General features: G+C 48.0%; 6 protein-coding genes across 8 annotated transcripts in view; all 6 read right to left on the reverse strand.

Annotated features, from left to right (window-relative positions):
* Positions 1 to 3289: 3289 nt before the first annotated feature.
* Positions 3290 to 21845, reverse strand: HORMAD1 (HORMA domain containing 1). The gene is made up of 14 exons (XM_073322450.1): positions 21813 to 21845; positions 20194 to 20338; positions 19984 to 20047; positions 17612 to 17648; positions 17077 to 17097; positions 16942 to 16968; positions 15531 to 15598; positions 11620 to 11771; positions 10615 to 10871; positions 8416 to 8482; positions 6839 to 6915; positions 5563 to 5646; positions 4322 to 4420; positions 3290 to 3448 (listed from the first exon to the last, which is right to left on the reverse strand). Exons 1-14 carry the CDS (start codon positions 21843 to 21845, stop codon positions 3368 to 3370), a joined length of 1212 nt encoding a protein of 403 aa, XP_073178551.1. The 3' UTR covers positions 3290 to 3367.
* Positions 21813 to 38482, reverse strand: LOC140902415 (cathepsin K-like). Of its 2 annotated transcripts, none has more exons than XM_073322453.1 (9): positions 38395 to 38482; positions 37758 to 37931; positions 36414 to 36548; positions 35031 to 35153; positions 34241 to 34399; positions 32694 to 32918; positions 30333 to 30498; positions 27612 to 27717; positions 21813 to 21864 (listed from the first exon to the last, which is right to left on the reverse strand). In XM_073322453.1, the coding sequence occupies exons 3-9, from the start codon at positions 36540 to 36542 to the stop codon at positions 21861 to 21863; spliced, it is 912 nt and encodes a 303-aa protein (XP_073178554.1). In that variant the 5' UTR covers positions 36543 to 36548; positions 37758 to 37931; positions 38395 to 38482; the 3' UTR covers positions 21813 to 21860. The 2 variants fall into 2 exon arrangements, with proteins under 2 accessions (XP_073178554.1, XP_073178552.1); XM_073322451.1 differs by lacking the exon at positions 21813 to 21864 and adding an exon at positions 26175 to 26374.
* Positions 38483 to 47707: 9225 nt separating this feature from the next.
* On the reverse strand, positions 47708 to 57509 carry LOC140902674 (cathepsin S-like). Its single transcript, XM_073323006.1, has 8 exons — positions 57285 to 57509; positions 56183 to 56323; positions 54841 to 54963; positions 53251 to 53400; positions 52946 to 53170; positions 51388 to 51553; positions 49361 to 49463; positions 47708 to 49120 (listed from the first exon to the last, which is right to left on the reverse strand). The coding sequence occupies exons 2-8, from the start codon at positions 56312 to 56314 to the stop codon at positions 49021 to 49023; spliced, it is 999 nt and encodes a 332-aa protein (XP_073179107.1). The 5' UTR covers positions 56315 to 56323; positions 57285 to 57509; the 3' UTR covers positions 47708 to 49020.
* Positions 57510 to 60293: 2784 nt separating this feature from the next.
* LOC140902658 (cathepsin S-like) lies at positions 60294 to 71796 on the reverse strand. The gene is made up of 8 exons (XM_073322980.1): positions 71629 to 71796; positions 69307 to 69447; positions 67967 to 68089; positions 66222 to 66371; positions 65917 to 66141; positions 64298 to 64463; positions 62659 to 62761; positions 60294 to 62418 (listed from the first exon to the last, which is right to left on the reverse strand). Exons 2-8 carry the CDS (start codon positions 69436 to 69438, stop codon positions 62319 to 62321), a joined length of 999 nt encoding a protein of 332 aa, XP_073179081.1. The 5' UTR covers positions 69439 to 69447; positions 71629 to 71796; the 3' UTR covers positions 60294 to 62318.
* Positions 71797 to 81582: 9786 nt separating this feature from the next.
* CEACAM3 (CEA cell adhesion molecule 3) lies at positions 81583 to 86775 on the reverse strand. Its single transcript, XM_073322541.1, has 5 exons — positions 86659 to 86775; positions 85555 to 85923; positions 84664 to 84762; positions 84350 to 84441; positions 81583 to 83763 (listed from the first exon to the last, which is right to left on the reverse strand). The coding sequence occupies exons 1-5, from the start codon at positions 86711 to 86713 to the stop codon at positions 83716 to 83718; spliced, it is 663 nt and encodes a 220-aa protein (XP_073178642.1). The 5' UTR covers positions 86714 to 86775; the 3' UTR covers positions 81583 to 83715.
* An 11340-nt stretch (positions 86776 to 98115) lies between these two features.
* Positions 98116 to 103578, reverse strand: part of LOC140902517 (cathepsin K) — a 10481-nt gene continuing 5018 nt past the window's right edge. For both annotated transcript variants that reach the window (XM_073322669.1, XM_073322671.1), the window contains exons 4-8: positions 103303 to 103458; positions 102754 to 102972; positions 100860 to 101025; positions 99208 to 99313; positions 98116 to 99030 (exon numbers count right to left, since the gene is read on the reverse strand). In XM_073322669.1, coding sequence (XP_073178770.1) covers positions 98931 to 99030; positions 99208 to 99313; positions 100860 to 101025; positions 102754 to 102972; positions 103303 to 103458 — 747 coding nt within the window. In that variant the 3' untranslated portion in view covers positions 98116 to 98930. The remainder of the gene's footprint in view (positions 99031 to 99207; positions 99314 to 100859; positions 101026 to 102753; positions 102973 to 103302; positions 103459 to 103578) is intronic.

Consider the following 103578-nt stretch of genomic DNA (forward strand, 5'->3'; position numbering starts at 1 on the left):
CCACTTTCAGGGCCTGTTTGATGACTGAGAACAGTATATGGGGAGGAAGGATTAAAGACTGAATGTTGCACTGTCTTGTCACTCTCTCGCTCTTGTAATGCTTTGGGAATAGGACCATGTGAAGAAACCCCATGATGGCACGGGGTAGAGGGGAGCTGAGACCCAGCTAGGGTTACCCCCAGACACAGAAGTGTGAAGGGAAGAGCCCTGTTTCAGGGGCATCAGCTCCCACCCTCTCCCCACATGAGCTGGGGTACAAAAGAAACTGAGGGGCCACCCAGCTCAGCTGGAGGGATCAGAGACCAGCAGTACCTAGGAATGATCCCCTCCCTTCCATCCAACCCCTTGATCTCCCCACTTCAGTCTCACTGCCCCTGCTCCCCTTTTCATTTGACCCTTGTCCTGTTGCCCCCTCTTCCTCTCTAACTAATTCCCTCTCAACAACCGTCTTCCACCTTTCAGAAAAGAGAAACCAACAAAAAAAGTATGGCACATTTGTGACCATTGCATCATTCACTCAGCTTGTATGGGATTGTCCTATTCCCCCAACTCTCTGTGTCTCTTGTCAGTTTAGATGATAAGCTCTTTATGGCATGGTCTCTTACTCTGTTTGTACAGTGCCTAGCAGAGTGGCATCCTGATCTTGGGTGGGGTCCCTAGATGCTACCATAATACACATAATAAATGCAGTGCTGGCTGGATGTCTACCTGCAGTAGTTACTCCTGGGGGAATTCTGCGCCACTGAGCATGCACAGAATTTATGTTCCCCACAGATTTCTTTGCTTCCCCTCAGAAAAATGACTTTCTGACAGGGAAGCAAAGGGAAGCCACAAAAGCGGTCATGCGACTCTCCCCAGCAGCATGTTCTGGGTGCCCAGGGAAGCCAGCCAAGAGGTAAATCACTGTGGGGCAGGAGGTGGGACTGGGGAAGACCTGGCTGGTGGCTCCTACCCTTGCGCTAGGCTCAGCTGCTAGTCGGCCGGCTGGGCTGGGGAGGATGGGACTTTCTCTTCCCCTGCATGGCATGCGGGGCCGGGTCAGACCCACCCCGAGATTTCTCCTCCAGCTGCAGGAAGCGCTGCACACTCCCCCTCCTGCACTTCCTGCACCCATCACTCCTCAGCTGCAGTGGGAGGGATTCCTATAGAGGGAGCTGCTTCCCCATCCATCCAACCCCCATGCATCCAGACCCCCTCATGCCCTGACCCTCCCCACGATGAGCACCACTCCCCCTGCACCTGGATCACCTTGACGAGCCACCTGCACCCAGATCTGAGCTCCACCCGGCTGCACTTGGATCCCCATCCCACTCCCCCAGCTTCTGGACCCCCCCATAGACCGCCTTGCTGAGCCCCAATGACCTTCACCTGGACCCCCCTGCAGAGTCCCATTACTGTTGCACCCAGAGGTGTGTCTGGCAGGGATGGGAGCACTGCCATGGATCCATAACTTCTGCACAGTGGACAGCACTGAGAGGCTGCAGGGAGAAGATAGTATAGAATACACCCAATGGCAACCAGGATCACGAGCAGGCTTTTCGCAGACAATGTCTCCAGCCATCACCTCCTCAGATGAACCTGCCCCTCTCTATCCAGCACACAAATGGCACCTTAATTCAGCCCTACACAAGCAACTCTGTTGCAACTCCTGATATATTATGAATACTTGGAATGTGTTCATCTGTGCATACAAATTGCTCTGGTTGAAACAAACAAGGTTTAGCAGGTAATATTTATGCTCTAACATTAAAGCACAAGTCTAAGCTAAAGATGGGTAAGCAGGGGTTCTCCTTTAAAACTGCAGCATAGGTCTGACCTCCAGAGTGGAGCACAGCAGAATTCCTGAGGTGTGACAGGTAAAGTCAGGACACAGGGGAAATGGGAGAATAGGAAAGGAGACAGTGGTATGCTTGTTCGTTTTTATTATTTTCTTATTTCTTTCAGAATGCAAATAATTGTAGGAATCATATTGCATCATTCCACATTATTATGCAAACTCTGTAAAACAGTATTTTTACTATTGTTCTCCATTAAATTGTTCTCAAATACATTGAGATCCTGTGATTATTCATCTTAAAATAAAACATAAACAGAACTACTAGAGAGGCAATTTTTCTTCAACAGTAAATATTTTATTTGGGCTCTAAAACCAGCAGACTCTAAAACAAGCAAGACACACCAAGTGAAAGTCCTCAGCCTTTATGAACTTTTCATTAAAAAGTCAATTATCTACTCAAATCAAATGTATGGATCATTATATTTTAAAAATATACAGTCACAAATTATTAAGTAACATTGTTTTAATTAGGAAGTAGGATAATAAGATATTCTTAGTTTAAAAGTTAAAATTCAAGGACAGGAATGTTTAGCTATTCACATCTAATCTAAATACAGCAGTAGTTGTTACCTGTATTTATAAAGAGCATTACTCCAGTGAATTTAAAGTTATAAAGAGCAAACCAAAATTATTTTTTGAAAAAACATGCAATGGCATTGTTTCTGACAGCTGCAATTAATCATTTCACATACATAAAAGCTGAGCTGTCTATATTTCAGATATTTAGTTATAGCCTGTTATAATTGGTAATACTGTACTTGGCATAGCTGCCACAATATGATAACACTTAGCTGTTATAATATATATATATCTGGCATCAGAGCTGCATATAGATTCCTACATTTCAGTTCAAAATTAGGAACTAAAGAGGTGAATGGTGTTCTTTTTCAAGCTCGGGTAAGATACCAATGGGAGAAATGAACACAATCAGGCCACCTGAAGTTTGCTTCTTAGAGATAATAAAAAAGAGAAGCTATAGTATTATTATAAAATGACTACACAATTTTCTTAACCAAATTTCCTGACGTAATTCTACCAAAACTCAAAATTCCGGTTGAGATTTTAGTTTTCATGTTCAGTCCATAAGGCATGTTCTGAACAAAAAATTCTTAAGCTTCTGAGTATGGTCCAGGAAAAGACACCAGTGGAAACTTTGCATAGTTTCACTTTTAAGAGTATACATTGTACCCCCAATAGGATTTCAGCAAAATCTCTAAAGGAAAGGTGTTATTGAAGGCCTGCGCTAAAAATCTTCTTGCTTAAAAAGTTTTTCTCAGATCAGATGAATGGTTATGCCCTGTCTATCCTTCTAGACTGGAATATAACCCCCTTTAAAAAATAACTTTCAATTTGCAAAAATTGGGGCCTCTCTTGACAGAATTTTTCCTGTATATAAATTCTGTGTTTGACTGCATATAAAAACAAAAAAAGAACCTTAAATTATCTCTAATATTAGCAATACTCATATTAAACACCAAATGAAAGCTATATTGAGCAGAATTCTACATGTAAACAGCAGGGAGGTGATATCTAAAACCGCTCCTTTGGTTCACTAAATTTTCTCCTTTTTGGCACTGCATCTTGACTAGAGGAGAGTTCGTACTGATGAACCTACCAAGAGAAAATAGATTGCATTTCAGATCCCTGTATTTCACAAACCATGGCTCTTTCAGTTGTGTTAGGTATCTTAACATGGAAAAAGAACTTCATAACAAGAATCAACTATATGAAACATAAAGCTGTTCAAAGAATATCTAATCCTTCCAATGACATATGTGCTCACGATTGCAAAGCTTGGGATAATATTTTGATAGTAATCAGTTAAAGTACAAGAACTTTCTCATGTACTATTGAAAGGAGTTTAAAAGTTATTTATGATCTAAGGACAAAGGCTCTTTTGTGACGCTGCTTCAAATGCAAGTAAACTTTTCTTAGAAGTTCCACTTTAACATCTAAAGCTAATGGTAAGTAGGTAGTACACATCATCAACCTGTCAAGACACAGGGTTTGATTCTGATTACACTTACATTAATTTTCACTGATTTAACTCCACTGACTGCAATGGAGTTACTTCTGGTTTATTTAAGTATAAAAGAAGACCAGAATTTGGCCCTCAGTCTTTACTTAATTTGTTGTATTCTTTCTTATCTAAAGTAATAATGTTTGTATATCTCTAACCTTAAATAGTAATAATAATGAAAGGTTTATTTTCACAGACAGATACAGAAGTAGTAACTATGTACTTATCTCCCTTTATTCTGTTTTCCCAATAACAAAAATACTGAATGAGGTTTTGGGGTTGGGATTAGAGAATGCTCATTTAAAACTGTTATAGTGATAAACAGCATCTTGAAAAATCACCAGAGCTTTTTGTTTCATATTATGCATTTTATTTTCCATTTAGAGATATTTAATGCTTGCCACTAAATGCACAAAATATAACAACAAATCATTTTGCTTTCTGCATGCAACTTTAAAACTTACAAGCTTTTCAGACTCAGACCAAGTTCTCTTCTGGGTTTCTTTAGAACAGTTAGCTACTAAACGATTTTTGCAATGTTCCTGAGCCTGATTTTCACCAACCTTTACAGAAAGAAATTAACTATTAGTTTTAGAAGAAGACTGCAGACAGCTATAAAGCAACACACTGTGGATGCTATTGCTGTTCCCTAACCTGTGTTAAAAATTAATTAAGAGCTTTTCAGACTTGGGACAGGGAAGGCATGATTTTTCTTTATCTTGACATGTAATTTCCTTTCTTGACTGTAAATGATGAAGGCTGTTTCTTTATCTACTGAGACTGGCAGCACTTCTCCCAGAACTCTTATGAGGAAAAGTAATCCATATACAAGATCTAGTCAGGGGACCAAGGGTGAAGTGGCCATGCAGGCATACTTATGTACCCCCGGTCCACTGTGGAAAGCGTTTCTATACCAGCCCCATACAGGCCAGAGCAGAAGGCTGCAAGGGACTCCGGCCAGTAAGGGGGCCAAAGAATCCATGTTTACATGGATCAAGTGTCCCCCTAAATCTTACAAACTAGTGCAAGGGGCTAAGGATACTATTTCAGCCATAGGCTTATAGCCACTGAGAGAGGAAGGGCACATGGACCACAGAACAGCCCTGTACTATGCCCCTGGGCTGAGGGTGGCTTGAGGTTTTCACCGCCCAAACTCCTGTTCCACTTCTATAAAGCACAAATACTCAGGCACCATGTAGGTGAAGTGGATTTCAAAACTTTAGCTACCACGCATAAGCATGAATATGCAAGTAATAATGTTTTTTTCAAGATATGTAAAAATCACACATCTGTGATTAGAATTCTGGCCCAGTATTTTATAAGAGATATGGAACAATACATTGGATTAAGTTCTCACCTAGCACAGGTCTGGCAGAGAACATGGCCAAGTAAAGAATACAAATAAATCCTCATGAATCCCTCTGAAACTATACAATTAAAAACCACACACTTAAGTAACTTTTAGAAATAGGCATTCACTTTTTGACATTAGAAATACAAAGGTGTTGTTCATATTCCTAAAATAAAAAGAGCTAAAAAAATAATCTGAAGTGAATTCTGGTCCCAAAGAAGTCAAGAGGAGTTGCCATTGACTTAAATGGGACCAGAATTTCAATCCTGGACTGTAAATTGTATTTAAGCACATGTTTTCATTCTGTATTTGGAATAGAAAGAGTTTGTTGTTTAAAAAAAAAAGGATACTGACTGTGTTGCTATGAAATATTTTTCCACTTCTTGTCCTGCCCTCTGACACATCAAGTTCAGATGTCTTAACTGCTAACTGATCAACCTAAAATGGAAAATTAGCATTATTTCAACATAAGAATCCTCTTAGAATTAAGAGGCAAATTAGGATACATAGAGCTCAATCATGCAAGATGCCAAGTGCTCGCCTGCCCCAATCCATCACAGTACTTAAGCATGTGCTTAACTTTAAGCACAAGTCGTCCTATTGAAGGCATGTGCATAAGTACCAGCGCCTAAATCAGTGCCTCAATTTTTTTCAGTTATAGTCAGTCACTGGCTATTACCAACGGGTCAATTTGAATTTGAGCCTCAAGGATCTGTAAGAGAAGTACTCCTGTTCTGTATTTGCATGTTACTACTCTCAGTGTTGTTTTCAGAGAGTACAATATGAATTGTCACGATTACAACACCCAGATTTACCTTAGACTTCCATCAACATTTCAAAGCAGAGATTTCTACTGAAGCTAAATGACTATTATGAATGTGACATACTTTTATGAAATTAAAGCCAAACAGAAATTTTTCCAGATGGTTCTAAGTGGTTGTTGATGGGAGTTCCCAGCCTAGAGATTCCATTTGACAGTGTTTCCTTGAGTCCATCTCCTCGTATAAAGAGTTGGAGGGTGTTATATTGACAGCAGAATATGAATGGATTCGTATATGTTTTCTAATTAAAATCTATTATACCATCTTTGGAATGTTGCCAGGCTGGGCCTTTTGCTTAGCAAGAGAGACTTGAAATCAGTCACAAATACTTTTATATTTAAAGGTTTGACTACTGCAATTCTTTACTTGCAAATGCAACCAGTAAATAGGTTTGTCAATGTTAAAAAAATAAGTTTCTAGAAGGAAGAGTCTTTATTAACGATGCTTTATGATGATGGAACTCCCTTCCTTTTCTGCTCATATCGCCCAGTCTGTCAGAACTTTTAAAACTGAAGAAATAGCTCTTTGCTACTGCTTTTAATTGATTTTTACAATTTTGAACATTTTAGTCATATTTTATTGTAAAACATGTTGTTTTACAATAAACAGGACAAAATATACATGCATTTTATTGTTAATAATTATAGCTATAGCATTCAATAACTTTATGTAGAGAGTCGCCATACATTAAATTAATTGCTCAAGAGGTCTCAAAATTCAAAATGTTAGTTTGAATAATAAAGAAACTTCACAAAACCCTAGGAAAAGTATTTTAGGAGTAAGACTGGAAGAGAATATAGCTTTTATACCTGAGAATGAGAAACAGGTTTATTCTGGCTTTCTTCAGACCTCGTAAGTTCATTTTCTTCACAAGTTAAACTTAATTCTGTGAAAGGTTTGTTAAAACATGTTCTAATATTAACAGCATTTTTACATTTTTTTTTTTTAGACATCAGGGTGATATGCATATAATAAATGTGACAGCCAGACAGACAGGATAGCCAGACACTTGGAAAAGGCTCTATTCTGCATGCAAGTAACTATTAACATTAGTGGGAATTACTGTGCCTCATGTCTTTAGCTCACTGGGCCTCATTCTCATTTACACGAAAGCCCCTTTACACTGACAGAGTGCTGTAAAGGGGCATTAGTATAAATGAGAATCAGGCCTACTATCTCCTGTTATTGGAAACAGGCACGTAAAGAGACATACTTATGTCTGTGTAACACAGATTTATACAGAATGCCCTTAGAACCTGTGGGCTTGATTCTGCAAACTTGTACTTATGTAAGTAGTCCTTATTAATAGTCCCAATGAATTCACTCACATTAGTTAGGACGAACTCAGAGATTAAGCATTACAGGGTCTTGCAATCAAACTGTTGAAAACTCATGACCAGAGCCGACAGGTTTCTGCTGAACTGATTTTATGATTAAAATGTTAGAGCTAAACCTTGCTCCTATCGACTGAAATGGAATCAGGATTTGGCCCTTATGCTTTGTGCCAAGAATTCTGCATCACAAATTTGCAATAACAGGTAGTTGTCTGTTTTACTTCTGTAATGTTTCAGGGGGAAAAGTATTTTTTTAGGTAAAATCTCAAGTGATGTAGTACTCTTCTATTCTAAATATTTAACCTATTTTAACTGATAAGATATAAATAGAACATAGCAAAAATTCAGAATAGAAAAATGAAAAGTGACTTAAAAGAAAAAAGTGACATAAAAGAAAAGCATAGCAAATATATTACTAGTACTGTTGTGGGTTGAGCTAAAGCTTGTTATAATCAGGGCATAACCACCAACTTCATCCAGGTGGCTGAAACAACAGCAGTAGCACCCAAAACACAGGCAAATGGGAAAAAATTGAGTAGAAGCTGAATCATGTGGCCCAAGGGGTTTCAAATGTAAGGACTCAGGTTTTGATTGGTTGAAATGTTTTGGAGAGAGAGAGAGAAGGAGGCAGTGAGACTAGAGACCCAGAAGAAGCAAGAAAGCCAAGCAGACAGTGCAGAAGTGCTGGTAATGTGGCCCGAAGAGACAGCTATGAGAAAAATCTTTTGGGGGCATAGAGTGCTGGCTGGAAAGGCAAGTTTTGAATAAAAAGCAAAGGAATTGTCTCCTGCTGTTTAATTCCCACAGAGTTCAGGGAAACAGGACTTTATGTATAATGTTTGTAAAGAAACAAGAAAATCTCTGGCTCTATCAATTTCTTCTCCTAATGGAAACAACATATAGAGGCCTGAACTTTGGCTATCCTATGGATCAAAAGGGATAACGGTATTAAACTGAGTGTAGAACTATATGTTACATAGTCTACTTCTCATTTCAGCAACATAGGAACCAGGTAGCAAGAGCTGAGCTGTCCTGAACTGTATATTTATTACCTCCAGCTTTTACAGATGTATTTGCATTATTCTTAACTTCCATTTTATTATCTGCGACAAAATCTTCCTATGTAAAAAAAGAAAAAGAAAGAAGATATTTTAAAATTTTATATTGGATTCTTAATGGAATAAAAATAATCATATAAAAACATTAAACTGAACTAATTAGAGTTGGCCCTAAACTGCTAGGAGAAGGGCCCATGTCTTCAATCATGGCATCGTGTAATTATTAACACAAAACCTTAACTTAGTGATCAGGACACGCACCATCCACCCAAAATCTTAAAAGCATGTAAATAGGAAGTTAAGGGAAATTTTCTTATATTCCTTGCCACTTTTATATTGCCTACAAAACTGCCAATAACACACTCCAACACTCCATGAGATATTCATTACCATCTCCAACCAATACCAAATACCAATCTGCACTCATCTTAAAACTTTAATGGCAACCTCTTACACTCCAGTATTAACAGTTGGGCACATGTGACTGTCATACATTCCATGCCTGTGGGAAGTTAACCTGCCTTGGTTTTTGCTAAGGTTGCTGTCAAATAAAAACTTCGTTGCAACTTTAAATATGGCACAGCTATTTTTCCACAAAAAATAGTTTAGTCTGTGCTCAGGATTACAAATAATAATTCCTCATGTTTAGGCCCAAATCTTGCAAATGGTCATGCATGTAACATTATTCATGTGACTAGTCCAGAGGAGGGCAAACTACGGCAGTTAGGGGTGGAGGGTCCAGGGGCAGTCAGGGAGAAGGGGTGGTTGGATGGTGCAGGGATCCCAGGGGGGGCAGTTAGGAAGGAGAGGGGAGGGTTGGATGGGGCGGCGGGGGGCAGTCAGATGGGGCGGAGGGGTTGGATAGGGCAGCGGGGGGAAGTCAGAGATGGGGGTTCCGGAGGCAGTTAGGGGACAGGGAGACGGAGTGGTTCGATGGGGCACAGGTCCCGGGGGGCAGTCAGGAAGGAGAAGAGGGGTTGGATGGGGCGGCGGGGGGCATGAGTCCTGGGGGGGCCGTCAGGGAACAGGGAGGGTTGGATGGGGCAGGAGTCCCAGGGGGGCCATCAGGGGGTGAGAAGCAGGGGGGTCGGATAGGGGGCGGGGGCTGGGGCACACCTGGCTCTTTGGGGAGGCACAGCCTCCCCTAACCGGCCCTCCATACAATTTTTGAAACCCGATGTGGCCCTCAGGCCAAAAAGTTTGCCCATCCCTGTCCTGGTCCATTAAGTTCATTTATGTTAATCATGTGCATAAGTGTTTGCAGGATCAACGCCCTACACAGCAAGAAAATCCAAAGTTAGACACAATCTCCCACCTACTACTATGATGCTGCACAAAATTTACCAATGCTAGTAACACTATATGTCAGTTTAGGATATAAAATGAAGTATAATTTGTTCAATTAAAATAACTGGGGAGATGATTTATAGACAATGTAACTGAGTTGGAATTTATCCAGGACACCATGACTATCATATACTCCCTTCCATTTTATGAAACATTGTATGGGATTTCAGATTTAAAAATTTTATTAAAGCTAATGTTAAAAAAAATATATAACACATAGGTTGCAAAAAAAGTGTCTGTACATCTAGGTATAGTGCTTACATTATCCACACCTATAAAGTTAGTTTCTAAAAGTCATATGATACATAGAGTAAATAATCAGCAATAACCCAAATTTAGGTGAATGGATTTAACAATACAGTTTAGATATTAGAATCCGAATACTTGGGTACATCACTCATGAAAAGTTGTACAGAGATTTGGTTGTGGAAAGCAAAATATAACAATGAGTGGAGATTGTCCCTCAGTAATTGAGAATTAGGTAGGTTGTCCATTTAGAAAATACAATCCATGAGGAAAGTATTTCAGTTACTTTCCTGATGGCACTTCTCATCGGCAACTAAAGATACTGCAGCCCATCAGCACCATACTGTTGCACTAGTTCAATGTAGATCTCTATTATGAAAATAAAAATAAACTGATTGCTCCAGTTTGAGCAGTAAAATTAAGAAGAGAAAAAATCTAAACGACTGTATGTAATTTTATCTGAATATCTTTGGCAACTGAATGTTTTATTAAAACTTTGCAATAATGGACAATATAAATGGTTATTGACCCTTTCCAAGAGAGTTCAAATTGTAAAACATTTTAGATATAAATAGCATGTAGCAAGGTCTGAGCCCTTACATTTATTTGCTGGTCCTGTTCTTCTGGATCATCTTTGTCTAGTCTGATTAATTGCGTAGGCACCTTAGAGTCTCCTTGCTTTAGCATGTTTTTATCAATATTTTCCATTCGTTCTTTCTCAGTTGTCACTTTAACTTTCAGCATATGAAAAGGGGTTGGCACCTCACCCACATTTAGGTAAATAGGCTCTCCCTCAAATATCATTGTGTCACAATCACCCTCTTTAAAACCAGGAGGCTGGTAATCAGGTGGTGTAACTGCAGAAAATAATTCAGGAAATATGCTGTTATAGGATGAAGTGTGTTCTTACTCTTGGGGAAAAAAATTTATATGTATTTGAATGAAACAGATTTTTTTTTCCTTTGAACAAAGAGCATTACTCCAAACCACAGTCTTTTTATTTATTTTGTTCCATTTTTTATATTCCATATTCAGTTTGTAGTAAATAAAACCTATTTTTCTACACAATAGAAAAGAATCTGATTAGAACATTCAATATGCACAAAAAGATAACCTCAAAAAAACAATTACTGTATAAAACTGATATATTTAAAAAATTTAAGTTACAAAAACCATTTAAGCGGTATACAAAACTAGGTCTAACTTTCCCATCAAGAGTTTGGCCCTTATTTAATCTTTGAAATACACTCCTGTGTTTTCCTTAATAAAAATGCATCATGTTCAGAATGCTTCTGAAAATTTCACACAGTCAAATTTCTCACTGTTTTAATTTCCAAATGAACATACTGAGCTGCAGTTTTTAAATATGGAAGGTGAAATCTTGACTCCACTGAAGTCAATGGCAAATCTCCCAATGATTTCAATATGGCCAGGATTTTACCGCAATAACTCTGAAAATTCAGGACTATGCAGAAGTAAACATATATGAGAAAGCTAACATCTGTTTACCTTTAACATTCATAAAAATTATATGAAATGCTGTTTCAATCATTTTAAAATATTTATTTATACACTAGATAAATCAAGATAATGTGGAAACAGTACCTTCATCATAATAAAAAAGCTTCATAGTCAAGCAGATATCATTAGGTAAAGGGCCCAGATTCTGCATCAGAACATAAATCTTCCGAATGAGGAGAATACTTGCTTTCTTGGTGTCTGTACATGTGATGTTGGAATCATTTCCTTTATTCTTACTAGGAATGAACAAAGTATTCAGATCTTTTATGGGTACGAAATTGTTTCTAATGTTATAAATATACTGTTAATTACTTATAAGTTACTATAAATATTTCAGGCAAGTGAATATCACACTATTAGCTAGGTAAATCTTCGTAAAGTAAATTAGACTTGTGCATTCTCAGCACATCTTAGGATCAAGTCCTAAATCAGGGGCTTCAGCTAGTTATGAAACCCACTACTGTACTTTATTAGAGAGAAAAGGCAGGTGAAAGAAAATCTTTTATTGGACCAACTTCTGTTGGAGAGAGAAACAAGCTTCGAGCCACACAGAGCTTTTCTTCAGGTCAGGGAAAGTTACTCTAAGTCAGTGTCACTGCAAAATGCAGGGTGGAACAGATTGCTTAGCATGAGTAGTTAGCACTCTGACTGCACACCACTAGTTGTCACCTCCCCCAGCCCCACTGAAACTCATTTGGGGTATCCTCAACTACAACCCATACTCAATGGGGATCCCATCCTGAAAGAAATCTTTCTTGAAGCCCCACTTCTGGCCTTCAAACTACCCCCCCAACCTCTCCAAGCTCAACAGAAGCAAGCTCCCCACAGACCAATACACACCAACTCAAAGCGGCACCAGACTCTGCCAGAAGAACAGATGCAAAACCTGCAAATGTATCTCCACTGCTACAAGGATCAACACCCCCCACAACATAGACCCCTACACATGCCTATCACAATACTAGATGTGGTATACTTCATCCAGTGCACTAAATGCCCCAAAAACAACTATGTGCATGAAACCAGACAATCACTATGCTGTCAAATGAACTCACATGGAATGATAAAAGACAAAAACACCGTATCACCTGTGGGTGAACAGTTGTCATAAAGTGATCACTCTATATCTGACTAGGGCTGTCAAACAATTAAAAAAATTAATTGTGATTAATCGTGTGATTAAAAAACTAATTGTGATTAATCGCATTGTTAAACAATAATATAATACCATTTATTTAAATATTTTTGGATGTTTTCTACATTTTAAAATATATTGATTTCAATTACAACATAGAATACAAAGTGTACAGTGCTCACTTAATATTTATTTTTGATTACAAGTATTTGCACTGTAAAAAAACAAAAGAAATTGTATTTTGCAATTCACCTAATACAAGTAATGTAGTGCAATCTTTTTACTATGAAAGTTGAACTTACAAATGTAGAATTATGTACAAAATAAACTGCATTCAAAAATAAAACAATGTAAAATTTTAGAGCCTGCAAGTCCACTCAGTCCTACTTCTTGTTCAGCCAATTGCTCAAACAAGTTTGTTTACATTTGCAGGAGATAATGTTGCTCGTTTCTTGTTTACAATGCCACCTGAAAGTGAGAACAGGCATTCTCATGGCACTGTCCTAGCCAGTGTAACAAGATATTTACATGCCAGACGTGCTAAAGGTTCATATGGTATGATGGGATAACATGATTTTGGTAAATAATTGATCTTTAAATATTCATGGTAAATAGGCCCAATGGCCTGTGATGGGATGTTAGATGGGGTGGGATCTGAATTACTACAGAAAATTCTTTCCTGGGTATCTGGCTGGTGAATCTTGCCCATATGCTCGGGGTTTAGCTAATCGCCATATTTGGGGTCGGGAAGGAATTTTCCTCTAGGGCAGATTGGAAGAGGCCCTGGAGGTTTTTCGCCTTCCTCTGTAGCATGGGGCACGGCTCACTTACTGGAGGATTCTCTGCTCCTTGAAGTCTTTAAACCATGATTTGAGGACTTCAATAGCTCAGACATAGGTGAGAGGTTTTTCGCAGGAGTGGGTGGGTGAGATTCTGTAGCCTGCGTTGTGCAGAAGGTTGGACTAGATGATCATAATGGTCCCTTCTGACCTTAGTATCTATTAATCTATGTCCCTTCATGCTTCAACCACCATTCCAGGGGACATGCGTCCATGCTGACGATGGGTTCTACTCAATAACAATCCAAAGCAGTGCAGACCCACCCATGTTCATTTTCATCATCTGAGTCAGATGCCACCAGCAGAAGGCTGATTTCCTTTTTTGGTGGTTCGGGTTCTGTAGTTTCCACATCAGAGTGTTGCTCTTTTAAGACTTCTGAAAGCATGCTCCACACTCCGTCCCGATCAGATTATGGAAGGTACTTGAGATTCTTAAATCTTAGGTCAAGTGCTTTAGCTATCTTTAGAAATATCACATTAGTACCTTCTTTGCGTTTGTCAAATCTGCAGTGAAAGTGTTCTTAAAATGAACTACATGTGCTGGGTCATCATCTGAGACTGCTATAACATGAAATATATGGCAGAATGCAGGGGAAACAGAGCAGGGGACATACAATTCCTCCTCAAGGAGTTCAGTAACAGATTTAATTAACACATTATTTTTTTAACAAGAGTCATCAGCATGGAAGCATGTCCTCTGGAATGGTGGCCAAAGCACAAAAGGGCAAATGAACGTTTAGTATATCTGGCACGTAAATACCTTGCAACGCCGGCTACAAAAGCAGAAGCGTTGCCAGCAGATCGAGGGAAGTGATTATTCCCCTCTATTTGGCACTGGTGAGCCCATATCTGGAGTACTGCATCTAGTTTTGGGCTCTCCAATACAGAGAGGATATGGACAAATTGGAGAGAGTTCAGCGGGGGCAACGGAAATGATTAGGGGGCTGGGGCATATGATTTATGAGGAGAGGCTGAGGGAACTGGGATTATTTAGTCTGCAGAAGAGAAGAGTGACAGAGGATTTGATAGCAGCCTTCAGCTACCTGAAGGGGGGTTCCAAAGCAGATGGAGCTCGGCTGTTCTCAGTGGTGGCAGATGACAGAACAAGGAGCGATGGCCTCAAGTTGCAGTGGGGAAGATCTAGGTTGGATATTAGGAAAAACTATTTCACTAGGAGGGTGGTGAAGCACTGGAATGGGTTACCTAGAGAGGTGGTGGAATCTCTATCCTTAGAGGTTTTTAAGGCCCAGCTTGACAAAGCCCTGGCTGGAATAATTTAGTTGGGGTCGGTCCTACTTTGAAAAGGGGACTGGACTAGATGACCTCCTGAGGTCTCTTCCAACCCAAACTTCTGTGATTCTAAGAAGAGCGCAGCATTATCTCCTATAAATGTAAAGAAACTTGTTTGCCTTAGTGATTGGCTGAACAAGGAGGAGGATGAGTGGACCTGTTTTACATTGTTTTGTTTTTGTACACTTTTTGATTTCAATTACAACACAGAATACAATATATATATGAACATGTAGAAAAACATCCAAAATATTTAATAAATTTCAATTGGCATTCTATTGTTTAACAGTGTGATTAAAACTGCAATTAATTGTGATTAATTTTTTTACTTAATCGCGAGTTAACTGCGATTGACAGCCCTACTTTCTACATTTTTAATTATTTGTCTTAATATATGGAAATTCCTAAATCTAGACAGCACTTTTTAAAAGTACTAACCCCAAACTATCTCTGTGTATGCACACTTGTGTAGGGGAAACCAGAAAAGGGCAGACAGAGGGCACTGTGAAATCCGTACATTAACTAGCGTACTAAGTAATATATCCTGCTAAAATGGTAATGTACCTTCAAGATAGGTACATCTGGAAAATATGTTTCCTTACTGAACTTAATCTTAAGATTCAGCTTCCAAAATCAAACAACCAGTAAGAAATTACACCAATATGTTAGCTCAACCTATTCTAGAAAGATATTGTTAATTGCATAGCAGAGAGAAACCAGGAGGACAATACCTGGTGAAATCCATTACCGGCCCATTGTTGGTGTATTTGAATTTGAACTGATAACATTCTGTAACTGTCTAAACACAAAACACAGTAATTATGGATCTAACACATACAGTATCAATTGTTAAGAAGTGAAATACGATATTGTTTCCTGTTTCCGGAAATATACTAGCCTTGCTTGCTTTTTAAACTGATGTCTACATGTCAAGCAAAAGTTATAATCCATCGTTACAATGACATTTCCATGGATTATAGCAGTGGTTCTCAACCTATTTATCATTGTGGGCCACACTGTTACCTTGGCCACAGGTTGAGAACCACAGCGTGCCCCTAAACCTGCCCAGCAGACCCCAATGCCCCAGCCTGCCTACAGACCCCTCCACAGAGTGGGACCAGGAGCAGGCCCCTGGCGTGGGGCCGCAGGGCAGCCCCTACCCCCCTGACGCCGCCACGCAGCAGCCCTGAACCCGGACCCCGCTTGGCAACAGGACAGGGCAGCCCCGAACCCGGACCCCACCACATGGGGCAGGGCGGCCTGGCAGCCCCGACCCTGGACTCCACTGTGCAGGGCAGTGCAGCCAGGATCCCGGGCATGGGGGCTGGGACCCCGGATCCCACTGGGCAGCCAGAGCTCTGGACCCCGTCGTGTCAGGTGGTGGAGCAGCCTGCAACCCAGACACCATGGGTCCAGCGGCCTTTAGCACACAGCTGGACCACAGCTGTGTGCTAATTGGGCTACATGCAGCCCGCAGGTTGAATACCACTGGATTATAGCTTTCTAATGTCATAATGAATCATTCTGACTTTTTTTATGCACGGCTTATTTATACAATTGTTGTCGCCATCAAATAAAATCAATGTCAGTAGTCTCGTCCTGCAGTCAAAAATTAAAAGAACAAACACAAGTTTGAGCTGAAGTTTTTTAAAGAAAATTTTCAGTTCAAAGTCTGTAATATTCTTAGTCACTGTCCAACAAATTTCATATACACCATACAGCACTAGGGTGACACCCAGTGGCTAATAAGATTATGTTTTGCTTGAAAGAATTCATGGAATTTACTGTAAAGAATTAAAAAGAAACTCCTGAGCTGTAGCTCACAAAAGCTTATGCTCAAATAAATTTGTTAGTCTCTAAGGTGCAACAAGTACTTTTCTTCTTATGAGCAGTTAATTCCATAATTGTTCACTATGGGATTTTTTGCACTTTCCTTTGAAGTGTCTGGTGCTGGTTACTGTCAGAGACAAGATACTGGACTAGATATCAGGTATGGCAATTCTTGTGTTAGGATATAACTTCTTTAGATAAATAATAGAGTGCACTTGGACGAAATGTGAAATATTCTATCTGCCTGTATATGCAAATTTTAATGTGAATGTTACTATCATCAGTCAACCTTAAATATTATATTAAGCTTACCTGAGGGTCTTCTGCATGGGTGTAGACCTATATTTTAAAAATAAATAATATAAATATGAGAATAAAATAAAATAAATACAGTGTATATAAATATACTTATTTTGAAAATTGTGTAAACATTTTAAAGATACTTACTGCTAGGACAACCATTCTTAGCTGTTTAAAATATAATTAAGGAAAGAAAAACAACAAATAAATTAAAATAATCCTGCATACCAATTTATAGTGCAGATTCAAAAAAACAAAATAACAAGTGGAAATTAGGACTCTGGTTTAGGAAAACATGTTTACATCCATCTCTGTGTAACAAAGGATATATGCATGTGCTTAACTTTAAGCAGATGCTTAAGTACCATTGACTTCAGTGCTTTGCTGAATAGGAATGCTTTCCTGAATCAGGGCATCAGAAATTTTTCCAAAGCCATATATCAGTTATCTAGTGCCAAATCCTCAGATGGTATAAACTGGGCAGAAGTCTTTACCACCAAGACTTATGGATCACATCCTGTGAGATGCCGAGCACCTGGAACTGCCATTAATTGTCACATCTGGCTAAATTGAAGTTATTTTGTAAACAGTAGCCCCAAAACCACAAGAGGCAGCTATTAGAAGTATACAAATACACGTTACAGTATATTAAAATATAACAAAATTATACTGGAAGACTTACATATTTTTTCTGCAAAGCATCATAGCATCCTAACATCCTGCAAAAATCAAATAATATTGTCTATCTACTACTAATTACCATTTTTATTTGCTTCTGATTACATAAAAATTCCCACAAAACAAAAAAATTGTGTCAAACCAACCTGATAGCTTTCTTTGACAGGGTAACAAACCTTGTGGATGGGGGGAAGCAGAAGACGTGGTATATCTTGACTTTAGTAAAGCTTTTGATAGTGTCTCCCATGACCTTCTCATAAACAAACTAGGGAAATGCAACCTAGATGAAGCTACTATAAGGTGGGTGCAAAACTGGTTGGAAAACCGTTCCCAGAGAGTAGTTATCAGTGGTTCACAGTTAGGCTGGAAGGGCATAATGAGTGGGGTCCTGCAAGGATCAGTTCTGGGTCTGGTTCTGTTCAATATCTTCATCAATGATTTAGATAATGGCATACAGAGTACACTTATAAAGTTTGTGGACAATACCAAGCTGGGAGGAGTTGCAAGTGCTCTGGAGGACAGAATTAAAATACAAAATGATCTGGACAAACTGGAGAAATGGTCTGAAGTAAATAGGATGAAATTCAATAAGGATAAATGCAAAGTACTCCATTTAGAAGGAACAATCAGTTGCACACATACAAAATGGGAAATGACTGCCTCGGAAGGAGTACTGCGGAAAGGGATCTGGGGGTCATAGTGGACCACAAGCTAAATATGAGTCAACAGTGTAACGGTGTTGCAAAAAAAGCAAATTCGCAGGAGTGTTGTAAGCAAAAACACAAGAAGTAATTCTTCTGCTCTACTCCACTCTGATTAGGCCTCAACTGGAGTATTGTGTCCAGTTTTGGGCACCACATTTCAGGAAGAATGTGGACAAATTGGAGAGTCCAGAGAAGAGCAACAAAAATGATTAAAGGTCTAGAAAACATGACCTATGAAGGAAGATTGAAAAAATTGGGTTTGTTTAGTCTGGAAAAGAAAAGAGTGAGAGGGGACATGATTACAGTTTTCAAGTATGTAAAAGGCTGTTACAAGGAGGAGGAAGAAAAATTGTTTTTCTTAACCTCTGAGGATAGGACAAGAAGTAATGGGCTTAAATTACAGCAAGGGAGGTTTAGGTTGGACATTAGGAAAAACTTCCTGTCAGGGTGGTTAAGCACTGGATTGCCTAGGGAGGTTGTGGAATCTCTATCATTGGAGATTTTTAAGAGCAGGTTAGACAAGCACCTGTCAGGAATTGTCTAGATAATTAGTCCTGCCACAAGTGCAGGGGACTGGACTAGATGACCTCTCAAGATCCCTTCCAGTTCTATATTTCTATGAAAATGAAATTCTTGGGTTTGTACTTCTTAATTTTACCACTACAAAAGTAATTTTTCATCCTGTTGATAATAGGCCACTTTAATTGAATTGTCTTTACCCCCTACTTGGTAAGACAACTCCCATCTTTTCATATAATACTATATAGATCTTCCTGCTGTATTTCCACTCCATGCATCTGAAGAAGTGGGTTTTAGCCCACGAAAGCTTATGCCCAAATAAATTTGTTGGTCTATAAGGTGCCACAAGTACTCCTCGTTGCTTTTGCTGATACAGACTAACACGGCTACCACTCTGAAACCAGTCTTATATACAAGATACTTACGAATACATATTCAGCTACATTTTTTTAAAAGCTGAACTCTTCTTTTTTGTCAAGCTTAAGAACATAATCCTCAAATTTAAAAGTTACAAAAATACAATAGATGTAATGTTAATGAAAATATTGTATCCCAACTTCGACCACTAAAGAATGAGGGCACTTTGGGCAGTCATTTATACCAGTGAAAATATTCTGATTTGGTAGCATTTTACATCCACGTTGTACTGAAGAAAATGACTACAACATAAGATGCAGAGCAACAAAGAAACAGGTCCTGAGAGAACCGTGAGAACAGGCAACAGTGGAAATAGGGACACACATTCTTGGCATGAAAATAATTTTTGCATTAACTTGTTTTACCCCAGTTCAGCAGAATGCTTATGGATGTGCGTAACTTAAAATGTTAATCATCCCATTGGCATCAAAAAGACTACTCGCATGTTTCAGGTCACAAACATGCTTAAATACCTTGCTAATATGAGTCCCAAGATCGTAAATCTTTCCATAAAACCAAATGTTCAAGTTAAGCCCATTACATGGTACTGAAATGTATAAATTCTGATTTTTCAATGTGCAAAGTCTGTATACCAAAACAGTATATACTAAGCATTAAATACATCAAATGACCATTACTCACTAACAGTGAGCGAACAATTTTTCTTTGACTAGAGAGCTAATTTTGAGATTTGACACATTATAATACTGTTATGTATGCTATAGAATCTACGTACCATTTCACCAACTGAGTGGACCCAGGACAGTTCTTGTCTTCCCTCAAAATTTTGACACAGAGGTCTGAAACAAACAAATAAATTTTAGTTAGAAATGTACAGATACAACACTAAAAAAATTACGTTAGCTTAAATAAGCTCTCTAAAATTATTTGTCACAAAAACAGAGAAATATCTTAGGTCAAAGGAATCTGAGAAACAGTATGTTACCATCTAGATATCTTGTTCCATAGGCACATTCTGGAAAAATTCCTCTTAGGTAAGTAATGCAGGATACTGATACTGCTAGGAGTCTCTTCACCAATATCAAAGACTGCTGTTCAGTACATATTTTATTAGGAAATGTTACTGCACTCTAAAATGTAAAGAGAAAGAGAGGGGAATAAATCTCCAGTATGCAGGGGGGTTTATTTTCATTCACTTGCCTTTCAAATATTGAAAACAAATAAAATGTTTTCTCACTAGCCAAATGTACACAGGTCTACTAATTTTATTTTATTTTAATGTTAAAGGAACTAACATGAAGCATTTTTCAACAAATAATCTCCATCTTTCTCTTGTTCACCTCCCTTGTTGAACATAGAATCATAGAATATCAGGGTTGGAAGGGACCCCAGGTGGTCATCTAGTCCAACCCCCTGCTCAAAGCAGGACCAATTCCCAGTTAAATCATCCCAGCCAGGACTTTGTCAAGCCTGACCTTAAAAACCTCTAAGGAAGGAGATTCTACCACCTCCCTAGGTAGAACATCAACATCAACATGTTCTCCCTAGGTAGAACATCATCTATGTTATGCTATGAGTCAACAGTGTGCCCTTGTTGCCAAGAAGGCTAACAGCATTTTGGGTCGTATAAGTAGGAGCATTGTCAGCAGATCGAGGGACATGATCATTCTCCTCTATTCAGCATTGGTGAGGCCTTATCTGGAGTACGGTGTCCAGTTTTGGGCCCCACACTACAAGAAGGATATGGAAAAATTGGAAAACGTTCAGCGGAGGGCAACAAAAATGATTAGGGGGCTGGAGCACATGATTTATGAGGAGAGGCTGAGGGAACTGGGATTATTTAGTGTGCAGAAGAGAAGAATGAGGGAGGATTTGACAGCTGCTTTCAGCTACCTGAAAGGGGGTTCCAAAGATGGATCTAGGCTGTTCTCAGTGGTAGCAGATGACAGAATGAGGAGTAATGGTCTCAAGTTGCAGTGGCGGAGATTTAGGTTGGATATTAGGAAAAACTTTTTCACTAGGAGGGTGGTGAAGCACTGGAATGGGTTACATAGGGAAGTGGTGGAATCTCCTTCCTTAGAGGTTTTTAAGGTCAGGCTTGACAAAGTCCTGGCTGGGATGATTTAGTTGGGGATTGGTCCTGCTTTGAGCAGGGGGTTGGACTAGATGACCTCCTGAGGTCCCTTCCAAACCTGATATCCTATGATCATCACTATCATATAATGATAGCCTCCAATTGTGTAAAGAGTAACACTTTAACTTTTTGCACTGTAAATAGTTCTATTGACTTGAATGTGAACATTCACTGTTCATAAAGCACATGCTTAACTCTTTGCAAATTGAGGACCTTAGTGTTTAACTGAACCCTGTGATGTTTTACAACTGTGCATAGTTCAATGAGACTACTTATGGCAATAAGAACTGCTCCTGAATAACTTCTGTTTATACAGGAACAAATTATATGAATCTGAAATACTTTTTTCAAGTTTAATTAGCTGCAGGGGTAATTTTGGGCAATAAAACAATCCTAAAAATAATTACTTTGTATTCCTGACTGCTGAAATCAACTGTGCCAAAAATACACTGAAATAAATTGAACCATACCATAGAATTTCTCTGCATCTGGGCAGTTGCCATATTGTCAGTCTTTTCCTATCTGTTAATAAAATTGGAATGTTAGTTTGCACTCTGATGACACATACACATGTAGATCCTGTCCATTCAGTTTTCAGAACACAGGCTGAGATCCACCAGGGTATTTAGGCTCCTAGGTTCCACTGAAATCAATACAAGTCAGGAGCCTAAATGCAAACCTTTACTTACGTGAACAATTTTTATTCATGTACGTAATCCCATTGATTTAAGTGTGACTACCTACGTGAATAAGGATCACTCATGGGAATAGAGATCTACAGTCTTTAGCCTGGTTTAAGTACACACTTCAGCTGACAGAACTATGTCAGGGGTGCAATGAATGCAGGCAGAATTCCCTAGCATAGACACAGCTATACTGGCAAAATGCACTTTTACCAATATAGCTTGTTTTGTTCAGGGGAGATGATTTTACTAATGGTACAAAATACAGCTGTGCCGGTATAGCTGCATCCACACTAGGTACTATCTACACTAGAAAATTAGATCAACTCAGCTACATCACTCTGGAGTTTGAAAGATCCAAACCTGAGTGACATAGTTAAGCCAATCTAGGTCCCTGTGTAGATACTGCTAGGTTGATGGAAGAATTCTTCAGTGGACCTAGCTACTGCTTCTTAGTGGGGCGCATTAGCTATGCCAACAGGAGAACCTCCTCTGTCAACATAAGTAGTGTCTATGCCAGTGGTTCTCAACCCGTGGCTCACTTGCAGCCCAATCAGCACACAGCTGTGGCCCATGTGACATCCTCAGGGCCACACAGGTGGTGTATATATATTATGTGGTTGCAGTCCACATAACACACAGACAGCTGCATATATGGCCCACAACGATAAATAGGTTGAGAACCATTGGTCTACACTGTAATGTTTCAAGTGTGGCCAAGCCCTAGAAGTGCTTTGCCAGCATAGTACGCCAGTAAAGGGCTCCTAGTGTAGTTGTCGCCTTAGGCCTGGTCTACACTTAAAAATTAGATCATCCTAGCTACGTCGCTGAGGCCTGTGAAACATTCCACATCCTAAGCTGGGGTGGACAAACTTTTTGGTCCGAGGGCCACATCTGGGTATGGAAATTGTATGGCGGGCCATGAATGCTCTCAAAATTGGGGGTTGGAGTGCGGGGGGGTATCCAGCTGGGGGTGCAGGCTCTGGGGTGGGGTTGCGGGTGCAGGAGGGTGCTCTGCACTAGGACCAAGGGGTTTGAAGGATGTAAGGGGGATCAGGGCTAGGGCAGGGGGTTGGGGTGCAGGAGGGGGGAAGGGGTGCAGGCTCTGGGCGGTGCTTACCTCAAGCAACGCCCAGAAGCAGCAGCAGCATGTCCCCCCTCCAGCTCCTACACGGAGGCGCAGCCAGGCAGCTCTGCACGCTGCCCCGTCCGCAGGCGCCACCCCTGCAGCTCCCATTGGCCACAGTTCCTGGCCAATGGGAGCTGCAGGGGCTGCGCTTGGGGTGGAAGCAACATGCAGAGTCCCCTGGCCGCCCCTATGCCTAGGAGCTGGCGAGGGGGACATGTTGCTGTTTCCAGGAGCCACACGGAGTGGGGCAAGTCCTAGGCGGGAGCTTGAGGGCCAGATTAAAATGTCTGGAGGACCGGATGTGACCCTCAGGCTGTAGTTTGCCCACCCCGGCCCTAAGCGCTCTAGTTAGATCAGCATAACCACCCATGCCCAGCCCTGCGCAGGTTGGCAGAATTCTGCCACTGACCTAGCTACCGCCCCTCAGGTAGGTAGATTACCCACACAGATGGGGAGAGCCCATTCCCATCAGCATAGGGCACGGCCACACTACGGTGCTACCCGCAGCTGTGCCGCTGTATCTAGGGTGACCAGACAGCAAATGTGAAACGTCAGGACGTGGGTGGGGCGTAATAAGGGCCTATATAAGAAAAAGACCCAAAAATCAGGACTATCCCTATTAAATCGGGACATCTGGTCATGCTAGCTGTAGTGCGGCCATGCCCTTAGGACCTGGGTTTCTGCTTTAAAGGGCTCCTTCGGCGTCAGACGCTGCCCTAGCCAAAACAGACGGGGAAGAGACTCACTGGCCCAAGGCAGGACTCTGCAGGGCCCAAGGAGCCGGGGTGGGGCAGTGTGGGGAGTCTGAAATTAGAGGAGTTACGGCCAGTGGGGAAACTGAGACCCATGGGTGCGGGGGGCCAGGGAAACACGGGTCGCACCTCGTTGGAGCAGACGGGGGAATCCGAGCCGCCTCATGGGGCGCAACGCGCCGCGTACGCTGGCCCGGGAAAGACCCGCCCTTGCCTGGCCCGCGCTAGTGCTGCCCGGCGGCCGCCGCTCCCTGAGCCCGCCCGCGCCGCGCCGCGCCGCGCGCACAGTAACCGTCCCCTGCCCCGCCCCCCGCAGGGGCCCGCGCGCCGACCGCTTTCCCGCCTTTTCCTCTCACGCTGTCGACGCGCGCGCGCCTTCCTCGGAACGGGGGCCGTGTGCATCGTAACCGGCTCCCCCCCCCCACACACACACTCTTTCCTTGCGCCCATCAGGGGGCCGTGTGCAAAGGCTTCAACGCCTCTTTGCCTTACACCTCAACTGACTTCAGCGCCGCTGATCCCTCCGCGAAGGGCCCTGTGCCAAGCGCTGCCTACCCCAGCTCCTCCCGAAGCTCCCTTCTCACCACGCCCTGGGGCTAGGGTGCACAGCCTGCCGCCTGTCCCTATGGTACCCTTGTTCCCCCACCTCCACTTTGTGTGGGGCCACGTGCAAAGGCTCGTCGCACCTTCTTCCCCTCACACTTTTGCCTCCCCACTACCCTAGGGTCACATACATAGGCCTGGTCTACGCTGAAAAATTAGATTGCCCGAGCTGCATGGCTCCGGGCCGTGAAAAGTTTCGCGCCCTGTGCTCTGATTTAAGGTCGCCCTAACCCTCTGGCGCAGCCAGATTAACCACAGCAGTGGGAGAAGCCCTTCCACCCATGCCGGAAGTGCCTATGCTATGGCGCTGCAGGGGCACCGCTGTGGTGTGGACAGAGCCAAAGGCTCGTTCTTTTTCTTCTCATGCTATCGCCTCCATCTGTCTGCCCCGTCGCAGCACGTGCAATGGCTCTTCCTCGTGCCCCATTGCCTCCCATCCAGCGCCACTTGCAACACGCTTTCCCCCATGGCCTCCTGCACCCCTCCTAGGGCCATGTCCAAAGACTCCACACCTTTCCCCTTCCCGCTGCTATCCTAGACTTCACAGAGGCTGGCCTGGGGAAGGGAAACTGGGGTTGCAGTTCGCTGGAAGAGGGGGAATCTGAGCCCACTCATGGGGATGTGTGTAAAGCACAGAGCCATTAAAACACCCACACTTGTGTAATGGTATTAGACTCATATTCTGTAATAGTTACAGACTGTAGGACGAGAGGGTCATAAAAACATTAGATCATATTGGATAGTCCCTCTCATAGGGTGTATACACGATAGGACAGACAGACACAAGGACAGCCTAATAAATATGGCAATTTCTGAGGGAAAGTATTAAGAGAGGAATATATTCCATGTTGTTTTTTCATCGTTCTGCATTTCTTTGCCAGAAATGGAATTGGGGGGTTTTTTAAACTATTTTTGTGACCTGTATTTTGAAAAATATTTATTGTGCAATATTTAAAAAACAATAACATCTAAGTTAAAAATTTAACTAGCCAATTATCAAGCCTTGTCTTTCAGGTTTTGCTTTTATTTAGTAAAAAAGGACAAAAATATCAAAGTTTCCACAAATAAGCACTCTAATTAAGTGTCCTTTACTGTCCTGGTGCTATCTACACAATATTGTACCGACACTGATCACCACAAACTAAAGCTTCTGTGGGAAGTAATGCATGCAACATCTTACAATCCAATAGCAATTGCCTACATAGGAAAGTAATATTAGATGCTTTCCTAATATGTTTTTAACTTCTTTTAACGAAACAAGGAGAACCAGTATCATGTGACTAGTTGGCTGAAGTAGTTGGTGTAGATGATTTTCTGAAAGCAACTCTAGGCTGGTTAGGGAACATGAAAGCAATATGTCAAGAGGGCTATAACTAGCACTCATGAAGTTTTATAGCAAGCAAAAAGAAAAGGAGTACTTGTGGCACCTTAGAGACTAACCAATTTATTTGAGCATAAGCTTTCGTGAGCTACAGCTCACATAAATTGGTTAGTCTCTAAGGTGCCACAAGTACTCCTTTTCTTTTTGCGAATACAGACTAAACACGGCTGTTACTCTGAAACCTGTCATATAGCAAGCAGTGATTCTTCTTACAGTAGTTTTTTGTTCTTGCATTTGACAGGTCTTTTGGGGTCCATCAAGTTTGTATGATTCAAGACAGGACTTATTTATTGAAGACTACAGTTCTTTGGGGAACTCAGAACAAAATGAATTTAAAAGCATGTTTGACTCTTCATTCCTGCCCACCAGGATTAAGTCTATTTTTCACATCAGTGGATAGCTGGCAAATGAAGCTATTCCACAAAGGTTGCCCCTGTTTTTTGCCATCCGGATATAACCTTGATCACCCCATCTGGTTCCCCAGCTGCAGAAGAGAAACAAAAAATATATATGTGTTTTTATATATAATGTTAAATCTTAATACAGGTTCCCTGGTATTTTTTGTTTTGGGAGGGGGGGTCCTATCGACTTTTTATAGTATGACCATCTTAGCAGGGCAAATCTTGTTACTGCTGTTCCTGACACAAAATTTAATTGTTACAGTTCCTTTTCAGTTGTGGCTGAGTGGAAACTAGAGATGCAGAGCACTTTTACAGATCAGAGTCTGAATGTTTTATAAAAGGAGAGGTCTCCATGAAAAGCAAGATTTTAAATTAAGCATAAATAAGCCTTAGCAAAAATAAAAGTGTGCTCCTAGAACTCAGAATCTCTGAAACCATTGCACACTAGAAGTGTATTATAAATAATAAGAAATACAAATAAGCATACCCAGAATTCACTTTGCAGATAGGGATGTATCAATAAACACATAATTGTTATCTTTGTCAGAACACAGATACCCTGTTAAAGCTCAATAGTTGGGTAATGGTAATAAGCTCACATCCACACTCAAAGAAAGACTAAAAATGGGGAAAAGACTTCCACAACCTTTTTGAAAAGAGTACCGGGCATGCCCATTAGTTTCATAATTATTATCTGTCTGGTTTGCATTTGAGAAATTTGCAGAATTATCTCATATTTTACTTCAGACCCACACAATGTATTTATTTCCTCTTTGCAGGCCACTAGTCCAGCAATACATCAAAATTATTACGCATTGGAAATCATTTAAAAAACATAATGTCAGAGTTCAGGGCCAAAATCTAGGTCTATAATAAATCATATGAATACATGTTTTTGTAATTGAAAAAGTTCAGTGAAATTTCAAGTAAAATTAAATGTATACACTTGTCTTCTGGAATGAACTATTCCTCTCTGTTTTTGAAACTCAAAGTCTTTAACCTTGTGCTGGTCCATGAGAATCAGAAAGCAAAACTGATTAGAGAAAGGGAATGAAATTAACTAAACTAGTTTGTGTCAAGCTGCCTGTCATGTGCAAAACCTAAACAGAATTAATAGTGAAAAGTAAATTAGAATTTTAAAATATTCTTTTATTTTTAATAATCAGAGATATGGCTAACAGAACAGTTAAAGACTTTTAAAACATATTTTATTTATTTTGATGCTGTCCTTGTAAAGTACTAAACCAATTCTTTAAGATGAAATTATATTTTAAAGAATTTTTAGTAAAGGTATTTTAATTAAAGAAAACTCATCCTTACCTGTTTTTGACGAGCCAGTATGGCACACCTTTGTCCACACAATATCCCACAACAAGAACGGCATGGTTTAAACGTGAGGAACTGCATTCTGAGTCGTAGTACACACCTGAAAATGTTTTATTTATTTATTTATGAAACAGCAGTGCCCAGAAGCCCCAATCAGGAGCATTGTGCTCCTGTGATAGGCATTGTATAAATGCATAGGAAGACAAAGTCTCTGTCCCAAAGAGGTTACAGTCTAAAGCCCCAATTCTGCAATGAGTTCCACACAAGTACAAAGGTACACCCATGTGGAGCTCATTGCTGGACTGTGGCCTAATTTAAAACAAGAGCTAATGAATGAGTATATAACTGTAGGACAGAAGTGGGGAGGGAGGACAAGGGTGACAGTTCAAAAAAACCAATGGTTGCATAGGTTAACTATATATACCACTTAAGGTTTCTAAATCATTTAAAAGAGAGATGTAAAAATGATATAAAACAGAATAAAGATACAATTGGCAAATCTGCATTTGATTTTGAAACCGTTTTCCTAAAACAGGTAACAGGTCAATGGGTTGCTGTTTTGGAAACCTGAACCTCACAGGTACAGGATATACTGTTTCACCAATGCTGTAAATGGAGGTTTCAGAGTAACAGCCGTGTTAGTCTGTATTCGCAAAAAGAAAAGGAGTACTTGTGGCACCTTAGAGACTAGCCAATTTATTTGAGCATGAGCTTTCGTGAGCTACAGCTCACTTCATCAGATGCATGCCGTGGAAACTGCAGCAGACTTTATATATACACAGAGAATATGAAAAAATACCTCCTCCCACCCCATTGTCCAGCTGGTAATAGTTTATCTAAAGTGATCATCAGGTGGGCCATTTCCAGCACAAATCCAGGTTTTCTCACCCTCCACCCCCCCACACAAATTCACTCTCCTGCTGGTGATAGCCCATCCAAAGTGACAACTCTTTACACAATGTGCATGATAATAAAGTTGGGCCATAGTCTAATCAAAAACAATTTGGGAATCTGACCCTGTAATCCTTTCTTATGTGAAGTTGATGGATCTACTTCTAAATCGGCTTTGCAGGACCAGATGTTAAGATGAATTTTTTTAAGTTCACAAGCTTCTCTCACTGCTGGAGCACACACAGGAAGACGATTGATTGGTTTCCTTACATCTTTTCCTCAAGTCAGAGAGCCCCTAGTATATCAGCAGAATTATTTCTAAGTAGGATGTTTCCCCACCCCCAATAATTTAATAGAGTCATAGATTCCAAGGCCAGAAGGAATCACTGTGATTATCTAGTCTGACTTCTTGTATAACACAGGTTGTAAAACTTCCTCAGAATAATTCCTAGGGCATATCTTTAAAAAAAAAAAATCCAATCTTGATTTAAAAATGGTCCATGATGAAGAATCCACCATGACCCTTGATAAGTTGTTCCAATAGTTAATTACACTCACTTAAAAATGCATGTCTTCTTTCCAGTCTGAATTGGTCTAGCTTCATCTTCTAGTCATTGGATCTTGTTATACCTTTTCCTGCTAGTTTGAATAGCCCATTATTAAATGTTTATTCCCCATGTAGATATTTACAGAATATAATCAACTCACCCCTTAAATTTTCCAGGGCTGCTCTTCGACCCTGAATCAGCAAACCACTTACTAGCATGTACTTCACTTTAGGCATGTGAGCAGTGTGACAGACTGACATGTACAAACTTTATTGAATTAAGTTAAACCTTACTGAATTATGTTTAACATATTTGGAGTTGTATTAAAAATGCAAATATGTATGCACTATTGTGGGATTGTATGGAACTTCAAAATACTTTTTGGAACACTACTTGTAAAGTGAATTTCCTAGACTGTACTTGAGAGGAGGGAAATACAAATTATCCCCTCCTGAGCTTGCCTATTGAAGCTACACCCTGGGGAGAGACCAGTTACCTACTCTTGGAAACTCCAGATGAAGGACACTGCACCTTATAAAAAGTGGACTAAACACATTCTGAGAGCACTTGTTCTGAGCTGAAGCTGTGATGAACTTGTAGCCCAAGGAATCCACTTGGGTCAGAATCTGAATGACTGCTTCTGCCAGAATCTATGTTAGGGTTGTTGGGGTGAATTCTGGTGAGCTTATTAATATGCATGTAGGTTCTTTTATTGTTTTTTATGTGTTTTCTCTGTAATGCTTTTTACTGTAAGAATAAAATAGGCTTGCATAGGAAGAACTGTGTGGTACTTATAACTTTTGACAATCATTCTGTTATCAAGAAGTAGGTGCCTTAGGTGCCACAAGTACTCCTTTTCTTTTTGCAGATACAGACTAACACGGCTGCTACTCTGAAATTCTGTTATCAGTCTCTGAAGAGAAAGCAAGCAGGTATGGTTGGGGAGCCTATTTCTTCTGGGAATAATTAAGTGAAGGCAGGGAACTGTGTGCATCCTGGAAATAACCCAGTAAGAAGGGAGAGAGACATGTGTCTGCACCCAAGAGAGGCAATGGCTGGGGAGCTGGAAGCCTGAGAATGGTACCCTTGCTAGACCATTGAGGAAAAATACAGATGCAGTTGCCCTGAACCGTGACAATTAGTTCTGTTCATTTCAGTGGAGCTATTCACATGCTTGAAGTTAGGTTTGTGTTTTGTTGATTCAGGGTCTTTGTCTCTAATTTTGTTAAGAACTATTTAGGTCTCAGAAAATACAGGGAAAGAGAAAACTGCTTACCACTGTGGTATTGATGGAAGGATCTCAAACTTGCATCTATAGCAACAGATACTGGTCCCACTGAAGCCACTGTCCTTTCAAGATAAGTTTCATTTCCCTTAGGTATGCTTTTATAGCTGACACAGGTGGCAGCCCGTCCAGAAGTTTTATAACGGCAATTCTTGTTCTGTAGAAGGTGGCAGACAGAGATATAAGGGCACAATAAGTATGGCAAGTAAGTTAATGCCAAGTTATATTATCATCTTCATTAATTAACAGAATCCTGTAACAGCCCAGAGGTATATAACATACTGGTTTATTCAGATCTGTTTGTGTGTTTTAGTTCCTTTCCAGTAATTTAGCTCATCCCAGAAAATAGAACTTACTTTTTCACTGTACACAGTAAGTGAGGTAATATCTTTTATTGGACCAACTTCTGTTGGTGAAAGAAACAAACTTTTGAGCCACACAGAGCTCTTCTCCAGGTCTGGGAAAGGTAATTAGAATGTCACAGCTAAATACATGGTGAAAGAGATTGTTAAGGATAGGGAGTTAACACATGAAGAGGAAGTGGGCAATTAACAATTTATCATGGGACCAACACAGCTACAACACCACTGCGAACAACTTGTTCACTGTACACACATGTACTAGCTTGACACACTCCATCCAGTAAATGCCAGTACAGAATATATGTATTAGCCAATATATTACAAAATTATCTGACTCTGTGGTATGCTGGTATATGAAATGGCACCATTATTTCCAGGGCCCCCTGAACAGGATGGATATAAATTCTGATTCAGTGGCATGGTTTCCTACTTTCTGTGGCACTGACACTGAAAATGTTGCCACAAATACAGGTAACATTCAAAATGTGGTGTTTGATACAATTTAATTAAATGAACAATGTCAACTTCAAAACAATCGCTCTTCTGTCCGAATTGTTTTAAACCCGTTGTTACAAAAGGTAACACCTGAAATTACTATAATTGTAAAAGATCTCAGAAAAAAAGATTTTTTTCTATTTTACAGTTTGTTTGCTTTGCACATTTGTCAGCTCTTTATGTGTAGTCTGTTTCACAGTTTGCCCTGTATAGTCAGTTACCCCTGTTGTTTGTGTGAATCTTTCACAGAGCAACAAGACTGACAAAAAGCATTTTTAAAAAATAGGAAAATGATTGCAAAACCACAAAAATTGGCAGGTGGCCTCATGCAGCTAGCTTATCTGATCTTATCATTATATTAAATTGAATAGAATTCAGGTAGATGGTGCTCCTTTAAATATGAAAATATACTAGACAATAGTACAATATCCCTGGTGTTTATTTAAATATTAAATTCAATCTTATTGATTTTCCAGTGCTTTGCACCAAGCTTGTTTCTGCTCTCACACGAGTTTTAAACAAGAGTAACTCTCCTGACTTCAGTGAATTTACTGTTGGTTTACACCAGGGCAACATAGAGCAGTATCATGCCTGTCTTCTGTAGTCATCTATACCTGTGCAAAGTCAGTATTAAGTTGGCATACAATTCTACCAGATCAAAAGGACATCACTGTACACCCAATTTGCATTGACTTCGAACAGTTGCAAATGACTACACAAGGTGCAAGGCAGTGGAAAATGAGGTCCAGTTTATTTGGCTCCCCCACTGCATTTTCAGTTTTCAGTATGCAACAGTGTTTGGTTTTTTTAAATTAATATCACATAATTGCATGGTAGAAGTTGTCAATAGGAAGCTGGAAGTGTTGGCAGCTGGCTAGTGAACAGCTTTGGGATTTGGACACTCCAAAAGTTGTGGGAAACAGTTGAAGATTGTGAAAAAAGCATATTAGCTACATATGTTTGCTAAAATAATCAACAGTGAAATAGTTAATGCTTATTTAAATTGCCATAATTATGAATGAAGTGGTTCACACTTCTCTGGGAATTGTTCTTTCAAGCACTCTGCAGACTCAGGAAGACAACACGGTATTAGGATTACACTTGGGTCCTGTTTGGAAGGTTTTTATAAACATATAGAATTTTGTTGTTGTTGTTGTTAAATGAAAGTTTATATTCTGGAACCCAGATCTGTGGTAAGGAATGGATTCTGCTGCAAATTTTGCAGCCATAAAATTGTGGAATATTCAAGGCCCTAATTTTTTCTAGATGATGTTAAAAAAAGACATCACTGTGTGTTTAAATTGAGTTAAAATATGCAGCAAGCAAGAAGGAAAAAACCCAAATATATTAATATGTTAATATAACCATAGTATAAAGTAGAGGTTTGAGTCCTCCCCCTGATTTGTCTTTTAGATAAAACAGTTTATGGTAAAATACAGACTTTTCCAATGTTTTTCCTCCCCAAAGAAACAGCTCTGGCTAAGGTGATACTCACCTGACCTTCATATGGATACGACGTTTCTGAGTCAATGCCACGGTTGTTCATAACATATCTGAAAGCTTTAGTCATAAAGCCTCCATTGCAACCATGGTTGCCATATCTCCAGGAGCAGTCTACTAGGTTCTGGGGACTAAGTGACACCAAACGCCCTGTTTTCTTCTTCAGTTGTCCTTCCAAGGCCCCCACGGCACTGAAAGCCCAACAAGAACCACAAGATCCCTGTGGCACATTGTAAGGTTCAACAACAACAAAAAAGGAGAAACGTTATGGCAGGTGTCATTCATAGTTTAATTATACATTTAAGACAGCAACACTGAGGTAACTCCACCGGCATTATTCCTGATTTACAGCAGCATAAGTGAGAGAAGAGTGAGGGACACAATGCAGTTGTGAGATAGGTATCTTTAATGGACTGAGAAGTAAATATAGCTAGTCTACTTGCAATTCTTGGAGACATATAGCTTCCATAAAATGAGTTTGATAACAATTTTTGCTAACCCAACCCATGAAGCAGTATGAATTGGATACATTAAGTACTGGAATGATAAGTCTTCAATGATAGTTGAAAATGGGTTATGCAGCTTTTCAGATGACAGTTAAAATCCAGTCAATGGCAACAGTGACATTTTTTTTTCTGTGCAATGGCTATTCAGTGTCTTATGTGAATTGGGCCAGATTCCCCAGGTTCTTTTGCAGCACAAAGCGGCCTTAAACCAGCCAGAGATTTTCAACAAAGAATTCTCCTTGTGTAGGAGGAATGTCTGCTGATGAAGAGCTGGATGGTATAGCTGCCTCCCCAACCCCATGAAAGGGGCAAGAGGCAGCGTAGTGGAGCTGAACTCCAGTATGGCTAATGATCCTATGCATAAAGGGTCTTATTCCTTCAGTGCCATCCTTTACACAACAACATAAATTAGAGCAGGATCCAGCAGTCCTGATTCAAGGTGGCACAACTATCTCCCTGCAACCACCACTCTTCACTACATTCAAGCACTGCTCGGGTGTAGTGCAAATCAGTGCCATTGAGTTTAGTGACCTCGGTCCAGTTCCTAGCTGATAGGTGTCCACCCCACAAAAAACACTTCCATGTTTGATACTGAGATCAACCATCCCCTCTCCTTTCAGATCAGGGCTGATGCATGTTGGTAGGAGGTCAGCGGGGGAGAAGCTTGCATTGCCATTGCCTATACTGTACTCTGTCTTCTCTGTATAAGAGCAAAGAATTTAATTCCCTGCTTTTGTTAATGACTCTTTTCACCTACATTAATGCTAAAGTTATTTAAAAAATAAATTAAATTGAATGAACAACTTCAAAGCAAGAGACATGTTTTTTGCATAAAATAAATTACATGTTGACATGGATAATGCAGATATATAGATATTTTCATAGAATGTCACTTACAAAACATTGTATTGCTGTGACCATGCAGTTCTTCCTCAGCAATGTGAGGAAGGGGGTGGGAGATTTGCACTACTCTGCAATTATGTAGCTTGCAATATTCATTCTCCACCTACTGTAATTTCCACCTCTGAGTTCGCACCTGGTTCTTTACATTGGTGACATAACCACTCTTCCTCCAATCTATGCAGTCTGGGCCCTGATCCTGAATACTTTCTCGAGGCCAATCAACTGTAAGGTTATCCATTTCTGAGTCGGATACCCTGAGCCCTGTCATTGTAGCTGTTACTTCCTCAGATGTCTGTTAAAATAAAAATTAAAAAAGGAATAGAGTATATTAAATCAGTAACTGGTCATACTGCTGTCAGGCAAGTGCCCTAATTGGCCAACTTTGTAGCAGTTGACAAATACATGGCAGAAACCGTCTAAGATTTAAACTGTAGATATACTATAAAGAGTGGCTGTGTAAAATGGCACCTCCTTATTCAATGGGGCTTGATCCAAAGCCCACTCCTTTAACAATTCTCTGCTCTTTTTACTTGAGGATCTCAAAGCACAGTGCAAAGGAAGGTAAGTATTATCCTCATTTTACAGGTGTCTAAGGCTACACAGCTATTCAGTGGCAGGATTGTTAACAGAATCTAGATCTCTTGATTCCCAATCCAGTGTCCTAGCCATTGAACTATGTTACTACCCTCTGCGCCCATGTACCTCCTCAGGATCATATTACTTTTGATCATTTACTTTTAAAAGTAATCAGAATACAGGTAACTAGTTAGTGTAATTAATTACACTAGCAATCCTGACCAAGGTGAGGGAAAATCTTTTTACAATTATTATTACTTCTTTAAAAAAAAAGAGCTTGAAATAATAACGCCTAGATTAAAATGTCACTACATAATTTGAGAACAAAGTAGCATGAGGAAATTTACCATGTCTGCAAAGCCATTCATGGCCATTGTGTATGAATGCATTCCCTTTGACTCTTCCAAGTTATGAACTGTAACAATTTTCAGGGTTTTTTCCCAGATCAAGCGCCTGGAAAGCTCTTCCTCCTGAAATAATGAAAGAAATGGGAACATTTTTTGGCCACAAAAATCAGGTTAATAAAAAATTAATTTTTTTGGCAGGATAAATTGTTTTTGTGATTATTTTCCAGTGGGAAATTTCCCAGTGAAACTACATTTTTTTGTTTAATTTTAAATAGAAATTTCATTTTGTTTTGTTTTTCTTCTAACATTTTCACTGTCTTTTCTTCTTTTTTTCCCTTATTGCCACAATAAGATGAATAATGTATAGTTTGGGGAAAAGAGGACTCCCAAGTTTTCCTTTTTCCCTTTTCTACTCTAACTTTTTTAACTTCTTCCATTTTACAACAGTTACATAATGGCAAAAGGAAAAATGAAATATGCTATTCTAGCTTTTCCAAAGTTGGAGAAGTTTTGCCAAGTTACAGAGTAGAGAAAGGAAAAAACGAAAGAGTAAAAAGTGGAAAGAAAAAAGATATCTTTCATTATTACATTCAGTAGCAAAAATAAATAAATAAATAGAGAAATAGAGAAAAGGGAAAAAACTAAAATCAGACGTTTCAAAAGTTTGACTAATTTTTAGTTTTTTTAAAACCACAACAAAAATCTCAAAATTAATCTGACACAATGAACATTTTTTGTTTCAAAATTTTCAGGTGACAAATTGAAAAATATCAAATGAATCATTTGAAATGAAAATTTTTCATAAGGCAAAAAATGGGTTCAGTTCTCATTAAATTGTCGAGCATGGACAATGTAATTACAATTTTTAAATATTGTGGAGCACTCTGCTTCTTTCTGGTAATTTCCATGGGCAGGAAATATACACCAGATTGAGAGTGAGTAAAGTTATTTTTTTCCTTACAGGAATTTGAGGAAATCAGATCAAAACATAATTGCTTTGGATGAAAAATATTAAGAATGTTTCTCTCCACTTGTGGTATAGTCCAAGAATGTAAATTAGCTTATTAGAAACACAAACTCTTGAGCTGCACTTTGTAGGCACATTGAAGCAACCTTCAGCTGGAAGTGTAAGTGACCCTTACCACAGTTCGGATATCACTAATAAATCGTTGTGGAGCTGCTCATGATCATATTTAATCCAGATATACCATGATGTTGAACATTTCAGTCTCCAGAACTCTATTCAGTTCTTCTGTTTGTCTTGGCCACTAAATTATTAACCAGTAAAAAGAATCAACCAGGTAGTAGTGGGTATGGTTCTGCCTATGAGTGTTTAGTGCAATATACCATAAAAATAAATATTTAGAATGCAAAGATAATTACCTCACTGCTGTACTGCTTTTGGTAGATTGTCTTCCAGCGTTCCCAGTCTGAATCAAGAGTAGGATCCTTGCCTATGTTGGCAACAGACGCTGCTACCAGAAGCAGTAAAACACTGCCCACTGTTAGCATCTTAAACTGCAAAAGATATAAAACGGATGTCATATAACACAATGTATTACTTTCTTCCCATCACAATCCAGGATCTTTGAAGAGCTCAAAGGAATGGCACAGGCACACAGCAGGTCCTGTGTCTGTGCCTATGCTTTCTCCCCACACAAATATGTATCCAGTGGGCCTGATTCTCCACTGCCTTGCATCTTGTCATTTCCACATGTGCAGAATGTAAAATGTATACCAAAACAGAATTCTCCACTCACAGCCGTGGCATTGTGGAACACTCACATTGCAGAGGGGTAAAATGACAGCTATGGTGCAAGGCAGTGGAGAATCAGTTTCAATATTTAGAGAGAGTAGAACTTTCATGGTAAATTTACAGAATTGCAAAGTGTAGTGGTGGTGCCGTTGTCCCTTCCCCTCTGGGTCGGAGGGAGGCCACACCGCCTCACTTTGTTGTCGGGGCCTCCACCTAGTATCAGGGGAATTAGCATAGGCGTTAGCGTCCTGTGCAGCCCACCGTCTAGGGTGCTCAGGCCCTACAAGCATGGACTGCGTCCACCTTAGTCTATGGCCTGGGGCCCTTGGGGCAGGGCCAACACTGGCATTAAGTCGCTCCAAACCCATCAGCCCAGGGCGGAGCAATCCCAGCAGTCAATTAGCTCTGGCCTCTGGAGGCAGAGATAGGGTAAACACAGAAATCACTCAGCTCTGGTCTGTTGGTGCAGAGACAGAGCAGCCTAGTAGTCAATTCGCTCTGGGCTCTCGTTACAGAACCAGAGCAAATCCAGGCATCAATCAGCCCTGGCTTCATGATACAGCCAAAAGCCCACCCAGCGGTCAATGAGTTCTGGGCTCTTGTAGCAGAGCCAGAACCAGCCAGCAGTTAATTAGCTCTGGGCTCTGGCAGCAGAGCCAGAGAAAACCCAGGGGTCAGGCGTCCTACCTCCAGCGGACAACCAACAAACCCAGGCTGCTGGACCTGGCGAGGGGAGGCTGCCACCCCAGGAGTGGGGTGGCAGGTGGGGTCTGGTCCCACCCTACTCCACCGGTCCCCAACCCGGAGCCTTAAGAGTAGTGGAATGGTCCACCACTGAGTCAGAGGGATCCCAGCCACAACACGCTGATTGTCCCTCAGGTAGAGTTATAGCCAGACTAAGGTTGGCTGTCCCTGGGCCACTTCCTCCCCTCCCCTCCCCTCCCCTCCCCTCCTCTCCCCTCGGGGTGTACCTGGAGTACCCAGCCTCCTCTGGATAGGTGGCCCACTGCAGTCCTGACAGGTCTGTGGCAGCAGTAAGTTCACTGGGCTCAGCAGCAGGGTTGGTGGCCGGGAGCGAGCTGGGTCCGTCTGCCTCCTCTGGTGTCTTGGCCCCAGCTGAGCAGGAGGGAGGCCACACCACCTCACTACACAAACATTTTAATCAATATTTGAAATATTCCTCCAAATAGTCACAAATAATATTACTCTATGAAAACCAGTTAAGTATGCCCAGTATTTGTGAATCTGCTTTCCGATCATTTCCAACGTTTACTCCTAGATCTTTAAAAGAGAAGAGCAGCTATCATACTCACCACTGGACCCCCTTATTGGTCAAGACCAAGAACAGAATAAGCCATATAAATTTAACCCCCCGCTTATCCCATGAGGTGCTCCCTCTGGGATAGCGTGGAGTCCCATTGAGCAGGGCAATGTGAAGGAAGCTCACTGAGCCGTTGTGTCTATTTTGTTATGGATAGGAGATGTCACTTCTGTCTTTGGGACTGTTGACCCTGCACCCTTCACTGCACTAAATGTACGAGGGGGCAGAAATAGAGAAAAACAGAGAAAGTAAGATAAGTCAATACACGTAGCATATATGCAAATTACCTGTTAAATTGCTGTGATCCTGAGACAGTACTCCTTCTTTGCACTTACGGACCAGGCTGAGGACAACAGAGCACAGACCAAGTTTACCAAGTCTGGATGTAGCAAAGGTTCTCGCGTGCTTTATAAAGTCAAGGATCCAGCGGTCAACTGGAGAAGTTCCCTATGCAGAGATTTCATTTTCTTTAAATGTGCTTTCTATCATGAGAACAGACTATTTCTTGCTCAAGACTTGTTTTGTAATGATTAAGCAGGCACAAAAACCAAGTGGAAGGGAACAAAAGCAGAACCCTTTGGAACTGAAAGCATATAACTGAACGCAACCTCTCACATCAGGATTGAGGCACTTTGCTAGGGGCCACAGTGGGAGATGCTTACAGTGCCACTGCCTTGTCTCTCTCACCAACGGAAGTTGGTCCAATAAATGATACTACCTCACCCACTTTGTCTCTCCAGTTTTACACTTCAGTTTTTCTACACTAAACCAAGAACTTCACCCTCCAAGTTATGCATCTGACACTTTTCAACTACATTATCACTAGATTTGCTGAAAAACACATTAAATAAAGGTTTCAGAGTAGCAGCCGCGTTAGTCTGTATTCACAAAAAGCAAAGGAGTACTTGTGGCACCTTAGAGACTAACAAATTTATTTGAGCATAAGCTTTCATGAGCTACAGCATCCGATGAAGTGAGCTGTAGCTCACGAAAGCTTATGCTCAAATAAATTTGTTAGTCTCTAAGGTGCCACAAGTACTCCTTTGCTTTTTACATTAAATAAATGAATTCTCAGTGAAGAGGCATTTTTAAATGAAATCAAACTAATCTACATTTTGAGGTGATTAATGCAGATAAATTGATAATTTCACAGATTTCCATTTGCAAGCATTTTACTGGAGTGGGCAGACGATCCTTAGCAATGCAAGGACGGGGGTAGGAGCTTTGCATAGCTCAGTAAACATGGTCGTTTCAGTTTTTATTTTCCACCTGCTTTAATTTCCAACTTTGCATTCACAGCATGTATTTTACTTTGGTGACATAACCTTTCCTCTTTTGTTCCAGGCTGGGTGCTGAATAGCTTTTCAGGTCAATAGTCTGTAAGGTTATTCATTTCTGAGTCAGAGATCTTGAGCCTGATGATCATAGAAGCTACTTCCTCCAAAGTCTACTTAAAAAAGAAAGAAAGAAAAAAAGAGAAGCGAATACAGAAAAAAATTACCAGTAATTACCAGTGTGCGAGGGCAACATGAGTCAATGGATCTGCTTTCTTTTAGTATCCGGAGTTTAGATGTGCTGATTTTAGTGACAAAATGAAAGTGCTTTATTCTCCTATTGGCCCTAAAGATCAAACACAGCTAAGTGAGCCGGATTCAGTTCTGGTTTGTATCAATAGAACTGTTAACTAAGTTCCAGTCGCAGGAACTAAGTTACGTTTGCAATTCCATCAGAGACATGGAGTCAGACTGGGATAGCTGGGGGCATAATTTTAAGACAATGAGGTTGCGGAGGTGTAAGTGAGGGCAGAGTTTGGTGAGCAAGTTCTTTATTCTTGGTGATCAAGAAGTACCCAGCTTAAATTTCAGATCCCAAGTCCAGTGTGCAGTGGCAGTTAGGAAAAAAAATCTTTTTATTTGTAAACTGATCAGATTTGCTCTGTAGTTAACATGGAGAGCCACAATGCCATTTTTAACATGACTTATCAGCCACACTTCAAGCCCTTGATCCTGCAACCAAGGTTGTTGTGTTCCATTGCAAATCTGAACGGAGGCTATGCATGAGCACAAAGAGGGTTAACTGCTCGACATAGGCCTCCACGGTGAGAGAAAATCAATCTCTAGTTTCTTGCACACCTAATCCCTGAGGCCAGGTGTACACTACAGACCTACGCTGGTATAACTACATTGCTCAGAGTGTGAAAAATCCACCCCGCTGAGCAACATAGTTATACCAACCTTAACCCCCACATGCTGACAGCACTGTGTCAGTGGGAGAACTTCTCCGGTCAACATAGCTACCACCTCTCAGGAAAGTGGATTAACTCTGCCGACGGGAGATCACTAAAGCACTATAGCAACACCGCAGCATGGGTGCAGCTGCGCCAATGCAGCCTTTTTTGCATAGACCTGCCCTTACTCTGAAGAGTGCAACCTTGAATGAGATTTTAGGGCCTTTTTCGTAGTTACGTTAAGGCTCACTTACATTGCTCTGGCAGCCTAAAGTGCCTTAAAGTGGGTACAAATGTATTTTATACCTATGGTGAACCCTCTTTCAACTGCCAGAGTGGTGCAAAAGGGGCTTAGCAAAATTGAGAATTAGACCCATGGTCTTTTGTTGTCTGATCATGCAAGAAAATTATCTTCACGAACAGGAGAAATGGTTGAGAAACTAAATAGGATGAAATTCAAAAAGGACAAATGCAAAATGCTATACTTAGGAAGGAATAATCAATTGCACAAATAAAAATGGGAAATGACTGCATAGGAAGGAGTTCTGCAGAAAAGGATTTGGGCATTATAGTGGATCACAAACTAAATATGAGTCAACAATGTAATACTGTTGCAAAAAAAAGCAAACATCATTCTTGGATGTATTAGCAGAAGTGTTGTAAGCAAAAATACGAGAAGTAATTCTTCCACTCTACTCAGCATTAAAGCCTCAACTGAAGGATTGTGTGCAGTTTTAGGCACCAGATTTTGGGAAAGATGTGGGCAAACTGGAGAAAGTTGAGAGGAGAGCAACAAAAATGATTAAAGGTCTAGAAAACATGGCCTAAGAGGAAAGATTGGAAATACTGGGTTTGTTTAGTTGAGAGAAGAGAAGACCCACAGCGAGGCCATGGCTGACCTGAGTTGCCTGACTCAGGCTCATGGGGCTTGGGCTGTGGGGCTATAAAATTGCAGTATAGACATTCAGGCTCGGGCTGGAGCCCAGGCTCTGAGACTCGGTGCAGTGTGTCTTTTATCACACTGTAGACATACCCTTCGTCACTGCTTCAGCTCTTGCTCACCACTCTCTGCTAGCACAGGCAGGTGAAGGTGCAGACACTATTATCCAAGCCTGCCTGCTCCACGGACTTTATCACTGATTTAGGGCTACCACCTTTTCTTATCTGTCCTGGAGGATAAACTAATCCCATTGTGATGATGCCTTCATGTGATTTCACTGAACTTTGCAACGTTTTCACTTCCCAGTTGCACTGATGGGTTGGTGGGGTTGTTGTGTTGTACTGGAGGGTTGCATTTTGGCGCAAACTAATCCCATTGTGATGATGGCTTCATGTGATTTCACTGAACGTTGCAACGTTTTCACTTTCACAACGGAGGGTTGCATTTTGGCGCAATGGTACCCTGTGTGGAAATCACACAAGCCAGTGGGTGGCTGCTATCTCATGACAGAACATCACATCATGATGTCAAAAGGATACTAGTGACTCAAACTGCCTGCGAATGACAGGGCATCATAAGGCCCCATGAAAAGTAAGGCTAATCCAGTGGATAATTATGAAAATTCAGCACCTATGACTTTCAAATTGACCCCAGCTTTCCCAAAATGTATTCTTGTCATCCCTACTGTTGTTTCATTGTCATGCAAGAGCAAAGAAGTCCTGTTATTTCACATAATTTTGGTCTAGAGTACAGTAAATTTAACTAGATGAGAGCATGATTATTAAAATGTTCAGTTTTAATCCCTTTAAGTTATTTCTAAGAATATTGTTTCCTTTGGATTTAGCAACCGTTAAAACAAACTAATGCTCTGTCCAAACTCACATTTTGCTTATTACTCTCCAGTAATAATTGCCCTTCCACCATCCAACTTTGGCTTACCTCACCTGGTACTGTAGTGGATAGACTGCCAAAGTAGGAGTCAGGAGCTTTGGGTTCTATTCCCACCTCTGACAGTAGCCTGCTGGGTGAGCTTGGGCATGTCACTTCCCTGTTCTGGTTTCAGTTCCCCCAGCTGAAAAATAGGGTTAATGATACTGACGTTTGCAAAGTGCTTTGAGATCTACTGATGAAAAGCAATAAATAAAAGCTAGGGATTATTAGTATTCCCCAATTACTTCTCTCAGAAAAGGCCTGTAGGCATGAGGCCACTGACCTACCAACTTCAGTAATAGGTAATAATACATAATACCCAGGACAATAGTAATAATAATGCATAGCATACTTATAATGCATAGTATTTACATAGTACCATCCATCCAAATACTTCAAAGCACTTTACAAAATTGAGTTGATAGCAGTGTCACCATTTTAGAGGTGAGGAAACTGAGGCACAGAGCATAAACAATTTATCTAAAGTCAGTACAGGCAGGCCTTTTTCTCACTGGAATTAAAGCCATTATAATTATTTCAAAGGCATAAAAAAGACCCGCGGCTCAGCGCCTGAGCCCAAATGTCTACTCCACTATTTTTAATCAGTTGACCTGAGCTCTGAGACTTGCCGCCGTGGGTTTGTTTGGTTTTGGTTTGGTTTTTTTTTGGCTGTGTAGATGTACCCTGAGATGAAAGGTTCTATAGCAGTGCAAAGGCTAATCAGGCCAGATCTTCAGTTGCTAGAAATCAGCATAGCTCCTATTATGAATAACCCTCGGAACACAAAAAGAAAAGGAGGACTTGGCACCTTAGAGACTAACAAATTTATTTGAGCATAAGCTTTCATGAGCTACAGCTCACTTCATCGGATGCATTCAGTGGAAAATACAGTGAGGCGATTTATATACACAGAGAACATGAAACAATGGGTGTTACCATACACACTGTAACAAGAGTGATCAGGTAAGGTGAGCTTCATTATCAGCAGGAGAGCGGGGCGGGCAGGAGAGGGACGGACCTTTGGTAGTGATAATCAAGGTGGGCCATTTCCAGCAGTTGACAAGAACGTCTGAGGAACAGTGGTGGTGGTGGTGAGGGGGAATAAACATGGGGAAACAGTTTTACTTTGTGTAATGACCCATCCACTCCCAGTCTTTATTCAAGCCTAAATTAATTGTATCCAGTTTGCAAATTAATTCCAATTCAGCAGTCTCTCATTGGAGTCTGTTTTTGAAGTTTTTTTGTTGAAGAATTGCCACTTTTAGGTCTGTAATTGAGTGACCAGAGAGATTGAAGTGATCTCCGACTGGTTTTTGAATGTCATAATTCTTGACGTCTGATTTGTGTCCATTTATTCTTTTATGTAGAGACTGTCCAGTTTGGCCAATGTACATGGCAGAGGGGCATTGCTGGCACATATCACATTGGTAGATATGCAGGTGAATGAGCCTCTGATAGTGTGGCTGCAAAAGGTTTCCCCTCTGTCCCCGCTCCTGCTCATAATAGCTCGCCTTACCTGATCACTCTTGTTACAGTGTGTATGGTAACACCCATTGTTTCATGTTCTCTGTGTATATAAATCTCTGCACTGTATTTTCCACTGAATGCATCCGATGAAGTGAGCTGTAGCCCACGAAAGCTTATGGTCAAATACATTTGTTAGTCTCTAAGGTGCCACAAGTCCTCCTTTTCTTTTTGCGGATACAGACTAAGATGGCTGCTACTCTGAAACCTCGGAACACAGATTGCATAGCAATGAAATGCTTGCGAGGATGAATATATTTGCCTGCTGCAGCCTCTAAAGTGTCACATATCAGCTTCCTGCATTTTTGTGCCTGCTTATTCACCACAAAACAATGACTGAGCAAGCTGGGAAGTTCAGAGAAATAATAACCCATGTTCTTACGGTAAAGGACTGAAGAAATGAAAAGGAAACTTCTGCATTGAGAATTTCGCCAGCTGGATTCCTGGCTTGATAGCGCACCTGGGTTACCCTCGCTACGTTCAGACTCTGTACGCCCAGCACGTGCTCTGCACTCCTGTTGTCCTCAGCCTTAGATAAAGGAAAAAAGTTTCTTGTAGTGCAGCGATACAGTTGTGTCTGGGGATCACGGCACTGGAAAAGGCAATTTTCATCCAGGCTGCTTGGAAGCGTCTTTCATCTGATTTTCTCTGCTTCTCTCTCTCCATTCTCCCTCCGCCTGCTTTTGCTGAATGCATGTGGAGGGTGCACAATTCACTGGATAGCCCAGGTTGCTAGTGTTTGCTTTGCAGCCTTTGGGTTAAAAAAAAGAAAATCTACACACATGGACAGGGCAGACACATGTTGATCCATCGACGTGGCCCTTGCTGCCATGTAGCTGCACCAAGGGAGTGAGGTGTTTTTCCCATCATAGGCACTGACTCTGTAGATGCTTCGGGGCTCAAGCACCTGTAGACAAAAAATTGTGGGTGCTCAGCACCCACCAACCACAGCTGTTTGGCAACACTCCTGATGAGCTGTTCCAGGGTGCCACCAAGTGGCTGTTTGGCGACTGGGGGAGGCACTTGGGGGAGGGCAGAGGGCAGGGAGAAGGCAGGGGCCTTGAGGAGGAGTTGGAGCTGGGGGGCGGGAAGAGGCGGAGCAAGGGTGGGGCCTCAAGGCTGTGCCGGAAAGGGGTAGGGCCTTGGGGCAGAACGTGTGTGAAGCACTTCCGGGGAAAAATAAAAGTCAGCACCTATGTTTCACACCTGACACAGCCTTTGTTCCAACCCAGTTTGAGACAGCAACAATGCCAATGAGCACCATGATCAAAGCAGTGTAGACAGAAAGCGATTAAGGCTCACAACATCCTGGGGAGGCTTGTGGATAGCGAATTAAAAATACCCTCCTCCTTGGTGAGGCCTGCTGCAATAAGTTCTAATTTCTGAGGCTTGTCTCAGATCCACAAGATAGATCAGTTGTGGGGATTTTCCCCTCAGAGACTCTACACCGTTCTTACACAAAGCAATTAGATTAAAAGGTGCCTAAGGTTAGCATTGTGTGTAGGGCTAGGGTATAAGCCCTTTAAATAGACCAGTAAGTGCTTCTCAAGGGCTCGCAAACTATTTAAAGGCTTGCATAGCTGTTGGTATTTTAACAGGCCACATTTCCAGCTCTCAACAGACCATTCTGGAGTACAGAGATCTATATTTGTGGCTGGCAATGCTGCAGTGGTTCTCTTGTTCTCATTCTGCATATACACTCTTGGTCACTGAAATATGCACCCCAGGCTTTGGAAGGAGAAAGAACCTAGAATTAGTTTTAAGAAAAATAAAATATTGTTAATTATCTTCTGATTTTTACATGAAATTCCAGGGTTCCTGGGGCTCTAGACAGTTGCCTTTGGAGGTGGAAGTCTTCAGAGACCAGCAATGAAAGAAGTAAAATAAAATATCTGTGGTAGGCCTGATTCCCCATTGCCATGCCCTTTGTGTGGCCACTTACAACACCTCAAAGTGGGCAGAAAGTGCTACCAGAACATTGCTCCTGAAGAGTTTTTCACCCACTTTGCACTGGTGCAAATGACTGAACAGTTATAGAATCCTCCCTTTGCCCCTCAGATCAGAAGGGACGCTGATGCAGCCATAGCTAGTCTGGATTACCCCTCTCAAGCCCCCTGTCCTGGTCTCCTCCCAATTCTCCCCATGCTGTGGCCACAGCACACACTAAAAGGGCCAGGGGCTGTCCATATTAGAGCCATATACTGGACTGTGGGCCTGCCCCCTCACTTCCCAGCTCAGTTGTCAGCTGGGCTGGCATCCATCCGGGGCTTGATCCTCCCCCGCAAGTAACAGACTGATCCTCACTGCTCTATCCAGTGCAAAGAGGCCATAATACAAACAGGAGCCAGGCCCGTATTGTGACTGGGTCCACCCTGCAGAGCTCTGCATGTGTATTTGTGCAAGTGAGACAGAGAGAGAGATCCCCAGTGATCTTCCAGCAAAACCATGAGATGGCAGCACTGAGGGCCCCTTCTGCACCTCGACCAGAGGGGCATCATAGCAATTCCACACCCCACCTCACCGTTCAATGGTTGATGGAACTGAAGCTTAAAATCTATGAGCACAGCCCCTGCTCTCCCAGGCCTCCCCCTTCTTGCTCGACCCCCACCCCCATTCCATCTACCCCATCATCCATTTATTTCCTCTGCTTCCTTCCTACCCTCCTCTCCACCACTTCCTTTCACCCCTTCACTCTGCAAGGCAAAGGAGAGAGGGAAATGGTGAGATGGAGCAGTGGAGGGGATCCCATGCTGGGGTAGTGGGAGCTGGGGCGCCCCATCTTTTTTGAGGGCTTAGTTGGGATGTGAGTAGGGTTGCCAACTTGGTAATATTTAAAAAACAGACACTCCAGCAGGAGTGCCAGAGCCTCCCCTGCCCCGCCCATTCCCCTGAGGCCCTGACCCATCCACTCCTCTTCTCTCCTTCCCCCGTCGCTCGCTGCTTTTCCCCTTACACTCTCCTTCACCCAGGTCAGGAGGGACTCGCCTGCGGAGCCGGGGCTGGGAGCTGCAGCCACCCAACGAAGGTAGGAGGCGGCCCCAGCTGAGTAGAGGCTGGTGCAGATGATGACCCGGCGCCTCTCCACCTCCCTCACCCGCAGTAACCAGACTTTGAATGTCCGGTCAATAGATCTGACCGGACACTATCTGGTCCCCTTTAAAACCGGACTTTCCGGTCGAAAACTGGGCACCTAATCACCCTAGAGTGGTGTCTTGACCTTGTGCTGGCCCTCTACACAGGGTGAATTTCACCCTAAAAGTTCAGGTAACATACAGTACAGTCAGATATTGCCTAGCAACAGGGGCTGCCTAAGATCCATCAGTCACTCACCTGGCGCTCCCCCCAAACGTGGGGAAGCAGTGACACAAAACAGCCTCATGGAACCACTCAAGTACAACTGAAAATTTAGCCCAGGACAAGAAATGCTTTGGCGGTTGTTGCAAATCTCATGAAATTTCACCATGAGGCAATGTTGCTCAGTTGTTCACATTCATCCATTGGTGGGTTTTTTTGTGGGTTTGTCAGGGGTGGTTTTTTTTTGTTTTTGGGTTTTTTTTGCAACTGACAGATTATATTTTGCTAAAACAAGCCACAAAAATGAGGAAATAATTGGGGACAACTCCCCAAATGGTTACATTTTCACAAAGATGTGATTTCTCACTCCTGTCCCACTGGTGACCATTTTTCCACCTGGCCCTGCAACACACAAATGGATCCCACAATTTTGCCAGCTGCCCTTTGATTAAACTCAAGCCCTGACCTTCTAACCTGATTAATTCAAGTGGACCCATGAGCATATATGGAGCCATCTTGGGGCTTTGCAGAGATTCAGGGCTCCACCCTCATGAATCAGATTTTGCAGCATCAGGGCCTGAGAGTTTGTTTCATCTGTAATCTGTGTGGTTTTGCATTTCTGTCACTCGCTAAGTATCCCACACCTGGCCCCGCTGAACAGACTGAGCCTAAACTTCTCAGACAATTGGATATATTTTTTTCCTTTCAGAAGAGGATGTGTAATTTATTTTACATGCATTGCTTACAGATGAGATTACATCTGGATCATCATAGCAACCTCAGTGCTGAATTGGAGAGAAGAGAATGCATTTCAGGTGCTGTGGAGATGTGTGACGTCACTCTGAAACTGTATCCCGCAAGGATTCAGTCAATAGGTGTCTGCAAATCATATCTCGAAGTAGGGCACAGTAGGTCAGATCCAGAAGCAGGGCGCCCCCGGCCCGCAGCCTGTGGAGTAGAACAGGGCAGCAGATGTGTGTTTCCCGGTGCTGTGCTGGAACTTGCAGCTGGGGGTGTGGATTCCAGGTTCACCCTTTCCCTGCTTTCTTGCTCATTCAATCACTAGCCCTCTACCTGCAGCTAGATTTACAGCCTTTGGGCCTGACTCCCCGCTACTGTGCATCCCGTGCAGTCATTTATACCTCGGCTGAAAACTGCTGCTATTCTGATTCAGCAACATTATAAACCTACTTTGCACAGGGGTAAATGGCTGTGCAGTGGCAGAGAGAATCAGGCCCTTCATCTCTGCACCGTGTCCTTGGTCCAAGCGCTGCGGGTGGCAAAGGCTGACTTCACTCTGTAGGTCACATTTTATAACAGCAGAAGCACTTGGTTCCATGGCTGGGCTTCTCCACGGCACAAGGCGATCTCAGGTCGTTTCTGACGGCAGGTGTGCTAATGTCTTCACATAAGACTTATGGGAGCAGCATTGCAAGATACCAACCCAATTTTGTGTGGCCATGGGAAACATGTTCCCTCCTCCAAGGAATGTCCACAGTTTGCTTGATCTCCTAGGTTGCTAATGATTGCTTTGTGACCTGTACTGGGGAAAATCCATACATGTGGCTAGGGATGTGCTGATCCAGCTACTTCGCCTCGCCACCTCTGACGTGGCTTCGGCAACTCCACCACGTGGAGTAGCTTTACCCGTGCGACGTGGCCTTCAGCCAATACGTTTTGAGACAGAGGCAGTGACAATACTCAGCACTGAAATAGCACTTCACATGCGCAAAGCAATGTAGAGACATGAATCCATTAAAAACACCCCTGCGGGATAGGGAGAGTGAGCTACAAGTGTCCAAATTCTGGACCAGACCAACCGCGATCATTCATCATTTTGGCTACTTATCTCAGGTCCGTCAGATGGATCTGATGGGAGGATTTTGCCACTACAGCCCGTACATTGTTCTCAAACACAGCAGTTAGATTACAGCAAGGCTAAGATTCGCAGTTTAACAGACCACATCTCCAGAGTGCATTCTGAAGCAGAGCGTCCCTCTATATTTGTGGATAAGAGCCATAACTGGCAATCCCACAGTGGTTTCCTTTGTTCCTGGACATTCGAATGTACCCTTTGTTACCGAAATATTCACCCCAGCTGTTGGAAGGAGAAAAAGCACAGAATTAAACATTAAGAGAATAAAACACCTTTCTTTATAGGCAGGGTTCCCCTCCCCCATTTTCTCATGTGTTTCAAACTGTTTAAAAAGGGCATCCAATTCACATCAGTACAGACACATACATGCACAGCTCTACACAGCTCACTTATACCCCACGCATATCCCAGGAGCACGTTATTCTATAGATAAATACGGCTCAGTGATGGATTTTCTTTTACCTGTTTTTCACAAGCCAAAAGTCCTTCCCATCCAGGGTGCCATAGCCAATAACTAGAACCCCATGATTCACATGATCAGTGCAGCGTGGATCATCGTAGACTCCTGGAAGGAAAGAATATGCAATCACATGGGAGGAAAAAAAGCCAGTAGTGACTTCTCTGCTCAGTAAAGTTGTTGTGAGCAACCCACATGGTACCAACATGCCTCTAGCCTGGTCCCCTGTAGAGGGGGGATAATAATAACAATCTCTCACTCTTTTCATCAGTAGATCACAAAGCAGGTCAGTCTTATTATCTCCATTGTGCAGATGGGGAAACTGAGGCACAGAGCAGGCAATGACTTGCCTTGGGAATAGAACTCAGCTCTCGTAAACACCTGGGCTGAGTTTGAAGCAGCACAAATTTGCAGCCAAAATATCTGACAATGCCTGGAATACAACCCAGTGAAAACTAATTAAAAAAAGCACAGATTAATGTAAGACTTGCCCACTCTGTGGGGCATTCTGTCCCCCTCTAGTGGTGGCTGGGCCACAGAAAGGTTGATGAGCCTCTCACAGCCTTGATTAGAAGAGGTTGGGTCTTACAGATCAAGCAGGAAAGGCTCATGTGTTAAGATTCAGAAGTCCCACGTTCCTTCCCCGCTGCTCACCCCGGCACATTGGCATTACATTAACATGAGTGAAGGGTCCACCCTGGGGTGCTATTTTAATGACACCCTGTAAGACACCAGCAGGAATTGAACCCGGGGTCATTAACCCTTGAAGCACCTTTCGAGCTAAAGGAGCATCTCCGGTCATTTGTTGTTATTATTAATCTGTGTCACAGGAGCACCTGCCAGCCCCAGACATAGACCAGGGCCCCACGGCGCTGTACAAACACAGAACAAAAGGATCGTCCCTGCCCCAAAGAGCTTCCAGTGTAAGAGTATGTCCACACTGCACACTCCTTATTGCAGCGTGTAGACTGTATACACTACACATACCCCCCGCATAAACAGCAGGGTAGACGGCTTAGGGGAGTAAAGACATACCTGAACCCTTAGGGTATATGCCCTACACGGCTCTCTACATGCCCAAGCAGGGCCTCCCCCATCTGCACTGCTCGTTTTAGCAGTGTCATACGTCGCTACCTCCCCGCTGCTGGGGCCTTTTTCTGCCACAGGGAAAGACTCCAGCAGCGGGAGGTAGTGGGAAAAACTCTGACAGCTCCCACTGCCTCCAGCGCCAGAACCTTGCAGTGCTGTGGGTAGCTACACAGCGCAGTGCCTTTAGCAGCCATGTGTAGCTACATCTACCCAACATGCCACCACCACCGGGATGCAGTAGAGATATATCCTAGGTGTAAGACAAGAGACATTAGCTTCTAGCAGTAGTAGGCTTTTATCCTCTTGCCAGCTGCTAGAGGAGCTGGAGCACCCATGGGGGAAAAATAGTGGGTGCTCAGCACCCACCAGCCACAGATGATGGGCGGCACCACCAAAGGCACCGCTGATCAGCTGTTTGGAGGCACCGCAGATCAGCTGTTCGGCAGCTAGGGGAGGCACTTGGGGAAGGCAGAGAGCAGTGAGTGCGGAGGGGGCTTTGGGGTAGAGGTTGGAGCGGGAAGAGGTGGAGCAAGGGCGGGGCCTCAGGGGAAGAGGTGGAGTGGGGGTGGGGCCTCAGGGCGGAGCGGGGGTGGAGCACCCCTGGGGAAAAATAAAAGTCAGTTCCTATGAACCAAGGGGTAACAGGATGGTGTCACTCACAAACAGCAAAACATGCATTCAGCTGCCTGTGGCCTTTGTTTGATAATGACTGTAACTTATTGCGGGGTCAAAAGATTCCAGGAAATAACAAGAAAACAAAAGCCAGGTCTCCATGGGAAGAGCACAATGTGCACATCTCCTCAGTAACAAGCTGCAGAACAAATAGCAACTTCCTCCACATTCCGCTTTACATTTAAAGAGACAGTCCACAGAAAGCAAAGGCATCAGTCTTTCAAACTATGTACAGCACCGGGCGCGAGGTGTTCTAGCTTAGAGAACGTACCTGATCTGTACAGGAAAAACGAAGGCTGTTTCGCATCTATGGCAACAGACACAGGTCCGATATTGGCTACGGCATCCTTCAGGGCTGCTTCATCGGCATACGGGAGCTGAACGAACTTGGAGCAGGTGGCGGCTCGTGTGGCAGGGTTATAGTGACACGTTCCGTTCTGGCAGTGGCAAAGAGCAGATGAAACGGACATTTCAGCCTCTGGCATGAACATCTGACCCACTTGCAACATTTGTTTATCTCCCTTCTATTCCCCTCTGTTGTCTGAATCCCTCTGGAACATTCCTTCTGCCTCTGGGCATCGAGATCAGAGCTGAGGGACTAATTCATTTTTCAGTTCAGTGACTTACCCGGAAACAACAACAAACAACAACAAAAAGAAAACAAAACAAAAACGTAAAAAACCCCACTGGTTTGTTTCAAACCAAAATTGCATTTTTTCAGGGTTTTTTGCTGAAACAAAAAATCAAATAAATTTCATTTGGTTCAAATGAAACATTTCAAATGTCATTTCATTTCCGAATGAGCTGTCAAAATGGTTCCTTTTGACATTTCCGGGGGGGAAAAATCAGGGGAGGTTTTGGGCCAAAAATATTTGCCAAATTTAGGTCAAATTCACAAATAGTTTTGGTGCCCTGAAAAGAGCATTTTCAGCCAATTTTAATTCACTCCGTGTTCATCTCTCTCCTTTCCCATCACTCAGGTAAGGAGAAATATGAGGATTCAGCTTTCAATGACAGCAGTGAACATTTGCAGCACGCATTTCACAGATGGCTTTATTAGCCTCCATGCCTCTGGGACAGGGGGAAGTGGGATTAGCTGGGTTTCACAGAGAAGTCAGAGGAACAAACAGAGCTAAGATTACAACCCAAGTGACCTGAGCACAAGTCCCTCTGCTCTAGCCATTAGCCACCACTCTCCACCCAACATTGGGAGTAGACGTCAGGAATACTGATGCCAAGTTTTACTGCTCTAACGACTGCCTGCAGACCTCTTCTCTTGTTCTTTGTGCTGACACAAACAGCACAGGAAGACCCAGCAAAACAGGCCACAAAGAACAGAATGCTACACACTCGCCAGAAGAGATGCCAGCAACAGACTACGAAAAGGACTAGGGAGTCTCTGAGTTTTTGGGGGATGTCTACATGGCATTCTTAAACCTGGGTCTCTGGGATCCAGGCTTGCGGACTCAGTGTTTCCAAGCCCACTCTTCAGCATCCACACTGCGCTGTAAACCTGGGTTTACAATTGCTGGGCCCAGGTCTCACAGCTGTGCTAATGTGTCCATACTGCCCTGCACAGACGTTCTGACTCAGCTCTGCAGCTTTTGCTGCACTCACTCTGCAAAATGACAAGGCTTGGACGCAAGTCAGCAGGACTCAGACTCTGACCTACCCCTCTAGAAGAGTCCAAGGACCTTGGGCCTGAGCGCTTGCTGACCTGAGTCAGGCTGATTTGTATGTGGATGGAAGAGGAACCTTAATCAGAACCCGAGCTTTGCGTGTAGTGTAGACAGACCCTCTCTGTGTCTGTCTGAAATCTGGATACCAACCTGAGCTGTGTACGGATAGGAAGCGTCTGAATCAATGCCGTCATTATCAATGATGTACTGGAAGGCGTAGGTCATAAATCCACCGCTGCAGCCGCGGTTCCAATACATAGTGGAACAGTCGACTAGGTTCTGTGCGCTGAGAGACACCAGGTTTCCAGTTTTCAGTTTCACCTGGGCTTCTAGGGCACCGACAGCACTGAAAGCCCAGCAGGCGCCACAGGGCCCCTGAAAAAGCCAGAGAGATGCACTGAGCCACTGCTGTGATGGGCACCCATGTCAGCAAGGGAACAGATTGAGCCTCCCACCTGATTCTTCACATCAGTAACACATCCTTTGTCCCTCCAGTCCATGGAGTCCGGCACTTGGCTGCCAGGGCGCGGCCTGTAGGTGGAATTCCGGTCAGGTCGGTGGGGAATTTTCACTCCAGTTAACAAAGCAGCCACTTCCTCGCTGGTCTAGTTAAAAGAACACACACACCCCGTCAGACTGACATCTCCAAGGAGTTGTGAGATTACACAAGAATTTCAGCTTTTTTTTTCTTTTTTTTTTTTTTAAGTTTCCATCTCTCGTGTAGCTGTGGAGACCTGCAGGAAAACATAACCCTTAAAAGCGCAAAACCCAGAGGCAAATAATAAGAACCCCCAGACTTAGACTTTTTTTTTAATGCCAGGATTTTTAAGCCCCCCCCATGATTTTAGGGGCCTGACTCCTGAGTTCTGAATGCTTGGCGGTGGCAGTAATGGGATCTGAAGCACAAGCCCCTGCAATTTCAGTTAAAGGAGCAACTTCTTTAACCCGCAATGGCCTAGCAGACAGGTTGTATGTTATTCCACACGTGACATTCCTCATGGGGGTAAGGGAGGGTGGAAGACACAGTAAGGTAGAGAAGCAGGAACCTGCGGGAATGGGATTCCCAAACTTTTGACCTCACATGCACTGTATGTGCAAGGTCAGACTCACACAGCTTGGAGGATGCCATTTGATACAGAAAAAGAAAAGGAGGACTTGTGGCACCTTAGAGACTAACCAATTTATTTGAGCATGAGCTTTCATGAGCTACAGCTCACTTCATCGGATGCATACTGTGGAAACTGCAGAAGACATTATATACACAGAGACCATGAAACAATACCTCCTCCCACCCCACTGTCCTGCTGGTAATAGCTTATCTAAAGTGATCATCAAGTTGGGCCATTTCCAGCACAAATCCAGGTTTTCTCACCCTCCGCCCCCCCCCCCCCCACACACACACACAAACTCACTCTCCTGCTGGTAATAGCCCATCCAAAGTGACCACTCTCTTCACAGTGTGTATGATAATCAAGGTGGGCCATTTCCTGCACAAATCCAGGTTCTCTCACTCCCTCACCCCCCTCCAAAAACCACACACACAAACTCACTCTCCTGCTGGTAATGGCCCATCCAAAGTGACCACTCTCCCTACAACGTGCATGATAATCAAGGTGGGCCATTTCCAGCACAAATCCAAACCTAACATGGCTGTTACTCTGAAATTTGATACAGAAACATTCTGGGGGGGAGGGGAGGGATCACACCAGCAGCGGGCTAGCAGGGGGTGCAATCCCTGCACTTAAAAAACCAGGACTACCCCCCTGATGGCAGATTTCCCACACACACCCCTGACACCAGCATGTAGGACAAAGATCTGCACAGCTCTCGGGAGCAGTGATGGGGGCAGGTTTGCTGCTGGAGGACGCACAGGGTGCTGTGATTTGTGGACCTACCTCTGCACTGCTCATACTGTCACAGGATTGGCTGGAGCTTATTCTGCCCCTGATTCAGTTACATTCTCTGTCCACAGCACTCCCAGGGAAATACAAATAATTCCCAGATGCCCGGTCACTTGGTCTGTAGCGATATTTTTTTAAACTTACCATGTCTGCCAGGTGGTTCATGCCCAGCTCATAGGAATGCAGCCCCAGTGAGTGCTCAAGGTTATGCAGCATAACGAGCTTGAGGTTCTTTTCCCAGGTCACGCGCCGTTCCCCTTCCTCTTTCTGGAACCAAAGCACAGCCCCCACAATACAATCAAGAGCCCAGAGAAAACCATCTGCAGTATAAATGAGTTATAGTTCTACAGCGCTTTTTGATCCCCCAGGAACCTGAGTGTTTTGCAAAAATCTTGCCTAGATCCTACAACACTCACTCAAGCAAAACGTCCTAGGAAATCAAGGGGAGTCTTAACTAGTTAAGCGTGGCAAGATTGAGTCCTTCCCCACCCTCGAAATGCAGCCAGTTCTGGAGTGGTGTGCAGCAGCTTTTTAACAGCACACAGCAACACTACACAACAGGGTAGGACAAGAAGAGAAGAATCACATAGTATCCAGTTAAATCATCAGGGGGAATTATAGGGAGGCAGAATGTAATTGCCACCAGGACAGTGATGATAACCTGTGATTTAGGAGGAAAGTACTGTAGGATTCGCTAATGACCCCAAGCAGTCGGGGCCTTCAACTAAGCCAAAGTAATTAAGGAGTTGAACATACGGTTAGGATGCAAAACAATATCAAGAATCAAACATTCACAATACAGCTTACAGCTGTACAAATCACTGACTTTTTGGTTTGGCAGCCAAACCAAACAATGTTTTAAAAATCACTTGAAGATTTTTGGATTTGGGTCAAACGTTTTGCTTCATTTTGGAGCTTTTTAAACCTTTTTAAACCTTTTATTTATTCTTTTTATTTAGTTATTGTGAATAGAACAGAGGGAAATTCCAACACGAAATGGCTTTCCGAAAGAAAAGACAAAATAGTTCATTTATTAAACTCTGAAATGAACCATTTTTTCCCACCTTTCCATCTTATTTTTTTAATTTGATTAAAACAATTTGCCAATATCGAGCCGAATTCCCCAGTTGTTTCTGTCAACCCAAGTCTGTATTTGTCCACACACACAAAAAAAGAGTTGTGTGAAAAACGTCACCTGGCTCTAATATATCCCTAACAAAACACGCTTTAAGAAATCAGCTAACCCCCTGGGATGGTTTAGGCAAGGTGGAGGGTACATACAGGGCCCAGTGCTCATTAAAGCTGAATGCACTTCTGAAAGCAGAGAGAGCTTTACAGTCTCCAGAAGAGGAACAGGAGGCACCGATCTCAGTGAGAGCTGCCAGAGGGCTGGCATGCCAAGGTCCTGGATACCTGCTGACCGGAGGGGAGATGGTGATGGAAATCCCCCTCCCCCGCTTCAAACCCACAGCTGCACAGACCCCACCTTGTGGCTGTATTGCTTGCCATAGGTTTTCTTCCAGAGCTCCCAGTGGTTGTCCAGCGTCGGATCTGAGTGTAGATGTGCAGTAGCAGCAGAAGCAAGAGAGGCCAGGAAGATACAAAACAACAGCTTCATTCTGGTCAGCTAGGGGAAAAAAAAAAAAAAAGAGCACGCTGGTGAAAGATAATATCTGCATGGTTAAGTCAAGTGTCTCAATTTCCTCCACTCAGTGATGGTGCAAAAGATCCAACACTGACTTGCTGAGATTTCTCCACTCTCTCTGCCAGGAGCAAAGTGTCAAGAAGCAAACCCTGACCCTGCAGCAGCTCTCACACTTGTACCTCTTGGGGGCGAGGGAAGGGGCTTCCTGGAACCCCATACGACAACAACAGACTTGAAAGGAAAACAGAGCTATGTGAATGGATAATATCACCCGGGTACTTCCACAGCTCCTGAACTGGATCTTGGACCTGGACCTGGGCATCAGAGCCTGGTATAAGGGATACAGCGGGGAGGGAGGGATAGAGCTAGCGAAAGTCAGAGACATTCCCAGCTGGGGTGGGAATTGATGTAGCTTCACTGAGGTCAATGAGTTTGATCCCTAGGTGTTGTAAACTGGTGTCGCTCCATTGTGGTCACTGGAGCAAAGCTGATTTACACCAGCTGAGGATCTGGCCCACAGAGATTTGTGTGAAGAGGGCTTGAATTTTCAAAGGAGCCCAAGCAATTTTCAAGGGAGTTAGGCAACCAAATCCCATTAACTCTCACCTAACTCCCCTAGGTTCCTTTGAACACTCCAGCCAAGATAGGAAGATGGAAAGTTTTATGGAGCTAGAGAGACAGAGAGAGAGACAGAGCAGGTGTATGAGAATAGATAGATAGAAAGGGTGTTGAATAGATAGATAGAGGGGGTTATTGGAAGAGAGAGACTTTTATATGGGGATAGAAGGACAAGACTGATACACGCCGATGTATGCAGATGCAAACTCTCTACAAGCAAAATACAAAACATCATTTTTTTATTTTACTTCCTCAAACACATTATTCCAAACATGACGAAGAGGAGATTTAAAGTACAAGGGGAAAAATAAAAAGTCAAACATACCTGACGGGAGTTCGCCCAGTGGAAATTTCTAGGCAGGAATCCTGAACTGATCAGCAGGCAGCAAGAATTCCCCCAAATTCTCCTCCCAAGGTTGGCTACTGAGTGAACCCTAACACCCTTCCTGCTGTGACTGCATGCCTAGAAGAAGGAGTTCGGTTTGCTCTCCCAGGCTCGTCACATGGGACTGTGAATGAGGAAATGGCAGGACCTCTGCTTTCACTTTTACTGTGACTGTATCAAAACAGGGATGTTCGCTATGGCTGCAGGCTGATTTTCAGTCCCCAGCCCCGGAAGACTAAAATCAGATGTTTTTCCTTCCCTTCTCAGACCCTACAGCACATGATTGGGAGAGTTAAAAAATAAACTAGTAGGGTCAACATTTTCAAAAGCTCAGACAGGTGCAAACAGTCGCTGGGACCTCCCTTTTGGGGTTTAAGTTATCATCCATATTATGGTAAAACCTAGAGATCCCGGTTGATATTAGGACCCAGTTGCACCGGGTTCTTCATGAACACAGAGGGAAAGACAGAGCCTGCCTCCCTGAGTTCACAAGCTAAATAGATAAAGACAGACGAAGGGCAGGGGGAAACTGAGGCACAGATCAGGGAAGCAATTTGCCCAAGGTCACACAGCAGGGCAGGGCTAGTGCGGGGAACAGAGGTCTCTTGGGTTGCAGTCCAGTGCCTGCTTCACTGGCATTTGGGCACCCAGCACGCTCTCCAAGCCGGCGTTTGGTTTAGCCTCAACTGCCTGAGCACCCAGCATTGACTGGGATTTTCAGAGCACCCGGGCACTTTCCTGAGTGCACAGGGCTGAGCAGAAATGCCCTCTAGGTGCAGATTATTTATTCCTTACGCCACCCGTTCCTAAACTGAACTTCGCACCCCTTGAAAATCTGTACCTTATTCCCTGATAACCAGAAACTTCTATGCTTAAACTCTGTACCGTTTTCTTTTTATTTTAACATCTTAATAAAATTATTAAATCTGAATGCAGGGTGGTGAATGCTGTTATCAATGCGTTGTCATTATGGTATGAATGAAGGGCTTAACCCTGTCTCAAATTAGGGGAGGTCTGGGGGTCAGGACTGGTTTAACCTTTTCCTTCCCACTGCTGCAATGACAAAGTGCTAGTGACTGCTTGTACCCACCTCGGGGACACCTGTTTCCAGGGGGTGGCATCTCTCCGCGGGGGACTCCTGCTCTCAGCAGGTGGGCATAGCAATTCCCCACCCTACGGTCCAATGGTTGACGGAAATGAAGCTTAAAATCTGTGAGCACAGCCCCTGCTCTCCCAGGCCTCCCCCTTCTTGCTCCAACCCCATCCCCATTCCATCTACCCCATCATCCATTTATTTCCTCTGCTTCCTTTCTGCCTTCCAGCCCTCCTCCCCCACCACTCCCTTTCATCCCTTCACTCTGGAAGTCAAAGGAGAGAGGGAACTGGTGACATGGAGCAGTGGAGGGGATCCCATGCTGGGGTAGTGGGACCTGGAGCGCCCCGTCTTTTTTGAGGGCTTAAGTGGGATGTGAGTAGGGTTGCCAACTTGGTAATACAGTAACTCCTCACTTAAAGTCATTCCGGTTAACGTTGTTACATTACTGATCAATTAGGGAACATGCTTGGTTAAAGTTGTGCAATGCTCCCCTATAAAGTCGTTTGGCAGCCGCCTGCTTTGTTCACAGATTTAGGGAACATGCTTGGTTAAAGTTGTGCAATGCTCCCCTATAAAGTCGTTTGGCAGCCGCCTGCTTTGTTCACAGATTGCAGTAAGAGCAGCCCGCTGGAGCTAGCTGGTGCGGGTTTGGAACCAGGGTGGGCCGGCAGCCCCCTATCCGCTCCCCGCTCCCCTAAGTTGCCTGTGCGGCAGCCGCCCAACAGGCTATCAATTGCCGCAGTTCAGCTGTCCCTCCCCCCACTGCCATGTGCTGCTCCTGCCCTCTGCCTCGGAGTTGCTCCCAGGAGCCTCCTGCTTGCTGTGCAGGGGCGGGAGAGAAGGGGGCTAATGTCAGGGTGTCCCCCTCCCCCCTGCTCCTGCACCCCACTTACCCCATCTCCATGAGAGGAGGGGGGTGGACACAACAGGGCTCAGGATGGAGGGAGCTTCCTGGGAGCAGCTGCTGTCTCAACTTGCTGATCTACTTAAAAAGGCAGCGTACTTAGGGTATGGTCAGTGCGCGTCTCTCTCTGACACACAGGGGGTGTGTCTCTGTCTCTGTCTGCCGTGCTGTGTCCCCTCCCTCCAGTCGCGCTGCTTGTAGAGTGTGAGGCTACATTAACAATGGGTTAACCCTTGAGGGCTCAGTCGAGTGCTAGTTCGTCATTTAGCAGCAAGGCATTCCCTGGGAAATATCCCACCCTCTGACTCCACCACCTCAACCAAGCTTCACAATCATCATCACTGTGTACAGTATTCAATTGTTTATTTAAAATTTATACTGTGTGTGTGTGTATATATATATATATAGTCTTTTGTCTGGTGAAAAAAATTTCCCTGGAACGTAAACCCCCCCCCCCATTTACATTAATTCTTATGGGGAAATTGGATTTGCTTAACATTGTTTTGCTTAAAGTCGCATTTTTCAGGAACAGAACGACAATGTTAAGTGAGGAGTTACTGTATTTAAAAACCGGACACTCCCGCAGGACTACCACAACCTCCCCTGCCCCGCCCATTCCCCTGAGGCCCCGCCCCATCCACTCCTCTTCCCCCCTCCCCCTGTTGCTTGCTGCTTTTCCCCTTCCATCCCCCACCGCCTTGGTCAGGAGGGACTCACCTCTACACTGCTCTACCCAGTGCAAATAGGCCATAGTGCAAACAGGAGCCAGGCCCATAATGTGGCTGGGGCCATCGTACAGAGGGCTCTATATGTGTGTGCGTGTGTGTGTCCATGCCAGAATCTCCCCTTCCCTGCCTATTTCCCCCAAAAGCCCCGCCTCTGCCCCGACTCTTCCCCTGAGGCCCAGCCCCATCCACTCCTCTTCCCTCCTCCCCCTGTGGCTCACTGCTTTTCTCCTTCCATCCCTCCCCACCTGGGTCAGGAGGGATTTGCCTGTGGAACCAGGGCTGGGAGCTGCAGCCACTCAACAAAGGTAGGAGGCGGCCCCAGCTGAGTAGAGGTTGGTGTGGGTGATGATCCAGCACCTCCCTCGCCCGCAGTAACCAGACGTTGAATGTCCAGTCAGTAAATCTGATTGGACACTATCTGGTCCCTTTTAAAACTGGACTTTCCAGGCAAAAACTGGGCACCTGATCACCCTAGAATGGCGTCTAGACCTTGTGCTGGCCCTCTGCACATGGTGAATTTCATCCTAAACGTTCAGGTAACAAACAGCACACAGTCAGACACTGCCTAACAACAGGGGCTGCCCAAGATCCAACAGTCACTCACCTGGCACTCCCCGCAAACGAGGGGAAGCAGTGACACAAGACAGCCTCAGGGAACCACCCAAGTACAACTGAAAATTTAGCCCAGGGCAAGAAATGCTTTGGTGGTTCTTGAAAATCTCATGAAATTTCACCATGAGGCGATGTTGCTCAGTTGTTCACATTCATCCATTGATGGGGGTTTTTGTGGCTTTGTGGGGAATTAGATTTTGCAGCATCAGGGCCTGAGAGTTTCTTTCATCTGTAATCGGTGTGGCTTTGCATTTCTGTCGCTCGCTAAGTATCCCACACCTGGCCCTGCTAAACAGACTGAGCCTAAACTTCTCAGACAATTGGATATTTTTTTTTTCCTTTCAGAAGAGGATGTGTAATTTATTTTACATGCATTGCTTACAGATGAGATTACATCTGGATCATCATAGCAACCTCAGTGCTGAATTGGAGAGAAGAGAATGCATTTCAGGTGCTGTGGAGATGTGTGACGTCACACTGAAACCGTATCCCGCAAGGATTCGGTCAATAGGTGTCTGCAAATCATATCTTGAAGTAGGGCACAGTAGGTCAGATACAGAAGCAGGACGCCCCCGGCCCGCAGCCTGTGGAGTAGAACAGGGCAGCAGATGTGTGTTTCCTGGTGCTGTGCTGGAACTTGCAGCTGGGGGTGTGGATTCCAGGTTCACCCTTTCCGTGCTTTCTTGCTCATTCAATCACTAGCCCTCTACCTGCAGCTAGATTTACAGCCTTTGGGCCTGACTCCCCGCTACTGTGCATCCCGTGCAGTCATTTATACCTCGGCTGAAAACTGCTGCTATTCTGATTCAGCAACATTATACACCTACTTTGCACAGGGGTAAATGGCTGTGCAGTGGCAGAGAGAATCAGGCCCTTCATCTCTGCACCGTGTCCTTGGTCCAAGCGCTGCGGGTGGCAAAGGCTGACTTCACTCTGTAGGTCACATTTTATAACAGCAGAAGCACTTGGTTCCATGGCTGGGCTTCTCCACAGCACAAGGCGATCTCAGGTCGTTTCTGACGGCTGGTGTGCTAATGTCTTCACATAAGACTTATGGGAGCAGCATTGCAAGATACCAACCCAATTTTGTGTGGCCATGGGAAACATGTTCCCTCCTCCAAGGAATGTCCACAGTTTGCTTGATCTCCTAGGTTGCTAATGATTGCTTTGTGACCTGTACTGGGGAAAATCCATACATGTGGCTAGGGATGTGCTGATCCAGCTACTTCGCCTCGCCACCTCTGACGTGGCTTCGGCAACTCCACCACGTGGAGTAGCTTTACCCGTGCGACGTGGCCTTCAGCCAATACGTTTTGAGACAGAGGCAGTGACAATACTCAGCACTGAAATAGCACTTCACATGCGCAAAGCAATGTAGAGACATGAATCCATTAAAAACACCCCTGCGGGATAGGGAGAGTGAGCTACAAGTGTCCAAATTCTGGACCAGACCAACCGCGATCATTCATCATTTTGGCTACTTATCTCAGGTCCGTCAGATGGATCTGATGGGAGGATTTTGCCACTACAGCCCGTACATTGTTCTCAAACACAGCAGTTAGATTACAGCAAGGCTAAGATTCGCAGTTTAACAGACCACATCTCCAGAGTGCATTCTGAAGCAGAGCGTCCCTCTATATTTGTGGATAAGAGCCATAACTGGCAATCCCACAGTGGTTTCCTTTGTTCCTGGACATTCGAATGTACCCTTTGTTACCGAAATATTCACCCCAGCTGTTGGAAGGAGAAAAAGCACAGAATTAAACATTAAGAGAATAAAACACCTTTCTTTATAGGCAGGGTTCCCCTCCCCCATTTTCTCATGTGTTTCAAACTGTTTAAAAAGGGCATCCAATTCACATCAGTACAGACACATACATGCACAGCTCTACACAGCTCACTTATACCCCACGCATATCCCAGGAGCTTGTTATTCTATAGATAAATACGGCTCAGTGATGGATTTTCTTTTACCTGTTTTTCACAAGCCAAAAGTCCTTCCCATCCAGGGTGCCATAGCCGATAACTAGAACCCCATGATTCACATGATCAGTGCAGCGTGGATCATCGTAGACTCCTGGAAGGAAAGAATGCGCAATCACAAGGGAGAATAAAAAGCCAGCAAGGACTTCTCTGCTCAGTAAAATTGTTGTGAGCAACAGCACCCAAATGGTGCCAACATGCCTCTAACCTGTAAGGGGGGTAATAATAACAATCTCTCACTCTTTTCATCAGTAGATCACAAAGCGGCTCAGTCTCATTATCTCCATTGCACAGATGGGGAAACTGAGGCACAGTGCAGGCAGTGACTTGCCCTTGGAATCAAACCCAGCTCTCCTAAGCCCCAGTCCAGCGCTCTGTCCACTGGGAAGTTTAATTTCCATGGCCTGTACAAACATTGAAAGGCTCCATCATCTCACACATCCCGTGAGTTATTTCAGTAACCCAATTCCCATAAGCACCGGGAGGGAATCTTCCTCTCACTATGGTCTCCTCACAGTGTTCCCTTAAAAACCCTACATCCAGAATTCCCCCAGCACAGGAACCGAGCAAGACAGCCACAAGCTGTCTTAGGAGGCGCCCTTCCAAAAGCTCAAGCATAGGGGGCATGCCAGCCAGGGTTAGGGTCTACAGCAATTCTGTGTGGCGCTTGGGAGCTTGCCATAACTTATGCAACATCCAAGTGTGGACCCCAGTGTGGACCCTTCTCTCATGCTATTGTAATGCCAGTGTGCCAGGGTGGGCAGCGGGGACCGAACATGGGACTTCTGAATTAACGCATGAGCCTCTCCTGCTTGCTCTGTAAAACCCAGCCTCTTCTAACCCAGGCTGGCAGGCTCCTCAACCTTTCTGTGGCCCAGCCACCACTAGAGGGGGACAGAACACCCCACTGAGTGGGTGTGGCTTACATTAACCTGTGCTTTTTTTTAATTAGTTTTGACTGGGTTGTATTCCAGGCACTGTCAGATATTGTGGCTGCAATTTTGTGCTGCACCAAACTCAGTTCAGGGCGGCTCTAAAATGGCCTTTCAGCCCAGTTCTGGGGTTGAGATGGCTCCTGGGGTAATGTAGGCAGCCACAGATGATGGGCAGCACTGTCAAAGGTGCGACTGATCAGCTGTTTGGAGGCACCGCAGATCAGCTGTTTGGCAGCTAGGAGAGGCGCTTGGGGAAGGCAGAGAGCGGTAAGCAGGGCAGGAGCCTCGGGGGAGCTGGGAGTGGGAAGAGGCGGAGTGAGGGTGAGGCCTCAGGGGAAGGGGTGGAGCACCCCTGGGGAAAAATAAAAGTCAGCACCTATGAACCAAGGGGTAACAGGATGGTGTCACTCACATACAGCAAAACATGCATTCAGCTGCCTGTGGCCTTTGTTTGATAATGACTATAATTTATAGAGGGATCAAAAGATTCCAGGAAATAACAAGAAAACAAAAGGCAGGTCTTTATGGGAAGAGCACAGTGTGTGCGTCTCCTCAGTAACAAGCTGCAGAACAAATAGCAACTTCCTCCACATTCCGCTTTACATTTAAAGAGACAGTCCACAGAAAGCAAAGGCATCACGGCTTCAAACGACGTACCGCACCGGGCGCGAGGTGTTCTAGATTAGAGAACGTACCTGATCTGTACAGGAAAAACGAAGGCAGTTTCGCATCTATGGCGACGGACACAGGTCCGATATCGGCTACGGCATCCTTCAGGGCTGCTTCATTGGCATACGGGAGCTGAACGAACTTGGAGCAGGTGGCGGCTCGCGTGGCAGGGTTATAGTGACACGTTCCGTTCTGGCAGTGGCAAAGAGCAAATGAAACAGGGACATTTCAGCCTCTGGCATGAACATCTGACCCACTCGCAACATTTGTTTTGATCTCCCTTGTATTCCCCTCCGTTGTCTGAATTCCTCACATTTCTTAGACCACTGCTGCTCCCTCTGGAGCATTCCCTCTGCCTCTGGGCATCGAGATCAGAGCTGAGGGACTAATTCATTTTTCAGTTCAGTGACTTACCTGGAAAAACAAACAAATGAAAGAAAACAAAACAAAACAAAAATCTAAAAAAACCAATTGGTTTGTTTCAAACCAAAATTGCATTTTTTTCAGGGTTTTTTGCTGAAACGAAAAATCGAAAAAAATTTGATTTGGCTCAAATGAAACATCTCGAATGTTATTTCATTTCCGAATGAGCTGTCAAAATAGTTCCTTTTGACATTTTCGGGGGGAAAAAAATCAGGGGAGGTTTTTGGCAGAAAATATTTGCCAAATTTAGGTCAAATTCACAAATAGCTTTGGTGCCCTGAAAAGAGCATTTTCAGCCAATTTTAATTCACTCAGTGTTCATCTCTCTCCTTTCCCATCACTCAGGTAAGGAGAAATATGAGGATTCAGCTTTCAGTGACAGCAGTGAACACTTGCAGCACGCATTTCACCGATGGATTTATGAGCCTCCATGCCTCTGGGACAGGGGGAAGTGGGATTAGCTGGGTTTCACAGAGAAGTCAGAGGAACAAACAGAGCTAAGATTACAACAAACAGAGCTAAGATTACAAGTGACCTGAGCACAAGTCCCTCTGCTCTAGCCATTAGCCACCACTCTCCACCCAACATTGGGAGTAGACGTCAGGAATACTGATGCCAAGTTTTACTGCTCTAATGACTGCCTGCAGACCTCTTCTCTTGTTCTTTGTGCTGACACAAATAGCACAGGAAGACCCAGCAAAACAGGCCACAAAGAACAGAATGCTACACACTCGCCAGAAGAGATGCCAACAACAGACTACGAAAAGGACTAGGGAGTCTCTGAGTTTTTGGGGGATGTCTACATGGCATTCATAAACCTGGGTCTCTGGGACCCAGGCTTGCGGACTCAGTGTTTCCAAGCCCACTCTTCAGCATCCACACTGCACTGTAAACCTGGGTTTACAATTGCTGGGCCCAGGTCTCACAGCTGTGCTAATGTGTCCATACTGCCCTGCACAGACGTTCTGACTCAGCTCTGCAGCTTTTGCTGCACCCACTCTGCAAAATGACAAGGCTTGGATGCAAGTCAGCGGGACGTGGACGCTGACCCTCCCCTCTAGCACAGTCCTAGGACCTGGGGCCTGAGCGCTTGCTGTCCTGAGTCAGGCTGATTAGTGTATGGATGGAAGGGGAGCCTGGGATCAAAGCTGAGTCAGAACCCGGGCTTAGTGTGCAGTGTAGACAGACACTCTCTGTGTCTGTCTCAAACCTGGATACCAACCCGAGCTGTGTACGGATAGGAAGCGTCCGAATCAATGCCGTCATTATCAATGATGTACTGGAAGGCCTGGGTCATATATCCACCGCTGCAGCCGTAGTTCCCATACATACTGGTACAGTCGACTAGGTTCTGTGCACTGAGAGACACCAGGTTTCCAGTTTTCAGTTTCACCTGGGCTTCTAGGGCACCGACAGCACTGAAAGCCCAGCAGGCGCCACAGGGCCCCTGAAAAAGCCAGAGAGATGCACTGAGCCACTGCTGTGATGGGCACCCATGTCAGCAAGGGAACAGATTGAGCCTCCCACCTGATTCTTCACATCAGTAACACATCCTTTGTCCCTCCAGTCCATGGAGTCCGGCACTTGGCTGCCAGGGCGCGGCCTGTAGGTGGAATTCCGGTCAGGTCGGTGGGGAATTTTCACTCCAGTTAACAAAGCAGCCACTTCCTCGCTGGTCTAGTTAAAAGAACACACACACCCCTTCAGACTGACGTCCCCTTGGATGTACAGCTGGCCCCAAACACTGGGGGAATTCAGATACAAACTCTGCAGTTCAGGTTCAACTCATGTTCATTGACACAGTGTTTTCCTTTATGCACTGAAAAATATGAGCAGGACTGAATGCTGGGGATCAGTTTGGCTGACACAATAGCCTATGCTGTAGCTTTGTTTGCTGGGAACTCTGGATTCTGTGATTCTTCATGTGCTAATCCTCCCCCAGGATATTGCTGGGGAGAGAACCCAGGACTAGCACTGTCGGAAAGTTTTCAGACAAAAACAATATTTTTTTTTGGCTGAAAACTGCATATTTGGGTGGACCGAAACAATGCGTGAACTCACCTTGAATTTGCAAAATTGTTTCAGCTGGGGGGAAAAAATTCATAACTCGTCAAAATGACTTTTCAGTTCAAATTTTACTGCCATTTTATTTATTTATTTCTTAAAAAGGTAAAATAATCTAGAAAACTAAAAAAAATGTGTTGTCCAACCGTAAATCAATTGTTTTCATCTTTTTTTCATTTCACCATTGCTATTTCAGGTCCACCTGAAGCTAACTTTTGATTGATTGATTTTTCAGCCACCAAACCAAAAAAATCTCTTCTTCACAAAGCTCTACCCAGGAGCATCAGCATTGCCAAGTCTCTTGATTTTATTGTGCGTGTCAGTATATCTGGTGTTTTCCTTAAAGCACCAATGTGGGGGGGAAGGAGTTGTGAGATTGCACAAGAAGTTCAGCCTTTTTTTTTTTTTTTTAAATTTCCATCTCTCGTGTTGCTGTGGAGACCTGCAGGAAAACATAACCCTTAAAAGCGCAAAACCCAGAGGCAAATAAAAAGAGCCCCCAGACTTAGACTTTCTTCAAATTCCAGGATTTTTAAGCCCCCCCATGATTTTAGGGGCCTGACTCCTGAGTCCTGAATGCTTGGCGGTGGCAGTAACGGGATCTGAAGCACAAGCCCCTGCAATTTCAGTTAAAGGAGCAACTTCTTTAACCGGCAATGGCCTAGCAGACAGGCTGTGTGTTATTCCACACGTGGCATTCCTCATGGGGGTAAGGGAGGGTGGAAGACACAGTAAGGTAGAGAAGCAGGAACCTGCAGGAATGGGATTCTCTCAGTTTTGATCTCACGTGCACTCTGTGTGCAAGGTGACACTGCTTGGAGGATGCCATTTGATACAGAAACATTCGGGGGGGGGGAAGGAGGGGTCACACCAGCAGCGGGCTAGCAGGGGGTGGAGTACCTGCACTTAAAAAATCAGGACTACCCCATTGATGGCAGATTTCCCCCACACCCCTGACACCAGCATGTAGGACAAAGATTTGCACAGCTCTCGGAAGCAGTAAAGGGGGCAGGTTGCTGCTGGAGGACACATAGGGGTGCTGTGGTTTGTGGGCCTACCTCTGCACTGCTCATACTGACCCTGGATTGGCTGCAGCTTATTCTACCCCGATTCAGTTACATTCTCTGGCCATGGCACCCCCTGAGAAATACAGATAATTCCCAGATGCCCGGACACTTGGTCTGAAGTGATATTTTTTTTAAACTTACCATGTCTGCCAGGTGGTTCATGCCCAGCTCATAGGAATGCAGCCCCAGTGAGTGCTCGAGGTTATGCAGCATAACAAGCTTGAGGTTCTTTTCCCAAGTCACGCGCCGTTCCCCTTCCTCTTTCTGGAACCAAAGCACAGTCCCCACGTTATTATGCAGTAGCCCAGAGGAAACCATGTGCAGTATAAATGAGTTATAGTTCTACAGCGCTTTTTGATCCCCCAGGAACCTGAGTGCTTTGCAAAAATCTTGCCCAGATCCTACAACACTCACTCAAGCAAAACGTCCTAGGAAATCAAGGGGAGTCTTAACTAGTTAAGCGTGGCAAGATTGAGTCCTACCGCAGCCCCAAAATGCAGCCAGTTCTGGAGTGGTCTGCAGCTGTTTTTTAACAGCACACAGCAACACTACACAACAGGGTGGGACAAGAAGAGAAGAATCACATTGTATCCACTTAAATCATCAGGGGGAACTACAGGGAGGCAGAATGTAATTGCCACCAGGACAGTGATGATACCTTGTAATTTAGGAGGAAAGTACTGTAGGATTCACTAATGACCCCAAACAGTCGGGGCCTTCAACTAAGCCAAAGTAATTAAGGAGCTGAACATACAGTTAGGAGGCAAAACAATATCAAGAATCAAACATTCACAATACAGCTTACAGCTGTACAAATCACTGACTTTTTGGTTTGGAAGCCAAACCAAACAACGTTTTAAAAATCAGTTGAAGATTTTTGGACTTGAGTCAAACATTTTGTTTCAATTTGGGGCTTTTTAAACCTTTTTATTTAGTTATTGTTAATAGAACGGAGGGAAATTCCAAGACAAAATGGCTTTCCAAAAGGAAAAGTCAAAACGGTTCATTTATTAAACGCTGAAATGAATCACTTTTTCCCACCTTCCCATTTTATTTTTTTTAATTTGACAGAAACAATCTGCCAAAATCTAGCCAAATTCCCCAATTGTTTCTGTCAACCCGAATATGCATTTTGCCACCAAAAAAAAAAAAAAGAAAGAAAGAAAAAAGAGGTGTGTGAAATATGTCACCTGGCTCTAATATATCCCTAACAAAACACGCTTTAAGAAATCAGCTAACCCCCTGGGATGGTTTAGGCAAGGTGGAGGGTACATACAGGGCCCAGTGCTCATTAAAGCTGAATGCACTTCTGAAAGCAGAGAGAGCTTTACAGTCTCCAGAAGAGGAACAGGAGGCACCGATCTCAGTGGGAGCTGCCAGAGGGCTGGCATGCCACGGTCCTGGATACCTGCTGACCGGAGGGGAGATGGTGATGGAAATCCCCCTCCCCCGCTTCAAACCCACAGCTGCACAGACCCCACCTTGTGGCTGTATTGCTTGCCATAGGTTTTCTTCCAGAGCTCCCAGTGGTTGTCCAGCGTCGGGTCTGAGTGTAGATGTGCAGTAGCAGCAGAAGCAAGAGAGGCCAGGAAGATACAAAGCAACAGCTTCATTCTGGTCAGCTAGAAAAAAAAAAAAAAGAGCACGCTGGTGAAAGATAATATCTGCATGGTTAAGTCAAGTGTCTCAATTTCCTCCACTCAGTGATTGTGCAAAAGATCCAACACTGACTTGCTGAGATTTCTCCACTCTCTCTGCCAGGAGCAAAGTGTCAAGAAGCAAACCCTGACCCTGCAGCAGCTCTCACACTTGTACCTCTTGGGGGCGAGGGGGCGAGGGAAGGGGCTTCCTGGAACCCCATACGACAACAACAGACTTGAAAGGAAAACAGAGCTAGGTGAATGGATAATATCACCCGGGTACTTCCACAGCTCCTGAACTGGATCTTGGACCTGGACCTGGGCATCAGAGCCTGGTATAAGGGATACAGCGGGGAGGGAGGGATAGAGCTAGCGAAAGTCAGAGACATTCCCAGCTGGGGTGGGAACTGATGTAGCTTCACTGAGGTCAATGAGTTTGATCCCTAGTTGGTGTAAACTGGTGTCGCTCCATTGTGGTCACTGGAGCAAAGCTGATTTACACCAGCTGAGGATCTGGCCCAGAGAGATTTGGGTGAAGAGGGCTTGGATTTTCAAAGGAGCCCAAGCAATTTTCAAGGGAGTTAGGCAACCAAATCCCATTAACTCTCACCTAACTCCCCTAGGTTCCTTTGAACACTCCAGCCTAAATAGGAAGATGGAGGGGTGTACGGGGCTAGAAAGACAGAGAGACAGAGCGGGTGTATGAGAATAGATAGATAGGGTGTATGGCAAGTGAGAGAGAGGGTGTTGAATGGATAGATAGAGGCAGTGGTGAGCTGGAGCCGGTTCGCCCGAACTGGTTGTTAAATTTTGAAGCAGTTTTAGAACCGGTTGTTAACCCGCTTCCCTGAAGGGGGCGCTGAGGCTTTGATGGGCTCTGGCTGGGAAGTGATGAAATTCCTCCTCCGGCCACCGGGGGCGCTGCGCTGCGGGAGCCATGTGGGCTGCCACCTGGCCCTGGGCACAAGCCCTGGTGCTGTTCCCCCAACCCCTGGCCCTGGGGCTCCCGCTGCTGCCTGGTGGGTCTCCGGCTGCTCTGCTGGGCCTGGGCTGCGTCCTACTGCTCTCCCCATGAGCGCCCACCACCCTGCCCTGCAGCCAGCCCCCGCCTCCAGCCAGCCCCTGCACCCCCTGCCTCCAGGCACCCCCTGCACCCCCTGCCCGCACCAGCCCCTGCCTCCAGCCACCTCTGCACCCCCTGCCCGCACCAGCCCCTCGCGTACCCCCTGCCCTGCCCGCAGCCAGCCCCTGTCTCCAGCCAGCCCTGCACCCCCATGCCCTGCCTGCAGCCAGCCCCTACCTCCAGTCAGCTCCTGCCCTGTCTCCAGCTAGACCCTTGCCTCCAGCCAATCCCACACCCTCCTGTCTCCAGCCAGCTCCGCACCCCCTGCCCTGCCCGCAGCCAGCCCCGCACCCCCTGCTTCCAGCTAGCCCTGCCCCATCCCCCTGTCTTCAGCTGGCCCCACGTCCACTGGTGCCCTGCAGTTCCCAGGGCAGTAACCCTGCACACCTGCTTCAATGAGGGGGGCATGGAGCAGCTGAGACCCACACATGTGCACACCCTCGGGTGACCAGACAGCAAGTGTGAAAAATCAGGATGGGAGTGGGGGGTAAAAGGAGCCTATATAAGGAAAAAGACCCCAAAATTGGGACTGTCCCTATAAAATCGGGACATCTGGTCCCCCTAGCACACCCCCAGGGCGTGGCGGGGACCCACACATGTGAAACGGAGCTCGTTTCTAGTTCAGGCCCATCTTTGTAAAAAAGAACTTGAGGCAGGGTTAATACACACACGTATTTTCCCGGACAGGTCAGGCTTTTTGGTTCTTAAATGGCCGTCCGGGAAAATACGGACGTATGGTAACCCTGTTGGTACAAAAAATACATACTGGGGCACATCCCTTAAATCAGAACTTTTTATAGGGAACCGGTTGTTAAGATTTTGGTAGCTCATCACTGGATAGAGGAGGTTATTGGAAGAGAGAAAGTTTTATATGGGGATAGAAAGACAAGACTGATACATGCCGGTGTCTGCAGATGCAAACTCTCTACAAGCAAAATACAAAACATCATTTCTTGATTTTAGTTCCTCAAACATATGGTTCCAAACATGACGAAGAGGAGATTTAAAGTACAGGGGGAAAAAGAAAAAGCCAAACATACCAGATGGGAGTTCGTCCAGTGGAGATTTCTAGGCAGGAATCCTGAACTGATCGGCAGGCAGCAAGAATTCCCCCAAATTCTCCTCCCAACGTTAGCTCCTGAGTGAACCCTAACACACTTCCTGCTCTGACTGCATGCTGAGAACAACAACTTCGGTTTGCCCTGCCAGGCTCATCACAGGGGACTGTGAATAGGGAAATGCCAGGACCTCTGGTTTCACTATTACTGTGACTGTATCAAAATAGGGATGTTCACTACAGCTGCAGGCTGATTTTCAGTCCCCAGCCCCGGAAGACTAAAATCAGATGTTTTTCCTTCCCTTCTCAGACCCTACAGCACATGATTGGGAGAGTTAAAAAATAAACTAGTAGGGTCAACATTTTCAAAAGCTCAGACAGGTGCAAACAGTCGCTGGGACCTCCCTTTTGGGGTTTAAGTTACCATCAGTATTATGGTAAAACCTAGAGATATCAGCTGAAATAAGGACCCAGGTCCACCGGTTCTGCATGAACACAGAGGGAAAGACAGAGCCTGCCTCCCTGAGCTCGCAAGCTAAATAGATAAAGACAGACGAAGGGCAGGGGGAAACTGAGGCACAGATCAGGGAAGCAATTTGCCCAAGGTCACACAGCAGGGCAGGGCTAGTGCAGGGACTAGAATGCAGGTCTCCTGAGTTGCAGTCCAGTGCCTGCTTCACTGGCATTTGGGCACCCAGCACGCTCTCCAAGCCGGTGTTTGGTTTAGCCTCAACTGCCTGAGCACCCAGCATTGACTGGGATTTTCAGAGCACCCGGGCACTTTCCTGAGTGCACAGGGCTGAGCAGAAATGCCCTCTAGGTGCACATTAGCATATGGATATTGGCACTTTGAATATGCTAATGAGGCCTAGAATCCCAAACACAGGCTGGCAGATGTTCCTCCCCACCCCTTCACCCCTTTCAAACAGCAGGCAGGGCCTTGGGAGGGAAGAGGCCAAGTGCGAGTGGGGCCATGGGGTGGAGCGCGGACAGGGCCTCTGGGGGAAGAGGCCGAGTGGAGCGGGGTGTCGGAATGGAGCAGTGGACAGAGCAGGGGGTGGAGCGATGGTCCTGGCACCGTGGCCCACAAAAAATTAATCCAGTCCTGCGGGTGCTGAGATGGACCCTGAGATCCACAGATGAAAGGTTCTATAGCAGTGCACAGATCAGGCCAGATCTTCAGCTGCTAGAAATCAGCATAGCTCCTATTCTGAATAACCCTCGGAACACAGACTGCATAGCAATGAAATGCTTTCGGAGATGAATATTTGCCTGCTGCAGCCTCTAACGGGTTACACATGTAAGCAGGGTCTGAATGAACTCTGTGAATGAGAGTAAGAGACTTCAGGAGCAAACTGTATTTACATGAACGCACCTACTCTGCTGAGCTACCCAGCAGATAGAGCGGTGTTGCTCAAAATAATCAACTTTGGCTGGTGTTGGGTTACAAATCACTTTAGTACTGAAGTATGTTCCAGTGTGTGATATTTTCATTATAGTACGAAAGATCTATATCTAATCCTGCAATAGGGAACAATGGAAATGAGAATAGAGGGACTGCGGTTTGTGAGTGAGGGCCACCGGCAGAGCTGTGGGAGGGGAGCTCAGGGCTGGGAGAGCAGGGCCTGGGGGGTGGGATCTGAGATTGGGGCGCCCCACTGTGCCAGGCTGCCCAGATCCTGACCCATAGCAAGGCCCCTCGCTCTCTTGCTCATTTCCTAATCATCCCTCTCTGTCCCTCCCAGCCGAATGGGGGCACCAGCCCCCCATGTCCCACGCTCTGACCCACCCTGTGTCCAGGGATCTCAGAACCGTTACGGGGAGGGGGCGGTTCATGTGTTTGAATCCTCCAGCAGCTTTGTGGAAACCTGTCTCCATGCAGCCATCGGCAGCACCTGCCCGCCACCCTGCCCTCTGCTCTGCGACTGGGGAGTGACACCCAACGCTGGGTCTCCAGACACCCGCACCCCTGACACAGAACGGAGACACTAAACACACATGTGTGCACGGAGACACACACAAACATGCAATACCCACACAGACACCACTAATGCATGTACCCAGACACACACACAAAGATACACACAGCCGCAGAGATACCGCTGTGCACACACACAGCTAAACACACACACACACACCCCGCCCAGGCTGGGGTCCCTTGGGGAAGGTGTTCGGGACGATGCTGTCACCAGCTCGACGTTGCTGTCTGTCTCCCTGGTGCAGCCCAGCCTGGGGGTCTCGTTCCCCAGGGCCCAGAGCAGGTTCTCTCAGTTGGGGGCTGAGCTCTGGAAGTCTGGGCCTGGACCGGCCCAGGGTCTGCCCCGTGCCCCGCACTCTCCGGCCAGGTCTAGCTGGGTGGCTGCTCCCCCCTGGTCTGGCACTTGGTGGTTGTGTCCCCCCAGGCCCCGACTGATCTCCAACACCGCGGCCCATCGCTGCCCAACTGAGACTTTCCTTCCCCCGAAGTCTCTGTCCTGGGATCCTGCCTCCAGCTGGTGTTGGCCCGGACCCCGACCCCAGTGACCATCGTCCTCACCCTGCTGGGCCCGGTGGTGGGAGGGGGCGTCCGCCTGGCCCCGCAGAATCCGCCACAGAGCTTCGTGCTCTGCAGCTGGTACCGACCAGCGACCGCCACTGATGAAAACAGCCGGATCCTCACCTACTACCCACAAACACCCCCCGTCCAGACCCCCGGCCCAGCCCACACGGGGCGGGAGACAGCGGGGCCGGGCTGCGCCCTGCACATCGCGGGGTTAACGCTCAGCAACACCGGGAGCTACGCGGTGCAGATACAGAGCCCGACTCGTGACCGGCTGGGGCTGTCCCCTGACAACCGGACCCTCCCGGTGCAGGGTGTCACCCGGGGCGATGCCGGCGCCCACCAGTGCGAGGTCGGGACCCCCGTCAGCACCAACCGCAGCGAGCCCAGCGCCGAGACGCTGGCCTGTGAGTAACTGCAGCCCCGCCCCCCCGCCAGCGCTGCCCCCGGCCCTGCCGGCATCGCCCAGCCACGGAGATGCGGCTGCCTCTGGTGTGGGGGTGGCTGTTTACACAGGGATCCCAGTGCTGGCACCAGTGCCCCCGGGTGACGTTAGTGCCTGTACAGGAGGGGTTGGGGGCTCGGGGGGGGGTGGGGGGGCTCTCTCTCTGCGGGCCCCAGTGCGGCGCATCGGGGGTCCAAACTCTATGAGCAGAGAGGGGAGCTGCCCCCATGCAGGCCCTGTGGGAGGGAGGGAAAAGGAGGGGACCCTGCGTTGGGGGGGGGCTATAGGGTAGCAGGGGGGAATGTGAGGAAAGGTGCCCCTGGGGGGAGGGACTGTTGGGGCCTTGTGGGGGGCGTGGGCCCCCTGGGGGGTGTCCCCAGCTCCCCTGGGCCATCTCTGACCCCTCCCCATTTCCCCAGATGCTGCAGCCCGGACAGCGGGACATGTACGACCAGCTGCAGAGATGAGGCCCCCCAGTGCCCTGGTGGATGCTGGGAAGACCCCTGTATCGTGGCATGGCGGGGGGAGCATCTCTGCTGTGTGTGGGGGTCAGTCCCACCTGTTCTTTTACAGCCACTTTGCTAAGTTCACTAACAGCCCCCCCGCCCTCGGGGGTCACTAGTCCCGGCGGGGCTCTGGGACAGGCTGGCATCCAGCCTGGGGGGAGGGGCCCCCTCTTGGCCTTCGGGTCCAGCCAGGGGCCAAGGAAGCATCCGGAGAGAGATGCTGGGATCCCGCAGCCGGGGAGGCTCCCCGAGGTCTCTCCCCAGATGGTCCCTGGCTGAACCCAGAGTGGTTGCAGTGGGTGTGTAACAGGAACCCAGCGCAGCCCTGGCCGTGTGCCCCCATTGGACAGGGGGGTGAGCCAGGGGCTCGGCTGTCAGTGAGCCAGACCGGATGGGACCAGTCCATCAATCTGAGCTCCTGTGTCCCACCAGCCACCAGCCCCCCCCAGCACCCGCCTGCTCCATCCAGCACCCGAAGTCAGAGCAAAGTGTCACTGCTCCCGGGGGCCCAGCCCATTCTGTGCCACGGGCGGGGACCGGGGGACCAGATGCGGCAGGGCGGGAGATAGAGAGACCCAGAGAACCCCGGCCAGTGACCTGCCCCATGCTGCAGAGGGAGGGGAGTCCCCCACAAGCCCTGCCAGTCTGACTGGGGGGAAAAACCTTCCTGAGCCCAGACATGGCGACTCGCTGGACAGTGGGCATGTGAGCAAGAACCAGTCAGCCCAGCACCTGCCAGAGAGAGAGAGAGACACTCGGAGCCCCGCAGAGCCCATCCCCAGGCCAGGCCACCCCCCATGCTTTGCAGGAAGGAGATAAAAACCTCCCAGAATACACAGGGGTGAGATCCCTGCCTGACCCCTGCCGGCAGCTGGCTGAGACCCTGAAGCATGAGCATTAGCAACCTAAGATGTAAACCAGGCGTGACCCCGGAGATGCTGAGCCCAGCCCCTGCCCTTGGCCTGGCCCAGCCCCATCACAAGCCCCACCCGTCAGTTTGTCCAGCTCTCTGGTAACGCTAGAAACCCTGTAGTGTCCAGCCTGGTCTGTGGCATTGGGGTCCTTGGGCTGAACTCTCCCCCCCACACACACACCCCGGGGAGTTACACCCCCACTGCAGTTACTGCGAGCGCTCAGTCCCCTCCCACCCCCCCTCCACCTAAACAGCCAAGCTGCCAGGCCCCGCTCCTAGGACAGACCCTCCAGCCCCTGCCCAGCCAGGCAGCGCCTCTGCACCGGCTCCCGGCTGCCTTCCCCTTTCTCCACCCGGGGGACAGAGCAGCCGCCTGCTCCCAGCCGAGGGCTCACCAGGGCGCGGCCAGTGGGACTAATCCAGCCGTGCTGCAGGACAGACCTGAGCCATCCCAGGCCTGCCGTGCTCACAGCCACATCCCCAGGGGACTCTCCATTATCCTGCGACTGCCCCCACGCTCAGGGCTCTCTCCTCCTCTGTCGCGGCCCCGCTGAGCTCCCAGCTGCAGAGGAAATCTTGTTCTTAGCCCCGAACCATGTGCCGGTGCGACCTGCGTGGTCGGCGTCCAGGCCCTGGCTGTCGCTCCAGTCTGCCGGGTCCTCCAGCTCCTCCTGGGTAAGGGCCCCGGCCTCCCGGCAGTGCCCCTGCCCCCGACTTTGTACCACCAGCAAATGTCGGCTGCCCCCGCCCATGTCATGTGCCACGGTCCTTAATAAACTATTGACTGAGCCTGGTTCCCAGACCGAGCCGCACGGACGCCTGTAGCAACCTCCCTCCAGGCCAGTGAGTCTCCGCTCAGCACCGCCCGCAGCCCTCGCCCCGTGGCCGGCTCCCGACCCACCGCCCAGCGCCCCGACGCAGTGGGGAATTCCCCACGGGGCTCCATGGCAGAGGCGTTCCTGAACGCCGGGCGTGTGAGCTCTGTGGCGCGTCCCTTCGCTGACCAGCCGGTGATTGGCCCGGAACCCGGGTGAGTCTGGGCGCTCATGTGTGTTACGGCCCTGTGCCCAGTTACCGCCAGGACCTTGATTCCTCTGCCGTGCGCTGCTGGGGGCAGCCCGGCCACTCGGTACCATCCAGAGCCCGTTTTCCCTGTTCTGCGCCGTGAACCTGTGTCCTGGGAGCTCCCACTCAGCCAGTACCCGGGGCCCAACGCCAGCCTGGGGCGTGTCCACCCGGCTGGGACAGGAGTTGTGGGAGCGCGAATCGAGAGCCAGAGTCATGCCAAGGAGAGCCTGGTGCATGCTGGGAGGCCTCCCAAAAAACCCTGAACATGTGACTCAGGCCTGACTGACGCTGCCTGAGTCTGCCGAGAGCCGGAGCCGATCGCTCTGGGAGAGCCCACAGGAAATGGGGCAATCGGCTGGTGGAGCAATACCCGGTGGGAGGGGCCGAGGGTTGTGACTAAGTGGGACTGTTCTCAATGTTTCCCTGAATAGTGTGGGGGTGCCTCAGTTTCTCCTATGCAGTTCTTAAGTATCTAGGTGGTGGGGTAAGGGTGTATGATTACTGCAGAGCCCTAGAGGGCAGGTGTGTGCAGGGGTCTGGACACAGAGAATGGCCAACACCCTGTTTCCTGGCAACTGATGGCCTGAGTCCTTCCCCCTGCAAGGTGAGAGCTAAAGGGTTGGAGAACAAAGGAATCAGGTGACCTCCTGGCCCAGGAAAGGGACAAAGCCCACAGGAAGAGGGGCTGGAGGGAGTTTCAGTTTGGGGCTGGCTGGGACATGGAGTGAAGGGCAGACGTGGTTGTCTGGCTCACTGCCCCCCAGAATGGACCCAGCTGAGGGGTCCTGTTCTCTGCACCTACAAGCTCTGTTTTAGACCATGTTCCTGTCGTTTAATAAACCTCTGTTTTACTGGCTGGCTGAGAGTCACGTCTGTCTGCGAAGTTGGGGTGCAGGACCCTCTGGCTTCCCCAGGAGCCCCGCCTGAGCGGACTCGCTGTGGGAAGCGCACGGAGGGGCAGAGGAGGCTGAATGCTCCGAGGTCAGACCCAGGAAGGTGTAAGCCGGATGAGCTGTGTGTCCTGCAGACAGGCTGCTCACAGAGAGGAGACTTCCCCAGAGTCCTGACTGGCTTCATGGGGAGCAGTTCCAGATCATCGCCCAGGGGGACTCCGTGACAACTGGTGGCAAAGGTGGGATGTACTGCACCCCGTGGACGGCACTTCCTGCAGTGAGTGACTGGGGAGCAGTAAAACGAAGGGGGATTGACAGGGACCAGGCGTGCTGAAGATTCAGAGAGAGACGGTTTCAGGGGGCGGTTAAACCCTGGGAGTGTGTGACCAGAGAGAAGGACTTTTGCGGTAACAGGGTCCCCCGGGGGATTGCAGCGAGCAGTCCCAGGGGCAGAGGAGTCTGCAGCTCGACCCTGGCAAAGAGGAGGTGACCTCGAGAAGGGCTGGCACACTAGGGGTTCTCCCTGGAAACCGTGGGGAGCTGAGAGCACACAGGCCTGTGAGTCCACAACAGCTTGGGAAGAGCGGAGTGATGGCCTGTCACTGTCTCCTTGAGAAGGACATTGTAACCCTGTGCAGAAAGGAAGGGTTGCGCATTGGAAAGTTCACCAAAGCACAGTTAATCGTGCAGCTGGAGGAGGATGACCGCTCTAAGGAACAGATTCCTGACCCCAAATGGGGCTATAGCAGGATCTGGGAGCAGCTGGAGTAGTAGCCAGGCATCCCCAAGACTCCTGTCCCCGACCAGACGAGGGTCTTCACGATCGGGTTCCCCATCGGGGGATCAGAGACGGACGGGATTGGAGCTGAGTCCGAGAGAGCAAGAGGACCGTGAGAGACAGCGAGAGCCCGAGAAAGAGCTGCAGGAGACGCAGCAGCATGAACTGGCAATGGTGGAGCGGAGAGGCCAAGGGGACCTCCCCGGGGTGAGTGGGGATAGACCCCGGGGGGCCAGTTCCACAGGGAACTTCGAGACTAAATTGCTGCCCCTGGTTAAGGGGGGCGGGAATGTGGATGCCACCTCACTGCCTTTGAGCAGGCTGGCGATTTGAACCAGGGGGACCCTGCGGAAAAGCCCCGGTGTCTAGCTCCCTTCCTGGGTCCTGAGGCCATAGACTCCGTCAGCCAGATGGGTGGGGCTCCCACTCCTGACCCCAACCTATATGTCTGTGTGGAGTTTCCTGGGGCCAGGCCCCTCGGACCCCCAGTGGGAGCGGAAGGTGACAGTCGATCGGGAGACATTCCTGGGGTGGCGAGATCCTGGGACAGAGAGAACGGTTGTCAGACCCCTGGTGGTGCAGCCTCAGATGCTGAGGGGCTGTGTGCGCTGGGTGAGGGTCCCAGGGACGAAGCCCCTCGCGCTGCCTATGGCCCAGATCCCTGTGCAGACCCAGGAGAGGTGGGGCTGGCTGGTCGGTGGGGTTCTCCGGGATATCAGCTGTGAGACCCTGTTGTGGGGTGACTGTGTCTCTTTGGGACAGGATCCAGGCCCTGCTCCGGTAACTGCCAAGGGTTTGAATATGAATCCAGGGAACCAATCGGCGGAGAGGAAAATGGTCAGTGAAAATGCAGATGACCTGGCTGGCAGCAGGGAGGAGCTTCTAGGCTCAGGATACCTGCCTGCCCATAACCAGACCCCTGGGGCTGGGTGGGACAGAGAGACGCTCCCCGCCCCCTTGCACACCGGAGTGGGGGGGCTCAGAGGGCTCACGCTGGCTCTGATGCAGTGAGGAAAGCAGCAAGCTCGCTGCTACCCCACTGGGACAGCAAGGGTAGCGCTGAGCACGGTGAGAGCTGAGACCCCAGCTGAGTGGGGGGAGACACAGGCAGGGCAGGGGATCTGTTGGGAGTGGCAAGGTGCTTGCTAAGGAAAGTCTGGATGAGCCTAGGCAGCCTTGTGAGCTGATGGCTGTGTCTAGTCAGCAGGGTGGGAAGGCGAGGAGAGTGGAAGATGAGTGTCCCTGGACCTTACCTGTTACCTGGGTGGAGATTTGTGACAGTGTGTCTGTCAGGGGTGTTGACTTGCCTGTGGTGGGAGCTATCCCGGTTTTTAAGCAGTTGTCTGTGACCAGCCCTGTGCGCTGGGACAAGGGGAATGAGTCTGTGAGTCTGGGAAAGGAGAAAGGGTGTCCGGCTCTTCTTTGTCTGTGGAGCAGACAGAAGGGGCCTTTCAGCCTGTGATGGTTGAGGGTCGTGCAGTTGTCTCAGAGTTTGTTCTGGATTCAGCTAAAGCCCAGGAAGGGAAGGGCCCTAAGTTTGTGTCTGCTCGGGAGAATGGCCCTGTAACGAGGTCGCATAGACCAGTTAGTGTCTATGTAAAATCTCAGAGTCCAGACAATTCTGGTGCTTGTATTTTGCCTGTTGCTACTGTGTTGTTGGGAAAGGGTGGAGCAACTTTGTCTAATCAGGGTGAGATCCTAGCCAGGGCACAAGGAGAGCATGAAGGTGATGTGATTGTGTTACCTACTGAGGGTGTGGAAACCTGTAGCAAGAAGGAAAAGATTCCTGAACTTGTTGTGTGGCAAAGGGAAGGAGAAGGCTTCTAACCTTTTATCTAGGAAGTCTGTCAGTTTGCCTGAAAGGGGATTGTGCAGGAATCCGCCGGATGGGCCAGAGGTAATTCTGGATGTAAGGGAGACCCAGAAAGAGTCTGTTGTTGCTCAGGAAAGTGTTCCTCTAGAGCAAGCCCTCGGTGAAGAGGGTAAAAGCAGAATTTCTGTGCGGGGTGAATTGTTGCATAGAAAAGCCCCTAGGGAAAGGAATCCTCATGGAGTCTTTGCAAGCAGTTTACTGCAACTGAAGGGTGTGAAAGTGATTTAATCAAGAAAGTTTCAGTTCCTAACAGCCAGAAATTTTCTGTTGTGAATGGATCCACTGACTTTCCTGTTGAAAGATCCAGTGTGGATAGCTTTGAGAAGGTCTCAGATGGAGTGAAAGCTGTTAAGAAAGTTAAACAGTCCTATAACCAAGTGGCTGTGTTTGGCCAGCTTGTTGGGGAGAAGACCCAATCCCAGTTTGACCCCCTGGAGTTTTGGGGGTGGCCAAAGGGCATGGGCTACATAAGCCTTCCCACATGCGGCCTGCGAGTGCTATCGACCACCCCCGACCTAAGGGAGAGCGTGAAACTGGAAGGGCCTGGTGTAACTCCTACCAAGGAATGGGAGAGATGCTGGGGCATCCATGGTGGCTTCGAACTTCCCAGGTCACTGGCTAAAGTGACCCCACTCAGTTTGGTCTCGAAGGGGGCAGAGATGTGACGAAGTGGGACTGTTCTCAATGTTTCCTCTGAATAGTGTGGGGGTGCCTCAGTTTCCCCTATGCAGTTCTTAAGTATCTAGGTGGTGGGGTAAGGGTGTATGATTACTGCAGAGCCCTAGAGGGCAGGTGTGTGCAGGGGTCTGGACACAGAGAATGGCTGACACCCTGTTTTCTGGCAACTGATGGCCTGGGCCCTTCCCCCCTGCAAGGTGAGAGCTAAAGGGTTCGCAAAAAGAAAAGGAGTACTTGTGGCACCTTAGAGACTAACCAATTTATTTGAGCATAAGCTTTCGTGAGCTACAGCTCACTTCATCGGATGCGGATACAGACTAACACGGCTGCTACTCTGAAACCTACTTTATTTGTATTGCAGTAGCACATAGAGGCTCTAATTGAGATCAATGTCCCATTGTGCTAGGTGCTGTACAAGCTTCTAGTAAGACAGGAGCCCCAAAGAGCCTACAGTCTAAATAGGCAAGAGAGAGTGGGAAGGGAAATGGAGTACTTGTGGCACCTTAGAGACTAACCAGTTTATTTGAGCATAAGCTTTCATGAGCTACAGCTCACTTCATCGGATGCATACCAGTATGTGACTGTGACTCCCCAGCCAGCGCCCCACTCGGCCCCAGCATGGCCAGGCCTTACAGAAACAACCAGGCTGAGTTTATTGACCGGAGCCCAGAGCTGGAGAAGGAGCCGCTGGAGGCTCCTGTTATTTACTCCTCGTAACTAGGGATCGAGAAATGACAGTAACGGGCAGCAGGTTTAGAACAAACACAAGGAAGTCTTTCTTCTCACAACGCACCGTCAACCTGTGGAACTCCCTGCCAGAGGATGTTGTGAAGGCCAAGACTATAACAGGGTTCAAAAAAGAACTCGATAAGTTCCTGGAGGATTGGTCCATCAATAGCTATTCGCTAAGATGGGCAGGGATGGTGTCCCTAGCCTCTGTTTGCCAGGAGCTGGGAATGGGCGACAGGGGATGATCACTGGGCGATTCCCTGTTCTGTTCATTCCCTCTGGGGCACCCGGCACTGGCCACTGTTGGCAGACAGGACACTGGGCTGGATGGACCTTGGGTCTGACCCACTCTGGCTGCTCTTATGTTCTCATGGAGTTAATGGGACAATGGGTAACATGGAGAACAAACTGGGGACGCATTTCCCAGCGTCCCGATGTCCCGAACCCGCCTCTGGCAGCTCCTGCGGGTTCAGCTCCCCCCAGCATCCGGCCCCCAGCCGCCCGGGCTCCAATGCTCTCTGCAGGAGACAAACCCGCTGGCAGCTCCTCCCCTCGGGGCAGGACCCTGGGTGCAACCCGCACCCCGCGATAGCTCCCACCAAGCCAGCGTCTGTCCTCAGAAATGCCTGCCCCCTGCACTGGGCCCTTTTCCCTGCCGGCTGCTTCCCTGGAGCTGGGGCAGACGCTGCTGGGGCCTGGCTCCGGGTGGAACCAGCCGCCTAGCAAGCTCGGCACCACCCAGCTCCCCCGGAGCCGGGCACAGAGAGAACAGCCCGGTGCCTCCTGTCTGCCAGGGACGGGCCTGGCGCCTCCCGCTGCCCGGCTGGAACCAGCCCCTGAGATCCAGGCCAGACACACAGCCCCAGATGTGACCCCAGGCACTCGGCTCGCCATGGTCACCGTGCCCAGCGATGCCAGCTCTGGGCAGGGACCCCAAAAGCCCCTTTGGGGGCTGGTCTGTAGACGTCAGAGCTGGGGGTCCCATGAGCCCCTCGGCGCCCTGTGCCCTCCGCCAGGGGTCCCGGGTCCCAGCCAGGCGGGTCAGCATCGCTGTTCACAGCTCTGCACGGGAGAACTGCCCCAGGGAGGAGAAGACACAGGGCCGGGCACTGGAGGCAGGATGGGGGGGAAGCCCTGGGCGGGGACCCCTGGCCCTGGTTTGGGCACCAGTGGGGCACTGGGGAGACCCGGGTCTGAGTCCCTGCAGCCCCACAGACTCCCCGTGGGACCCAGGCTGGTCACTGAGCTGCCCGGGCCCCTCTGTGCAGTGGGGAGCTCCCGCCGCCTGGGGTGGGACATAGCTCAGCGCGCCAGGCTCAGGTCAGGCGGGCAGAAAACGGCATGTCACCAAGCCGGTGGCAGAGGTGGGCTCCCAAATACTGTGCTGGGCACAATGGCACCAGAGCCACTCACAGGCACCGAGTTTCTGATTTCTTTGGAGGGGCCCAGACGCTGCGGTGATGGGCCCCAGGGAAGCAGCCTGGACGGACGGACCCCCCGGGCCGGGCGGTGGCTGTTCCTGCCCTTTAACGCTTCATTGGCGGGACGTCCCTGGGCGGCGGGACCCAGGCTCGGGGACGCGCCTTTCCCAGCATGCACCGGGCCCCTCCCAGCATGCACCAGGGGGCAGGAGGGGGCAGGAGGGGCATCACTTCTTCAGCTCCTTGTACACGTCCTGCTGTTGGGGCTGCAGCGTCTGGGGGAAACGGGGACGATTCAGCCAGAGACGCCCCAGGGGAGGGCCCAGTCCCCTCCCCCCCCCATGGGGCCCCAACAGCCCCTCCTACACCAGGGGCCCATCCTCCCCCTCCCAGTGCTGGGCCCCCCATAGCGCCTCCCCTCAGCCCTGAGGCTCCCGGCTGGTCCCCTTCTGGCTCACTCTGCTCCCCCCTGCTCTGGGATGTGTTAACCAGCCCTGTTCTCAGCCATAGGGCTTCTGGGGGGCACCTCCCCCCTCCCCCCACTGGGTCCGAACCCTCCTCAGGGGGAGGATACAGCGCAAGGGGCCGGTGCGCGGCTGGGGTCAGGGGGGCTCCCGGGCTGGGCCGGGGGAGACAGAGGCAAGAGGGGCTTTAGCACCGGACCATAGAGACCCCCCCACCCCTCCAGCCAAGCTCGGGGTGGGGGGAGGGACCCTGGGAGAGTCAGTGGGACCCAGGGTTTGTGTAACTCTCCCCCACCCCCGCCCAAAGGGGACAGGGTAAACTGGCTGGGGGCTGCGGGTCGGGACTCAGGAGGGGCGTGACTGGAATAAGGGGCGGGACTGGAGCCTTGTCACTCACCACTGGCCCTGGCCTGGCTGTCAGGGGCAGGTTTTCGTACACCAGGACGGGTGCCCCGTTCTCCTTGGGGGTCTCGTTCCGGCAGCGAGAGTCTGGGAGGAATCATCAGAGATGCTGGAATTGGGGTCCTGGCTCCCAGCCCCCCCTGCTCTAACCACGAGACCCCACTCCCCTCCCAGAGCCAGGGAGAGAACCCAGGAGTCCTGGCTTCCTCCCCCCAACCACCAGTCTAACTACTAGACCCAAGTCCCCTCCCAGAGCTGGGAGAGAACCCAGGAGTCCTGGCTCTCCCAGGGCGGCCGGGTGTTACTCACAGAGGAAATAGGCCCCGACTCCGACCAGCGCCGCACCCACCAGTGACCCGATGACGATCCCAGCAACGGCCCCGGCAGAGAGACCTGGACGAGGGGTGTCTGGAGGAGAGATGTGGGGAGGGTTGGATCACACGGTCAGTAACAATCCCCCCACGCCGCTCCCTGCAGCCTGGGTCCCTAGTGCCGCACTGGGGCATTGGTGCCAGCACTGGGATCCCTGTGTCTGCGGCACGTTCTTCCATCTGGGAACAGAGAGAGCGTCACTGGGGGAGCAGTTGGATCCACCCCAACCCCAGGGGAGCCCTTGCTCTACGGGGCTCCTGCCCCACAGCCCTGTGGAGGATTCAGACCCAGCTCCCTGGTGGCAGTAGAGAGACTTTATTGTAGGGCTACACAGCAACATGGGAAAGAGTGGGGCTCTGAGATCCAGGACTCCTGGGTTCTCTCCCCAGCTCTGGGAGGGGAGTGGGGGCTGGTGGGTTAGAGCAGGGGGGGCTGGGAGCCAGGACTCCTGGGTTCGATCCGGGCAGGGCAGGGGAGTGGGGTCTGCGTGGGGAGGTCTGTGGAGCCGGCACAATGGGGTTAATACAGATTGTACCAACTGCGACAGCAGCAGCTGTTGGGGGGGGGGTCACTCCCCATCCATATTCAGTCCTGGCTCCCAGCTCAGGGAGCGGGCGTCTGGGGGCCCAGAGCCCCACATCTCTGTGTATTGGGGGGGGTCATCATCTCTTGGGGGCAGGGGGGGTGGGATGCCACATACAGGGCAGGGTCTGTGTTTGGGGACAGGTCCCCCCCATGACCCAGCCAGGCTCATCCCCGGGGGAGAGGCCCGGAGCCCATCGCTGGGGCAGGGATGGGGAAGGGGCAGGGTCCGGGGGTGGCACTTACCAGAGACGGGCAGATGCACCGTGGCGAGGGCAGGGCTAGTCGGGCTCTGAATCAGCACTGCGTAGCTCCCGGTGTCCTTGAGCGTTAACCCTGCGATGTGCAGGGCGCAGCCCGGCCCCGCTGTCTCCCGCCCCGTGTGGGCCCAGTCCTTGGTCTGGACGGGGGGTGTTTGTGGGTAGTAGGTGAGGATCTGGCTGTTTCCATCCGTGACGGTCGCTGATCGGAACCAGCTGCAGAGCACGAAGTCCTGTGGCGGATTCTGCGGGGCCAGGCGGACGCCCCCTCCCACCGCGGGGCTTGGTGGGGTGAGGACGATGGTCACCGGGGTCTGGGCCTGCACCGGCTGGAGGCAGGAGCCCAGGATGGAGGCTGCAGGGGGGAGACCAGAGAGACAGATACCAACTGGTGCCCCTCACTCCCGACCTGCAGCCCCTCCGTTTGCATTTGCACTGTCCCCTATTACAGCCCTTGGTGTCCGGGACACCTGGGTCCCCACACCCCGGCTCCACCCTCTCAGCTGCAAGGGACCCCTCTCCAGGTGCCGCCCCGCCGCCTTTTGCTGCAGCCAGACCTGCCTCGACGCAGGGGAGGCGTCTCTGGGCCGGGACCCTGAAGTCCGGACCCACAGGCAGGGCAGTCCCACGGGGCCCCTCCGGCCTCAGATTTCCCCTCCCAGCCTCCTCCGCTCACTTCCCCTTTGCTTTGGAGGAAGGAACCCGGGGGCGGGGGGGGAAGAGTCTTCTCCCTTATCCCCCCGCCCCCCCACGGGCTGCCTGGTCCCTGGGTCTCTGCCTGTGTCCCCCAGTTCTCTAGCACAGAGAGACACAAGCAAACAGCTGATCCCCACTGTGGGACACAACGGGGCTTCTGTGCGTGTCCCCGCGGCTTTGGGGCACAGCCTCGGGGGAGGGTGGGGTTGGACCCAGCCTGGGAAAGGAAGCGTCAGAGCCCCCCTCCGGCTACTCCAGCCGTGGGGTGCCCCTAGCCCAGCTCTGCCGGTGCCCCTGAGTCCCGACCCACAGCCCCCCCGCTTTCATTGACACTGGTTCTTATTGCAGCCCTTTTTGCCCCGGACACCTGGGTCCCACGTTCTCCCTCTCTGACCTGCCAGGAGAATCCCTGTCCAAGGGCCGCCTGGTCTGTGGGGGATTCGCCCCATCGTCCTTCGCTGCTGCGGGACCCGCCGGGACCTGTCGGGACAGCAGAGACGCCTGGTTCCCAGCTGGGGGCAAAGAGAAGAGACGGGGGAAGTGGGAGGGAGTGGAGCTGACACAAAGCACCTCCCTTGCCCCTCCCAGCCTTGCCTGTCTCCACTGCCAGGGGGAGGGACTCACCCGCCCCTCCCTCTGCCCCCACCCAGACACGGGGGCGAGGGGGTGCAGCAATCCGAGCCCCCGCTGCTCCTTCGACAGGGGCCTGGCCCTGGGAGATGTGTGTGTGTGTGGGGGGGGGTGTCACACAGCACAGAAATCGGCCCCTGGGGGGCTGGTGCATGAAAGGGGGCAGGGCCCCCCAGCCTCCAGGAATCCTACTACCCCTGTTCCCCCCAGATATTGCCTCCCAGTGGAGGTTGTGTGGAGGGGGGGGCTCATCCCTGGAAGTCACCCGTGGGAAGTGGGAAACAAACCCCCCGTTAGGGAGTGGGGGGCACAGGGAGACCCCTGCGGGGGGGGGGGGGCAGAGCCCAGACTGACGGGAAGCCAAAGCCCCCCCCCAGCAGGATGGGCCGGGGCTGGGGGGGAACAGGACAGAGTGTGAGGCCACTGGGCACAGACAGACACAGAGCTGGGCTGAGCAGCCTGATCCCGCCCCGCCTGTGGGCCCACGTGTGTCCACCCACCCACACACACACACACCCACACACACATAGACACCCCCACGATACACACCATACACCCCAACCCACACCCCCATACACACACACACACACACCACCCACCCAGACACCCCATACACACACCCATAGACACCCCCACGATACACACCATACACCCCAACCCACACCCCCATACACACACACACACACACCACCCACCCAGACACCCCATACACACACCCATAGACACCCCCACGATACACACCCACACCCCTGCACACACCCACACCTACGCCCACAAACACTCCCCACACCCACACCATACACACCCACACGCCACCCACCCAGCGTTCGATTTGGCCTGGCCTGGGTGTGGGTTGCCAACTTTTTAATTGCACAAAACCACACCCTTTCCCCGGCCCCACCCCACTCACTCCATCCCCCCTCCCTCCGTCGCTCGCTCTGCCCCACTGTCACCGGGCTGGGCAGGGCTTGGGGTGTGGGAGGGGGTTCGGGTTGTGGTCTCCGGGCAGACCTGACCTCAGCCGGCGCCTGGGAAGAGCCCGGCGTGTTCCTGCAGCCCCCTAGGCGTCAGCGCGGCCAGGACAGGACCGGCTCTCGGCACCAGCAAACAAGCACGTGTTTGGGGCGGCACAATTCCAGGGGCGGCTCCGAGCTCTGCCCCCACCCGCAAGCCCCGCCACCTTGGAGTGTGGAGCCAGCGCTCGGAGAGGGGGCAGTTCGCGGAGCCCCTATGGCCGCCCCTGCACCTAGGAGCCGCACGGAGCCAAGGCAGGCAGGGAACCTGCCTTAGCCCCGCAGCGCCGCCGACCGGGCTTTTACTGTCTGGTCGAAAGCCGGACACCTGGGAACCCTACCCGGGGGTACCCTGCCCGGGACCAGGTTATAACACAACGGGGTGCAGAGGGCACGGCCCAGCTGCGGGGCCATAATCACAGGGTCCATGGAGGCCAAATGTGGGGCCTTTGCTCTCTCTCTGCTCCCACTGCACCCCTGGGGTGCCAGGCTGGGAGGCCCCCCGTGACCTCCTGCCCCGCTGTGAGGAGCCTTGTCTGGCCTTGCTGGGCGTCAGACCCCCGACTCCCCCTCCATGGACAGCACAACCCCCCTCCCCGCTCAGCCCTCGACAGGTCAGCGATCGGCGCCCCCCAATCGCCCAGGATCCCCCTGGGGTGCCCAGCCCCTGGCGCTGCCCACTGGCCGAGTACCCAGCTCCGCTGCCCCCATGGACTAGGACCCCCCTGCTGAGCAGTGACCCCCCCAGCCAGCGCCCCACTCGGCCCCAGCACGGCCAGGCCTTACAGAGACAACCAGGCTGAGTTTATTGACCGGAGCCCAGAGCTGGAGAAGGAGCCGCTGGAGGCTCCTGTTATTTACTCCTCGAAACACAAGGACTAGGGGTCGGGAAATGACAGGAATGGGCGGCAGGCTTAGAACAAACACCAGGAAGTGTGTGTGTGGGGTGCGGGGGGAAGCCCTGGGCGGGGACCCCTGGCCCTGGTTTGGGCACCAGTCGGGCACTGGGGAGACCCGGGTCTGAGTCCCTGCAGCCCCACAGACTCCCCGTGGGACCCAGGCTGGTCACTGAGCCGCCCGGGCCCCTCTGTGCAGTGGGGAGAACGGCCCAGCCCCCCACAGGGGTGGGGACGAGGCCTCGGAGGGGCCCAGACGCTGCGGTGATGGGTGCCAGGGAAGCAGCCAGGACGGACGGACCCCCCGGGCCAGGCGGTGGCTGTTCCTGCCCTTTAACGCTTCATTGGCGGGACGTCCCCGGGTGGCGGGACCCAGGCTCGGGGACGCGCCTTTCCCAGCATGCACCGGGCCCCTCCCAGTATGCACCTCAACCGTGACATAAAGCTCACCCTGTTCTAAGACAGCTGGAAATGGTGTAAGATCGCCCATGAAAGTTCTGCGGAAGTTTCAGGAGTTGAAAAAATGGGCTCTGGGTTTGCAGATAGATCGTGTGATGTAGCACCCTCTGCTGGGCCCCGCAAGTCTCTCAGGGCTTGTCTTCACTGCCGCGCTAAATTGGCACCGCTGCAGCGGCACCAGCGTAGGGCGCCTGGGAGAGGTGGACGTAATTACTCCCCCTCAACGAGAGGCGGGAGCTATGTCGGCTGGACGGCGTCTCCCGTGGGGCAGACACCACTTTAAGGGGGGGTTTCAGACCCCTGAGCAGCGTAACTCGTATCAACTCCAGTGGTAACGTAGACAAGCCCTAAGAGGAAGTATGTGAGACAGATGTGGCGCCTGGGGTTTTGCAGACATGGAGTTCCAGTTTCATCCATGGTGATGTTGCTGTAGCTATGAATTTAAAGTATTTCACTAGGACCTCTGGCTTCCATACTGCGCTTGGGAAGAGATCAAGCTGCCTCTCCTGGAGTTCGCCCCCAAAGGACGAGTCTTTGCATCAAGACAGGGCAGCATCCACTTCAGCCTGTGGCCTCGTTACAGCCTCATGCTGCAGGAACGTGTGCAGACACAGTGGCACCAACTCTCATGGTTTTTATCACAGGTCTCACGATATTTGGTGCTTTTAAGCCCCAGCTTCTGGAGTCACGGGATCCCACGAGACTCCCAGCTTTCATTTAACAAACCAAAAAGAACCAGTTTCCAGCACTTTGGGGTTGCAGAGAAAAGCTTGACGGCATGGCCCCTTAATGATTCAAAAACAGGAAAGCAAGTTTTAAAAGAGCCCAAAACATGTGGTATTGTTAAAAAAAATAATCAAGGCAACCATTATGTGGGGGTGGGGGCCTACTCATGATTTTTAAATGCTTGGAGTTGGCAATCCTGGGAACGTGAGCGTGCAAGGCACAAAATAAGCAGCAGAGGGCTGAGTCGGCCATTGCTTAGCAGGAAATGCAGGTTACAGTAAAACCAGCAAACAGCGACAACAGACCTCTGGGCAACCAGCGTCTGAGCTCGGTTCGGAGCCGGTGTATTGGGCATCTATTTCTGCTTCTGCTAAAACTTCTCTCCCTCCCCACCCACATCTCACACAAAGTGCAAAAATAAACACAGCTGTTCCACACCCAAACAGAAAGAGGAACGGAGCATAAAACAGACACCAGGTTCAGCTTACCAGGCCTAATTATCTCTACCTCCTGCCAGCTGGGCTCATGCAGCCTATGAGGTATGCCCCCTATTCTTCCTAGAATATGGGGGGAGGGATAGCTTAGTGGTCTGAGCATTGGCCTGCTAAAGCCGGGGTTGTGAGCTCAATCCTTGAGGGGACCATTTAGGGATCTGGGACAAAAATTGGGGGATTGGTCCTGCTTTGAGCAGGGGGTTGGACTAGATGACCTCCTGAGGTCCCTTCCAACCCTGATAGTCCATGAAATATTGTTATAATATTATAGCATAACTACAATATAGGTTGTACAAGATAAGACATGTGAGATACCACTGGAAAGGTTATGATTTGCTGAATATGATTATCCCATTTGCAGGCCTGTATCATTTCTGCATCTGAAGTTATCCTTGAGGGGGCCATTTAGGGATCTGGGGCAAAAATTGGGGATTGGTCCAGCTTTGAGCACGGGGGTGGACTAGATGACCTTCTGAGGTCCCTTCCAACCCTGATAGTCTATGATCAATTACAAGTGGGTTTACACCCGGGGAACGCCCACCAGACAGAATGCAATCACTCTAGATGGGCCATTAGGAAAGACAATAGGTCTTTGAAGATGCAGATCTCCCACCTTCCTGGAAAGCCTTCCTGTGGATACTGCAAATAGACTTTGGGTTATGGCTGCAGGGTCATGTGATCACGGCATCCATAGTAGAATACCAGTATTTTTCCACTGAATGTGTGTGTATATGGCGGGCGGGGGGAGGGGTGGAACCACTCTGGAAAACAAAGGATTCCAACCCTATATAAAGCCTACTTAATGCAGGTGAGTGACTTAATCAGTGTTCATTCATCACTGAATCCCAGCCCAGGATAACTGCTGAAAACATCTAAGAAACAAAGACAAAGTGGGGGAAAGTGTCTGGCCTGTGAAAGAGATACCTGGAGTTCCAAGCTGCAAGCAAGAGCAGCTTGCCTTCAAGAACCTCTGCAATCTGCCTAACACAACATTTAGGGTGAGAAATTGCTAGTTATAGTTGCTAGTTTCTGCAGAAAAGGACCTAGGGGTTACAGTGGACGAGAAGCTGGATATGAGTCAACAGTGTGCCCTTGTTGCCAAGGCGGCCAATGGCATTTAGGGATGTATAGGTAGGGGCATTGCCAGCAGATTGAGGGACGTGATCGTTCCCCTCTATTCGACACTGGTGAGGCCTCCTCTGGAGTACTGTGTCCAGTTTTGGGCCCCACACTACAAGAAGGATGTGGAAAAATTGGAAAGAGTCCAGCGGAGGGCAACAAAAATGATTAGGGGACTGGAACACATGACTTATGAGGAGAGGCTGAGGGAACTGGGATTGTTTAGTCTGCGGAAGAGAAGAATGAGGGGGGATTTGATAGCTGCTTTCAACTACCTGAAAGGGGGTTCCAAAGAGGAGGGATCTAGACTGTTCTCAGTGGTAGCTGATGACAGAACGAGGAGTAATGGTCTCAAGTTGCAGTGGGGGAGGTTTAGGTTGGATATTAGGAAAAACTTTTTCATTAGGAGGGTGGTGAAACACTGGAATGCGTTATCTAGGGAGGTGGTGGAATCTCCTTCCTTAGAAGTTTTTAAGGTCAGGCTTGACAAAGCCCTGGATGGGATGATTTAGTTGGGGATTGGTCCTGCTTTGAGCAGGGGGTTGGAGTAGACGACCTCCTGAGGTCCCTTCTAACCCTGATATTCTATGGTTCTATGATAACCAGTTTATTTAGTATATTAAGCTTAGCTTGTGTGTTTGTTTCATTTGCTAGGTAATCTGCTTTGATCTGTTTGCTACCCCTTATAATCACTTGAAATCTCTCTTTTGTAGTTAATAAACTTTTTGTTTTCTCTGGGGAGCAAAAAGCTGTGAATATCTTTCTCCACATTGAGGGAGGGAGCGAATTTCAATGAGCTTACGCTGTATAGTTCTCTGTACAGCGCAAGACAGTACCATTTTGGGTTTACACCCCAGCGGGGGTGTGCACTTGAGTGCTGGGCAATTCCCTAGCTGAGTCTTCCCATGCAGAGCTGATTTCAGTGTCTGTGTCCTTCTGCAATTGGGTGTGTCCCTGCCTGTGTGGATGCTGGAGGAGGCTTGAGGGCCTGGCTCAGTAGGACAGCGTAAGGGAGGCCAGGCTGGTGGAACAGGCAAGCTCAGTGGTACCCCAGTACATCAGGTGGCATCCCGGAGGCAGGGGGCAACCCATCACACAGCCACTACATGATAGAATCATAGAAGTGTAGGATTGGAAGGTACCTCGAGAGGTCATCTAGTCCAGTACCCTGCATTCATGGCACAACTAAGGGCGTGGCTACACTTGCAGTTGTAGAGCGCCGGGAGTTAAACCCAGCCCTCAGAGACCGCAGCAGGGAAAGCGCTGCCATGTGTTCACACTGTCAGCTGCAAGCGCCGTGGCGTGGCCACATTTGCGGCACTTGCAGCGGTGCATTATGGGCAGCTATCCCACAGAGCACCTCTTCCCATTCTGGTGCTGAGGCTTGTGGGAAGGGGTCACGGGGCATCCTGGGTCCTGTCCCAATGCCCCACGATGCATCGCTTCACTTGCCCAGCAATCTCTGTGCTTCCATCCATATTTGGTCCCATCTTTCAACAGTTTTTGCACTCTGTCTTCCCTTTCGGTCTGCGAGAATGGATCCTGAACTTGTGAGGAATATACTGATGGGTCTCACCAGCACGTCACAAATTGCACTCGAGTTACTCCTTAAACGACAAAATGACAGTGAGGAGTCTGACGATGATGTCGACATGCATAACACATGCAACAAGAGACTGCTTGTGGCAATCACGGACATGCTCACCACCGTGGAAAGCCGCGTTTGGGCTCGGGAAACAAGCAATGAGTGGTGGGATCACATCGTCAGGCAAGTCTGGGTTGACGAGCAGTGGCTGCAGAACTTTCGGATGAGAAAAGCCACTTTTATGGGACTGTGGGATGAGCTCGCCCCCACCCTGCGGCACAAGGACATGAGATTGAGAGCTGTCCTGCCAGTGGAGAAGCGGGTGGCAATTGCAATCTGGAAACTGGCTACTCCAGACAGCTACTGATTGGTCGCTAACTAATTCGGTGTGGGCAAGTCTACCATTAGAATCACGGTGATGCAAGTGTGCAGGGCCATTAATCGCATCCTTCTCAGAAGAACTGTGATTCTGGGCAATGTGCATGACATTGCGGATGGCTTTGAGCAAATGGGTTTCCCTAACTGCGGAGGGGTGATAGATGGCACGCACATTCCAATTCTTGCAACAGACCACCTAGCCTCCGAGTACCTAGATCAGAAGGGGTATTTCTCGATGTTTCTCCAGGTGCTTGTGGATTACCATGGGTGTTTCAGACATTAACGCAGGCTGGTCTGAAAAGGTGCATGATGCACGCATCTTTCGGAACACAGGCCTGCTCAGGAAGCTGCAAGCCGAGACTTTCTTCCCGGACCAGAAGATCGCCGTAGGGGAAATTGAAATATACATTGTGATCCTTGGAGAACCCGCATACGCTTTAATGCCATGGCTCATGAAACTATACACAGGGAGCCTTGACAGCACCAAGGAGAGGTTCATCAACAGGCTGAGTCAGCGCAGAATGACTGTTGAGTGTGCTTTTGGCCATTTAAAGGGCCGCTGGCGCTGTCTGTATGGGAAGCTGAACCTGGCTGATGACAACATCCAAACGGTTATATCCGCATGCTGTACCCTCCATAAAGTTTGTGAAGGGAAGGGTGACAGCTTCACTCAAGCATGGGCTGCTGAGGTTGAATGCCTGTAGGCTGAATTTGAACAGCCAGAGACCAGGGCTATTAGAGGGGTCCAGCACAGGGCTGTAAGGATTAGATATGCCTTGAGGGAGCAATTCAATGCTGAAAGCCACCAGTAATGTTTGGTACCCTGCAAGGGAGTGAAGTGCAGTGGTTCCAATGCTAGTAGGCATCTGTGTTTGCTACGTATGAGGCACTGACTAGCAGTGCCTGTTGCTTTCCTGAGCTATGCTATTTTTATTTAATGCAATAAAGAATGTTTCCAAAACCAAAAAAATCATTTATTGAAAAGAAACACAACTGCTGGAGAAACACACATGGCAAGACACATCTGTGCTGTGTGGAAGGAGGGAAGAGGGCAGGATGGGGAACAGAACAATCACCGATTTGCATATGTCCTGTTATCATACTCAGCCTTCCTGGGTGGAATGCCGTGCAATCAGTGCTGTACTTCAGGCTGGCTAAAATGCATGGTGATGGCGGTTGAGTGCAGTGGGTAAGGATCATAGGTTGCAGGGCTGGGCGGTGAAGCTACAGGTGTTGGAGGCAGCTAGTGGTGATAAGAAACTGGATGTTGGGGCAAGTGGGTTGGCAGTGACATGGAGGCGCAAAGGAAAGAGTTTTGGGACAAGGGCTGTCGGGGGGCAGGGGGCGGGTGAGCGAGTGCAGATCTGCTTCATCTGCAGTGCTGTGAGCGCCTTTATCGAGTCCACTTGGCGCTCCATGATGCTTAGCAGCCGCTCTGTGCTTTGGTGCCAGCAATCTGCATTCTCCTGGCAGAGCCTCCTTTCGGTCTCCTGCCACTCCTGTACTTTTTTATTTTCAGTAAGGGACTGCTACATCACTTCATGCAGCAGGTCCTCTTTAGTTCTTCGCGGCCGCTTTCCGAGTCTTTGCAGCCTTTCAGCCATTGATAACAAGGATGGCTGGGATCTCAAAGTTGCATCTGTAAAGCCAAAATGCAACGTTTAACAGAGGCAGCATTGTTAACACTAGTCAGACCAATGATTCAGCTGAACTTAAAGACAAGCACAGTTCACACAGTAGCACAAACTGCCTGTCCCAAGGCGAGCGCACATAACCCACAAGAGCCCCAAAATGGTGAGTAACCACAGGGGCTGAGAGGACTGATTTTTCTAGGGCCGTACTATCCTCTGGGGTCCTGCGCCTTGGGGAGAGCCAACAGCTGCAGGGGAGCCCTATACTCAACCCACATTTTCCACAGGATGGGTTCATCCTGGAAGAGATCTCGCTGCTGAGGGTGACCTGGGAAGCAAGGGAGGGTCTTCTACTACAATGCGGCTTGCCTGTGTGCAGCAATGGTCCCCCCACCCGTCATGGCACAGGGGCGTGGACATGTTAGCCTTACTGGGACAAGGAGCACAGTAGTTCTGCCAAGGAACCTGCGCAAGCCGATTGCCCAGCTCCTGCTTGAGACCTTCGATGGGATCACGGAGGCCGATTACCATAATGTGAGAGTGTACATCAATGCCCTATTCCGCATCTAGGCATGCATGCAGCCCTAACCCTTCTTTCTGCAACCCTCCTCGCCCCAAGAGCCCACACCCAACAACTCCCTTCTCAAAATAAAACTGCTTACCGGGCACCTCCTCTGCGGTTTGTGCTTCCCCAAGCACCATCCGCTGTGACTGGCTACCTTCCTCCTGGCTTGAAAACAGCTCCTGGCTGCATGCATCTAGGGATGCTGTGCCATCCTCTGGCTCTGGGCCTCCCTCCTCAGCACCCTCACTCCCACTTTCCTCGTCCTGCCTTGCTGCACTCTGGGCTGTCATGGCCTCTGAAGTGTCCATGGTGCTCTTTGGAGTGGAGGTGGGTGTCGCCCCCAAGTATGGTCACTTGAGGGCAGGGCAGTAGACTTCAAGGTGATAACCAGAGTGGCTAGAACAGGCATTTTGGGACACTTCCTGGAGGCAGCCAGAGTGCATTAATAGACCAGGGCATCCACACTGGCACCGTGGCACTCCAGCCGGGCGCAGCAAGCTCTGTGCTTCTTGTGGAGGTGGATTACCAGGAGCACTCCAGCTGCAGAGTCCGGGTGCTCTATGTGCCTTGCCAGTGTGGACATCTTAGGAGTTAGGGCTGATTTAATGTGCTCCAACTTGCAAATGTAGCCAGGGCCTAAGTATTATCTGACCATCCCTGATAGGTATTTGTCTAACCTGCTCTTAAAAATCTCCAGTGAGAGCTTCCACAACCTCCCTAGGCAATTTATTCCAGTGCTTAACTACCCTGACAGTTAGGAAGTTTTTCCTAATGTCCAACCTAAACCTCCTTTCCTGCAATTTAAGCCCATTGCTTCTTGTCCTATCCTCAGATGTTAACGAGAACAATTGTTCACCCTCCTCTTTGTAAAAACCTTTGACATACTTGAAAACGTTCTCATGTCCCCTCTCAGTCGTCTCTTCTCCAGACTAGACACACCCAATTTTTTCAAGTTTTCCTCGTAAGTCAGGTGTTCTCGACCTTTAATCATTTGTGTTGCTCTTCTCTAGACTTTCTCCAATTTGTCCAATTTCCCAAAGTGTGGTGTCCAGAACTGCACACACTTCTCCAGCTGAGGCCATAGCAGTGTGGTGTAGAGGAGAAGAATTACTTCTCATGTCTTGCTTACAATGGAGTTTTAGCTGCTTATGTGTAAGTGTGAAGAGTTGGGGAAGGGGTTGCATTTGGTGCAATGGTCCGATTCTCTCTCTGTTGCCCCAGGCTGTCTGGATCACCCCTGCTATCATCAGCGTGGCCTTGGTTTGCAGCTTCATCAGTGAAACAACCCAATGCAAACCTATTTGCTAGAGCTGTAGCCCTCTTGCCTTGTGATCAGTCCTCGGATACTTCCAAAGGGTCACCCCACAGATGGCTGCATTGCACCAAGTGGTGAAGCAAGCCCAGTAGAGGTTGAGTCCCACAGAGAAGAGACTGGCCTGTCACAAGCACAAAGGGACTCGTTATTGTGGCTGCTGGTTACAGACCGACCCTGTGGTTCTCTCCAGCTCTTCATGCTGGGCTGCCTAGAGTTCTCACATGTGGCTTTTTTGTGTCTGTAACATTGGGATAATGTTTACCCACTAGAGCTGGTCAGAAAATGGTTTCTCCTCCCCCCATGGAAAATTTCAACAGTTTCATTGAAAAAAAAATCAAAAGGCAAAATAGTTCAATTTGGAAATGCTTCCATGGAGCCTCATGGGAGCAGTAGCTCAGATGCCTCCCGCCTCCACTCTTCTCTATAGGCTGACTCCCTACTCAGACTACATATCCCATGATGCATCATAATCTCCCCTCTTGGAGTGGTGAGGCCAGGCATCATAGGAGTCCTATGGCCATGGTGCATCATGGGAGTTGTAGTCCAGCTGAGGAGCGTGGGGCAGATGATGCAGCTGGACTACAACTCCCATGAGGCATGGTGGCAGAGGTCAGAATCTATATTGTTCCATTTTCAGGCATTTGTTTTTGTTTGATGAAAAACATCAAAGCTTTCCGTGGGAAGCAGGCAGAGACTCTTTGCAAAATATTTCATTTGGTCAGACATCCAGTTTTCCACCTACAGTTTGGATGCAAAGGTTTTGACCGGCTGGGTTAGCCACCTCATCTGGCAGCGGGGGCCCCCATGTATTTGTAATGTTTTCAAACAGCATTGAGCTCCTCCAATGGCAGGCCCAAGGGAATCATGGTCGAGGCTTAACAACAGGACTGGCAAGCAGCGAACAGGGCCGGGGCGTCACCTCGCAAGGCCCAACCTGACACGAAACCGGGAGGTCAGGATTTGTGGACGCCATTGGCAACCTTGAATCAGTGCCCCCGTAACAATTCAGCCGGGCTACAGAGCAAACCACCAAGCACGGGACGGGTTATTCCCAACTGGGTTTATTTAAAAATAAAATCATGTCAGTCTCACCAGAACCTGGCACACTGGAGTAGGGCTGCAAGTGTGCATGGGATACGGAGTGGGCACAGTGGTTGCCATATGTGCCAACACACAGGCAAAGCATCCTCCCCTTCCAACCCCAGCGAGGCAATGTCTCCAGTGGAACGAAGGACAGACAGGACAGGGGGAACATGAAGCCACCTGCAGAACCTCACTAGGAGGTGGAATCCAGGCAACCTCCCCCCACTTTGCTGATGCATCCCAAGGTTTCAGAATCTGGGTTACGCGATCCCTCTCACCTGTGCGTCTCTGTCCCTATAGTGGGGGGTGGGGCAGGACAGAACTCAGCAGCAGGGCGTGCATCATACGGGCTGCAACGGACTGCTGCATACGAATGAGGGACGTTGGGGCCACGGAGCAGATCCAGGATTTAGGAGACGCGATGGCTATAGTTCTACAGCTCATATGGGTAGAGACCTGCTCCTCTGGAGCTGCTGGGCGAGAGTTCTAATCCCAGCAACAGCGTCTGTGTTCTTTTACCCACGCATCCCAGGGAGAGGGAGATGCTTACGTTTTGGGAGGTGGGGGGGGGCTCATAGAACAGGGACAATCCCTCATCAGACTTTGCAGATCAAAAAAGAGAAGGGCAGAGTATAAAAATGGCAAGCACAAAAGGCTAGTACAGAAGCCGAGGAGGAGACAGCCCCGGACGCTGAGTCAGAGATGCAGATACTCCACGATGCCAGCTCAAAAATCCAGCCGCTGCTTTGGAACAGTGCTCGGGGCGGCGGGCTCACATCTTGGGGAAGCTGGCCAGGTTGGCAATGCCGCAGGCGTTGTTCATATTCCGGGCCATCAGGATATAACCCTTGTTGCCCCAGCCCTCTCCCCAGCTGCGGAGAGAAAAGAGAGGGAGTGAAAAGCTCTGCCACGATTCACTGGCCCTTCCCCATTTCTATAAGATCACCCTGGCCCAGTGCCACCTTTCCTCACCACGGGGCTCCTGGCAGAGGCTGCGGCTGCACTAGGAGGCAGGTGCCCTTAGAAGGCACGGGCTGGCGTTGCATTACCTGTTCTTGACAATCCAGTGCTTGCTGCCCTTCTGGGTGCCATATCCCACGGCCAGCACTGCGTGGTTGATGTTCTCAGCGCTGCAGCTTTCATCGTAGTACACACCTGGCGGACGGAGGGCAGGAGTCACTCGTGGGTATAACAGCACTTTGGGACATAGGAATCGCCAGACTGGACCAGCCCCATGGCCCAGCTAGCCCAGAATGTCGTCTCTGATAGCGCTTCTGAAGAAAGCGCAAGAACCCCACAGTAGGCGGATGTGGGATAATCTGTCTGCCATGTTAGATCTCATCCTGGTCTCTAATAGCTAGAGCAAGGCTTAAACCCATCCCCCACTCAGTTTCCCCATCTATACAATAGGAATAATGATACTGACTTCCTTTGCAAAGCACTTTGAGTAGCTTTAGCCTACCTCTTAACTAGGGCCTGTTATTATTAAATCCTGAAGCATGAGGTTTAATATCCCTTCCAAAAATGGTGAGCGTTAATGGCGACAACTCTGGCTGCGCGTGTTATCTACATAAAGGTCTAATCTCTTTTGGGATCTTGTTAAATTCTTGGTCTCACCACCTTCCTGTGGCAATGAGTTCCGCAGCCCAATTACACTCGGTATGGAAAAGACTGGAAACCAAGTGCAAGTTGTTAACAGTGAGGGTGATTAACCGCGGAAACAATTTACTGAGGTGAATAGTGGATTCCCCCTCACAAGCAATTTTACAGTCAAGGTTGAACTAGACAGCCTAGCTTAGTAAAACAGCCCAAGAGGAGCTAATTCAGGGAAGCCCTACGGCTTGTTTTATACAGGTGGTCAGACTATCAGAGCAAACAATTATTTTTTGTCAAGGTCCAAATGTCTTGATCAAGGTGCAGTCAAAGGTCCAGATTCCATAGAAAACAATAAGTAAATAAAAAGATTTGGGAGTCCATTCAAAAAATGTCCGGCAGTCCAGATTTGGGCCGCAGTCCGCCTATTGACTACCCCTGTTGGATGATGACCGTGGTCCTTTCTGGCCTTGGAATCTATTTCCTTTTAATCAGTTTCAAATTTGGCCACCTTTTAAATGTCATCAGCTGTCCATGCAAAGCATTACAATCAATGCTAGCTGCCGTTAGTTGTTATGCTGATTGTTACAAGTCAGCCCATTGTAAAGCAGGATCACCACCCTGCAGGCAGCTTGGACTTGCAAGCATACACACACACACACCCTGTCCAGGGAGTTCCTCACCGGACAACTCCAGCATCATTAGCATAGAAGGGGCACACTACACACAACTCACTGTGTGGCAGAAGCTATCCCAGAACCCAGCTCCTGTCTGCTCTGCCTGTGCATTAAAGATCAGCTGGCACTTCGCATTAGATCAAGGGATGCCCTTTGTCAAAATTCCTCCTCCTCATCTGTCTGCCCAGCGGCTGCCTTCCACCCCAGAGGTGGCTGCATTTCCGTGGCATCTGCACAGCCCAGGGTGGAAGATGTGATGATGGAGTGGGATGAAATATGGAGAGTGGGGTCTTACCCTCCCCTTGATGCCCAACATACCTGAGACTCCCTTCCCACCAGCAAAAGCCAAGGCGGAATAGACCCCACCCTATGGGCAATCCCGATGCGTCTCTAGTCATCACCTGGGGCTCATTAGGTTCCACTCTTCCTACCTCTGCTGTAGAACTGGAAGGAGGACAGGCTGGCATCAATGCCCACAGACACAGGCCCCACCCTGGCCACAGCTCTCTTCAAGGCCTTCTCATTCCCTTCTGGGATTTCCTTGTACCCACGACACTTGGCGGCTTTTCCGGTAGGGCTGTACATGCAGGTTTCATCCTGCAGGGGGCAGAAAGCGCAGCCGGTGATGTCACCAATAGGGCAGGTTGCAATTTCACTGTCAAAGGTGGTTTTCGGGGGAAGGAAACTGGCTGCTTTGTCGAATCGGAAATTTCCAGGGGATTCTGATTTTGTCTCCGTTTTATAGTGGGTTGTTTTGTTTTTTTTTTTAATTTTATCCCCCCGTTTTCTGCAACCAAAACTGAAAAGGTCTGGCCGCTGTGAGAGAAACCAGCGGGTTTGACCGACCAGCTGACATTTTTCAGTGTCCGGTTGCAAAAAAACCCCAAAACCCCCCCCTAAAGTTAAAATTTTGGTTTCCAATAAAAACTCTGAGAACTCTGCGGAAAACAAAACCTTTTTCAATTTCATCCAAACTTTGTGCTGGGGGAAAAAAAAATAAATAATTAGAATTTCCCAGCCAGCTCTCGTGATCAGAGCCAGGCAAGGGCAAAATACCCGGGGTGGGGGTGGGGGTGGGAGGAGAGTTGCTTTATGCCCCTGATACCCCAGGAAAACATCCTCCTCCGTCATCCCGATCAGGAGTTTGGAACAACTGTCCTGGGGAGACAAGGACACCTGCAGAACCTATCCCAGCTTTTAGGGGAGAACTGCCCTGCTGGGGCACTGGACTGGGTCAGTACGCAGCGGCCTGGAGGCGCTGGAGAAAACTGCTAGCTTTGTAAGGAAGCTGCTGGCTCATTCCTGGGCAGTGTGTGAACCGTAAGCGCGAGGTCCAGCCAGCAGAGAGCTCCCACGATCTCTCCAGCCCAGAAGCGGGTAGCGTGACCAGAGGGGGCCGCTCAGGAGGAAGTAGCGGCAGCCGGGGAGCTGGCTACAGAGGAACCCGGGTCGCGTGGGTGTCAGGAGTGACAGGTTGAGAGCCAGAGTGGGGGACAGCTGGGCTGCGGGGGGATCAGTAACCTGGGCTGGCGGAGAGCCAGGAGGCTCAGTTGTGAGTCGAGCTGGGCGAATAAGTGATTTTTCAATTCAGGTTGAACCAAAAATCTGAATTTTTTCTGGTGTTTTTGATGAACCGAAGCAAAGCACTCGGGGCTGGTCCGTTCAGGGGAGCAGGGCCTGAAAACGGAGGCTCCTGCCTGCCAAGGGTGTGCCCTGGCAGGGCTAGTAGTTATGGGGGGGGGGGCACAGCACCACCATCACCACCGCTTGGCCGAAATGATTCACGTCAAAATCAGGGATCGTTTCACCTCGACCAAAACTGCATTTTTCCTGGAGTAAATTAGGTGTCCTGGAAGTGCTGCCCAGGTCTGGCGAGGAGCCCTGCCCCATCTCAGGAGCTCTTACACCATGGCACAGCTCCCTACAGCAAGCGTCTGCTGGAGACGTAGAGCAGCTGCCGGCTAAGCTCCTCCTGGTCCTACACAAGTGGGCAGGGAGCAGGAGGCGTCTCGTCAGGGCAGAGCTGGCACAGGTTACTTCCCCAGCGGCAGCAGGAAGTCAGTGGTCACTAGAGTCACCATCTAGTGACTGCCCCTTATCTGGACTGGATCAAGCCAGCTCCACTCACTGCCATCCTCTGGGCAAGAAGGTGCGAGTCCCCCTCTCCCAGCCTTGCAAAATTCTACTCCAAGGAGTTAGCGGCTGCTTTGCCCTCAGTGCCATGGGGAGCAGACCTCACGCCTGGACTGGTGCATCACCATAATCCCTCCCCCTCTGCCCCCATCTCTGTCACCAAGTTGATAGAGCCAAAGCCGGTGCACTGACCTGGCCGATGTAGGGGTAGGAGTCCTCTGAGTCAATGCCCCTGTTCTCCTTCACATACTCGAAGGCGTTGGTCATGTAGCCGCCCCCGCAGCCATCATTGTTGGTCACGCAGTCGACCAGGTTCTGAGGGCTGAGAGACAGCATCTTTCCGGTCTGCCGCTTGAGCTGCCCCTCCAGGGCCCCGACGGAGCTGAAAGCCCAGCAGGAGCCGCACTGGCCCTGACACACAGGAGGGAAGATGGTCAGAAATGAGAGGCTGTTCCTAGCCCGAGGGGCAGAAGGAGCAGAGAGGGAGAGCAGAAAACAGCCAGTATTTGTGATTATTCCCCCCACTGATATGTAAGGATCTCACAGGAGTCAGATCTCCATCGCCCTGGCCTAAATCCAGAGCCACTCCACCTCTGTGGAAACCAGCTCAGATCCCGGCCACCTGCTCTCTGAGCTGGTCCTGAAAATCCTGGCCAACAAGCAAAGTGCAGTGTAGGGCAGCCGTACGGTTCAACCGGGGTGGACAAGGAAGTGCCGACCTTGGACAACAGCACTGCTTACCTGGTTCTTCACGGGCGTCACGTAGCCCTTCTTCCTCCAGTCCACCGAGTCCGGCACCCTCTCCTCCCAGTCGGGAACGTAGACCGTGTCATTGCTGGGCCCACGCGACGGAGGGACCTTCAGCCCCGTCATCTTCTGCACCACCTCCTCGCTGGTCTAGGGAAGGAGAGGCGGACGTTTGGCAAAGCTGGGCGCTGGCGGACAGTTTTGTAGTCGCCGTTTGGCGAGAGCTGCCGCGCGTGGCCCAGGGCAGGAGGGGCCGTGAACCAAAGGCAC

This window comes from Lepidochelys kempii, chromosome 24, assembly GCF_965140265.1.
Source record: "Lepidochelys kempii isolate rLepKem1 chromosome 24, rLepKem1.hap2, whole genome shotgun sequence".
Lineage (NCBI taxonomy): Eukaryota > Metazoa > Chordata > Testudines > Cheloniidae > Lepidochelys > Lepidochelys kempii.

Excerpts from the sequence above, each read along its gene's own strand:
- HORMAD1 (XM_073322450.1), bottom strand. The coding sequence starts at position 21,845 with ATGGCAACTGCCCAGATGCAGAGAAATTCTATG. Across the intron at positions 15,599-16,941 it reads CCCATGCAGAAGACCCTCAG|ACAGTTACAGAATGTTATCA; the intron begins GTAAGCTTAATA and ends TTTTGTGTTTAG. Across the intron at positions 3,449-4,321 it reads GGTCTGAGTCTGAAAAGCTT|GTTCATCAGTACGAACTCTC; the intron begins GTAAGTTTTAAA and ends TTCTCTTGGTAG.
- LOC140902415 (XM_073322451.1), bottom strand. The coding sequence starts at position 36,542 with ATGCTAACAGTGGGCAGTGTTTTACTGCTTCTGGTAGCAGCGTCTGTT. Across the intron at positions 35,154-36,413 it reads AAAAGCAGTACAGCAGTGAG|GAGGAAGAGCTTTCCAGGCG; the intron begins GTAATTATCTTT and ends TCATTATTTCAG. Across the intron at positions 32,919-34,240 it reads TCACCAATGTAAAGAACCAG|GGATCTTGTGGTTCTTGTTG; the intron begins GTGCGAACTCAG and ends AATGTGCCACAG.
- LOC140902674 (XM_073323006.1), bottom strand. The coding sequence starts at position 56,314 with ATGAAGCTGTTGTTTTGTATCTTCCTGGCCTCTCTTGCTTCTGCTGCT. Across the intron at positions 53,171-53,250 it reads TTACTGATGTGAAGAATCAG|GGGCCCTGTGGCGCCTGCTG; the intron begins GTGGGAGGCTCA and ends TGGCTTTTTCAG. Across the intron at positions 51,554-52,945 it reads CCTATCCGTACACAGCTCAG|AACGGAACGTGTCACTATAA; the intron begins GTTGGTATCCAG and ends TGCCACTGCCAG.
- LOC140902658 (XM_073322980.1), bottom strand. The coding sequence starts at position 69,438 with ATGAAGCTGTTGCTTTGTATCTTCCTGGCCTCTCTTGCTTCTGCTGCT. Across the intron at positions 66,142-66,221 it reads TTACTGATGTGAAGAATCAG|GGGCCCTGTGGCGCCTGCTG; the intron begins GTGGGAGGCTCA and ends TGGCTTTTTCAG. Across the intron at positions 62,762-64,297 it reads GTTTTTCCTGTACAGATCAG|GAGTCTACGATGATCCACGC; the intron begins GTACGTTCTCTA and ends CTTTCCTTCCAG.
- CEACAM3 (XM_073322541.1), bottom strand. The coding sequence starts at position 86,713 with ATGGGGCGAATCCCCCACAGACCAGGCGGCCCTTGGACAGGGATTCTC. Across the intron at positions 84,763-85,554 it reads GGTGCATCTGCCCGTCTCTG|ACACCCCTCGTCCAGGTCTC; the intron begins GTAAGTGCCACC and ends TCTCTCCTCCAG. Across the intron at positions 84,442-84,663 it reads AGTCGGGGCCTATTTCCTCT|ACTCTCGCTGCCGGAACGAG; the intron begins GTGAGTAACACC and ends GATTCCTCCCAG.